The sequence below is a fragment of the Battus philenor genome, unplaced genomic scaffold (genome assembly GCF_028537555.1).
Source record: "Battus philenor isolate CCGP_79_NKW_IND1 unplaced genomic scaffold, ilBatPhil1.0.hap1 SCAF_15, whole genome shotgun sequence".
NCBI lineage: Eukaryota > Metazoa > Arthropoda > Insecta > Lepidoptera > Papilionidae > Battus > Battus philenor.
In genome coordinates, this window is record NW_027181677.1 from 7,690,851 (window position 1) to 7,812,746 (window position 121,896).

The 121,896-nt window shown below is 32.6% G+C and overlaps 10 protein-coding genes and 1 non-coding gene across 23 annotated transcripts; 4 read left to right on the forward strand and 7 right to left on the reverse strand.

Annotated features, from left to right (window-relative positions):
• Window positions 1-6,244: 6,244 nt before the first annotated feature.
• LOC137918997 (uncharacterized) lies at window positions 6,245-7,819 on the reverse strand. The gene is made up of 4 exons (XM_068761956.1): window positions 7,538-7,819; window positions 7,375-7,455; window positions 7,159-7,309; window positions 6,245-6,435 (listed from the first exon to the last, which is right to left on the reverse strand). Exons 1-4 carry the CDS (start codon window positions 7,817-7,819, stop codon window positions 6,245-6,247), a joined length of 705 nt encoding a protein of 234 aa, XP_068618057.1.
• Window positions 7,820-11,273: 3,454 nt separating this feature from the next.
• Window positions 11,274-13,466, reverse strand: LOC137918998 (uncharacterized). Its single transcript, XM_068761957.1, has 2 exons — window positions 12,785-13,466; window positions 11,274-11,461 (listed from the first exon to the last, which is right to left on the reverse strand). The coding sequence occupies exons 1-2, from the start codon at window positions 13,464-13,466 to the stop codon at window positions 11,274-11,276; spliced, it is 870 nt and encodes a 289-aa protein (XP_068618058.1).
• Window positions 13,467-47,477: 34,011 nt separating this feature from the next.
• On the reverse strand, window positions 47,478-49,050 carry LOC137918999 (uncharacterized). The gene is made up of 4 exons (XM_068761958.1): window positions 48,295-49,050; window positions 47,967-48,047; window positions 47,755-47,905; window positions 47,478-47,662 (listed from the first exon to the last, which is right to left on the reverse strand). The coding sequence occupies exons 1-4, from the start codon at window positions 49,048-49,050 to the stop codon at window positions 47,478-47,480; spliced, it is 1,173 nt and encodes a 390-aa protein (XP_068618059.1).
• Window positions 49,051-59,011: 9,961 nt separating this feature from the next.
• On the forward strand, window positions 59,012-70,756 carry LOC137919000 (uncharacterized). The gene is made up of 19 exons (XM_068761959.1): window positions 59,012-59,243; window positions 59,771-59,877; window positions 60,307-60,546; window positions 60,630-60,792; window positions 60,920-61,058; window positions 61,603-61,815; window positions 63,496-63,697; window positions 64,343-64,517; window positions 64,742-64,927; window positions 64,999-65,158; window positions 65,662-65,782; window positions 65,868-65,993; window positions 66,561-66,718; window positions 67,286-67,380; window positions 67,841-67,972; window positions 68,833-68,979; window positions 69,827-69,897; window positions 69,989-70,072; window positions 70,571-70,756. Exons 1-19 carry the CDS (start codon window positions 59,012-59,014, stop codon window positions 70,754-70,756), a joined length of 2,937 nt encoding a protein of 978 aa, XP_068618060.1.
• Window positions 63,976-64,048, reverse strand: TRNAR-ACG (transfer RNA arginine (anticodon ACG)). Its single transcript has one exon. It is a non-coding gene; the product is annotated as a tRNA-Arg (tRNA).
• A 115-nt stretch (window positions 70,757-70,871) lies between the features above and the next one.
• Rpn11 (regulatory particle non-ATPase 11) lies at window positions 70,872-73,514 on the reverse strand. Its single transcript, XM_068761521.1, has 4 exons — window positions 73,405-73,514; window positions 73,107-73,306; window positions 72,050-72,206; window positions 70,872-71,538 (listed from the first exon to the last, which is right to left on the reverse strand). Exons 2-4 carry the CDS (start codon window positions 73,282-73,284, stop codon window positions 70,938-70,940), a joined length of 936 nt encoding a protein of 311 aa, XP_068617622.1. The 5' UTR covers window positions 73,285-73,306; window positions 73,405-73,514; the 3' UTR covers window positions 70,872-70,937.
• Window positions 73,515-74,877: 1,363 nt separating this feature from the next.
• LOC137919055 (COX assembly mitochondrial protein homolog) lies at window positions 74,878-76,220 on the forward strand. The gene is made up of 2 exons (XM_068762024.1): window positions 74,878-75,016; window positions 75,098-76,220. The coding sequence occupies exons 1-2, from the start codon at window positions 74,959-74,961 to the stop codon at window positions 75,394-75,396; spliced, it is 357 nt and encodes a 118-aa protein (XP_068618125.1). The 5' UTR covers window positions 74,878-74,958; the 3' UTR covers window positions 75,397-76,220.
• On the reverse strand, window positions 75,460-77,723 carry Tsen2 (tRNA splicing endonuclease subunit 2). 3 transcript variants are annotated; one of them, XM_068762023.1, is made up of 4 exons: window positions 77,587-77,723; window positions 76,385-77,275; window positions 76,096-76,220; window positions 75,460-75,608 (listed from the first exon to the last, which is right to left on the reverse strand). In XM_068762023.1, the coding sequence occupies exons 2-4, from the start codon at window positions 77,199-77,201 to the stop codon at window positions 75,477-75,479; spliced, it is 1,074 nt and encodes a 357-aa protein (XP_068618124.1). In that variant the 5' UTR covers window positions 77,202-77,275; window positions 77,587-77,723; the 3' UTR covers window positions 75,460-75,476. The 3 variants fall into 3 exon arrangements, with proteins under 3 accessions (XP_068618124.1, XP_068618122.1, XP_068618123.1); XM_068762021.1 differs by having other exon boundaries at window positions 77,528-77,723; XM_068762022.1 differs by lacking the exon at window positions 77,587-77,723 and adding an exon at window positions 77,363-77,406.
• VhaSFD (V-type proton ATPase subunit VhaSFD) lies at window positions 77,272-85,755 on the forward strand. 4 transcript variants are annotated; one of them, XM_068762017.1, is made up of 12 exons: window positions 77,272-77,430; window positions 78,087-78,110; window positions 78,436-78,517; window positions 78,627-78,807; window positions 78,877-79,086; window positions 80,980-81,171; window positions 81,828-81,962; window positions 82,766-82,951; window positions 83,081-83,268; window positions 84,056-84,244; window positions 84,659-84,772; window positions 85,226-85,755. In XM_068762017.1, exons 1-12 carry the CDS (start codon window positions 77,379-77,381, stop codon window positions 85,299-85,301), a joined length of 1,629 nt encoding a protein of 542 aa, XP_068618118.1. In that variant the 5' UTR covers window positions 77,272-77,378; the 3' UTR covers window positions 85,302-85,755. The 4 variants fall into 4 exon arrangements, with proteins under 4 accessions (XP_068618118.1, XP_068618120.1, XP_068618119.1 ...); XM_068762019.1 differs by lacking the exon at window positions 80,980-81,171 and having other exon boundaries at window positions 77,282-77,430; window positions 85,226-85,754; XM_068762018.1 differs by lacking the exons at window positions 77,272-77,430; window positions 78,087-78,110 and adding an exon at window positions 78,134-78,334.
• A 928-nt stretch (window positions 85,756-86,683) lies between these two features.
• Arp5 (Actin-related protein 5) lies at window positions 86,684-95,827 on the forward strand. The gene is made up of 12 exons (XM_068761621.1): window positions 86,684-86,844; window positions 86,917-87,082; window positions 88,340-88,506; window positions 88,770-88,961; window positions 89,465-89,695; window positions 90,256-90,377; window positions 90,590-90,670; window positions 90,875-91,036; window positions 91,583-91,746; window positions 92,648-92,785; window positions 94,818-94,972; window positions 95,523-95,827. Exons 1-12 carry the CDS (start codon window positions 86,739-86,741, stop codon window positions 95,825-95,827), a joined length of 1,989 nt encoding a protein of 662 aa, XP_068617722.1. The 5' UTR covers window positions 86,684-86,738.
• A 4,037-nt stretch (window positions 95,828-99,864) lies between these two features.
• LOC137918961 (zinc finger protein 431-like) lies at window positions 99,865-121,678 on the reverse strand. Of its 8 annotated transcripts, none has more exons than XM_068761908.1 (21): window positions 121,543-121,678; window positions 118,611-118,788; window positions 118,292-118,493; window positions 117,998-118,063; window positions 117,808-117,897; window positions 117,184-117,267; window positions 113,290-113,434; window positions 111,725-111,835; window positions 111,484-111,594; window positions 110,926-111,036; window positions 110,372-110,455; window positions 109,666-109,749; window positions 109,255-109,425; window positions 108,962-109,132; window positions 108,679-108,849; window positions 107,801-107,870; window positions 107,080-107,241; window positions 105,416-105,541; window positions 104,853-104,959; window positions 104,466-104,548; window positions 99,865-104,386 (listed from the first exon to the last, which is right to left on the reverse strand). In XM_068761908.1, exons 2-20 carry the CDS (start codon window positions 118,643-118,645, stop codon window positions 104,478-104,480), a joined length of 2,172 nt encoding a protein of 723 aa, XP_068618009.1. In that variant the 5' UTR covers window positions 118,646-118,788; window positions 121,543-121,678; the 3' UTR covers window positions 99,865-104,386; window positions 104,466-104,477. The 8 variants fall into 8 exon arrangements, with proteins under 8 accessions (XP_068618009.1, XP_068618010.1, XP_068618011.1 ...); XM_068761909.1 differs by lacking the exon at window positions 121,543-121,678 and adding an exon at window positions 121,074-121,210; XM_068761910.1 differs by lacking the exon at window positions 109,666-109,749.
• Between the last annotated feature and the right edge of the window lie 218 nt (window positions 121,679-121,896).

Below are 121,896 nucleotides of genomic sequence, written 5' to 3' on the forward strand. Positions count from 1 at the left end.
TAGCCCCAAGGCGACTGATCAAATTTTGAGAGAAACCTTCGCGCAGCAAATTCATAGAGCCCTAGCTATGTGTGGAACCGCATTATCCTGTGAAACCACGTGTTTGATGAGCAGACTGGATCATCATACGTCGATAATTGTCACCGTTGACATTCGTCGTCTGGCCACAAGCATTTTCGAAAAAAAAGGTATAATTATCCCATTCTTGAATAAGGCACACCAAGCAGTTACTCTGGGGCAATCAAATGGTGTTTGATATTTTAGTTGAAGTAACGGGTTCTTGGATACCAGCAATGATAGTTTTGCTTGTTCACGTATCCGTTTAACTAAAAAGGTCGCTCCAAAACATAGCATTAACAGTGTGAAAACGCTTCATTTTTCAGCATCATCATCAGTTATTAAACAATTTGAATTTTAAAACGACGGAACTTCAAATCTTTTTTTGAAATCTCATGAATAATCGCTCTAGAAATTCCCAGTGAGGCTGCGCTTTCCCGTATTCGAAGACATGAATTCTCATACAAACTGCATCCAACCAGCCGTAGGGTGTTCATAGCCGAAGTAGTTCCGCGAAATCTCTGCACCCAAGAACGAATTAAAAGTCACCCGGTCCATCACTTTTCCGTGGAACACCGCAATGTGAACAAATTGTCGTCGAGCAGCTACATAAGAATATAATTCCAATGAAATGACTCGACAGTGTACGCGCGATACTCACTCGACCATGGCCACGTAGTAATTGAGAAATCCGCCTGGTCAGTAATTCCAACGGCACCATACTCCTCCTGTACCTTTTATTATTTTTTCAAATAATCATATTTATATTATAATATCACCCACCACACATCCTGTACCTAGTATTTAATTTAAATGACTGAAAACGTTTTTAAAGGTGATAAAATTACAGAAATGTTTTTATCATTTTATCATTTTATCCTTTGGACAAAATCGGATAAAATGTTAAAAACATATGTGCATATACATACGAAAACATAAAATTGTTACTAATGATGCTCTCGTAAAATATGAATTCAGATGATTTCATATTTTACGAGAGCAGAAGTAACATATTTTAACGGTTATGTGATATTTGTTCATTAAACAGGACTGTGTTTGGGGATAGAGATAATTTCACGCAATTTTCTTTTTTATAATTATTATTATAAAAATAAAAAATGGTGTAGAAATAATTATAATTTGAATATATTACATGAGGAGAGAAAGATGTCGTTATAAAAAAAGTCTTCGTTGAATACTAATGGCATTTCACGTAACGTAGCAGACTCCACTTTCGTAATTACCTGCCGGTGTGATGTGTGCTATTTCAAATGCAAAGGAACCTTATTGAAAATTACCCTTTCCTGGCTTGCCCGATACTAAATTAATCCTAAGCTACACACATGTAAATTTATACAGAATGATTGGTTATAGGTATAAAAGCTGTAACGAGATAAATGTATACCCCGTACAGCATAAACTTTATGCTGATAATTAGCTTAACATAAAGCTAATACACATATTTCCAATCATCTTGTAAAAAATAAACACTCTGCAATATGTCACATTAATTATAATTTTTTTCTATTGTAATGCGGCAGGTTTATTACTACATGGAGTACAATCCGAGTACAAGAGCAGCAATCCGAATTTTGAAAATGCTTTTTCTTTGAGTTCACTATACATTCTTCTTCTTGTCAGATGAAATATTTTCATTGCAAGACATAGGCTTCCTCCAAAGATCGCTACGGTGACCGGTCTTGCGATGCTTATATCCGGCAACTTCCTAACTATCGTCCTGAGCCTTGACGACCTCCTCCCCGACCTTGAGCCTTTTTATGAGATCCTTTGTAAGCGTCTACGTCTCGAATACGTATGTCATTCATCACTGACAACACACATTGTTTAAAGAACTTCGTGTTCGTACATTGCGATATCCGAGATGGATTCGGTGAGTGATTTCTTACTCGAAGTTGGACCAAGCTGTACGGTATATCTTAGTTATTCATAATCGTTTACAATTTCAAGCGTAGCTACTCGGACAACTAATAGGCACGACATGGATAGTAGACATCACTTTCGTGTTATATTTATTTTAAGGCCTACTTAACAGCAATCGAGAGATGATCATCGATATCACTAGCCAGGATTCACTCTATGGTCTCATCCGTTTCGACTATATCATCGAAAAACCGAAGGTGAGTGATGTATTCGCTGTTTGTGTTACACTGTACATTAATTGATAAATGCAAATAAACTAATACATTCACCTCTTTAAAGCTTTTACTGCTATAACCAAACACCCGGTGAATTCGTAATTCTCAATGCATTAAAATCTCTAATGACGTTTTATCACTTAAAGTTTTTACAAATAAATCCTAAATGAAGGGAATAATTAGATTTTATTCATTAGCCCAGCAAGTGGAGTGGAACGTGTAGATAGCATTTAAACGATTCCGTTAATATCCCTCTGCGGTGCTATCTCCGTACATTTTAATGAAACAAAATTATTATTTTTTGTTTATTTAAAAGAAATAATATCTAATTTTTTAATCTTATCCAAATAAACTAAAGACGCAAAAAAATCTAAACCTTACACGGCGACTGTCTTTACTATTCCACCATTTCGTTGTGACAAAAAACTAGCGCGATTGTATTTGCATTTGATGTTTTAGAAGTTGTTCTGCTAGCCGGTCTAGACTTTGTACCGCTTCATCGAAATTGGACCCGTGGAAACAGAGGTCCTCGGACTAAAAGGTTTACGCTGGGGATCGTACCTCAGTTATGACGAAGACGTCCACACGCGGAGAACTATACCCTTGTATGTAATGTATAATGTAGTGAGTGGGGTGTAGTGTATGAAGCACGAAGTGAGGACTACTCGGCGGTCGGGAGAGACACGCTCTCGCTTGAACGCGGGTTAGGCGGACGCGGCCGCCGTGTCATGTGTAGGTGAGTAGTGACATGTGCATCTAGACCGCCAGGGCTCGATGTAAGGCGTGTATCTTGGCATTGAGACGGGGGAGCGGATATTATTTTAATTCCGCTTTAAGGGCGTCGAGAAGAGCCGAATGCTTCGCAATACAGATGAAGCGCTCCGAGGGACCGGAGGCTTAGCGGAGTTTTGCGGCGAGGAGGCAGGATGCAGGCGGGATGCTTCTACATTGGCGAGGTGTAGCGCGAGATACTTCAAGTATAGGTATAGACGCTAGCATGAGAAAGATATTTTTAGCTTTAGGGACGTATGGTGATCGGTCAGTAATGGTATAGAACGGCAACTGCTTAGTTAACGGTTAACGTTAACGGCTAACTTGGAAGTCAGATTATGATTCAGATTATATTATCCGATAGAACGTATCCCGTATTAATGTTAAATCCTAAGTAAACAAGAAATCCCAGCACTAGCTAAACTAAGGAACCTTACAAAGTACTTTTGTCGGATAATCGAATATAATGCCACAAAGTGCTAGCGACAATATAGTGTAAAATAATAGGTTGTCAAATATCTCCCTTTTTGTCTTTTGAATTTCGCGGCTATGTACAAAGCGCTACAGAGCTCGAATCTGGCAATACTATACATAATTTGAAAGGTCTTGACATAACCTACAAAACGACGCTATGCATGATTAGTTTGGATATTGCGTTCAACAGTTATAGACGTGTAAACATGGAGTTCCCTAACGCCGAAATTCGCGCTATTTTAAAGTTTTCCTTTGTTAAAGGCAAATCCGCTGGAGAAACGTTCCGTCTGATTAATGGTGTTTTGGGGGATGGTACTCTATCACTTCGAACCGCGGAGGAATGGTTTCGACGATTCAGAGCCGGCGAAAACGACACCATGGATAAGCCAGCCGGCGGAAGACCTGTGACGACAAATACCGATCAAATCATGGACTACATCGAGTTAGACCGGCATGTGGCATCTCGTGACATCGCCCAGGAGATAGGAGTTAGTCACCAAACCATTTTAAACCATCTGCAGAAGGCTGGATACAAAAAAAAGCTTGATGTTTGGGTGCCGCATGATTTGACGCAAAAAAACCTTCTGGACCGAATCAACGCCTGCGATATGCTGCTGAAACGGAACGAACTCGACCCATTCTTGAAGCGGATGGTGACTGGCGGCGAAAAATGGATCACATACGACAATATCAAGCGAAAACAGTGGCCAAGCCGGGATTGACGGCCAGGAAGGTTTTGCTGTGTGTTTGGTGGGATTGGAAGGGAATCATCCACTATGAGCTGCTCCCATATGGCCAGACGCTTAATTCTACCATCTACTGCGAACAACTGGACCACTTGAAGCAGGCGATCGACCAGAAGCGTCCAGAATTGGCCAACAGGAGGGGTGTAGTGTTCCACCAGGACAACGCCAGACCACACACTTCGTTGATGACTCGTCAGAAGCTACGGGAGCTCGGATTGGAGGTTTTATCACATCCACCATATAGCCCCGACATAGCGCCAAGTGATTACCACCTGTTCCTGTCCATGGCGAACGCCCTTGGTGGTGTAAAGTTGAACTCAAAAGAGGTTTGTGAAAAGCGGCTGTCCGAGTTCTTCGCAAATAAGGAGGGGGGCTTCTACGAGGGAGGTATTATGAAGTTGCCGTCTAGATGGAAACAGATTATCGAACAAAACGGCGCATATTTGAACTAAATCCGATCACTGTAACACTTTTTATAAAGCATTGAATAAAGAGCAAAAAAGCGGAAGGGAGATATTTGACAACCTATTATGTTAAACGCTAATCACTAATTGTGTAATTCACTATGAAAAAAAGCAGTGTATAGAAAAATGTTCTGTAATAATAATAAATTCGTTTAAAGTCGTTTCAATTGAACTAATCTTATTATCTCTAGATAAGTATTAGTACCCGCAAAAAGTTAATTTTACTAATTGATTGTATTTAACAAATTTCAAAGGTTATAATTTATGAAAAAATGTGTTTTCCCATTATCCCTCCCTTGTTATCCCTCCTACCAAATCATGCTCATATTTTACATTTATATTATATTAACAGAAAAATTGCGCAAATAAGGTAACAAATTACACAAACACAACATTATAATAATTTCGGAGGTATGCCCGGTATAATTTTAGTTCCGCTATCAAAGTACTTTATTTTTATTTTGGAGAGTTTAAATTTGTAATCCATTCCACTTAAATTTACCCATGTCACTGGCTTTCAAAGAAACCACATCAAAGGACATTGTTGTCCAAAGAGGCAGTACGTTTTATTTCGCTTTGCCTAAAATGTAGCTTTAAAACATGTACACTTTTATTTACCTTTAACATTTCCGTATGGAGGATGTATATTTTTTTTCATTAAAAATAAATTAAGATCGGACAGTGGTAGCGCAGCGGTAGCGATCTGAGATTTTATATCTTAAATTGCGTGTTCGATTCCCGAGATATAATCTTAAATAATTCACACTTTTTACATTAACTACATAGGATTTGTCAGTGACTGCTCACATAAGAGTTTTCACAGTATAGGCAACAGTGTCCTCTGCGTACCATTATAGCACATCGCGATCGCCTTCCCGCCTGCCAAAAGTAGCAAGTTAGCCTTTCAGTGGGCGTCTATAGGATGAAACAACGACGATGACAAAAAAATAAATATTGTCTTTATGTAATGTTATTTATCTCATAACAATTTTGATAATATTTTTATGTATAAACAATATGCGAATCCAATTAGTCCGTTAACGACGAAACTGATCACATATCTTTATTTACTACCGCTTTAGGTGTTAAAAATTTAAAAACCATTTCGTTAATATATGTATATACAAAACTTAGATTTATAATTATTAAAATATTGTCATTTAAATAAACCATTCTTTAATTAAACATATTATGTTTTTAATTTTATTAAAACCAACTGCACACTTACAGTATAACTGAAGAGAATTTACTAAAAGTGGTTAAACATGAAAAAATCGAAACTTGTTCTCTAAGATATACAGGGCAATGATACTTTCTACAGATTATGAAATAAGATACTATCAGAAAATATAATTTCCTGCACACAGACCAATAATTAATTTTTAATTTTCGTAACAATTTCAAAAGTAGTATTTTAAATTAAACAGATAATACGCTGAAATAACAAAATAAAGACCACTTATTGCGAGGGAAAATGTATACACATTATAATAGTTTATTCCTTTGTTTATTATTAAATTTAAAAAAAAGACAAAATAACACGAACTTGGAACTGTCATCTATTTCATTGACAACATCACAAGTCGCGACGATCCAGATTAATAACTTTATAAAACTGCAGAAGAATTACAAGGTACGTTATAAGCAATCCCAGAAACTTGAATGGAAGCGTTGTATTTATTTCCATCATTCGAAACACTGAAAACGATAAACTTCGTGCTTGTGTCAAAGCAATAAGAGTATTGGCGAATTTGCGGTTATTACAATCTGCAATAAATAATTTAAATTTAGAACCGTTGCATTTCTTTAAAAGTAAATAAATGCAACATTTTACATAAAATAAATAGCTTGTCTTATACAATTATTGCAACTAACGGTTTTATGAAATCATCTCTGTTACAATTTTCCAATGAAAAGAAACTTGTTATGAAAAAACGCCTAGCGCATAATTGGTTCTCCAGTGTTATTGAGTCATTTCAGAATCATAGCAGCGGTTAATTACTAGTTTACAGAAACCCACTGTAAAATCGACTCATTAGTGTTACAAACTGTTTTACAACATTAATTGCATCACAGATGGCAAGATGTAATTGGTTTTGTAATTGGGCAAAATGTTAATTGTAATTGGTTTCAGAGAGGCGTAGACTCCCACTGCAAGGCATAGACCTCTCTTACAGATTACCAAGTCACTTAGAGAGCAAACCTTCGCTGCGAAATCAAATCAGAAAAGAACCCAAGTCACCGAAATAGCTCGAAGTTCTCGTAGTACTCATCAGAATTGTCAGTGGGTAGGGTACATCACTCGTGCAAACGACTGCCGTTGCGGCCGAAAGTTTCTCAAATGGTGACCAGGAGCCGGAAGACGCGGCGTGGATAGACCCCCCACTAGGTGGACCAATGACATAGTAAAGGTCACGGGAAGTCGCTGAATGCGGGCAGAGCAAAACCGACTCAATAATATTATAAAGAATACATATAATTTTTTATTACCAAAAATGTTATTGTACACTCTTGAATACAGAGAAGTTCGTAGCAATATAACTTCGATGTGAACCCCTTCGGCACAAACACATGGTTCGATCAATGGTAGCACACGAATCAACATCAATGCGGCGTCTGGTAATCCATTAAACCATGTGAACTAAAAAAAGAATTTTAATAAATTTCTCAATAGAATAGTGTAAATGCCATGTTGCTACTACTTACATTATTTTCAATATAGCTTAGTGCGGAACGATACGCCATACCCACAAGAGTAACAAATGATGTTGTCACGATTATTAATAACTAGAATAAAAAAGCAAAGGATAAAAATATCAGTAAGTTTGTAAATAAGTCAAATTTATTTTGACTTTAACTGAAATTGTACCTGCCACTTAATAGCCGCATTAAGAAAATCATAGGCTTTAACGATCTTACAATACATAAGCAGCAGACTTAAAATTTCAACATTTGCGATACGATCTCTTAACATAAAATTGTTTTTGTCAGAAAAATTAATGGATTCGTGCTCAGAATAAAAATATCTGTTATTCTTATGCGAGTAAGATGACACTAGTAAAACTCTAATCGCCTTTAATCTAATTTGCAGTAAATTAAAAAGATGACCGTAATAATATAGTTCCAACATGTTAATGAAATCTAGAGGCATTATTGAAAATGATAATTTCCTCATCTTTTTTATTTTATGAGTAACGAAATAAGAAATACAAATAAACAAAAACATTGCAACTGTTCTTATGAAATTATATCTAGGAACAAATTTGATTAAATATTTAGTTTCAATTACATTGTCTAATTCAAATAATAAGCGATAAAAAATTCTGACCAATTTACTAGATATTATAGCCATTACTGAACATAAAGAGCATTGCATCAAATTTAAAAGTATCACAAAGTTGGTTAAATGAGCAGGATTACCATCTAGGATAAGATAATAGGTCAGACAATTTAATGTTAATGAACAACCCAATAATATTATTTTACATATCCTCTTTACTTGTAAGATCACTTGTATTCGGTTAATACCAATCAAACCTGCTGCAAAAATATATAACTTGGATATTGTGTCGATTGATGAATTGTGCGTTTCTTTTACATAATTATTCACTCGCACGACATGAAAAGACATTTTATCGTAAGTTGTGAACACATAACAGTAACTAATACACAAATGGATTGAAAAAATCGAAAACGTTGTTAGCTTTAATTTATTAATAAAGAGACCACAATAATTTTAACGCAATTCAAGGCTGTTCAATATTTATTCATTACCATAAAAGCGTGGTTTTCAAATAAAGAATGAACAATGACGAAATTAAAAATGTAATGTTTGTGTCACTTTTTTTCAATATATCTCAATATTACACTGAGTGATTGATGTAAAAGGCTTAAAGGGGTGAATGTATAGGTCATTTGATTTCAATTAAGGTATGGTACACGCTATCAAAAATCAATAGTTTTGGAAATAATAGATAGCGTAATGTTAATACGGGAAGAAAAAGCGTTTTCACAATACGGACCATTTCATACCTTACTAAATTATTGTTGTTTATTTAAAACATAGAGTGTGATCACTTTATACAGAATGATCGGAGAAAGGTATAAAAGCTTTAAAGCTTTTCACTGACAATGAGCCCTTTAAAGCTTTTTCACCTATAACCAAGTACCCTTTATAACTCCTTTGCTTTAAATTACTTCATTTCATTGTATTATTTTCAAAACGGTATTTTAAATAATTAAAATACAATTATTACCTAGAAAGGAGTTAGAAAAAATAAATATTTCTTAATAAATAACTGGAATAAATTAGGCTAGAAATTAAGGGTTTCCTTCATTTTTACACATTTATGGTTTAGTTTAGTTTAGAATAGAAAATGGCTATATTTTTTTTAATATTTTAAGGTTATTTAAAAACACAAATGAATAATATTTACACTTGAATAAAATGGACTTAGATAAGTTAAATAATTAACAACTCACAACACTAAGCCTACGACGTACATTACAAGGAAATTGATTGGTGATACAATCTGTGTTTAGTATTGTGTCCTCTTTCTTTCAAAACTTTTTCTATCTTTGTTATATTAATAAACAACAAACTCAATTAAGAGCACACAGCAAAAAGATATGCCGTAAAAAATAACAATAACTTCTAAAATAGGCTAGGTTTGTATGTTTTGCGCCAGTTCATTCCATGACGCAATGTTGCTTTTATTTATTAATTCTAATTTTTATCGCTAGTGTTTTTTTACAATATTTTTTCGCTTTTACTAAACGCAGACAGCTGGGAGAGGGTTGCTGCTACTTGATACGGCTCTTTCTTCTCCCAGGTGCGAATCACGACAGCATTTTATCATTATTTACAACTTTTCTACATAAACATGCATCCAAAATGTATACACACAATTTGAAGTTTTACTAAATTATACATTAATTGTTACATTATTTTATTTCAAGTCGCTGCTTATGCGACAGTTAAATGCCTTGAGATTTAGGTCATTGTGTTGGGCCAACTCATCAAAAGATTCTGCCATAGATTTTTTCTTGAGGAGGTCCGGTAAGTTGAACGGAGGCGCAATGTGGCTTACTATAAAACACCAGTTTTTTTTGCTTTTGTGATCTAAGCAATTATTTTTTTACTATTTACTCGTGTTATAATTATCAAAGATCATCCTTAATAACTCTTTTTATAGACAACACTACACTGTCTTCTTAAAAACTGATTTCAATACCTTTTAAACCTTTTGAAACACTACCATCTCTGCTCGTGCATCTGTTTTTAAATGGTTACCTATTCTAGAGCGAGTAAAATTTTTACCCTAACCAAAATAAACCACGGGAGAAATCAAGGAACATCAAATAATCTTTTACTACTTTGTCCTCACAAATCTCACACAGTTCATTTCTTTTCTTGTCCAATACTTTGAAAAAGTACGTTAAACTTTGCCTTAGAATTAGGGAATCAGTTCAAATCCGTCACAATCGTTATATTAGTACATGCAGGAAATTTATATATATATATATATATATATATATATATATACATTCTCTCAATATAAAGAAATAACTCTGCAAGATTTAATGACAAAATGAGAAGGTTTATAGATAAACCAAAGTGACCGACATAGTCCGACGAATTGGTATATTTAAGTGACAGAGCGCAGGCCACGTAGCGCGTGGAACATATGGCCGCTAGGACCAAGGTTCTGCAGCAAAAGCTACAGGTGAGCGCAACGTAGAATTTCCACCCTCAAGGCGAACAAGCAACCTTGCAACCCATGATTACGAAAGTGCGCGAGAGTAAATTATTTTATTTTTTTCTACGCCGCCAACTGTTTATTCTTGGCTAAATTCATTATTTGATCTTATTTATTTCTTATTCTAATACGTATGTTAAAAAATAACATGCCTAATAAATCTTTGTTCCTTTTCAAAATAAAACAAAACATCCTAATGTTGTAAAACAAATCTCATTTCCACAGTTGTATCGCATAATGTTGTTTGGACGCTAATAAGAAGGTATAATTATAAAGTTAAAGTTCAAACGAATTATGTGTTCAGCATATCAATATATTGAATACTCATTAGAAAGTATAGTGTCTTATGAAATATTAGTATCACCAGTTCCCCGTTAGAATGTTCTATTTTTGATGACGCCAAATACACTAAAAATGGTAATACTAAAAAATACATTTTTCAAACTTGTGCGAAAAGATTTTTGAAACAAGATTTTTAATTTACTTAGTTCTTTTTGTTATTATTGCTAGGGTAAACATGGATATCATTTTCGATCAAGTTAACATATAGCTTTTATTGGTAAAGACAAAAATTTTCCACCGACCAACTCGGCTGCCTACAACAGAAGTTAACTTACGAAGTGATCGCCATACTCATTTGTAATTCTTACAAATAAAATATGGGACTTAAAAATGAAGTCATACAATATCTTTATTATAAATCTTATTACAACTATTTAAAATTGCACAATTTTAGTTTACACAATCCAAATGTAAAAACTGTCATAAATTACTATTATGTGTTATTACAATGAAGTACATATCCATGCTTTACTTCTTTACATCCATACTTTATAAAATTTCACTTTAGTCGTGATGATCGAAATTGACGACTTTGGAAAATTGAAGAAGAATCACTAAGTAAATCACCACTAATTCTAAAATTTTAAAAGGAAGTGACGTATTTATTTCGACCATGCGAAATACTGAGAATGTTAAACTTCGTGCTTGAGTTAACTTCAAAAGAGATTTTGCAAATCTTCGCTTATTATTATCTAAAACATAAAAAATATTACTATACAAAATGAATAAAATTAGTTGATAAAAAATTATGAGGTGAATTATGTTTACTTTATATTTCGGTTTATGATCAAAACATTTATAAATGATGAAAAATATATGCAAAATGATTTGTAGCTTAGACAACTTTGGGTAAATTACTGGGTGTTTAGTGTATATTCGGCCTCCATCTATTCATAATCATAAGAGAAGATAAAGATGATCTGTCAATATGATGTCTTTTAACAGCCCTTGCATGGGAATCCACCTCACTTTTAATTTATAATCCGGGAGAGTTCATTGTTCGCGGAGTAATTCAAGCCTCCTTTCCCCTACATAAAAATTTTAAATAATAGAAAATTAAGTACATGCAATAGTTATCGTTGAATAGAAATATATAAATGCTGGTATATGATTCAAAATGTATAGTCTCATTGATATCATAGTTTCGTCAAAATGATCGAATTTAATTTTCTCTGTACAATTAAGTAATTGTTAATATGTAATTAATCTAAATTAATATTTAAATTTAAATATAATGACAGCCTTAGTTTCAAGCATGTAAAATAATTAATATAAAAATAATCTAACGTTTTTCGATTAACTCAACATAATAACCCTGCGATCGGCAAGATGAAGTGGGAATAGGCAAACCACATCGAGCAGAACAGATGGTCGCCTGATGAGGCCTTAAGTTTCTGGAGTTACTGCACAATGGAAAGCGCAGTGTAGGATGTTCATTCACTAGATGGACAACCGCCTTCCAACCAGTTTTTTTGGAAATTTATGAGAGAGGCATATGTCCAACACTGGACGTCGTCAGGCTAAAATAATGACGATGATAAAATAAATGATTAAGACTGAATATTTCTATTTCATTACCAAAAAATTTGTCGTAAATCCTTGCACAAAGGGAAGAACGTAAGTGTATAACTTCATTGTGTACTCTTTCTGCATACAGAGACGGCTCGTACAATGGTACAACTCGCATCGTAATTAGTGCAATATCAGGTACTGCATTCTTCCATGTGTACTGAAAACGAATAATATTAACAATCTCTGGTTATATACAACTATCTCATTACCACTTACTTTATTGTCAATAATACTTAATGTAGAGTGATACATAATCCCCAGAATTGTTACAAATGACGTTGCGATGATCATAAATAGCTAAAAACGAACGTAAATTTAAAACGAATTAATGGAAGATAAGTATTATCTTTTTTTTTAATTCAGCAATAGTGGTACCTGGTACTTTATCGCAGAGTTAATAAAATCATAGATATTTATTATTTTATAATACAGAAATAACAAACTTTTAACTTCAACTTTTTTCGTGTTTTTATTTAGTAGATTGATATTAAATTTGTGACCAAAGTTTATAAGATAGGCTTCATTTGATGAAATAAAAATATTTTTACTAGGATAAGCAGACAGAAATAATATTCTTATTGCCTTTAACCTTATTTCAAAAAGATTAAAAAGATGACCATAATAGTGAGGCTCTATCATATTATTAAAATATACGGGCAACATTAAAATTGATAACTTCTTCATACATTTTATTTTGTAAGATACGATATACAAAACAATGATAAGGAACAACTTAGCTACTGCATGTGTAAAGTTACTTTTAAATTGAAACATTATCGAATATTTAGTTTTTAATTCCGTATCAAATTCCATCAATGCGTCATACATTTTAATCAGAGTTTTATAAGATATAATTGCAGCAATTGAACACACAAAATATAAAAAAAGATTAAAATACATCACAATATTGGTTAAATTCTGCGGATTTTCCATTAGTACAAAGAATATTAAAATAATATTGAACAACAATGAACATCCCAGTAATAGTAGTTTATATATGCCTTGTACTTTTATTATCAATGGTAACCTATTTATTCCAATCAAAAATGACGCAAAAATGTACAATTTAGATATTGTATCAACGGTTAAATTAAAATTTTTCTTTATGTAGCTGTCTACCCGCATAATTTGAAATGCCTTAGCCAAGAAGGTCGTTAATACGAAACAAAAAGCAATCTACAAATGGTTTAAAATAATTCTTCATATAGTCGATTACGGTGTTTACTTTAGTAATGAAAACAATAAAAGTTAAACGCAATTTCAAACATACATACCCAAAATATTATTATGATGTATACATTAAGAATTAATATCAAAAATGTGTAATTCATGGCTTAATTTAGAAGAATTCGTTTTATTTTACTTCATCTATTATAATAATCCTTTACTTACGTTATAAGTAAATTTAAACTTTTGTTTTTTATCTTTTATAATCTGCTTAATAAGTTTGTCATTCATTATATAAATAAATACACAAATAGTACATCGTTGCTGTTGCCTTAAGATTTTAAAGTGCAAACCATAGTGCAATAATTTCATCTATGAAATAATTTTTTACACATCGCTATTTAAAAGAAAATATCATAAAGGACTTTTAATAGCAAAATTACAAAAAATAACCTAGTTAAATGTCCTCACAGATAAAAAAAAGATGAATCAAATCTCTACAGACGTGTCATTTATCAAAATGTTTTTTGTTGATTATACAAAAGAAGGAAACGTGTCGAGGGCTTGAGGATAATAGGATTTTTCTTTTATTAGCAAAATTTAAGCTTGTAAAAGAGAATGACAATAACACTCAAGTTTCGTTTTTTGTGCATCCTTTTTCTGTTAAATGTTCCCATAGCATATTTTATATATTTTAATGTTTACTTCAGATTCCTACTCTTCTTTATCATTGCAAACATCATCCAATTAATTGCTTCCAACATAATTTTATGTTACCTATGATGTTGTAATCATCAATAACTTTGAAGTAAATTTTTTTCATAAAGTTAAAATCGTCCATATTAAGCAAAGATTTAAAAAAAAACTTTTTCCCCTTGTTTTGCATAATAAACCTCTCAAATTTAACTGTGCCAATAAAGCTGACGCTATATAAAAACAAAATAAAATAATTAAAGACTGAGCAAAACTGTAGCGATGTATGCCTATAAGAGTATGAGTATATGCAATTTGTCCATTATTAAATTTATTACTCAAGTGCAATTACTTAAATCAAATCAAAATAAATGTTAAATATGGTAATAACAAAAGACAATAAATAGTCCAAACGTATTACGCCTAGTGGATTACAAATTTTATTTTGGTATGTATAAAAAGGCAACAGAAAAAAAGTCATTTTTTTTTCAAATTTAAATTTAATTTCACAGTAGTCATTATAATAAAATTGGAATTAATGAAATATGTTATTAAAAATAACACACTATATACATATTTAATTATAATTTATGGTTAAAATTTCGTCAATAGTATGACATGCTTTACCGACCAATAGCGTGTGAAATTTACGCTTCGAACGAATAGTCTGGCAAAGTGGGCGCGGTAGTTTTTTAAAGACCTATTTATATTGTCAATATCTTTTTTTGGAAAAAAAAAATATTGGTTTTAGTTTTATTTCGTTTCGTTGACAAGAAAGACTTTGGTGCAAGTGTATATTAGCTCTCGCGAACACAGCAGCTTCGTAAGATGGCACGTGAATAAATTTCTGAAATATCGCTTACAGCTGCCGTTGGCTATTGATGTTAGTTTCGTATGTGCAACTAAGTTGGTTCGTACGCGTACTGCTGCGCAACATGTATGCCACACCAGTCAGAGTCTATTAAAGAAAAAAAATCAAACGAAAAACAGTGCATGAAATCTCCTATTCGAACATATATCAGTTAAGTTGTACAACAAAATATTCCTTGGTCTATATCTATCTATCTGTTTAACTCTAATAAATAGTCAAACTATAATTTGAACTTGATACGGTTTCTATTTTAGGTTATGGGCCCAGATATTGGCCTGTTAGTTCGTAATCTTGCGGAAACATTACGTAATTATTTGTGTAGTTCCAGGCGTAATCAGTATTTTCGCGTTTTACGACTTTGGATTTGTAAAAAATGTTACATGAGTGCCGTTTGAAACTAAACTTTTATAATGGCGGCATACTATATTGTAAATGTACCTAAGTTGCGAAGAAGAGAAGTATTAGCATTCATGATGACGGAGATAGCACATTTGCTGCATCCGGGAAATGGCAACAGAAACTGAAGCAAGTGCAGACAAAGATGGCGCTTCACCGCAACAAAGATGGCGCTTCAGACGTACCAAAGACAAATAATACCAACAACACCCTAAAAGCTGTCAGTGTCAGATGCTATAGGTGAAAACAAATCGGACACTATCGAACACAATGCAGAAATAATCCAAAATTAAATAATAAAAATGAAAACTCTTAGCAAAGCAATGGATCTGGATTTGATCATAGGTAGATATCGCAAATTTCAACAAGAAATCGTCGATGCAAACATAGAAAAGGTTGCTGTAACATGTGCTGACGACGTTAACTTAGTAACCTCCGTAAATGACACTGAAATTTATACTAACGTGAAGATGTGTTTTGTGTACCCAACCTGACAACTAACCTAATTTCAATGATTAAAGTGATTGAAAAAGGAAATAAGGTAACCTTTACGGACGACGGTTGTTACATACACAACAACATGGTGATTTAGTTGCTACTGCTTGTTTGATGATTGGTGTTTATAATTTAAACACAGCACAAGGATTGCCTCAGCAGTTGCTACGTCAGGTTACTCTTGGCATCGCTGATTAGAGCATGTGAATCGTGATTACTTAATGAAACTAAGAATACAGTAGACAGAATGGATTTTTGGAGAAAGTTGCAATAATCAAATCTAATTGTAAAACTTGCTATAAAGGCAAACAATGCAGACTGCCATTTTCAAATATTGGCACTAAGAGTACTTAATTGTTGAATGTGGTTCATAATGACTTATGTAGACCAATGAAGGGGACTTCTCGGTTTGTCTTACTTCCTACTGTTTGTCACTGACTTCAGCTGATTGACTTTTTATCTATTTTTTCAATGAGAATTTAAAAAAAAACTTAAGGCAATAATTGACCTAACTGGTAAACAGGTGAAAGTGTTATGAAGTGATAATGGAAAGGAATTATGTAACTATGATTTTGATGACTATTTAAGGAAATGTGGAATAATACACTATAAGACCAACGTCATTGACCAATCAGTCATATTTAGCATACACTTGTGATATTTACATGTATTAACAAATATATAAGTACAACATTACTAACTAAACTATTAGATTGAAACAAAATACTCAGTTTATTGCCATTTTAATGTACTCTTAATAGTTTTTATGCCACAAGAAATTCTTGTTGCTTTTTTTTCGCATTGCTGTTGTTTACTCTATTGATGACTATACAGTGCAATTGTTGTTCTATATAACACAAACTATTTCTCTCGCTTACAAGACCTGCCAAATCTTTTGTTGAAAAATATTAATTAAATAAAAAACAATGGATTGTAATGAAGAATCTTTCAACAAATTATACATGGATGCTTTATCTAATTCACCAAGTTATTATGAATCAAATTGTGGTTACTGTGAAAATGATACTGTAACAGAAAAGAGAGACTGATATTAGGCTACTAAAATATCAAAAAAGAAATATAACAGCATCAAATAGTGACAAAGATTTGTAAGAAGAGTGGAATGAACTAGTATCATACTACACGAGGTTTTCTGGACAAGCAAGAGAAAATGTCATAGAAAAAAAAAGTCACTGCTAGAAAAGCAATTCCAACTAAAGTGTGTAGAGTATGTTCTCCAAAGGAAAAACAAAGCGAAACTAAATATATTTGTAAAAGCTATTAGGTAGGTACGTAGGTTATTGTTATACTGCTCATTATACAAAAAGAAATATTAAAAGTTGAATAATAAATGATTTTTATTTTTATTGATTTACTTCCACATCCAATTACGAAATAATAGCTGGTGACATGAAAAATCTTTATCATAGTAGTATTTTAGTGTTATAGCTCTAGTTTAATATCTTTGTATTCATTTGATACTGAATTTATTTGTAAAAAATTGCTGAGTGGTAAAATTCAGAAAAACTTGAAACATGTACGAAGTATGCTTCATTCAATATTTTATATTTTGAAAAAACATACACAATTTCATTTTGGTACAATATAAATAATAAAATCGAATTGAAAGAAAATCTGTTTATGCCTTAAAATTAAGTCAATAAAAATGCTAATGTGTAGCGATGCCACCCCACTACTTAGCTTATAGAATGGCTATAATTCACTCACAAGCATTCTATAAAGATTAAATCACCAAACACTGATTCCTTCGCCATCTCTTTTATTTTTGTTTTAATATTATAGGAATACATTCATTGTAAAGTTACAGGAAGTCTTCATAGTCTCTCCATAGATGCTTGAGTTGAGTGTAGCTCCTCAAGGCAAGAAACGAAAGTGAATGTTTTACTTAAATCATAATTACTATCACCATTTCAGTTGTAGGGCGTCCACTGCTGAAAGTAAGATTACCCAGTAATTTTCAATAGGAAAGCTTGAAACTGCAGCAGCCTGCATCCTGCGTCCTGCGAAGACCTTGACAACGTCGTCTGTACACTTTGAGGGACCATAAAGCACCACTGGCTCTCAGTTCTGCACGATGTATCGCCTACTCACTGCCAGTTCAAGTTGCCAATCTGCTGGACTATGTGCGCGGCACCTTTCGTTCATTTACGGATTGCATCATTCCGGATTCGATCTCATTAAAAAATCTAGAGCACAGCTGTATGCCAGACCTGGCAACGACTATAGGCCGCAATTGAGAGACTAAATTTCATGGTCGTAACGGAAAATAGTCGTTGATTTTCGTCTAAAGGCATCATCAATTCGTAGTATAGAATCGTTATTATTCCCGTTTATACAGCTCTATATTTTCTTATTGGCGAATGCTGTTTTGCCTTTGGCATTTACAGTTTCACCAAATTTAAGTTGGCGGACTGATGAAGAGGCTTATCTAAACCACTTTATAATCACGCTCGTCGGACATCACGCTTGAACATTACGTTAGATATTTCGTAGATATGAAGCCCACCAAAAACTTAGAAAAGTTAATTGGACGGACGTTGGTGCAAATGGGTTTAAAGGACATCGGCTGGGATTTTCACTGAATATATGTGAACATTCCTATTCAAGGGTTCCCGAACAGAGCCGAAATATGATGAAATCGATTATAATTTTTGGACTGTTGAAAACCGGTCTTAAAAATTATTTAATGGGTTTATTTAACAACCTTACGTTATAAAATCTAACGTATATTTCCTTTTCCATTGCTGGTAAGACCCTCGTAAATACTTTTATCGTTTTGTCATATCATGGTTTTAAATAAATATCAAAAGAATAGTGTCAAGTGATGTAGAATAAATTTTCATACTTCGAAAAAATTTACACATTTTATCCTCAAATTTTTTAATAATTATAAATAAAAAAAGCGAAGTAGGCGTGCGTATTGACTGACAGTGTTAGTGATATTAATTTTTTCATACGAGATATAATCGCTATAGTTAATTTAAAAGATACATAGAGTTTAGAGTAGTAGTTGTTGTTTAGAGTGTAAATTGGTTCGTTAAGAATATCTCTGAACTCACGGCCTCAGGTGTTTTCTTTAACCGCTTCATACGTCGCAATCTCGTTAATTTGCAATTTAAATCCATGTCAATGTTAGGAATGCCACACTAGAAAATAAAACATAAAATTTGTCGTTATACCATGTTATATAATGCGTACTTATGTGCTACTTCCTATTTATTTATTTTTTCAGTTCTTGTGTAGCCTAATATTATAAACATATCATTTGTTACACGTAAAGGCATAATGTTGCCTTTTACTACATATTTTGGTAGTAAATTATGCGAAGTAGGTTAGTTAAAACATTTCATGAATACTTTAACCCCATATGTTTAAAAACGATTACAAAAGCGGTAAAAAATTGTACATAAGAATAACTGGCCAGCTAACCTAATACAAAAGGAAAAACTGGTGTTTGCCTTTTAATTTATAATACTTTATTACGTTAATTTTTTATTCCCGACAATTAAAACATCGCCTATTCCGGTATGTTATTTCATTAGTACAACGACCTTTACCAAAATTTGTCTCCTAAAACGTGTAGATACATACTAAAGTAAATTTCAATTTATATATAATATTATTGTTATCTTTTCAAAATTTACGAGTTGAAGGTTGTAATTAAAATCAAAGAATATCTGAACTACATAACTAACTGTATTTCTGATTATAAAACCGTAGGTGACTATGCTTCGCCTGGTGACAATAATACACGCCTTTAGTTTCGTTTTACGCTTGTTAGAATTCTCAGTGCTAACTTAATCTGGTTTCCTTTAATCACGTGTTAGTTTCGTTGAGTACCTAATTACATAATAAATAAAACAATACATATAATAAAACAGTATTACAGCCACGATTGCCATCCTTTTTAGATCGTTTACATATAGTAACTACAAGGAAACAGATTCCAAATTGTATTTGTCATGTTTAAGATAAATAAAAACAATACTGAAAACAAGTAAAGAAATCTGACAAAAGCGAAATTCCGGAAAAGGGGCCTTGTTGTCAAAAGAAATTTTATATCGTTGTTTGGGCTTCGAATTTCTTTCAAAAGGCGGCGAAAATATATTGTTTAATTTAACGTTATCCCACGAAACCTACGTACGAAGTATGTGAATAAAAGAGAGCACAATATGAATTTAGGTATTGATAATAAAATAAAAATGTTAATAAAAGTGATAAAATAATTAGTAACGTAACTCTAGTGATAATAAATCAATTTATTAAAACATAATTCCATACATTATTATTCTTACTTTTCAATTAATTAGGCAGAAATGGGAATAGGAAAAAGGTATTAAAACCCTGCTAATTTGCCGTTGAAACATAGTATGCGTGTCACGTTCTTCTAAATCCAATATAAAAGATTCTTCGTGACATCCATGACTTAATCACGAAGGGTAATGAAAAAATAAATTTATTTAGCCGTATCAAGTTAATTTGTCTAAAAGCTATTTCTTATGTGCGGATTTTATTATCAAGTCGGAATAACTAAATATGACATAAATTTTAAAATATCCTTTTTTGTAATCATCGTAGATTTCCAATATGATTGGACGCGGCCTGCAGCCAACGTCTTCTGACGACTTCAACAAGGTCGCCTGTCTACCCTGTGGGTTGACGTTCTACGCTGCGTCTGTCACCTGGCTGTCACCACGTCCATCTATTCCTAAGTGGACTGTCCGCTACCACTTAAGTATTCACATCTACTGGGTTATGTTCGTAGATACTTTGTCTACGTATCTTCTCGTTTCCGATATGATTTCGTAGATATTTCTCTATTTTCTGCCTGTAACTGATGATGCTGTGAGCCAGCAAATGAGGCTCGAAATAGGAGACCACGTTCAGTGCCGTAAGATATCACTGATAACACATATTGGTAATTGGTAGACCTTCGTGTTTAGCCATAGGACGAGGAAACTTTTTCTAGTTTTACCTACATACCTATTACTACCTTATAGATGTTTTTAAGTAGTGAACCCCAATAATGTAGAAATAACCATTAGGCGGAAGTGTAGATATCAAAATAAAACAAAGTAAACGATGTATAGATTAAAAGACCTATCATATAATTATAAATAAAGCTATGCTGATTTTTACTTTTTTAGTGCAGCATTCATTAATGACGTTTAGTCTGAAGTCATTGTTATAAACATAACGCTAATATTAATAAATAAAAAAAACTGCAAAAGTTATTTAATCCTACGTGGTAAAATTTGATGAAAACTGTAATATATTTTAACACAGAGAGGTTGGTTAGACGCGTAGAGTTGTTGATTTAATTTGTACAACGGCGAACCAATGTACCATTTGAGCGAGTACGTTATCGTTGGCGTGAACAATTGGCAAGCGCTATCACTAACTTACGAGCATGTCTGTTGTGAAATTTGTAATTAATGTTCCGTCGTATTGTCGCGCTGCGTTTTGACATAATTCGACTAATTAATATAAGTTAGGTTAACCATATTGGCTAATGAAACAACCTGCCGGAATAGGCGATGTTTTAATTGTCGAGAATAAATAAAATAAATGTAATAAAGTATTATAAATTAAAAGGCAAACAACAGTTTTTTTTTTCTTTTATATTAGGTTAGCTGTAAAGACGTAAACATATAATTAAAGTATACATTAAATATTTTAACTACGTTTTACCTATTTCGTATGATTTAGTACCAAAATATGTAGTTAAAGCCAGCATTATGCGTAACAAATGCATCATTTGTTACGCATAATGCTGGCTTGTTGGCATAATTTGTAATATTAGGCTACTCAAGTGGGAAATGAAAAACAAAAACTAAAAAGAAAATAGCACATAAGTACGTATTGTACAACATGTTATAGCGGCAAATTTTATATTTTATATTTTACCGTGCCATTTCTAACATTGACATCGATTTAAATTGCAAATTAACGAGATTGCGACGTATGAAGCGGCTAAAGAAAACACCTGAGGCCGTGAGTTCAGAGATATTCTTAACGAACCAATTTAAAACTCTATGTATCTTTTAAACTTACCGTAGCGATTATATCTCGTATGAAAAAATGAATATCACAAACACCGTCAGTCAATACGTACGCCTACTTCGCTTTTTTTATTTATAATTAGTAAAAAAATTTGTAAACAAAATGTGTAAATTTTTTCCAGTATGAAAATTTATTCCACGTCATATGACGCTATTCTTCTGATATTTTTTAAAACCCTGATATGACAAAACGATAAAAGTATTTACGAGGGTCTTACCAGCATTGGAAAAGGAAATGTACGTTAGATGTTATAACATAAGGTTGTTAAATAATCCCATTAAATAATGTATAAGACCGGTTTTCAATAATCCAAAAATAATAATCGAATGCGTCATATTTTGGCTCTGTCGGGAACCCTTGAATCTTAAATGAAAGGAATGTTCACATATATGCAATGAAAGTCCCAGCCGATGTCCTTTAAACCCATTTGCACCTTCGTTAGTTGAACGGTCGTCCGTTCAACTAACTTGTCTAAGTTTTTGGTGGGCTTCATATCTAACGTAATGGTCAAATGTGGTGTCCGTCGAGCGTGTTATTACTATATTGGGTGAAAAATTAAAAAAGAATATTAGGCTGTTCAAAACAATCAATAAGAAACTATTCCACACCACGGATTGATTCCTCCTTTAGACGAAAATCAACGACCATTGTCTGTTACGGCCCTGAAATTTGGTCTCTAAATCTTTGAATCAGGATCCGTTAACAAATGAAAGTTACCGACATAGTCCAACGGATTGACAAGTTGAACTGGCAGTGAGCAGGCGGTACAACGTGCAGAACTGAGAGCCAGTGGTGCTTTATGATGCTGGAGTAGACTATGGGCCGGCAAGCTCAGCGAAGGACGTCCCTCGAGGTGGACAGACGACGTCGTCACAGGATGCAAGATGCAGGCCACTGCAGTTTCAAGCTTTCCTATTGGAAACCTACTGGAGAATCTTACTTCCAGCAGTGGATGCCCTGCAACTGAAATAGTGATAGTAATTATGATTTAAATAAAATATCCACCACCGTTTCTTGCCTTGAGGAGCTACACTCAACTCAAGCATCTATGGAGAGACTATGAAGACTTCCTGTAACTTTACAATGAATGTATTCCTATAATATTAAAACAAAAATAAAGGAGAAGACGAAGGAATCAGCGCTCGGTGATTTAATCTTTATAAAATGCTTTTGAGTGATTTATAACCATTCTATAAGCTAAGTAGTGGGGTGGCATCGCTACGCATTAGCATTTTTATTGACTTAATTTTAGGACATAAACGGATTTTCTTTCAATTCGATTTTATCAATTTCATTATACCAAAATGAAATTGTGTACGTTATCTCAAATTATAAGATTTTATATTTAGGTTCATTCATTGAATTAAACATACCTCGTACATGTTTAAAAGAGCGTATTCCTCAAACGTATCGTTAGTATTACATAGGAAGTATAAAACTTTCTCTCTTTTCGTTTTTAACAGTTTTTACGACGTAACAATTTTTAAATAATTATTCCGTATCGAATGTGTACTATATATATATATATATATATATATATAATTAAAATAGAGCTAGTACACTTAAATACGATTGGGATAAAGGCTTTGTCGTTACTTGACTACTTTTGGAGTAGTTCTTCGTAGCTAAGCTAGGTTTAAATAATCGTTACATTTGTTATTTTTATATAAAAATGAAAAAAAAATTGATTGTTTACTATTTTGATAGTTCGACTGAAAACAAGCTTGTTAATACACTTTAAAGGGTTTATTATTAACAACAGAAAATTGTTATTGTGAATAAACACTCCACATTTTTTTACATGTGATATCAACGGTAAGATCTTTGAAACGAAAGCGAGTATTGGAAAACCATTGTATTAGTCCGAGTGCATTTCATTTCAAGAAGCTTTTATAGTAACGTCGTTTAGATTGATCTTAGTAGTTGACCGTTGAAATTGAAAACGATGTAAGGAGAAACTTTGTCCGAAGTTCTAAAGACAAAAAAGAAAACGAAATAAGCGGTAGTTTATTTCATTTAAGAACTAAGTTAATCTTCTTTGACATATTGGCGTTGTGATTTTAGTACATCTAGTAAGGTAAAATATATTTTGGTGTATATTACTGCTAATAATATTTAATAGTACAATAGTCATCTAGCGATTCAGGAACTTAATAAAAACTAAAAAAATTGCTTATAAAATTGTTTATGTGTTATAATTACCTCAAGCTTCAATTCTTGTTAATGTTCAATAACAATTTGCTTTTGGTGAAACGTAAATAATATTGAATTGAATTGAATAAAACATAAATATTGTAAGAAAATCACCGTGATAATTTTTTTTTAAATTCCTAATTGCCAGTTTTAATTAGTCATAAAAGTATGAACTATATATACTAAGCAATTACTTAAAAATATTTTTTTTCCATTTAGGTACTACGTAAAGTCTACGTCTTACTTACTTAGCGTCAAGCAGTATGTGAAACACATATACCCTGTATAGTGATGTCATATGATATTTATTTCAGTTCTATAACAAACCTCATTACTAACCCCTAGAAGAATACCGTACTGTACCGTAAATAGTGACTCCTTTTGCAGACCAAAGTGACAATCATCAGATAAGATTTAAAGAAATATCTACGATTACAACCTTTTATTAGAACAAAATTGGAAATTGATGCAATATATTACTTAGATACTATAATCTCTTAAACACTGAAATAAACTGTTACCCAAATTTACGACAAAGAACGCGTATCCAAAGAAATTAGGTAGTTAAACTGTCACTCCTTTGAAGTAATGGGATTTAGAGAAGCTTCATTAATTCCGATACGTCTTGAGTGAACTTGAATGTTATACGAATAACTTGATTAACTATTCTGCTATGTACTTCAGTATTTATTCCAAAGCGTATACAAGTACAAAAATAAGTTGTAAAAAAATTAATGTCAAAGCTTTAAATGGGTCAATGTATATCTTTTAATATTTTACATTTAAATCTAATCAACCTGTATAATTACCTGTATAATACATTCATTTATACTTTCTATTTGAATGCGACAGGCCAGTAATTTTCCGGAGTACAAAATCTGTAGAGACCGAAAGTAAACAATAATTAATTATAATATATAATAATCGAAATTTTTTTCTATTATAACTATGTTATCGTAACAATATTTAAATTTTTCTGAAACAATTGATACAGAAAATAAATATGAAAAATAAAAGCTAATGATCTATACTTTCACCTCTGTAAAGCTTTCACGTGTTCTAACCAATCACTCTGCACAAAGGGGAGGAAGTAAATTAACTTAAGTATGAAATTACTATCATTATATGTTCTTTCTGTCGGCATTTCCAATATTAAATTCAATTACATTTGAACAGAAGTTATCGATTACTCGTAAAATTGAACATAAAAGTTCTTATCCGACATTGACTACTGTTTTGAAATTTATCTTCTAGAAAAAACGTTGTATTTGAGAAATTATTTTTTCTGTTATTTCTACAATCTTTTTTTTACTTAATCAATCATAAATATTCATTGTTATTCGATGGTATTCGGTGATGAAAATTCATTTTAGTCTTTAAGAGTAATGGCGCAGTTAAAAAGAGAATAAATTATGGACGGCGTATTCAATTTAAATAATTTTGATTTTTACTTTTCATTTTAACAAGTGGATTGATCATGACTTCCGTGTAACGTAAAACATCCACATAACTAATGCGCTTTTTGTTCGTAATTTTTATTAACATTTATTTATGGTTATGGTTCGTAAGCAGTCTAATTTTTTTATTATTTCGTCAAATAGTTTCATGATAATAAAAATCGTTATTCTAATGAATAAAAATAGCCGCAACTAATAAAAAAACATCATATTAATCAAGGTAAAAAGCGCAAATATTACGTGTTGCAGCGAAACTCATAATTTTTATAAAAATTATGAGTTTCGCTGCCGAATCGAATCAGAAATGAGAAGATCCGCAGAAAAACCGAAGTGACGTACGTAGCTTAAAGAATTGCTTGTCTGAAGTGACAGTGGGCGGGACGCATCGCGGTGCGCGTACAGCGGGTGAAAGATGAAAAAGAGAAAGAAGAAAACTTCAACAATTGCTTTACATTTCGTTATAAAAATGCCTTTAATTACCCAATAAAGTTATCCATGCAGCCTAAAATTAATTTTATAGATTTGTGTTATTGTTAATTTACTCGTATTATATGTTCCTATCAAAATTAGGTTACCAGAAATACATAAAATTTTAATATTATATACTAAATAATAAGAGCATTCATGCAGACAAAAAACACATTCCCTGTTACGAAAATCAATCTTGAATTTGTACGCTATTTTATTTTTATTTTATTGTAGTAAAGAAAACAGACTGTGTTCCATACTCAATAAAATACATATTTTACATAAAAAGTATTTTCCTAACGTATCAATAGCAAAAAGTTTCCAATATCTAAAATTTAATAACAAGTCTCCAAAACATAATCAAAAATATTGTTTTATCCATTTCATAAATGAAAACTATTTCTAATTTTCAGTTTAAGCACATGCACAGATCTGCATTATCTAACATCTTATCTCGTCTTACGCTTTTACACTCCCCACGTCTAATTATTTATCATGAATAATCTTTTCTGAATAGTTTTGACTATTTCCTTTGACTAGAATTTCATAGAAAATGTCCAGAAATTTTCGCTTAGCGAGTGGGAAATTTATCACAAAATAGATTTGACGAGATGGAGAGCGAAAGTAAAGAAAACAAAGGAAACTATGATGAAACCCTACTGGAAGATGAAAACGCGTTAAGAAAAAGCAAGGAGCAAATAGAGCATGACTGTACCGTAAAAAAGAGACTACTGTATACAGAAAAAATCATGGTGTTCAACAAATTTCGTGTTGATAGTAATATTCTATTTTTGTTAATTAATTTTATTATGTTAAGCTTAGTCTTAAAAACATGTCTTGATAAGCAACTGATTTTAATTCATTTTAATTTAAGTTCAAAATAAGAAAAAAACCATTTCCGTCGTGAAGTTAGCAAGTAAAAGTAAAATTCTTTTATTTTCCTTTGCATCTGTCTCTCGTATTGTTTGACGGAGTCATGAAGTCTGCGAGTGCATTTTACGTTCATTACGGAACTACTGCACTGCTCTATTGTCGTTAAAAATATTCCAGTGAAGTATTTGAAGCGTTATTTTCTTTGACAATTGTTAAATAGATAACCGTACTAGATGCATAATCACTATTTGTTTTTTCTATGTGACGCCAGTTGCCTCGCTGTTCACTTACAGTAGAATACAAACACATGGTGATAAAATTATAGGTGTATTTAAATTGGTGAATATGTAGCTCATTTGTTAGCGAAAAACTTAAAAATTTTACGCCTTAAATTTTGAATTCCTTGTGTAAAGTGATCACTCTGAAATATGTTACATTAACTTAATTTTCTATTAGAATTAAACATTTCGTTTTCTTTATTTTTGCGGGAACAGATAGTAAACAATAATTATTTTTATATGAAGTAACACGGATTTTGAAAACGCTTTTTCTTACTTAAGTACTTTTCTTATTTATTATTTCTGAAGCCATTAATTTTTGGATAGGGTGTACAATAATATATGCATTACTTAACTACAAATGCTATACATTTACCTTCATAAGCTTTTATATCTATAATCAATCTCCCCTGTATTATCACATATCTAATGCCAAGGTGATCGTATAAATAATGTACCCAAGAAAATTCACATGGGAAAAAGGGTTAAGGGCCATTAAGTGGCTACCACCAACTCCAGATTTGTCGCCTTAATATTTTTATGGGGTCATGTCAAAAGCAGAGTCTTATATAACGTCCGAAAACAATTGCTGAATCCAAAAAAAATTCGAGAAGAAATAGCGGCGGTTCCAATAGCGACTTGCGCAGGCGTGTTTTTTAAAAGCCCCAATGTTGCTTGGAAAAAAGTTCCCCTAAATACCTTAGCAATACAATTTTTAAAAAATATATTAGTTTCCCCTTTTGATTTATAAAATATAATTTGTCTAAGCACCACATGTGTATTATTAATTCATTTTTCTAAAGAATACTTTATAACGGTCCACCCGTTACGGAATTATTGGTTATAGTTGTAGAAGCTTTTAACATGTAAATGCTTAACTTATTTGCTTTAATATAATGCATGGTACACTTTCGTGATAATGATGTTTTCAAAAATAATAAATAAAGACGTGATAATAATTAATGAAAAGCGTTTTTTTTTTAAGTAAATTCTGACTTCTACATATTAAAATTAATTATTTTTTACTATTTATCCTCGCAGACATTGTACTGCCACAAGTTATTGGCCTGTCATGTATAGAGTTTTAAGTTTATTACTTTACGCAGAGAGATTGGAAATAAATAAAAAAAAATTAGCTATACATTTACCACTTTAAAGCATTTAAGTATATAACCAATCACTATATTTTATTATTTTTTTACGAATCAGTCAATTTAGAGGTTTGATTTTCCTGTATTTCTTTTCATAAACCAAAATTTTCAATGTATTCGTCAATCTTAGTTTCGTATTTACCTATGTTAATTTAGTTAATTCAATATTTTTATCGCTCTAGAATGAAAGATGTACACAATGCTTTGTCTGTGTTTAGCTTAATATCAAGTTTTGTTCGCGTCATTTTAAATTATTCTGTTTATTGGAATTTTTTTTCGCCGTTATGTGTCATATGTCATAAAACTTATAAGAATAATTTTTATTAACACAATGATTTTTCTATTACGGATCTTTTCTCTATTGGCAATGTTGTGAATCTGATTGTGAAAGTCTAAACTAAAACGTGCGTCTTCCTTGCTGGAAGTCGTGGAAGACACCGAAGCAGTGACCTAAAATTACTACTTGTTTTTATTTTCCTATGCACTATAGCCATAGAAATCTAGGGCTTTGTGTTCATCTTGAAAAATTACAAAAAAGTATAAAAATGCTACACCACTTCGTTTTTGAATAGGATATTAACTTTAGAATAAAATCCGTTTAAAAACCTATAGCCGAATCCTAATATCTTCCAAATCACGGGTATATCTACTTACTTATTAAATCAATTTATGGCTCGAAATTCTTGACCTGTAAGAGGTCTCTGTGGAAAGATTAATTTCACCTGTACGTTTATTTGCAATCATATATTGGTAATACGAACGTTCTTGAATATGTAAATATTTTAATCAATTTCTTTAAAATAAGACGTACTAAAAGACAGATATATAAGAACATCTCCATCCTTTATCAATATTAAAATAAGAAGTACATTATTTTCTCATAATTTTGGATTTCGTCACATTTAGTCACACCTGAAGGTGTGTAATTTTGTAACTGAAAATTTTTTTATTCAACAGTTAACTTATCCGCTAAGCATACGTAAATATATCATGAGAAATTAGTAATTTCTTACCTAAACCTATTTTTACTTGGTAAAAATGCTTTCACATACTCGTTCTTGCGTGAGTAAAAATATATTATGGCAGACTTGCTCGACTAAAACCTCCACAATTTTCTTCCATTATTGATAATGGACAGACCCTGGTAACGATTTTACACATCCGTAACCCGTCAATGACGATCCCCAACAGACCCGTCATTAAAGAAATAGATCCCAAAGTTCTCGCTCGAAATAAAGATAACCCTCTCCAATTCTCTAGGCTTCATATAATTAGAAACTCTTTCATGAGCAACTGTTTTACATTTTTGAATAATCATGTTATAAATTTAAGAAGTTATTAAACCAAACTTATTAACAACACTATTACAGTGTATTTTTTAAATATTAATAACGCTTGGAGACGGGGAAGTCCAAAGGCACTTTCGACACTCCAAACGCTGATCACAGGGTTTTCTTGCACTGGGATGCTAGAAGGTGAACACTGCGTCAGCAACTAAAGGAGGCAGGAAATTCTCAAGACCCTTCCGACACTATAAACAAAGCTGAGCGTAGTAAATTTTGCGCCGGGGCACAGGATAGAGAGTGCAGCGTCAACTGCTAAGGGAAGTGGGAAAGTCCGAAGACACTTCCACACCTTCAAACGCTGAGCGCAGAAACTCCTTGCACCAGGGTGCAAGGTAGCGAACCTAATTTCAATTCAGCAATAAGGTAGACGGAAAAGTCGTGAAACACGTCCGAACGCTCCAAGCGCTGAGCACGCAATGTCTTATTTACTCCGCTTCTGTATTAAAAGTGTTGTAAAAGTGACCACAAAAAAGCCGCGTGAGTTTGTTGTGAACAAAGTTTGTTGAGAACAAGTTACGAAGGTCTCAAATCGAGGCGCAAATGCGAAAGGTCTTAAATAAGACCTTCGTAACTTTAACTTGAAGGATGTCACTATAAGGGAGCTGATGTGATTCTAATATCAAATAAGGCTTTTCTGATCACTTACATAACTGGTCTCTCAATTATTGTGTACACATAGTAATACGATTAACTCATAATATTTTATTAACTCCCTATTTTTCCAAAGAAAGGTGATCCGTGTGACGTCAGGAGGGAGAATGAAGGAAGCAAATATTTACAAATACCTCCTCAGCTCTCAGTCTCCTGCGGGGCAGATCTTCACACAGGTTTCCTACAGCTTCACCGCTGACCCAACCTTGGTGGATCCTCGCCTAATCGCGAACAATACAGAGGGTGGCACATCGCAATACCGTCACTCCCTTCCCTCCACAACATCACCTCCCCCGTGATGTAAAAGCAGACGCACGCATCTCTGCTATGGAGCTAGGACTCTCTCTCTTTGCCTATCTGCTTGCCTTTAAGTATCTAAAAATCTCACAACGGTTCGACCAGCACAACATAGAACGTTTTATCCCATGTGGACAGGCGTCCTTATTAAAGCCATAGCAAAGCCTTTAGAAAAAGGCTTATGTCCAACAGTGGACGTCGTACAGTTGAAACGATGACAGTGATGACATAATCTCATTATGTAAAATAAAGATTTAATTCTGCAATAAAATAATACAATTAGAAGAATATAGTGATAACAAAAATTGTGATTCGAGTGTTTATTTAATGTATAAACATTCACATATTTTCTTAGTATTTATAAGACTTTTTAATCATACTGTGTATTTTTACGGAAAATAAGACATAAATTCAAAGTGTTCTCAACAAATAACGTTAAGTATACCACGCTACATGGAAATAACGAACGGCTGTCACGCACACGTAGCAATCAAGTTCGAGCGAGTCACGGAAGTCAGAATTGTAGCATAAGTGTCCTAAAGCCAGTCAATGCAGAACGAGCACGTTCGCAAACCAAGTTTCATCGGACAAAAATTTAACAAAGCAAAGGACTCATAGTTTTACAAAATTGTTCAAACAGTCAGGATTGTGAACAAAAGTGGTATTTGTAAAAAGATAAAAAAATATAAGTCTTCGCTTCTGTGTTTCGTATATACAAATTATTATGTAAAGTTAATTTTATCATAGTCATGTTAATTATAGAAAATATCAGGACACTCGTAGTATGTGAATCTTTAATACAACATGCACAGTTCAGCTACACAGTAACTGAGGACTTGACATTTTCTAGGGGCCCGGGTTCAAAACTTCTAATTACTTGTTTCAATGGGTTAGAAAGCCCCTAAGGTTTAGCTATTTGTCATTATATGAAGTTACTGAGCGCAATGAACTTGGCAACTCTGGAAAATCTCACTCGAATGTCATTTAAAATACCAAATCGTGTATCCTAGACGACCAAACCTCGGCTTGCTCGATTACTATTATTATTATCAGATTACCGGAACTTTTCAAAATAACATTACTAGCACTTCGGAAAGCGTAAGCGCAGGAAGTAGATGTGACAGAAGAAACAAAAAGTTGTGCTATGTAGAATTTTGTATTGCAAATCTACGTACATCAACTCTGTTACAGATCATTACTGATCCTCAGGTTATCTGAAATGTAATTCTTAACAAAAGTTAACTAATAATCTCAAAAAATGTTTTAAAACTAGTATTTATATAGCCAAAACATGTCCAACAGTATATAAAATTACTTTATCGTAATTTTCATGCTGAAAACATCTAAGAACATGAAAAGCAGAAGTTTTCACTTAACGACGACCACATCTGTTGAGAACTGCACAAGTTTCGATACGGACATAATTTATTACAATTTTATGCAACTCATTACGATACTCTTTTTTGTCTCATTCGCTTTTCTTTTATTTTATTTTTTTAAACATGATAGTTACAAACATGAGTTAAAATTTTTTTAACAATCGAGAGATTTTACAATCATCTTGTGATACATAAGCCTGAAAGATACTTTAAAATACAGACACAAATAATAAAAACAATAAATAAACAAAAAATATGGTGAGGATTTTTTTTTATATGATTTCTATTTGCGAGCACATCCACCAAACGGATGTTACGCTTATGCACTGTTAGATTCAGACTGGTTATATCATACTAATGGCGCTGTAGAATTCAATATAAAAGCAACATGAAACTAAAATAATCTGTAGTAGTTCGCTTTTGTTACTTTTTAAATATTTAGTAAAAGGAATTAAAAGTTTTACACGCAAATTATTGGCAACATTTTTATTTAAAGGTTGAATGTACCAGATGGTGTAGGTTCGTAAAACATCTGTATTAACTACAATATATACGAAACAAATAATCTTCCAGAAATATTCAAGTAATTTACAAAATTACCTTTGAAGGTGATTTTTTAAAAACCAATTTTTAAGGAAAGTAAAGCCACAGCAATTTGCCCTCCTTTCAAAGTTCTTACTGAGAAAAGATTATCAAGAGCAATTTAACTTTTCAACCAACTAACGTTAACTAAACTTGTTCCACAACAATCGTCTAGAAACGAGCTCGTCATTAAGCTATAGCTAAGAACAGTTGCGTAAGAGATGTTTGTATTCGAATAATACCTAAAGATTGTGTTTTTGCCAACAATGTTATTCTAATGAGTATTCACTTTACTTTCATATGATGGGTGAAAACTATACGTCACTTTTATAGAGGAAACAACTAACATACTTCACGAAAATTATTTTCATTCATTTTGGTATTGTGGAATTTAAAGTAATTTCAAGTCTCATGCCGACAATAAAGTGTAGTGGCAATTAATTATAGTTAATAGTTGTTTAAAAATGTTCTATTGAAAAAATAAAGTTAAAAAACTTTTACTTGCTTTAAAGTAATAATAATAATCATTGTTATTTCAAGTGTAATCGATTGTCTGTACAACTTAACATTAATTGAAATATATTTTGTAAATGTAACATTAATTGTTTCAATTTAACACGTAAATGCTTTTCTTGGAGCTTTGAACATGCTCAATGCACTTTGTAAATTTGCCAATGCATTATTAGTGCAAACACCAACTTCCGAAACTTTGAACAAACTTGAATTGCTTCAAGGCACGTTAGGGAATACGTTCGCTCCAAAGGCGTTTTAGCTCTTTAGAGAAATCGCTGCGAACATATGAGAGATACTTGTAATTATCTCTGAATATCGTTAAATGTTTTCTTTTACTCTTTTCTAATTGAGACGAAGGGCTTTCTCTGCTTCTACTGGAAATGATACCTTAATGAACAATTTTCCATAAATTAATAACCCTCTTTGCTAAGTAGCAAATCATTTAGATGGATTTTTCTTTTACTTAATAAATTGATATTTTCACAAAAAATATTAATTGTTCGTTTTGACTTGTTCTTTTACACCTATAGTGTGAAATTTATTGTCATATGGGTAACATACATATTCATATTTGACCTTAAGTCAGGACCTATAATTTTGAAGTTAATCACTTTTCAATTTATATACACCTAATGATTGTTTAGAGATTCAAAAATTTTAAAGATAATTAGATTTTTTTTGTATAGCTTATACGTCAGCAAAATCTTTACAGCTTTTATATTCAATTGCTCTGTATAAAGTTCTCACGCTATTTACACTGATTTATTTTTTTCTACTTAAACGCGATAGGCTATTAGCTTCAGTTAGATAATAAACAATAATTAATTTAAGCATGAAGTTATCCGAATTTGGAAATAGGTTTTTTTACTATGTTATCATTATGATAGTTATTGCGCATTAAACTATTAATTTTTAGGTAGGATGTCGTATACATTAATTGACAAAATATGAGCTATACATTCATCTTGTTAAATCTTTTACACTTACAACCAGTTATCCTGTTTATACAAAAACACAATTTATTACAGTAAAAAGAGCAATTTAAGTACAACTTAAATTACGAAGTGTTTCCAATTCACAAAGTAACCACGTCAAAGAATTACCGAAAAACATGTCCTTAAATTAACCGTGTTTAAATTCTACATTCGCATGTGTTAAAGTGGTTTTTAATTGTGGGGTTTAAACTGTTTTATGGCGTCTTAAAAAAAGTTCGTCTTAATGATAATGAATGGTTCTGGTTGTTGTTCTTTTCATTTGTTAAGAAAATTGTAAATTATTTAAACGTCAATTTTTATAATATAAATAATCACCATATTTTAAAAATAATTCATTTATAATATTTATACAGACAAAACCCTTGCACACGTATTTAATCAGATACTATTATCCAATATCCATGGGTTAACGTCCATATTTTCTCACCAGAAGAACTGAAAATTGAATAATATAATTTAACAGTTTGTGTAAAGTTAGTCGAGTAAGTTTTCCACCTGTAGAAAATGAGGACATAAAAAAAAAAAAAGGAAAAACGAGGAAACTTTACGTCTGATACTTCAGAACTATAATCCACTTTGTGCTGCCTAGTCCATAAAACAAGTAGCCATTTATCTATTCTTCACAAATTACCTAACTAATAAATGTTTACTCTTAAAAGTTTATATGTTTGGAGTTTTAAAAAACGGTGAATACTCTCTTAAACTAAAAGCATCGGAAAAGAAGAACAATTATTTACGATTAATAAAACGTAAATGAAACGAAGTCCTTCAAAAAACCCAATAATAATTAAAATAATAATTTAGCAACAGTTAAGAAAATAAAGTTTAACAAAAAATTGTAGTTAAATTTTTTAGATCTCGAGTTCAACTTATCTTGTAACAACGAAGGGAGTAAAAACAAAATGTCGCAAACTAAACGTCATTGTTCTAACGGGGTATGACATACGAATCGTACATATGAGTACAGGGGCACTACAAAAAAAATCCCTCGCAATGACAAACTGACCGATAGTCTGACCTAGAAGAGAGAAAGATTTATTCGTGATTTTTCACTTAGTGTTTTAAAATGCACACTCATTTATAGGTTTTTAATCTTAATAAATAAATTAAAAATGTACATATTATATTATAATCTACATATTACTAGTGTCATTACCAATATTTGATTAACTATTATAGTGACTACAATTGTCGTGCATTCGTCATAAAAACTTCATCATGTGAGCCTAGAGACGCCCTTTGGCATAGGGGCATAGGGGCTCCCCCATTAGGCATAGGGCTCCCCCAAAGGTTGCCAAGATGACCAGTCTAAAGCTGCCTGCATCGCCACTTCCCCGCGACCTCAATTATGTCATCGTTCTACCTAGTAAGGTCTTACCTAAGTAGCGTCTACGAGCAGGATTCGCGCAAAAATAAACAATATTAAAATCAATATATAAAGTTACATATTTTTATTTACATAATTTAAAATTGGAAGCTTTAACGAGTGAAGACATGAACATTTAATTAAACTAAAGGTTATTTTTAATGCAAGGTCTAGTGAGAATGGTTTCAAGTAGATTTGTTATATGATGATGAGTTACACTGGAACATCTATTGCTACGTCCAAACAGCACATTATTGTATCCTAATTTACAGGGAGAATTGTTCGCTAAATAACACCACTTTCTATAAAATATACCTCTTTCTAACTGGCAATGTGTACTTACTATGAACTATGTGAATATTATGCGCCTTGTTTTTAATAAAAAATGATTTGATCTATCTAAATAAGCAAGAATCACGAGAAAAGTTAAAAAATAAGTAAAGTAAGTTAACGTCGAATAATATTTATCTTCAATTAATATTATTTGACGTTTACTCCATAAACCTACCACCGTAATGAAACCGAGCTTACGTGGTGCTCAAATTAATTAGGAATCGTAACATGATTATTAAAGGTAATTAAATGTCTACGTATTCTCAAGGTGTTAGGGACTTAACTTATACACAGAAAACTTACTAATTTATAATACTGTATTAAAAAGGCAAGTTATACTTGCGAACATAAAATTGAGTGGATGATCGTGTTCATCAAAATATTCAAGTAAAGTTATCAAAGTAAAACAAAACTTAAATTGTATACGGCAGTAACGAGGACTGATTTCTATACTTAGCTAACAACGAGTATATAGATAAGTTACTTACTTACCAAATGAATGTAAAAGTTTATTGCTAACAAAACAAGTAATTTAGTCAAAAAAATCATGTCATTTTATAACGGCTTGTTTTTACAACACTTAATATAACAGTAGAAATTCATTGTCAAACTTTATTATCAATTAAAAAATCTTCACGTTATTATATATATATACAAATTTTTCCATGAAAGTGTTACTAATTTTGTGAAGCCTAGATATAGGTATAATATGCAGATGTAGGTATAATATGGTAAAGATAAAATTCCTAGTAGATAAAATAATTTTTTATTTTTTTTGATTGTCAATATATATATATATATATTTTTTTTATTTTTTTTTTAATTAAGGAAAAATCCCATAACACACTTAACCTCAACTGTTTACGTGGAACTGCCTAAAACCTCATAATATTCCTATACCATCGCTATATACCAGGATTATGGCAAGATTTTTGCGCTCTACAAAGAAAGACCTGAGCATAAAAATGATAACTTTATTGCCTAAGTCTTGAAACTTCTTCAAGCTGGAACACAGATTGCTGTGATATTATAAGCACAAGTATTATTTTGTGCTTGTAATATTAACTTAAAACTATAATGTTTAAGTTGCTAGCTAAATCTAACAGTTAATAAACAATTGAACAGCAAAACTGGAAAATATGAATTTAAAAAAAAATATGAGTTTATATATTATATATCTCGACAATAGACAACAAGTTTCTCATAAAAGTAATGTACAAAATATTTTATACTTTTAAGATATAGAAAAATACAGCAATGGCTATTTTTTGACCGCTTAATGTCTCCTATTGTTTAGAGGCAATATCTAGTACGAAACGTTAAAAACCTTTAATGGAGCTTCAGTGAGGTTAAGTGGTAACGCGGCGGTAGCCACGCAATTTTAAAAGGATTTCATAATCTTTTTTATGCTAATATTTAACGCTGTTTATTTTTGAAGAACAAAAATTAAATAATGTACGTATTATTTCCGCAAAATCACATAGTTATCACACCAAGGACTTTAATTCTCAATTGTTTTTATTGAATAATTATAGTTGTGAAAATAGAAAATATATGGTGAAAAAAATGAAACATGTTTATTTATCCAAAAAGCATAGCTTCCAAAACTACTAACCTCGACCGTGAATTTATAATATTTACTTTAGAAATCTTACGAACAGAGTTATCAGGACATTCTTTAGACATAGGATCCGTAGATTTTCAATAGGACCGGTTTGAAGCGACCCGCATCCAACATATTCCGACAACCTTAACATCGTCGTTTGTACACCTCGCGAGTAGATGTCGTACGCTGATCATGCAAGTTTTGAATTTTATTCTAGAACCTTAAGGCCGCTAGTGAGTAATAGTTATAAGAAAAGTAGCTGTATTGGATTCTTTGCATACTAAGTAACCGTTTACGCTTACGCTTACGCTTTTACGCTTTAGTAAAAAGGTGTCTCTTTCGAAGTATAATACTTAAATTTCAGGGTTTTTGTTCCGTACAAAGAAGGAAAAATTACAATTGCAAACCTGCCCCTCGAATCTTTTTCATTACATACCCTTATCAAAAGTCGCCGGACATTTTAGGGTGTCCGCTATATTGGATTAAAGAGGACGTGATATTCTTACCACCCGTTATAGGTTTGATAAGCAAAATTCTGAAAAATGACATCTTGCTAACACAATTTTAATTTTGTTATTAAAGGTTTAGGTAAGCTATATGAATTAACAGCCACTAGTTCACAAGTAATGAAAAAGCATTTATTCTTTTTAAATTGCAGCATAACTGGAAGAAAAATTATGGATAGTTTATAATCCGCAGAGAAATATTGAAGCGATCTACTAATTTAATGTTGTTGTGTAGTTTAGTGTTCTTCGTAGATTTTATTTCTATGTGCTGCTAACAGTTATCATGATACTTGAAGCCAACAATGGACATGTTACGGCTTTGTCTCCCGTAGATTTCCAATAAGGCCCAAAGGAAGCGGCATGCATCATATGTCTTCAGACTTAAAGATCCAGCGGCCATCTGTTCGGTCTGCTACGTCACATGGCCACTGCTACTTCTACTTGCCAATCCGCTGAGATTTGTCAGTTACTTTCTTTCAATTATGTATCTCCTTATTCCTGATTCAAATTCATAGCATAGTATATCCCGTAGCATGTCCCAAACATAGCGCTCCCCACTGCCAATTTACTGTGAACTTGCTTAGGTAAAGAACGCCGTCAAGAATTTGTGTTTTTATACACAATTTGTGAACTCGTTTCGTCACTTTAAATGTATCAGTGAAATTACAATAACTTGAAAATAGTTACAAAAAATATTAACTATTTCTATCAATCTTTATTAAAAGTAGTTATAGAATTTACATATTAATTTTGAATATCATTTTACCTTACCGATTTGCACTCTTTAATAGAGAATGTTAATGTTTATGCGATATCTTGTTATCCTCTAGCTTCATATCGTAGAGAATGTGCAACACGCGTTGATGAAGTGTATCCGTAGTTAGGCTTCCAGATCTAATATAACTTTAGGATTAGAATGTTGACCTTTACGCTACGCTTTCAGAGATAACTAAAATACTGATCAAAATGTACTTAAAACGCATTTTACCGACACATTATACCAATGTATATAGTATACTGCATCAGTTAACACCTACGGAAGTGAAATATACTCGTGTCGTCTTTTCAAAATTAATAAACAAAAAAACTGCCTTGTTTACAATATAACAATCGAATATGAAAACATCTAATAAACGTAGTTTATTTAAGAGGTAATACATGTGTATCTACTTCTGTTATTGTTATCTAGCCTTATCGGGCATCATAACAATGCAGACACAAAAAAAGTTAGCATGAAAAGGGCGGTCCCGAAAACCTGTTATTAACTAACCAGCGATTCTAACTCACAACTGATTAGCATTTTTAACTTTGACAATTGCATGTACCGCATGCCTCTGTGCCTCTCTAAGCAGTGATCTAATAGTTTAACACAAAATAAAATTCAGAAAATCATTAAATAAGGGAGATTTGTAATCTGCACCGACACTAATCGGGTTATTAAAATACTACGAATTCAATAAAGCTTCGATTCGTAGTAAGTTGACGTTACGTTTACGAGTTCAAGTCACGGTGAAATATATAAAAAATCCGTTAAGATTTGATCGTTTTAATTTTTTGCTTTGTAAGATTAAAAATTAACACAATGTTTTTATATTGATGTATCTTGATCGTGATTTTTATAGTTTATATCCAACGTAACCTACTTTATATTAATATTTTTATGCTTAACATTGCATGTTTGTTAGACCGGTGTTAGCTTCTTAACAATTATTATATGACAAGACTGTATGATACTTGGTACTTCTATAATTATGAATACGTTATACATACAAAGATATCTATGGGGGATATACGATAATCGCCACGCTTGGCAGGCGGGTTGGCGATGGCTTTATTATATTTTTTTTTAGGAATTTATTTGTGAGCAGCAGCAATAGTAATTGATTGATAAAGTGTGTTTTATATAAGATTGTGTCCCGGGAATCAAACCCGCGACCTACTATCACAAGTCTCAGTGTCTGACTCTACCGCTGAGCTACCACTTATCGGATGATGGTAAGTAATTGTTAAATTATTAAGAATATCTGAATAGAAAATATTGCTATCTTAACTAACAATTTTCAAATACAATCCCTAGATGCATGATAATAACTTAACAGTAAATACTATAATAATACTATATACAAAACTATATAAATATACTATACAAACTATATTTATATAGTTTTGTATATAGTATTATTAAAAAACTATACTACTTTTACAAATATTGGTATAATTAGTAACCATTTTATAAGTACTTTCGTGAACGGTCAACTACAAGAGTCGTGCCTGAACATATTTATCCTGTAATAAACGAAACTAATTTCTTCTAGAACGGTGTACGTGATTTTCAATATATCGCGCAATACCAGATATAAAAAATATGCAATGAAAATCGCTAATAATATATTTGACAATTTAATGGTAAAATATCATCAGGATTGTTTTTTTATACTGATTACTGCGCTTTATATGGTTAGGATGGAATAGGGCTGAAGGTGTCTTAGTCAGAAGTAACTCTTTGCAATCATGAAAAATTTTCATTCTATTCTTATTATAGTTTTAAAATCCTTTTTATAGTTTTAAAAATAACTTTTCTAGTTCTTTATTATTCCGTAATCAATTTAAACTGAAAGATGAAGTATCTTTTAAAAAAAATTGCGTAAAAATTTTGGTGCTTTGCTTACTGTATAAATTTGAAGATGCCTATAAAATAATTCTGACTTCCGAAATTAATTTAAACAGCAAATTGAGATATTTTTAAAAAATTAGCGTCGAAATCTATATTTGGTGTTTTATTTATGCTGTATAGATTTGAAGTTTTTTTTTAAATGATTTTGGTTTACAATCAATTTAATGAAAAATATGTCGTATTTAAACGTTTAGCGTGAAAATCTATATTTGTTGTTTGTTTACACCGTATAGACTTAAAGACGTTTTTAAAATATCGGATTCCGAAATCAATCGAAAAGAAATATATAATAAATTTTTAAAACCATTAAAGTGAAAATCTATATTTGGCGTGTAGTTTATACTGTATGGATTTGAAAATGTTATTGAAATAATTTCGGCTTCCGCAATCAATTCAAACAGCAAATTGAAGCATTATAAAAAAAATTGCGTAGAAATGTATATTTGGCGATTCGTTTATACTGTATAGATTTGAAGATTTTTATAGAATAATTTTGGATTCCAAAATTAATTTAAACCGAAAAATGAGGTATTTTGTAAAAAAGTTGCTTAAAAATATATTTGGTATTTCGTTTATACTGTATAAACTTGAAGATGTTTTAAAATTATTTTGGATTACGAAAACAATTGACAAGAAAAATATAATGAATTTTCAAAACAATTAGCACGTAAATCTATATACAGTGTAACATTTATGCTATTATAGATTTAAAGTCTTTTTTTAAATAATTTTTTATTCCGATATCAATCAAAAAAGAAAAATTTTACATATTGGAAAAAAAATAGCGTAAAAATCTATGTTCAGCGTTACGTTTATGCTTTTTTAATTAATTTTGGAACGTAAAATTATAAAAAAAAATATTTTCCCAGTATAAATGGCAAGCTGAACATAGGTTTTCACGCTATACGGTTAAAAAATTTATAACAATTTTCTTATTAAATTGATTTTAAGCCAAAATTATTTTAAATACTTCTTCAAATTTATACAGTGTAAAAGAAACACCAAATATAGATTTTTACGTTATTTTTTTTTCAAATACGTAATATTTTTCTTTTTAAATTGATTTCTAAAGCTAAAATTATTTAGAAAAAAAAGATAATTTAAGTAGTATAAATGTAACGCTAAATATAGATTTTTAAGCTAATTATTAAAAAAATACGACATATTTGTAAATGATTAAAAGATTAAAGATTTTTATAAAATAATTGTTGCTTCCGAAATCATATAATATCTCATATCAAAATTAATATCTTTTTTAAGAAAACAGAATTTAGCATTCTATTACAAGGACAAACAACTGATTGATCGGTTCCTGTTATTGGATTATTCACTCATTAATTATTCTCATTTTATTTACTATGGTATGGCGAATCAGGAAAATCTTTCCCCAGAATGAAATATATAGTAGTGTTACAGACCATAAAATATAGGCGTAAACAAACATTCACAAATTAACTCGAAGTAAAAATACTAAAGATTTTTGAACTTTTTAACAAGTATAGAGCAAGATTAGAAACAATATCTCTGATTACTAATTCTCGATCGAAAATTTCTGTAATTAATCCGTTTATAGTTTAAGATATAACTATTGATGGCATGTTTTATCTTTTTCCATTTCCATAACAATGAAATAGACAACTTTGGTAGAGCTATTTTCCCAAAATTTAAAGCGTTTCAACATCAACATTTTAATTTAAAGCTCTACAGCTCACATAATTCAAAAGTTTTAGCCACGTTGTAGTTGCAAAATAGGAACCGTAAAATGCACAAAAATGGGTAACTTTGCATGTTGATATTTATTTTAATAAACTCTATTTCATTAAATGATTAAATAATCATTATTTTCCCAGATAATGACTTTAATAATTAATTACTTCTTAACCGTAACTTCTTTCTTTAGCATTGTTTTATCTCACCAATAATTATTTTTAGATTATCTTTGAAATAGCAGTTATTATATTTTTTTTCTTTTTAGCTGATAGACACCTATTGCAAGGCGTAGGCCTTTCCCAAAGCTCGCCGTGAAGACCGGTCTTACGCTGTTCGCATCCATCAACTAACAGCGTCCTTAACTATGTCGTCAGTCTACGTAATTAAGTGCCTCTTCACCGCCTTCACCCGTGTCCTCCCGTGGGTATCGTACTAGGTGACAGAGGAATGGGCAGCAGCGTCCTTAGCGTATCAAAACATTACATGCGATCGCCTAATGAATGGAATTTTATTACGGTGTCTTAAGTAAATTGATTGAAAGTCTTTTATGTTTCCCGTTTAAATAAAATACACATTAGTCTCCAGACTACACTTTTAATTTTTAACTCTAATATGTTTATGTTTTTCTCCACATTGACTTTTAATTTTTACTTATTCAACTGTGGTTCATATATCGATGTAAAAAGCTATTGGAACGCGTCAAGTTTGTAATATTTCACCTCGTTATTCATGTAACCAACGTTACAACAGTTAGCAAAATTACGAAAATGCTGTCCTATGGCGTTTGATCGCCTCATTTAACCGAGTCTAGGGATGAAATTTTATCAAGTGTTTATTGTACATAAAAGTAATTACAGCATAAAGATTTCATGAAAAACAATAACAGGTATATGTATAATTTGTATCTACCTTTAAAAACCTATGTAAGTAATAATGTGCTTCTTCATAGAAATAAGTTTTTTTTTTCATTGAAAACGATGATTAAGTTATGACTTCGAGTTTTAAAATGTCTCGCACCAATTCTATTTCTAAGTTGTGGATTCAGAAACCATAAAGCTTAAGTATGATGAGACTAAAGAATCCATAAGGATTAACAGTACTCGACATTAACGGATATAAAGGATTAAAAGAGAAGCTGTATAAATAAAAAAAGGACAAGGAATCACTGAATTAATAGCAATTTAAAATTTTATTGGTCTGTTAAAAAAAACTTTTTAGTAAGCCAGTCCTGATTTATTTGTTGAAATACCAACTTATTTATATTATATTTTATTATATCAAAAACAATGTTCCTACACGTCAAGTTAATGTTCCTAAATTACTTGTTTTTATTTATATTATTTGTGTCTTGGAATGGAAAACTAATTTTAAATCGTAATATCCCATATTGTGAGCAGAACATTTCGAAATGTAAATTTTTACGATAATTTGGAATCTATATTACAATGGCTTTAAATACTGTTAACAAAGTAAAGTTTATGGGCGTAATTCAGGATGTTCTGATAATTAATAAGTGACTACTATTTTAAAACAATTTCACTTAATTCTTTTTACGACTGTATTCAAATAAATATATTTTTCGTGAACGTATTCACTAGAAAATTACATCTGCATGAAGCCATGTACCACAACGAAGCACCTGCCGCTACGTCGGTAGAGGAAGTTTTCACTATGCACTTTAATTCCGCAAACCGAAATAAATTTACTCCAGATGCATTGAATGATATTATTGATATTCATACGTATAACCGATATGCAAGTTTTGAAATTCGAAAAAGTTTCTTGCATTTTATGGTACTACAGATGTATACGTGATGACGTGATACGTGGTAAATATATAGTTCCTTTGTCAGCAAAAATCTTTAATTTTTTTTAACTATTTCTAATAACTATAAAGTGGGCAGTCTAAAACTCTGTTGTAATGCGAGAGTACGATAACTTCTGTTAGTACAATGTCTACAGGCTCAGATAGTAAACAAAAATTAATTTTAATAAATAGTAATACGAATTTTGAAAACTTTTTTTCTTACTTTGTTTTTTTTTGTTTATCGAGTGGCTCGTGGTCGCGGCGGTAGATGCGGCGTGGATAGGCCCCCCTCTAGATAGACCGACGAAGTAGTTTAAATCGTGAGAAGTCGCTGTATGCGGGCAGCGCAGAACCGGTCATCATGGCGATCTTTGAGGAAGGCTTATGCCTTGCAGTGACGTCAATAAGCTAAGAAGAACGGTAGACAAACACATCTTTTTAACATTGTTTTACTTAATTGACACATCATAAATGACAAATGATTACATCTTTACTATGAAAACGGTTATTATAATTGATAATTATAAACAAATGATTAAAACAGCCAGCTAAATTTTATATTCCATGAATCCGAGTCTTTACATTTTATTTAGATTTTCTACCTTTGTGAAATTCAAATGGTGTGCAATTTGCATTAAACATAAAAGCTTTTAAAACTGCGTGGCTAATGCGGCGGTGCCACTTAACCTTACTAAAAAGCTCCATTAAAGGTTTTTGATGTTTTCGTCTTTAAATATTGTTCATAAATAGAAAGGAGAAATTAGGTCTCGTTATTTAACCATGTGTTGTATAGTAATTTATTAAAGCAAGACTAAAATAAGTTTTAACATATAACCAGGTTAATAATAACAATACACTTTAACATATATATATATAACATAGGAGTACAATAGGCGGTCTAATCGAATTACGCTATTACATATCGACCTTTTCATGGGTTTAAAGCGTATTAAAAAACTTGAAATAGAAGTATCGGTTAATAAGAAAGAATTGTATTGTAAAATCAACCAACATTGTTTTACATATTCAATAATTCATGTCTCTCGTCTCCATCCAAAGGTTGTCAGGTGTCTCGAGAGATAAGACCGCCTCTTGTACGAAATAACTGATTCTTTTTTTCAACTATTTATTGTCTATGGTGTAGAAAAAAGTGTTAATAATAATAATAACATTATACACATTTCACGTCATTTTTCATCTCCTTTTTTTTCAGCCAATAGACGCCGACTACAAGGCAAAACCTTCCCAAAATTCGCCATATTGACTGATAGTCTTGCGCTATCCACATCCAACGACTTCCGTGACCATAATTATATCGGTCCTCCTAATGATAGAGGTGGGTCGCCCACTCTGCGTCTACAGGCTTGTGGTTGCCTTTCGAGAACATATCGACCCTACCGGCTATCGATTATACTAGCGATGTGCCCCGTTCACTGTCACTTTAGCAATTGTTCGACCTACGTCGGTGACCTTGCTTCTTTTGCTGAACTCCATTTCTGATTCGATCTCGCGGCAAAACTTCGAGCATAGCCCTCTCCATTTAACTCTTCACCATAACAATACAAAAAAATGTAATCTGAAGGTATTAGAGATAGGGAAACGGAAAATACAATTTTGGTTCTGGGACAGTGAGAAATTATGCAGCTTTACAAAATATCAATAGATAGACTCAACTTTTAACACATGTAACTAGGTAGTCTTAATCATCATTCCAGCTGAGTAACATATATGTATACATACATACACAACGACAAGAAATACTAAATAACTGTGGCATATTGGGAGTTTCTAACGCGAGACTCTAAGATGATTCGAGTGATCAAGAATGTGTCTATACAAGAAGTGGAAGTGCTAGATAAGAAGGTTAGGTCGCATGAAATAATATACACTAAAGCAATATAAGGAATCTACTATAACTGCAAGGCGTTAAGAAAGTGTCTTGACTTTGTCGAATTAGATAGTTTGACCAAATTAATCACTAATTATATTTTTGTTAAAAATAAAGTTTCTTCGTTGTTAAGTAACTCGATCTTTTAATGTGATATTATTAAAAACCACATATGGTATCGAAAAAATTTCTTAACGCCCACAGAACTTATAACATTGTAATAGTTAAAATCTACTAGAAAATTAACAGCCTAGTTTAATTATGGATTTACACAATTTACGCAATTGCTTTCACCAAGGATGACTTCGTTAGCTACGTTTGTGGCCATTAAGCAAAATTAATTTACTTAAATATCATAAATATTTTAAGAAAATATGTTTGTTACTTTCATGTTGAATAGCAAAAATATATTGCCATTAAATTATCCTACCATATCTATTTCATCAAGACGTAACAATTAAACATCTCAATGACAAACCAATCTAACAGCTATCATGAATAAAATGGTATGTAAGGCAATAAAATTTTTACAGATATTTATATTATTTTACAGAATATTGAAAACGACAAGGACGAGGGGCTTTTGATATTCCCGCAGATTACTACTACATATAAATTTCTAAAGACTACATATTAAATATAACTACATTGGAACTTCGAAACAAAAGATGGCATTTCACGTTTGCCTAGTAATTTAACTCGATAACACGCTCTTCAAATCAGTGATGTTTTACGCTACTGTTTGGTAGCAACATCACAATAACTCTAAGTTTCCATGGAACACCCTTATAATTTGACCTCAACAAACCGCACCTTTTTTACGTTACTCGAATTTTCAAAAAACAATTAGTCATGTCAATTATTGGAGACAGAATAATGAGGCAATATAAAGATATGTGTTAAGAGGTAAAACTATCGAATTAAAAAAAACCTGTACGTAACAAAATTTTAGTTTGATGCACAATGTTATAGACGAGTAACTTCACTTAATATTCCTAAAAGAAACATAAAAATATAGTTTGTGAAATCGTCATAGGTTTAACCGAAATAAAATTGATTTAAACAGGGTACTTAGTCAAAAGTCAAACTTAAAATTAAAAAAAAACCTTAACAAAACAAACCGTGATTAGTAATAGTATACATTACATTTTTACTTTTTAATACATTATCATAATAACTAAAAAAATTTTTATATACAAATATATATATATATATATATATTATGAAATAAACATGTAGCTAACTATCATGATTACATATTGGCTGTAAATATATTAAGTAAATATTTAAAAATACACTAAAAATTATACTTTTATGTATGCTTTTTAAGAATCACCATTTTCTTCCCCGATTCTCATTAAGAACTATCAAAATTTATAACCTTTTGAAATTGGAGCAGTATAACGAGATATGACGCCACTAAGCCGAAAAATGTAAACGGAAGTGATATATTGATTTCTATCATACGAAATACAGAGAATGATAAACTGCGAATTTCTATTAGTGATAAAAGAGAACTGGCAGTGCTACGATTGCTCTTGTCTGAAAAGAGAAAAACACAATTAGCAAATTGAAAAATATAAACGCCCTTTTAGTAATGAGTAACATTAAATCAAAGCTATTTAAATATTTACCAAACACGTCCTTGTAAATCCTTGAATAAAGTGCTGATTGAAATAATTGGACTTCATTCTGAATTTTTTCTCCATAAGCACAAATTAATATTAATGGCACGACCATAGTTACACACATCCCAACGTCGAACACTCCTTCTTGCCAAGTGTACTGAAATATAATAATATTGTAAATAAAAATCATCTCAAAGTAAATAAAAATGTTTACGTACCTCGTTGTTTATTATATTGAATGCAGCATGATAACTCAAACTTAGAATCGTTATGAATGTCGCTGTCAGAAGAATTAGTAACTGTAATAAAGATAATACACCTTTAAATTTCAAAATTACTCCAATAATTAAAAAAACAACGGTGTTACTAGGTTCCGAAAAATGTTATCTAAATTATTATTAAGGGAGACTAATTATCCATATAATTAAAAAAATAACAAATGATATTCTCAGCCATATTTTAATATTTGTTTTTGTTTTATAGTTTATTTTTTTTGTTAACGACCTCTTGAATATTACTGAATATAATTGGAAAAAAAATCAATACCTGCCATTGCAAGGCTGCGTTGAGTAAATCGTAGATGTTTATTATTTTATAATATAAAGCCAATAGTCTTTTCACCTTAATTTTAGGATTGTTAGCTATTAGGTTAATAACATTGTTATCTTCAAAATTAACAGACGCATTTTCCGAACAAAAAATGATTTGGTCATTAATTGGAAAGGATGACATCAGTAAAATTCTTAGAGACTTCACTCGAAGTTCGATTTGTTTAAAAAGGTAACCGTAATAATAGATCTCCCATAGGTGATTTAAATGAATAAGCAACATATCTGGCCATAAACTAGCCCCAGCATAATATTTTTGTTGATAAATATTAAACAAAACAACAAGCATTATCGTTATTATATTTTGTACACAATTACTTATAATGTTACTCTTGCTCAACCAATCCGATTTAATTTCTTGATCAAATTGAAACAATTCACAATAATGTTTTTTAAGTTTATTCCAATAAATAACAGTGAAAATAAACAACATTAGGTGTTTTATTAAATTTACATCAATCACAAAATCATACAGTCCATGAATTTTTAAGACGTAATAAACTGAAAAAATATTTAACAGAAGTGAATACGTTAAAGCACATATAAAGACAATGCCTCTCATTTTAAATATCACGGGTAGTCTGTTAATTCCAATAACCCACGAGATAATTACGTATACCTTAGATATTATATCAACAGATATTTCTTGACTCTTATCTACATACGTATTTACGCGTACTTTAGGAAAAGACATTGCGACTTACAATACGTTCTTAGATCTAACGGCCCACGGTCAAACATATAACAAAACTAATATACTAATGGATAAACGTGATGAAGTAATTCACTTCCAATAAATAATAAATTATTACAATAACAGGCTGCTTCTTAATGTTGTTCATTACTATAAAAGCTTTTAAAACAACAACTAAAAGTTATTGCGTGTTTATCGTTAAATAATTATTAATGTGATCATATTTCAGCCCCGAATAAATATATTCATAGCTTATGATGTAGAAAATAAAAATCTGAATCTCTTAAAAGGTTAATTGACAAAGAATGACTCCGTCATTGAGTTCGAATTATATATAATAGTTCTAATTATTATTTATACGTATATTAAGTATTAAAAAAAGTTATATAAAACTTCTTGCTTGATTAAAATATGCGCCAATTTAACCAAAAGTTTCAAACAGGGATTATCCGATCCTAAATTAATAGCAGATTTATTTTTTCATTTCTATCTTCGAACCATTTTTTTTCTATAGTTTTTCTATTTGTAAAATTTATCAGCCTATTGTCATGTACATTAAAATTACACAGGTTGTTTGGTTATGGGGTACGATACGCGATTTAAAAGAGTCAACAAAGATACGCTACAAAAATCAATGTTGTCAGAAATATTAAATAACCTAATGATAATATAGTAAAATAAAGTATTTTCAAAGCACGGCGAATTATTTAAGATTAAAGGTATTTATTTTATAAAATATTTTTTTTTTTGATTCCAGATTTAAAATTCCCTTCAAGCTAATATTAACTTGCAGTGCGTCTTTCCACCCTTTGGCTGAAACAATTTAATAAGCAGCTTGTTTATATCTTTGTCTATTTCTTAATTTAAGATTAAATACAAATAAGCAATTGTGTTTGTAATGTTTTCTTCTAAACACCTATGTCATTTTAGAAACACATCGAATGTTTAAAAATTCAGAAATTCTTTATTCAAGTAAGCATTTACATACGCTTTTTATTCGTCTATTATTTTAACATTGTAAATAGTACACCGGTTCGGAACGCTGATCTGTTGAGAAGAGCCGACCAGAAACTTAACAGATGCTCTTTTAAATTAAATTTAACAATTTTTTTTAAGTTCAGATTATAATGTCAACCTCGTTAATGAGTCAACAACAAACATACTTAGTTCCGCAAATTTCGATCAACTAAAAACTCCTTAAGCTTATTTTAAGCTATAATATTTATTAATTAGCTATAATAAGATTTATTTAAAAATACACTTTTAATCTTATATTTAAAACTAAGAAACGGAAAATCTACTATATCTTGTTGCACTATGATCGCGTGGACAACAGATGTTTAAAACCTATAATACCTTTACTATTTATTTTATGTTATTACCTACATTATTTCCGTAAATGCTAAAACGACGTAAAAGGTTGATTGAAAGTTCTTAATGGTAAATATTCCATAGTATAAATTATGCCGCTTATTCATCTGTGACTAACTGAATTCAAAATATCCATGGTTTAGTTTTAGTTACTAATATTTCTTGAGTAATTCAGGTTATACTTGATGTTGGAGCGTTTTTTAAATAAATTATATGTATGTATGTATTTACGTACATTAGACGTAGCATTGACATTTGTGATTGATGAATTCAATAAACCATTCTTTGCTTATTTATATATCATATATATATATATATATATATCACATACATGTATGTATATATATATATATATATATAAGCTACCGGGCATAGATTAGCGCGGGTGTATTGGAATGTCTCTATTCGAATGTCGCTGTACGCTGTTAGCCGTTTTGGCTTTTACAGCTTCATCAGACTCAGGGCTCGCGGATCCAAAATCCGCAATCTAATAAGCAAAAAAATCTACGACAGATGCGTCGCCTGACGTATTTTATTGGCTACTTATTATCTAGTCGGTTTTCGGAGAAAGATGTAATCCTTACTTCCTAAGACATTTTAACTGAATACATATCGGTGCTGGGGGAGGACCGGTTGGAGTTGCCGGTCCGTGCGCGACGCAGTAGCGGGCACACGGGCGGTTTTAAAAACAATTCGGATGTCGTTCGCGCACCGTAAGAGTTGCGCGGGCGAAAAGTAGAAAACTAGAAACTCCGTTGGGGCGGAAACGTTGTAGAATAGAGCGACCACGACCCGGTAGACAGGTCATGGATAGGCCACTCACTATATGGACTGACGACACAGTACAGGTACACACATAGTACAGGTCGCAGTAAGTCGCTGGATGCAGTCAGCGCAGAACAGGTCGTCGTTGCGATCTTTGGGGAAGGCCTTTCTTGCAGTGGACGTATATCGGCTAAAAAGAAGAAGAAAAATTCCTAATAAATGCATTCAAAATGTGTTTAATTTTAATGAGCTTCTTATAATTTAGCTGATAAAAGTATAATCATTATTAATAAAATAATATTAGCCGTACAACTTCCTCTGCTCCTCTCCTAGACAGTCTTTTCCATAGATTTTCAACAAGATCGATCGGAAACGGACTGTATCCAACGTCTTCTGACTACCTTAACAACTTCGTCTGGCCTCCTGGTGTAATAGGAAAGTATAAGTAAGACTTACTTAATCATAACTAACATTTTGGTAAAACTCTTGTCAACGAAATTCGATACCCCTAAGAAAATGCCTTCCTATTACTATTCCTAAAAGTAATTATTAGGTCATGGATAGCTTCGTAACTTTAATTTTCAGTCGTAACTCGGTTTTCACCATCACAATATCTTTAAAAAACCTTTATAAATATCACAACTTTTGCTATAACTGTACTCAAAAACTCTTTAACAAAAACATTAGAAAGCAAACAACTGAAACTAAAAAACTGGGTCTAAGTCAGATAACACTAAACTATTAAAAACTCGATCAATTAATTGTTAATAATTAATTATGTCAAATTGGTAAAAAAAAAACGTCTACCATCTTGCAGCTCTGCCTGAATTTGACTCTCGAATAAATATTCAGCCTGTTATGTTTAAAGTACATAAGTAAATTCGTTTATTCTTTAAGACAACGATCATCGGGGAAGTTATTTGTGATTTTTTTAAAATAAAAACGTCCAGATTGCTTCAGTTGCCTATTAAACTTTTATGGTTATAATGCTGGTCAAAGAAATTTAATTTTCACTGGATGTTATCCAGTACAAATTAAATTTCTTACTTTGTGAGAAGAGTTTGACTCTCCACAAGGTAAGAAATTTAATTTTCATACGAAAACTAGCGCGCTTATGAAATACTCTTTAGGTTATTAATTTAGCAGGTACTTTAAAGAGGCTGTGCTATTTTATGTACAAACATTAACGAAACCCGCATTATTAGCTAAATGCTTTGTTACAGTAAAACATTTGATTTTGTTTTGTTAAAAAATATATAATACATAATTTTATTTAGTGATACTACTTATTTATGATCGTTTAGGTGGTTATGAGTTTAAAATTCGTTACGAAATGATGTGATCAATTATTAAAGAATTTTCAAAAGCCAATCGATGTTATGGAATTGTTCGTTAACAAGTTCGTTAGCGGACCTGTCATCGTGAATTGGACGAAATGGCTCGGCGAATTAATAATTACGTTTGAATAAAATCAACCAAGAAACGTTTACATTAAAACGATGTTATTTTAAGTAAATATACCATAAGTAAAAATTACAAATAATCACTGAATTAAAATAAGGCCAATATTACAGGAATTTTTAAATTGTTATTTCTAGACATCGTTACATGGTACTAGAATAGGCCGCCTGTAATACGAGAATATACAGTGCTGAGTATTTTTAATTTATACTTCAATATTTAGGTAATCTTCTCAGTTATCACAAACTATTTAACTTCAAGTAGGTACTGTTCAAATACACTGAACTTACAGTGTAGAGTTGGATATACCATTCAAAAATCATTGTGAGTTCAAGTCTTCAAAAATCACCGTTGTCATTATTTCGCCCAAAGGACATCAACTGAGCAATGGCAGTCCAGCGGTAGTAGACTAATACTTGCGATCGCAGGTCGTTGGTTCGATTTCCGGAATACAGTCTTATAACTCACAGTTTGTACATTAATTATGTGAGATTGCTACTTCTTACAAGTTTTCAGAGGATGGGATACATTGACTTTGCGGCAAGCAAGAGTAATCTTGATACACGGCTTCGAACAAGTAATTATAGTCTTCTGCTGTAATTACTTCACTATATTTGTTAATATAATGAACTTATGGAAGAATAACGCAATAACACTACAAAAATTTGTGTTAGCGAATAAAAGTACAGTTAAGAGATTGTTTTTCATAGATTGCTTTCATATAACGTTACAAAAATTTATTAGCACGGGCTCAATCAAAGGACATATTAATTACTCTATTTTATATTATGTTTACGATTAGGATGTATGGAAATTAATTGTGCTAATTTATAGGAAAACCCTTTTAAAAAAACTAATTATAAAAAGAAAACTACAGTAGGTAGCGCATTACGAACTCACGTAAGCTTAATTTTATGCTGACGACTACAAATGATTATAATAATGTCATATAATAAAACTATTGTATATTGACTTTGTCGATGAAATTATTAGCTTTAAATGGAGATTACAAATCCTTCCTATGTAATATAATCTTCAGAAATTGATTCATTTTATGATAAATAAACTCAGTAAAATTTGGTTTACATATACTTTAAAATTAAAGTGCGTATTGAGGCTTTCTTTCAAAGCAGTAACTTTAATAACGTCTATTCCCATGGGAGATGAAAAGCGCCTGAAAAGTGTCTGAAAGCTCCATCGTGAAAACGTTCTTCATATATACGTTACACATATTATAAAAAAATAGTGTTAATTTTTAAACCACCGTTAGCTTTCAATACATGCAGTTGCCATGTTATCCGACTTTGATAATGGTATCAATCCAATTGTCAGTTCGTAGATTTATTTAATATTATATTAGGTATACGAAGTCATCAAAAACGTGCGGTTGTTGTGCCGAGCTGGTGATACGTGCAACTGATACACCCATCACTCACTCTACCGGCGACGAATTTTGCTGGATCTATTAATAAACATTTAACAAATCACTTACTGAACAAAAAAAATCATGCTTCGGTTGAGCTGTAGCATGCCCATTTTCCGAATACATGTAAACTATCAAGCAGTTTGGCCACTCGACCCAGAGACTGCAAGTGACGTCACATTGTACCCAAAGTAACACGATCAAGCTATAGCTAGTTCTGAGCATGGATTCTCCTTGTGCATTTAAGCGTGTTAAAACATTGACAATAACTATTGAATATATTTAAATAATCAGCAATATCACATCAGCCGTAGGACATCTCCTGCTAGACCTAGCCTCTATAAAGATTTGCAATGAGACTGGATGAAAGCAGTTGAGATCGTCTGTCCACCTTGTGCTTGGGAGACAAAGGTTACACTTGCCAGTTCCCGATCTCCTCTCCAGAACATTAATTCCCCAACGGCCATCTAGGCGTAATTAATAGCACCCTGTGTTATTAATATTTGTAAAAACGATTAGCTCCGTAATATCAAAAATTGACGATATGAATCAAGCCTTCAAATAACGTAAACCTCCAATCACATTTATTACTATACATGTTGTTCAAACAGAGCTAGGATTGAACTTTGCTTAACTTAAACCATAAAAACAGCTAGGGAGGACAGCGAGCGCGTTCATGATACAATGACTATATAGGTCACACTATTTTTAAAGCTATTTTTGCCGTCTCTTAAATGAAAACAAAAATATCAAGCTGCCACTTTCACATGTCACCTAGCAAAACTTCTAAGCCGTGTAAATTCTTAGAAAAATAACCCACGTAGTAATCTGGAGACAATCCGACCCACATCGCGTTGAAGCGAAAGAAACCTACATTTTTACAAAATCTTTATGGAAATATTATCATCATAAGAGATAAATTTTCGCATCAAAAATATTATAGTTATGTTAAATTAAAAAACCCTCGAAACCGAAATATTTGTTATTTACCAATTACAATTTCCTCATCGTCATCACAGCCGTAGGACTTCAAATTGTGGACATAAGCCTCCATAGACCATAGATTTCTAAAAAAAAAAACAATTGGAAGCGGCCTGCTATCAAAACCTTGTTAAGATTGTCTGTCCACCTTATAGATGAACATTCTACAATGCTGCGTGGTCTCCTCTCCAGAACCTATAGGATCCAGCACATGACTTTTGCCCGCTATGATACCTGCCCACTGATTCTTCAACCTGTCAATCCGCTAAGCTATTTTAGATACTTTCGTTACGGTTATTAACGCGATTTATGTATAATTAAAAGTAATCTAATTTCAATAAAAATTAATCGTTCTAATATTTATTTTACTAAAGGCTTATTTCGTTGAGTTATATTTTAATTTTTTTTTTCGCTTTATTGATATTTTTAATCATACTTTTAATTTAAAATCTAAATATTTATAAGATCACTATGCGGACTAATTTCTTCTTATTCTGTCCAACTACAAAAACTACTTCATCGTATCACTGGAAAATCTTTTATAACATAAATATTCTTGCAACCTCACAATTGATGTCCAACCAATCTGTGTCGATATTGTATTCATCATAACTACAACCACTATATAGTTCACGATCTTTGGATAAACGATACCGACTTTGCACACAACTCGATTGAATAAGTTTTAATAGATTAAAATCTGCTTTAAAATAAACTGGTAATAATTTAAAAAAAACTTATCTCAGGAACGTTTTTAAAGATAGTGAAGTAAATAATTTTCTATTTCAACACAAAAAAAAACCTTGGAGAACTACTTAACGGTATTATCAAAAATAGTTTCTATTATTGAAAATAGGTCAACGGTGTATCACTTTTATTGTATGAAATATAGAAATATTTCATATCATTTTTCGTCATAACAAAGAATGAAGGGCATAAGCAACGTTTTCACTTCAGTGAATTGAATAAATCTAAACAGAAATTTAATTTCATAGCTAGTAATGTACTTCTCAATATAAATTATAAAATATTTTCTTCGTTGTAAATATATTTTCGTTGAAATTACAAAGGCTTACTTTGAATGATCCAGTAGACTCGGCATAAGTTTTCTACTAGGTAGACCGACAACATCGCAGCGGCATGTCGCTGTATGCAGGCAGCACAATATCTGTAATCGTGGCGAACTTCGTGGAGGCCTATACCTTGGGGTGGACATCTATCAGCTAAGATTATGATGGAAAACATGTTGAATATTAATCCAGTATTTTATCGAAAAATAGTAAAGTGAAAACATGACCAGAAAATTTATGCTATTCAGGGTATCGAAATATAAATTATTGTGCAGAATCCGTTTGCCGTTACTGTACGACAGGCTAGCGTGTTAAGTCGATAATTTCAATAGTTATAGCACGTCCAATGGAACACTGTACACTCGTAAGATTTGCATACTACTCGGCAGGCCATGCGCCAGCAAATGATAGCTTTATGCTTTATATTATTTTATATATCTTAGCTTAAAGTCGAAAGTTTTTATTTTGTTGGATGACTTTTTTCGACTAATGTCGAAAATAAAACATAAAAAGTGGGTCGCCGCTATTTCTTTGTTGTTTATAATGCAAAAAAATTTAATAAATTTTTGTTTTACTTTACAATAAAAAAGAAAAATGCAATGCTAAAAAGTTGCTTTTGGTAAATCCAACTTAAATTATAACAACACAAAAATTCTAGCGTTTTCGAATATTTCCAAAAAATTCCAGAAATTTTAATTTAAAGAAAAAAAAAGCACGCCACAGTCGACATTTCGGACCAAGTCTCTATAATTTTTAAACGTGTAGTCCACTTTTAGCATTTTTACCCATTTGAAATATTCTGGATATACGAAAAAGCCGGCGTTACAACTGCTCATAAACTCAATTTAAAAAAAGGATAGTTTTATTAATTTGTCCCTTAAAATTCTACTTCAAAATACCTCATTCGAACACTTAAGTTCACACAAATAAATCTCATTAATAACCCGTGTCGGAGAAAAACCTAAAGCTTTAGAAAGTTTTTATTTGTGTTAGGGGCGATAAATATATTAAAAATGGTAACTAAATTAGGACAGGAGAAAATTATTTGCATACGACGTGGGTTTAGAAAATGAAATAATTTTATTAATTTGTTACTGCGCGTTGGTTAGGTTGAACCGTTGATGATGTAAAAATACAATTACTCAAACCGCATTTAATTATTTTTTAAATTATTACATCTAAACAGTTTGACGTAAGAGTTTCGCAAATGGTACTACTATAACAAAAATTACTTAATGCTGATCATGATAATGCCGAGGAAATTTCGATTTTTGTCAGTATCTTTTCTGCTTTGCAAATCGTTCAGAATAACATTCGCTCCTAGATATTGGCTCCTAGTTATTTCGTCGGCAGCTATGTCGCAGTGATAATATTTGTTGGTTAACAATAAGTTTTTACAAAAAATACTGAAATTTTATTTATTTACTTTTGAAATAACAGGAATTCATACATATGTACGTACCTAATTAACCTACTTAATAAATCAATTATAACCTTTTGTAATCATAAAGTTCATTTAACACGTAATTTTGAAATGATATTTCAAAATTTTACATGTTTACTATAAAGTAAATCAATGTTATCAACGATATATATGATCATAATAAATGTGTACATTTTAGAAAACAAAACGTTCACATACCACCGCCCGTCGTTAATCTAAATATATTATTACTAGATACCTATTTTATGGAATCGGATACTTCGAAAATCTGTGGAAGACTACAATTTAATATATTAAACTCATAAACATTTTAAAAATTTGTTATTTCTCTTTTATTTTTTGATAATAAATTGTTACTGCGAATAAAATATTGCACCAAAAAGCTGCACATTTCACATGTGCCACTGACAGCAGACAATCCTAAAATACTACGACAATTTACCGCTGAAAGAGCCAACAGGCGCTTGACAGTTTGTTCTATCAATACAATTTTCTTCTTAATTTTATTATAAATTAAAGTTATTTTAGGTAAAAGGAACCAAAGAATTGAAGAATATTTGTTTTTAACATTTTCTTCGTTCCGGAACTGCAAAAATTTCTTGATTGTAATATTGGTTATTATTTTATATTGGTTATTATGTTATATTGGATATTTGGTTTCAACAAAATGGTGCATGTACATGAAGTTTGTAAATTTTATTCCCAGCAAACTTACCCCTATGGTTATGTAGTCCTAATTTAACCCATTTGAACATTTTCCAAACAAAGTATTTATAAGTTGAAATGGCAGTTGATAAGAAGGGTGCAAAGCGCGTGGAACAGGTGGTCGCTGGGGCCCTAAGGTTCTGAAGTAGAGACCACAGACCAGTGTAGAACATCTATCAAGCAGGTGGGCAAACGACCTTGTTAGGGTCGTCGGACAACGTTGGATGCAAACCGCTTTCCGTTTGAAATTTACGAGAAAGGCATAAGTTCAGTAGCGAGCGTCCTACGGCTAAAATTATGATGATGAATTACATAAGTTAAGAATAATAAAACAAACAGAAACAACGATTTACGTTCAGAGGATATAACTTTTAGGAAATAAAATCTCAATACTTTTATATTCATTAAATCTTTTTTACAGGTCCGTCGACAGCAAGAATACCAAATATCATAAAAAAATTAATATGTAAAATATTAACAAATCACGGTTTTATTATAAAGTCAATTTTAATAAATAAAATCATAGACAAACTTTAGGTTGCCTTTTACGTAAAATCTATGTAACCTTTTTTATGATTGATATTGGCTACATATTAGCTGTGTCATTTATATTTTAAAAAAAACTATTGACGTGATTTGTAGTATCTTTGAGTAAGTATGAAAGGTTTAGTGAAAAGAAACGAGTATATATAACTTGACATTATTCATACTTTCATATAACATTAACGGATTTTTATAAAAATGGACGAAAGAGATGTTTGTAATACAACTGCTTCTCAGGAGGACATTTTTAATCAAGGTAGTTTCAACAGCGACCTAAATAGAATACCAGAGATATATTCAAGTGCGGAAAAGCTGACTCTATTTAAATTTTCAAACATTGATAAAACTTTTTCCGGAACGGAAATAATGCGAACTGCTTCGGACATCTGTCGCATCAACTATCTTCAATGGCTAAGCGAAAACATGTCAGGTAAGTTACAGACGATGCAATTCTAGAATAAAGTGCTGTCATACTTATAAGGACTAAATTATAACTAACCTTTAGAAATAATTGTAAAACTAATTGCTTGAAATTCAAATAAAGCAACAAAACATAGATACCTAATATTAATAAGGACGTAGAAGTAAAACTTAAGTATATCATATGACTACCTGGTATATATATGTATATACGGAATTTAGATATAAAATACATAATAATTCTTTATTTTACAAGTACGTGTATATATATATAAACGTGTATATATATAAAATTAAAAAAGTAAAGTAACCGAGGCTTTTTTAAATAATTACATTTCCCTACTCTGCTTATATCAGATTTATTTTGTTAACTCCCTTATTCAATCAACTCTAAAACTTAGGAGCTTGTGTTCTGTTATTTACCAAAAGTAATTTTTTGAATTACGTCGCATGTCGCGAACAGTTCAGAAAATACTTGTTTGTATAACAAAACTAGCTCGCGATGTCTTTTGACTTCATACTTTATACATTTTTCAGAGGAAAGTATTAAACTTCGCAATAACCAATTGCCTGAAAACAAAATTTCTTCGCATACAATCGTGTCTAACGATATGAACGTGGAAGAGGATATTTTGAAAGAAGAGGTAAAAGTAAATTGATTCTTTTGATAGAAACTTTCATATGTTCATGTCAGCCTATAAACAACGACCAGTGCAAGGCACAATTTTTCCCCCAAGGATCGCCACTCTTACCCGTTTTGCCCGCATGCAACTACTACCCGCGACTTTAATTATATTATCGGTCCGCGGGACACAAACTTATGCAACAATATTTGTTTATATTCTTTTATTTGAACTATAAACTTGGAAGTCGTCAAAATAAAACCTTTTTTTAGAAAATATTTCAATTTTATCCGTAAATATAACACTAAGATACGACCTAATCCTAAGTGTATCTAAACGAAAGAATATTTGCTATAGTTTTTCTATAATATAAAAAATAGTACCGTAAATAACATTTCGCAGCCTGAAAAGGTGTAAACAGTATAGTTTTTTTATATCATGTAATTTCAGTTCCACGCATACGTGACGAATTTGATGAATGAAGACCAATTATGGGGCTGTTTCTACACGTTCCCCGAACTGTATTCCGACGTGTACTCGCCTGTCGTTCGCGTTAAGAAACTCGAGGACGTGCCGGAGATCGTAGAAGGAGTACTTACTCGGGATTTAGTTGCCGTCTGTCTCAGTTATATAAAGCGTGTACCGATTTTAGGAGATTATGTTTTTATTAAACTGGATTTATCCTCAAAGGTAGTAAATTAAAAATAATTAATAATAATTACGTTTGATATCTAACAGAATGAATTACCTTACGGCAATAACATTTGTTTCAGCTACTTACCAACATCGAAGTGCTTCAACAATACAAATACTTGGTATACCTCGACCTATCGTCGAACTTACTAACGGAATTGTCTGTTTTATCTTACTTACCTTATCTACAGTTTCTCTCTGTATCTTTCAACCGACTGAACACTGTTCTTAGCTATGAAACTCGTAAGTTTCTCTAAGTGCTTACACTGTGATATCTTGTTTCAGAATCTGTTCTACCATATTTACAGTTACTAATGTTATTGCTCGTAATTAAAAAAAAAACTTTTTAATTTAAATTCACTAATTACAGCACAATGGTTCCTAACAGAGGTTCATTACAAATATAATTCTATTATAAAAGTAAGAGACTTGAGTGAATTTTGGTCATTAACTGTCTTGGATTTATCACATAATAATATAAAACATATAAGTGGATTTGAAAACTTACGGTACGCCTTGTTGCTTATTTCCTAATCTTTGTTAATCCACGTGAATATATTTATTCTTAAATTACATTTTTTATTAAACATGGCATTCCATTACTCCATTAGATTTATTTATAAATGAATTCTCTGCTTGTACCTAGTTTATAATTTAGAAATTCATTCTACTTTGCCATCGACACTACGATTTTATGTTATACGTCGAACAGTTTTGCAAATATATTAGTATGTAGAAGATGTGTCAATTTCCCGAATAGAATGGCAAAATTTTCTTCAGTAACATGCTGCCAATTTCCGCTCCCGTACGAAATCATCCGTGCAGCGCGACAGTAAGTGGCATACGTACGTCCAACTCGATGCATTCGCAACCTAAATTATTACCTATTTTTGTACCGATTTAAGGGTACTTAGAATTTTTTAATTATATTATATTTAAGCTTTATGATGTTCTTTCCAATGGAGTATTGTATTTTTAAATTACTACTTTACCTACATACTTCCAATAAGTCATACTGAGTGTACATATATTTATTAACTCCTCCTTTTCCAGATATTTACGTCATCTTGATTTATCTTTTAATCATATTCAAAGACTTGAAAATCTAAATAATCTTCGACTTTTGTGGTTAGATGTGTCCTACAATAACATATCAAGCTTTGAATTTTCCCAGAATGTAGGACTGTGGACGCTTTTGGATCTTAAATATTTAAATATTAGTGAAAACAGCCTCATGTGCATGAAGATTTTTTCCGGTTGTACCAGGTAATTATACCAATTATTATGTATTGTATGGGAACACATAGACAGTGCCCTTTCCCATTAGGTAATTCTTATCACTGAATCATGACCTATTTCGCACTTCTGATACACATCAATTAAAAATATTTTGATTAATTTAATGTCTATTTTATGATATTCCATCATAGCTTAGGTTTTAGTCTTTAGTATAAATTTTTGGGAACGGTCTTGTATGTGTAATTGTGTGCGTCATTGTGGTTTGAAATAAATGTTTATCTATCTGTACTATAAACCAGTCCTTCAGAGAAGAACAGCGAACGAATACATACAATTCATTCGATGATGAAATGATTTGCATTAATTAAATGATATGGAATTTGTTATGCCATCAGTGATCCAGTTTCTGCAAGATGCCTGCTGGTTCACAGCCTTACTTACTTAAAACTTTCACAAAATAGATCAGATGGTAAACAAACTCGCTGAAACTTGCCCGGCCACAACTTCGGTCATGAGAAAGCGATGAAGAAGAATAATGAAATGAATGCTGCCACCATCGACATTTACGCTAATCCTTAATAAAAAAAAATGGAACGTCATTCAGCAAGAAAAAATGTCTTATTTTCTGCCAGTGGATATTTAACATTCCAATTCATTTACAGTCGATTAATTGTATAATAACAACAATTAAAAAAGTAACTGTTTAAATATAAATTCTAATAAATATCGTATATAACGTCAATAAACCATAGCACCAATGGTTTCATTGGATTATCACTAATATTGTACTAACTATTATTACTAAATATTGTACCAATACTTAGGTATACTATTACTAAATATGAACGATAATACAAGTCAGAGGTTTTTACGTGACATATCAATAAAGCGTTATTTATAAAGCATACTTGGACATCACCAAAGTGCGCCATATGCCATGCCTTTAAGTTATCGTACAAGTAATATTATAGCAATCAGCTGGCAGCAACAAACCAACACGACGATTTCGGCCACATCATTATGTAAGAGGCGAAGCAGAGTGTAAGTGCGGACAAACAACCCCCAATAAAGCGTCCCACTAAGTAAAAACGGACCTTCTAATAAATTATATTTCTGTTTTATCTATGCTTATTTTAAAATTAAAAACTCTCTGACAGTTCATTTTACATAACCCAAATAATACTTTAGTATTCTGTGTATAAATAATTTGTATCGATACAAAATTTTGTAAGATCTTAAAGTTATAAAGTTTATTTTTTAATTATAAAGTTTATTTTTTAGTTATAAAGTTTAATTACTTATTTTAAATTTTACATACAATTCTTCAATTGTATTTTACAATTGAAGAATTTATAACCTGTAATTATTTATCTAATCGAATTTAAGCATAAAAAAATTGAACATTTAACGGTTTAACATCAGTTTTTTTAGTTTTGTAACGGCTAGAAATAACTTAAAACAATTTTTATTATTGTGAACTGTTTCTTAATCTAAATTTTTATCAAAGTTACAAGCCTAGCATATTTTATTTATTTTAGTTAACTTACGACTAATATTCAAAAAGAGCAATTAATTTTATTGCAGTAAATACGGAAATTGGACGTGGAGAATTTTTTAAAAATCTATTAGCATGTAATTTGTAATGTGGTTTTAAAGAAAGTCTTGGAAATAATTGCTCGATTAATCACATGATTTTTTTCCGTACAGGTTAAGAGAACTATACGCGCGTAACAATAGACTGGGTATTCTTCTGGAGCTGGCAGTGTACTTGCGTCAAATGCGTAGTTTGGTGGTCTTAGATTTACGCTCTAACCCAGTATGCTCAACTCCGGGCTATAAAGACGTTATATACACCACTTTTCCTCTCCTTATTAATCTGGACGGCGAAACTATTGACCCAGTCGAACAGGTACAAATTAGTAAAAAAAAGAAAACAATTTTCTTTTTTAGATTTTGCGTTGGTAGATTACATTTTTCAGCCATACAAATAAATTATAATTTGAATCAAATTTGTTAAAAAGTTAATATTCTTGGGCATAAACACTTAGTTCCAACATTCATAACGCCATGAAAAAGACTTAAAGAGAAACAAATAATTTAAACATGAAAAAATCTTCCTTAGCTCTGAATTTTCTATTTAATTCACATTCATTGTTAATCTTTGCGGCTTTAAAAAAGAAACTGTACCGACCCTGCCAGGATTCGAACCTGGAATCTTCTGATCCGTAGTCAGACGCGTTATCCATTGCGCCACAGGGCCCGCTGTATAAAATTAACAAAATAGTGACTTAATTATAATGCTACTAAGATACGATTGTAATTAGCTACATTAATGCCGAGATGAAAAGTAGTACCGGCCGTCAACATGTTACATGCACACGGTATAGCGGTTATTCACTAGCGTTATAAATGCGATTTTAAAATGCTTTTATAAATGCATTTTTGTCAATACACGAATACTTAAAAACAATAAATACACTACACAGTAATTGTTTATTCTTAAACATTTAATTTGTCGTTTATTCATTTAATTTTGTATAAAATTTTAAATCAGCAATACTCAAAAATTCAAATGATAACTGATGTGAAGATTTTTTCCTCGCGTCGATTGCTTAGACTCCTTTATATAGAACAATTATCCAAAGCAACAGTTTCACCTTTCACTCCTCCTGCGGACACCACTGAAGTTCCTCTTATAATCATAGTAGGATACGAAGCTGTTGGCAAAGGTAAGACACTTTTATTATTTTATTTGAAACAAATTTAAAACTACCTTTAAAAATAACTTTAGGGTACTGTAGTGTAGTGGGTGTGTAGTACTTTCCCTTAGCAAACTGCACAACGAGCTTCATCATAAGCTAAGTATCAGATGAAACTTAAAGAATTTTCAAGAATTTTTTAAAAGGAAGTACATAAGAAATTAGCATTGTGTTTATAAGGAATTTAATTTCAGGCTCTCTTGCTCGACGCCTGGCTGAAGAATGTAGTTCTATTATACAACTGGGGCTGCAGCATACAACTGCCAGTCATCACTTTTTAGGCCACTATAAAAATATAACGAGACAAAAGTTCGATGATATGATTTTGGCCGGAGAATTCCTTACTTACAGTGAAAAGAACGGCGAATCATATGGATTAAGTAAATAAATTGCATAAAGAACTTTATTTTCATCATACATGGCTGTTAATAAAATATTTTATGCATTGTAGGCCGTGAAGAAGCTTTTATAACAGGTGGGAAAATACGTCTTGTCACGATGGATTTATTGGGTGCTTTAATGTTAAAATTTCGTGGTCGTCGACCCTATTTGATTTTAGCGTCGTGTGCAAATAAATCTGCGCTCTTTAGAAGACAGCAAGAAAGAAAAGAGTACGGTTAATTCTTAAAGTTAATGAGAATTAAGTCATCCAAGAAAAATACCTATAAGATTTACATTGATTTCATTTACAAGCGTTAAATTTTATACCTACCAAACTAAGGCTGCATTTTACTTTTGGCTGCTACCCAAATGACGCTGAGACCTAGGTTTTTAATACACAAAAACAAAGGTCATGTTCTAGTTCAACCGCTGAAATTATAGTAGACTATACTTGCGGTACATTTCACTTTAGCATATTCATACACATAAAGGTGACGACGTTGTTCATCATATTATTACGGATGCACCCCGCATGTAAAGTTTTTCTGTGCATCTGATCCAATATTTAAAAGTAGTCGCTTATTTGCTTGACATCAATATTAACTATCAATTTTATTTGAAAACAAAATCGGCGACGTATGTTACTTTTTATTTTGTAACATAACTAACATAGTTCATATAATAATTATTAAATATATTAAATATAACTAATGGGTATTTGTTTATTCCATAGAGCACGTAACACGGACAACTTAAAGAAGTTATCGATGATGCTGCCACAAGAGATATCGACATTGCAAGTTCTGTTATCCGGTCGAATAATAATAACTGGGATTTTAAATGAAATTCTTTTTGTAATAAGAAATATTTATTTATATATGTGTTTAATTATTATCTTTAACGTATCAATTATTTACATTGTGATCTCATTTTTTTAAGTCTTTACCAGATACGAAGGACCACAGCGAATTTATGTTCGCTTCTGAATGTTCTCTTAAAGCGGATAGTGAAACCCGCCAAGAAGATCACAAATCTAACAAAGGCAAATACGCAACGTTGACATTAGTACGTTCTTTTTATTAAAGTAAAAACAATATTATTTTTCAAACGTGTTTAAGAATGGTATACACTCTGCTGCTTATTAGTAGCAGAGTGTATATATAAGGCATTCGATATCTAGAACACCTTAGTAATTAATAAATAATTAATCATACTAATAAACTTGTTTTAAAACCATTTCAATATATGATTTATAGACCATAGAATTCCTATGTACTCATAACTCATCGGTATATAAAAGCATTTCCCCGCTGACTCGATTTTGACTATAAAATCTGTTAGTCATGGTAATATATTACGTCCAGATAACAGCTAACAGTTCCGCCAGAAGCTATCGTGGTGATATATACTTTGATGTGTTAAGTAACACTATTATTCAACCAATTCGTCTATTCACATAAAAAGTAATGCAAAATTTGTAGATGAGGTTTATTTAAATCTTAAATTCGAATGATATTTTAATTATTGCAGAAAATGTGCTAGTTTAGACAATCTATTTTCTGCTTTAGCCAATCAACTTTAATTAACGTTGTAAATTATGGGAACGATTTAATACCATTTAGTATGTTGTAGAGCTCATCCTCATTCAGGGGCTATGAGGAACTGACGGCAAATAGAAGCATGGAGGCGGGAGGTACCAGTTTATATTCTCTGTATAAATCACAAGGTAACGGTGAATACGTCAGTGAAGCAAATGGGCAAATGTCTATTCATGACAGAAACTCTAAGAGGTTTGTGCAGATTTAACTTAAATATTTTTATGTTATTTTAAATATAATTGCGACATCCTAATGCAATCTTTTTTATTTGACGTGACTTACACTGCTACCCCAGTGGCATTTGCAAATTACGCGGATCCGATGGGGCACAACTCCGACGGCGCGTAGCCTTAAACTCTTTTAACGATCGAAGCTCGAGAGCTTTCTGGGGTGCCTCGCATCAGTGTACTACTTACTACAATATTACCGGATTGGCAGGCTATTGAGCTCTTAGGTCGCTTAGGCGGACGCTTTGCGACGTAAGGCTCCACGGCCCGAACCTCTACGATGGGACCTGGGCTTGAGTTATCACACGTCTTTAATACCCGTTTAGCATTCCGAATCAATGGCGCTCGTGAGAACCGAACCTTGGCTTGATCAGGTGCTATATTACCTTGCTAATGTTACTACTACTTCGGATAGCGTCAGCATTGGATAAGGTTGGTCTTAGATTGGCTGGAACGGAATTTTTTGATTCATTAAAGATTTATTTTATACTAGTTTGGATTGTAAAAATACAATTTTAACTCATTCCTGTAGGTCTGAGACTCATCCAACGAATAACAAGAACGATAAAAACCATAATACAAACAAAAGTGTCGATTTTACAAAATACACATCTTCCACTTGGAAAGGTAAAGTTTTGTGTATCATCACACGTCATAGCATTAGATTTTTTTTTGTTTTCATGTTATGGTCATAATCTTCAATAATTATTAAACGATTTAAATAGTTAGTGTCTCTTAATAAACGAATGTCTCGTTGAGAATCCCAGTGAGCATTAAGTGAATAGATAAATATTTTAAATTATTTTGTCCGAGCACAAGAACGGCTTGTAAATCGTCATTACGAATGTACCCCCAACGACGTATCCCCAAGGGCAATCTTCCTCAAGAGATGTCGATGATTCTACTACTTTTAATTTTATTGATAAATTTAACTTATTTTACCTCTACATCATTTGAATAGTCTTTCTATATCTAATTTTAAAAAAATTTTAGTAACTTTACAGTAACAATATTTATTTAACATCACCACGACTAATACAACGAAGTTCATTTTAGGACGTTAAATAAAGTAAGAATATTGCTTTAGGCATTACAGTGGCGCAAGGCAGTACAAAATCATCAAAATCAGTTACGTTTACATCGCAAGATATTGCAGAATTAGACGAACAGAATCCAGATGCTTCCGGACTTCTCGTCGAACCGCAACCGGATGCAGACGGTAAACAATTTATCTTAAAGATTCGAAAGTTTCTATTTAAGTAACCAATATACGCGTCGTCTGTTTAAATAATTATTGCTGAAAAACTAAAAATCAACGCCATGAACCAAAACATGTAAATATGAAAAACTCATGATCTAAGCGAATTGTTTTAATCAATTTCAGATGAGATAAAATAATTTATCTTGTTGCTTTCAAGTTTTTAATAAGTAAACTCATCTTTAAATTAATTTACAATTGTTGACGCGAAATACAATAACTTTTCCCTTGCGCTTGTTAGAAAAGTATGCTATAAAAAGCTACATATATTAACTGAGTTGTGCTGTATATGTTGCCCGGATGTGGCGAAAATAAGAAACCGCAAGACTTCGTATTGCGACACGGTTTCTTCACTATTGTAGGCTCTATTATCGCTAGTCTCAACAATTCTCTTTCTGATATAAAAAAGTGCAAACTTTCTTTGTTCTGAAATATATAGCTACCTCCTCAGAATCTACATGCCTATCGCACAAGTGTCAACCAGCTTTGCTTTGAGCGAAGTAGGACTTCCTTTGAGCAACTGTTTTGTTTGGATGACTTTGATGCTAGCTACTAGCCTTCAAGAACGTGCCCACAACGAATTATACTATACTTCAAGCAACGCACCCGCAACTGGACACCGCGTTTACAAACGTCGCCACAAAGGCGTGTAATTAGAAGTTTCGTCATCACTGGTAACACACTCTGGACATAGATCTTCGTCATCAGACATTGCGGTATTTTGGACGAGAAGTTTCGGAGCTTTAATGTTTATTATAAGCTAGAAAATAAATTCTGTATGGGGACAGTAAGGTTTTTAATTATATTGTGTATTATTGCAGCAGAGAATATTAAAACGGGACGATCAATAAGCACGAAACTCTGTTCATATTTATATCCTGGTCTAAACGCTCATGACTCTGATATTTGGCTTGCTTTCCTGGTTGACGCCGGGGTTCTTCAAGCCAGCGAAATTGTAATGGAGCAATGTAAGTTAACAGCTATTTAAAAATATATAACATATCTTTAGATTTTCTTTTTGTACGACTATCGGCCAAAACTGTACTATGCCAGCATCTAGTAGATATAGTACTCATATATTCTCTCGATAGAGTTAAAAATGGGCTTCAATCTCATTTTTGTAAACAAGTAAAAAGGACATGATTGTAGTGAGCAATCACCAGTTGTAATGAAATTTAAAGGCATTTACACATGGGTAATTTTTAAAAAGGTAATATTTTATTGAAGGTAAAATTAGTTATTACCGCACTGACAGCTTCCAGTTCTATTTTAAAATTAATACTAAAATGCTCAATCATTATTTTCCATAGCATTCCTTTTGTTGTCCTCCGAATTTAATAAAATCAATTAATCCAAAAATAAAACAAATTATATTTTAAACAAACAAAAGATGAACATAACAGGCGTTCGCGTCGTACAAACGCTATGTGCATGTAAACGCATCCTTAAGTCATTATGACTGACCAATAAGTTGCACGTTTTCTTTTATTAACTTTCTCGGGCTCTATTGCTACTACAGTATGATAACCGTGCTGTGGAGCAATTAATAGTAGACAGCAAAACCATCGCCAAGAACAAACATACTTTGAAGTATTCATGAATATTATATCCTTATATCATCAATTATACGGTAATAATAGCGCATCTAAGCTTTCTCCATAATTTTTAATTTTTCTGTATGTCGTTATAGTATATATATGGCCATAAATAATGCAGCATAAATTGCATTATAGGATTGTCTGTTTAAAAATAGACGATACTGTAAAATGATTTTTCAAGTCCGAGTTAAAAATAATTATGCCGTCTTCATTGCAGCCGAATCTACTATAGCACATGAAAAACAAGATGAATTAGAATTTCTAATAAGACAGATTGAACATCACCAAGTAAGGATCATTTTTATTTTATTATTTTACACAAGTTTTTATTATACTTGTGTAAAACTCACATTTATTAACAATTTTCTCATTGATTTAGGTTCCATCAGAATCCACAACTACGAATGTAAGAGATGATTATGAGGATATACACAGAAAAATTCCAGGATTGTTTTGGGATACTGTAATAACTTTAATATAATTTCATAATTTTACAGTTTTATATGAAATGTTTCTAATCATTAATGTATGGGTTAGCCTTTAATTAAAAATAGTCTACTGTCATTTCCATACCTGTATTTAATTTACATTACATAAACTCTACTCCTTGATTGCATTTTTAATCATTTACTGTTTGAAAAATTAAGGTCTTTGTCACATATGTAGAGAGATATGAAAGACATGTCAAAAAAGTATTTACTGAAAAAAATAGCTTAGCAGATCTTCAATCTCTTATACAGAAACTTAGTATAGATAGAAATTTGGAGTACTTGATTTATACCCAAGCATGTTGCACAAATTTACTGTTTAGTTTTCTTTATAACTTTTACTTGAATTTTGGTATTGGTCTACTTCTGCTTCTATGCAGTGTGCAAACAATATTGTAATTTGCAATTACTGAAGTATTCCAACATATGTCCCAATGTAATGACCAAATTTATAACTATGTATTATATTGCAGATATCAATGGATAAACCAGATTTCGCATTTAAAAAGATGAAGAAAATCATTCATAACATTATAGACATGCAAAAGAATCTTCACCCAATGTTCAATATAGACTTTGCAAATATGAATTATCCTACCGTTCAAAACAGGCTAAAGAAAATATGTCAGCAAATAGCACCCAATCGACTATTTTTATAAAAACAAGTATGAAATACAAATATCAAAATTTTACTGTTTTATTTTACATTATGTAAACAATAATACATAAGTAAATTTATATTAAACAGGTGAAATTGAGTTAAAATTACTGTGAGACTTTATTTTCCACTTTTATTATCACCTTAACACTTTATGTATTAAAAAATGTCTCACACAATAATCATTTGAATACCATGGTGTCTAACATTGCTCCTAGATTCTGCACAATGTTATTTGACATGAGAACATCAACTTTTTCTTCTAAATGCCTCTTGGGATCCTGTTTACCAACATTTTTGATTGCAAGTTGTTCAGGAGTCATCTTCTCTTCATCTTCTAAAGCTTTGTTGTAATTCTTTGCGAGTTCCAACATATCTGAAACTGTTGTCTCATTAACAGCACAGTGTTCTTTGTAGTCCAGTAAAGTCAAACCATCCATCCATGACTTTTTGTGCAAATTTAGCAACATCTTTTGCTCCAGCTCATTTTTTCTGTAATTTATGCTAATTGAGTAATAATGGCGATTAAGACCATGTATGAGGGCTTGTACTGAAGGCTTCTGAAGATGTCCTAGATTTGAAGTAGTCTGTCTTGGTTCCTGACCAAGAACCATCATGTTTGGGTTAATGAGGCGGAATGCATCAATGACTACTTTTCCCTTCACTGATTGAATTGGGTCCACAACAACAGCGACCGCTCGTTCAGATAGTGCCTCAAAAGATTGCTGAGTGTTTATGTCTACTCCTGATAACCAACAACCAAAACCTGGATGTGAATGGTACCTATAACACACATTTATCAAAGGTATTACAAACAGATATGTTACCAGTCAATACACTGTCCATTTATATGCCATTCATGATAAAAAAATAGTAAATGGTTACTGCAGTTTATGCAAGTTTGTTACTACTGACACTAAACAAATAGTTATAATGTACTGGGTGAACAAAATATCATTACATTTAGTGATACTTTAGCAGTTTTTCCTGACAAGGTACACAAGCTAATTGAGTATGTCCTGATCAAAAAACAATGAACACTTGACTTTTACTTAGAGTAAAAGATTTTTTAACTTGAGAGTTACTATTACATATTCATATAGCAATCAATGGGTATCTAGGGTTTTGGTCTATACTATTGAGGCAACTGAGAACAACACCTCCAGATGGTGTAATACACTTGCTAATGACAGCAAATGTTTAATAATCAATATTAAGTAGTTAACAAAAATATTTAAAATAATTGTGACAAAAAACTATGTAAAATATAATAGAACACAAACATAATTCTCACCATCCAACAACCATTTCAGGGCGACCTGTTTGCTTCAACATGTCTAACATTTTAGCTTGAAATACTGGATCCACTGCTTCAACAGATACACCAGTACCTGTCTGTGGCATTGCAAATACATCAATCACACGAACAGTGTAGTCATCTACAAATTCCCCTGAAAAGTTTAATTGTTTTAATTAATAACTAAACATTGTAAAAAAACTAACCTCTTTTTTCTTTTTGACTTTATTTTATATGCATTCTGGACTCGAAAAATTGGTGAGAACTGACAAGTTTTGCTGGGATACTAAAGAAATTTTTAAAGTCTAGACAGGTAAAAAAGTCAATTATTTCCAAATCTTGCAACTAGTTTTACTATGCGGTAAGCAACTAAGATGATACATGATCGATTAAACAAGAGAAGATAAGATCCATACAAGAAAAGGCTACAGCAAATTGATCCATCAAAATGGAGGATCGACATTAAATCAATTATGGGGTTCAACATATTAAAGGATGTAGAGATCCTAAAATGTTATAAGCAGATATAAAATACAAAAAAATAATTAAAGTGTATGGATAGTGACTTGATGAAGACATGCAATTTTCCTTTTTCTTTTTGCTAATTTCAAATATTTTCAAGCATTGCATAAATGAAATAAATTTTGTTCAAAATCTTGTAGAAAACTCAAGTATTTTAAATTATTAGTTTCCAAGTTTTCAAAGCTCTCTCATGATATTGCTATGAAAACAAGTAATGTTCTAAGACTCATAGTATATAATTTAAATCAAAACACATGAAAAGGGTACTTTGAAAAAACTAAGTTTTTTTGAATTGGCACCTTAAGCCATTGTTAATCTTCATGAGAAAGAAAATTACTAAATGTAATCCACCTAAAAAAGGCACTAGATTTAGTTTAACATTAAATAAGATCAGACATCAGAAGTCACAATCGACCAAGATGTCGATGACTTGCTCTATTACGACAGATCGCAGAACAAACAAAAATTTATTTAGAACAACTACAAATAAGAAATCTAAGAATGTAAATAAGCATTAATGTATGAATTTTACCTAACATTAGACCCATGACCTCCATCGGTACCCCAGCACGGCCATGTTTTAACATCTTTAAGAGCGCCAGCGATGAAATATAAACTTGTTCTGCAGTATCAACAGCTGGTGCATCCGAAGGAGGTGGCGCTTGCGATAAACCCGTCATTCCTCCACCAAGTCGAAGAAGCCGATCCATTGTTGTTTAAGCCTTTTAGATTCTGTGTTAAAAAGAAGTTACATTTCACATAATTATTACGGCGTCAGTATACCGAAAGTCAATTAAAAAATAGATCGTAAAAAAATAGAAAAAACTCACAGCAATAATATTAATAAACAAAACTATTTTACTAGTTTAAACTTCACATCAACTTCAATAAAGATGCAAAAGATCTATAGAATGCCGAATGATTGACATATGAAAGAAAAAAAAATTGTTCTGACAGTTTACGTTGAAAATGCAAGCTCATGAAATGTGTTACAATATCAAAAATACATTTTCCTACAACGCAGTAGACATATGTACACGTACATAAATTACTGTTAATTAATTATGATTTTTAACAATATATTATTTATGGAGTTTAACTACAAAAAATTCGGTAAGCAAAAAGGTAATTCTGGGCGTATACTTAATATAAAAATAATATTTAGGTTTGTGTACCCATTTTCCGCTAGCTCGGCATCTACCCATGTGCAGAGGTAGCCCAGCGGCAGAGGACTAAGATTTGCAATCGCAGGTAAACGTACGTAATACAATGTCATATAATTCTCACTTAATGCATTAATTGTCCGGGATTGCTACTCCTCACAAACGGATTTTAGACGATAGGCAGCAGCGTCCTCTGTGTATAATAATACCACACTGTGATCGAGGAGCTGAAACGACCACCCATTAACTACTTACTTCTATATATGCTTCAATAACCGGAAAAGTTCAACAGCCATTTTGTTGTTGAGTTATTTTTACGAGAAGTACTATTCTTAGTATGTATGGGCACGTTTTAAAATAACTTATTTTTTGATTATGTAATCTAAGAAATGACTGTTGATTAGAAGCGTTTAGGTGCAGGGCTTTAAGTGATATTTTAAATCCTCATTACGATTATTATTGATAGAAATAAAAAGCAACTATAAGTGCCCAGGAAGAAAAGTTTGCAAAATAAGACAAACAGCCATATTCTGCAAACTTTTCTTCCACAGCATATACAATATATATGCATTACTCTATCAATACATTTTCCAGAAAGCACTTAGCATGGTATTAAACTGGTTTGTAAAACATATTTTTTGATAAGCACTCAACGCAACAGTAGATAATTTACAAATTATTTTATCGGGAACCAACCTGAAATTTTTAAAATGTTCTGTAAGTTTTTAAATGCATGTGCGCTTTATACTAGTTTTAGTTACGATTATATATCTATTTCAAGTTAGGCAATTGTGAATTTTTAATCTAAGACATTTTCTTTTAAAACATTTTGTAAAACATGTATCAGAGAAATTACTTTCAACATCTTTGAGTATGTGTTGTTTTGTTTTTGCAACTGTCCTCTGCAAGGGAATATTTTTAGTCACAATGTATCTCAGTGTTTTAAATAATTTAAGTTTATTCACTAAGAATTTTGAACGAGGCTTATTGTACGAGATGGAAGAAACTAATTAAAATCTCATCCTCGTATATTACATAGGAATATTTGCTTTTCTTATTTTTTCAGTAGGTAAAAAAACTAATTCTTATGATAGCGTTGTATGTATAATCTGTAACTAGAATTAATGTCAATTTTTTGGGAGTTGACATTCTGTTCAAGTTAGATAAATATTTTTAGGGTTAAATATATTTTAACCATAAATTAAAGTTCAATTTGTAGTAATGGTAACTGAGAAGACAGTTTTACCTGATAAATTTTCTTCGGGTCCTCATGGTTTGGGTAAATTAAAAGTACAATTTTGGGTTTTCTTTTTTAATATGTTCGGTAAATAATTTTAAAACATTCGAAAATCATTTTTAGGAGATCCCGAAGACCGATCATTAAGAAAAGTGGAAATAGAGGTATTAATACCAAAACTAATGAGAGAAAAAGCGAAAAGTGAAAAATGTGTTAAAGAAGTGGAAGAATTTAACCATTGTTGTAAAAAATCTTCAGTTTTCATGGTCGTTAAATGTCAAGAAGAAAATTCACTTATGAAGTCTTGTTTAACAAGTTGGTATCAAAATGAAGATTTTAGAAAACTATGCACAGAAGAATATTTGAAAGAGAGAAGTGAATTCAGGAGAACAGGAGTTAAAAAACCAATGAAAAGGGCATAGTATAGGTCAGAATGTTTCATAATATGAACTGAAGAGAAATTAGTAAATTAAGTGTAGGTTACAAATAAAATTATATGGATTTATTCAATATCATCATTTATTGCTACAGGCATGTTTCTGGAAAGTAATATTTCCCGTACACTAAATTTACATAAATCTTTAGGTAGGTTTGGCTTTTCTTCAGGTGATATTACTTCTGCAATTAAAATTTCCTGAAAACAAAATAATTATACATAAAATTTTTTTTACTTTTTGTTTGTTAGTTACAACATACACGGTATCTAATCCACAAATAATCAACACCACATATAATACATTGTTAGAAGTTTCTTGGGCAATTAAATTTCTCATGAGGTGCTTCTTCAGATTTTTGATATTTGTGGTTAATAATTATACAAAAAATTATTATCAAAACCAATTGCCAAAGTTTAAATTATTCAGTATAATTACATGCTATATTTATGCTATTTTAATGAGGGTTTTCAAACAACACTAATCTCTTAGAATAAAATTGCTACATATAACTGTTATCTTATTTCCATTACGACAAATTTTTTTTTTTCTTTTTAACATTCTCATGATTGAGCCAATCTTTTCTAAGCCTTCTATATTTAAATTGTTAATCAATGATAGTTATTTAGTGCTTAATTAAAAAATAGTGAACACATTTTGCATCTTTATACTTGCATAAAAACTTACCTTCACGGTTGTGCATGCAACTCTTAAATGTCCAAAAATTGAAATCCAGTCACATTTTTCTTTATTGTTTCTTATTAAAACAACAAAATCTGCATGGTTTATCCCTGGACCTTCCTTATACAATACTACAAATAATATTGTAACAGTTTAATAGTTGAATTTGTAAACTTAAATTTAATGTAATTAAGAGCAATGACATCACTAGGAAAATTATTAGCCCAATAATTTTTGTTGTAATGTCTAAGTAAAGATGTTTTGAAGTTAAAGAAAAATTGATTATATTACTTACAAAAATCACCTCCAAATTTTATCCCTGGTTTAACAATATATCCCTTAGATCTAAAATAATGATAAACAATATATTTTTCCAAAAAGTGCTTATCTCTATTAGTAAATAATGACCAACATTGACTAATGCTTAGCACTTTATTGTCACTATTAAGAATTTGTAAACAACCAAGTCCATACAATAAGAAAAAGCTCTCTTGAGTAGTGAGCATTAATTTCTCAGGTAATTTGATTTTATTGACACAGCATTTAGGTTTCATGTTTGCAAAGTAATCATCTCCTTCTGATTCACTGTTTGGAACCACAATAGCAATGTCCTCTTTATGATGATTGTGAAAAGAATTAACAGATAAAGACGTATTTGACTCCTCACAGCTGTTGGCACTATCTTCATTGCTAGACACCAAATCAATAACATCCTTTGTTAAATGCTTTTCACCATCATGTAATATTTTAGCAACTAATTTATCAACATCTTTAAGGAACAAATCAGAATCAGTATTAGCTGAGGGGTTGCCATATTTCTTATGCCAGTAATTTCTTCTATGAAACTGTCTTTTTCTCAACAATGTAGGAATATTTTGAGCATCTTTAGGTTTAGATCGTGAACAACTTCCTTTACCAAAACAACCCATGTGGTATAATAGAGTTACTTCATCAATTGTTCTTATTTCAACTCCAAAGCCATTATAATATCCAGTAAAAATAATATGCATTGAACTATCTATTGGGAAACGTAACGTCGATTCAAATTCCATTAATAAACTATTATTTGGGTCATCATTTTGACAGTTTGATTTTGTTTCCAATGTAGTCATGACAAAAGAACTGGCCAGTTCCCAAATTTTATTTATAGACAAATGTGTCACGGGTCCAAACGCAAATTATGTATCTGTAACACAAAAAGAGAAGTTGTTACCTCAAAATTGATTATGAACCTCGAAACAAATTTTCGGTATTATAAAATCACAGTTATTACAAAATTTTGAGAAAACATGGCACAAAGACCACTAAAACTGCAAGACACTGACATTGACAGATACAACCGTAAGTAATATACTAAAATAAAATTTAGTTTACAATATATATAGAGGTTACGTTATTACAAAAATATTAGATGAACAAACAATAACGTTTGTTATACCATTTTTATCAGTGTTTCTTACTCCACAATTTTAATATAAACACAAATCAGGTATTTACTTAGTTTATATGGTTATGATTGGCGTCTAGGCTTAGAATATAATTTATAACGTAGTTATCGTCATTAAATAAATATTCATTTAAGCAATGCACCATTCCCTTTAATTCCATTTGACTTTTTAGCTATTCTTGCCAGTATGTTGATAGCTTGCTAAAAAAACATAGAGAATTCTAATTTTCGTTTACAAACATGCTTTTATTTTATTAGAAAACTACTTCAATGAGATGTATTGTCGAGTATTTAATACAACACAACGATGAGCGTTTAAAACCTTTTTAAAGAATTTACATTATATCGAAAAAATAATTTTTATGCATTTCAAGAGAGTAAAATAAATTTTATTCTAAAATAAGTAATTTGTGTACACAAAATATTTCAATTAAATTCGTTTGATTCTTGAATGTTGTTTTAATTTGACAATAAGACTATTTATGTAAGTTGCAAGCTTGTTACAGTATTGACAACCATTCTCAAGACTACATCTCTCTCTTTTTCACAGCTAAACGAGTCTACGTTAGAGAAGGTAAGATGATTTAACATTAAGTGCAATAGCCAACTTCACGTAACACAGTCACAAGACCTCAGCTGAGGGTGCCTTGTAATTTTTCTCTTGTGGATTATTTTCTCGATAAAATTGTCTTTATCGTTATAAACTTATTTCTTCGAGTTTTATTGTAGCCAAAATGGCTAACATCAACGAAGAAAATGTTAGTAAACTTATTCCCACGCTCGGCGATGATAAAATAGGTAATATTTTCTTGTAATATATAAAAGTTGAAAACAGTAAGATATATCTTAAATATTAGACCCTAATTTAATTCTTATCATTTTTTTTACCCATTACGCAGATATGATCGCCGCCACCAGCGTTCTACAAATAAGAGCCAGTGAAATTCGTCAAACCCAGATCAACTGGCAATCTTATTTGCAGTAAGTATTGATTTATTATTATACCTCTATTATAATTATATATAATGTACGTATGGACCTACTACACTAAATTTTATTGTGAAGCAATAACATTAATTTATGTTAATAGGTCTCAGATGATTACTCAGCGTGATCATGATTACATAGTAAATTTGGATCAGCGTGGCCAGAAGGATTTGCCGGATAAAAATCCAGAGGCCTGTGCAGATGTCTTTCTCAATCTTATCACCCATATTTCTAAGGACAATACTATTCAGTACATTCTCGTCCTTATTGATGACATTCTATCTGTAAGTATAAGATAAATTTTGGCTTTAAGCTTCTTGACATAACTTTTTTATGTGATTACCAAATTGTAGGAAGATAAAGGCAGGGTGAAGATATTCCGTGAGTCAAGGCATGGAAATGTCTGGCAGCCTTTCTTGAATTTGTTGAACCGTCAAGATGAATTTGTCCAGCATATGACTGCAAGAATTATTGCCAAGCTAGCATGCTGGCACTCGCAACTAATGGAAAAGAGTGACCTGCATTTTTATCTGTCTTGGCTGAAGGACCAACTTAAAATGAATGTAAGTTCTATTTGTAAAAAACAATTTTTTGCATGTTGTTTGATTACTTTGCATGTGTAAGATTATGGTTGATGACTTTAAATAAATAATATGGGAAGTACAAATTAGTTCAGTCAAATAACAAAAAATTCTACTGATCAGGTTGCTATGAACATTGAAAAAATACCATGTAATATCTCTCTAATCATCACAAAAACTCAGGGCATTTTAATATAATGCTTGCAATAGCCTCCCTTTTTATTTTTATAAAAAAAAAAAACAGCCAGTGTATATGTATTTTGCTAATGACGATGATGAATAGAAATATCACGATATAATACAAATTTCAGTATAGACATTACTGGATTTTTATACAGCATGACAACAATGAAATTCTGCATAAAAACATAAATTCACTCCAATTATGTATTGTACAATGTATATATTATTACTGTCATATTATTCTGGCATTTGCATTTTGGCAAATGACTTATTCTTTATAACAGATTTTAAGATTTAGCTTAGATTCACTTAAAAGATGAGACATGTTTTTGAAGTAGATTAGTGAACCTAAGTGATAGGCAATAACTTAATTTTATAATAAATTTTATTTTGTAAAATTGTATTTTTACTTTAGAAAAATGGGACTGAACCAATTTGCTCTTATTTTTTTTAAACTCATAGTTACTAATGCTTAGCAATCACCTATTAAACAATTTTATCTTTTGAGAATTTTAGCCTTCTTTGTTTCAATTTATTACTTTTTTATAGGTGTAGAAATTGACACTATTTTACTAACACCTGTAAACATTGGGGAACATGACATAGAACAAGTTGTTCAAGGATAGTTTTTTCTTGACTTGTGTATAATTACTAGCCAGTATTTACTTAAACAGGAAGATTAGGTTGAAATTAAATGCTCATTTTCTGTTTCATTGTAACTTTATTTGAATACAATGTTATTGATAACTGTATTTTACCAACATAATATGGCAAATTTCTAGCATTTTTAATTATATTTAGATTATATTTAGATTTTCATTAAAATGAAGGGACTTTAAATTTTTGTTAAATTAAAACTACTACTTCAAATTTAATGAAATTATTTTCATATTCATATGTACTTGATAAAATAGATTTTTCAGTGCAACTTATACAAACCATTAAAAAATGGCACAATTTTAAAATATATGTAAAAGGATGCTTATTGTGATTTTATTTATTATTTTGATAATATTCTCCTTAAATTTGGAGATGAGATAGATTGTTTTTTTTTAATATTGAAAAATATTTACAGTTTAAAATGTCTATAATTGGATTGTAGTATTTATCTATGAGATAGGTAAGATTGAATTTCTTTTCTAATGGTTTTAATTTTTTAAGAAAATACATTTATTATGTAATAACATTAACTTTCATTTCATTATATTTTCCTAGCCTTCAATATATTTTTTAAGAACATGTTTCAAAAATTTTATCAATGTTAAAATATTTTTTATTCATAAAAGCGAAGTGAAGATAGCTTCATATTAAAGGAAACTAGTTGTTGAACTTAATAATCAGTCCCCACATTAGATACACCGTATTCAGTTGTATTATTTTAATCATTGCCTAACCAAATTCATTTTAAATTATTAAACATAAGTTTCATAGAAAATATCTATTATAATTTTTTTTTGTTAATTTTGTATGTTATTTAAATAAAACGTGTCATAAAGCTAAGGTTATAAATTAAAAAATTAAAATTAAATTTAAATATTATTTCTTTTAAAATATATGTAACAAACAACTTTATCATCTGTGTATAAAATATTCAGAGCTAACACTGTGTAAACATCAACATTTACAACGCATTTTTGGGGCATATTGGACATGACTGCATTTTTATCACTGAGAGGTTTGTTTTCTGGTAAGGCGGAGAAAGTGTCTGCCGAGTTAGAGCATGCTGAGCAGGTTATGTTGGCGCACGAGAAACAACATTTTGCGGATAAACCCAAACACTTTAAAGACAAGGAACCTGAAGAAACAAACGAAAAATATTCAAGTCTTTATAGTTCTTTCGATGAAGTGAAATCGCATGAAGATTTGCTGCCAGGTCTCCATAAGGTACTCCTTGTGTAGATGTCAACACAAGACCTGAATGCTTACAGTGTAAATGTAACATAAAATCAGTGATTAACTGTATGTTATAAATTACTAAACATTGTATTTACATACACGGAACTAACAATGTGATATAACTTTGTATTGTGCATGGCTTACATTAAATTTTCTAATAATTACAATCTTGGCTTGTTGCTTGATGACTTATGTATATGGTAATCTGACATTTCAAATACCATGATAATTATAAGACAATTATATCCTTTGTAATTACCCATATTATATGCAGAATTAAAAAAATAATATTTTTGTACAGTTCTATTTAAACAAACTATTACATATTCTATTACAACTTTGTTTTATTACATGTTAGTGTAAAATATTTATAAATAAAAACCAATACAAATGTAAAAGATTCTTTCCCTTATCAGCTTTTTGGTTGTAGGTCTTCTTAATGTAATTTTCACTTATATTCCAAGACTATTTCAAATAATTTTACTTCTGCTTGCATACTAATGTCATTGTATTGTTGTATAAGTTTGAGGATAATGCTCCAAATTCAATTCTGTTTATTGTTGTAAGTTTAAAATAGTTATTTAGTTCATTTTACAGCATGAATTAGATGCACTTATTAATTAAATATATTCTTGTGAATACAGAACAATGACTACATCCAGTCAGTGGCCCGCTGTCTTCAAATGATGCTTCGTATTGATGAATACCGTTTCGCCTTTTTGTCCGTCGATGGCATATCTACTCTTCTGTCTATTCTCGCTTCCCGAGTAAACTTCCAGGTTTGTAGAAATTAATTTAAAGTATTTATAATTGATAGATGCACAATTCTGTTTTTTTTTGTATTCATAAGTAAGCTATTGGTCAAATTAAATTATAGTTATGTATCTAGCTTGTAAGATCATTATCATAACGTGAACAGACAACCGTGAAAGTTTGTTGGTAGGTGGTTTTATTGAAAAACTTTGGGGAAGGCCTATGTCCTGCAGTTATTATGATTAAAGGTTGCTACTGATACAATAATTTTTAAAGTAAAATTTTCTTTCTGGATAAGAGATTAAACCTTACCCCAAGATCTCTTACATTATACAAATATGTTAAATTATTAAAACACTACTATCAGTGATTCAAAGAACAAAATATCTTTATTACAATTTTCTTCTAGTTCATTCATTAGTGGTACTAGTGTTATTAGCAGGCGGCTTATTTGAGGTACGGACCTCTCGGGTGCTTTTGTGTCTAAATGTTAAACTTATATTGTCAACAAGTGACACTGCAACCCGAGGTCCCCTTTTCAGAACACTTGCGCCTAGTCACCCCATGAAGCGTCCGCCAAAGCGATCTAAAAGCTTGATAGCATCTGGGTGCTGGGTGGGTAGGCTCTTCTGGGTGCCTTCTACATTCGCTACCTTAAAAGATGCCCTAGGCTAGGCGCCCCCTGCCCTCAGCTGCCTCGAACCTTTAGAATCTGAAAATGACACTTTGGTAGGAGTGAGAGTCCAGTCCAAAGAAAATCATTGAATATGCAACTATACTTTAAGTAAATATATATTTAACTAAGTCTAATGAACAAACACATTTACAGGTTCAATACCAGCTTGTGTTCTGTTTGTGGGTGTTAACATTTAACCCTCTGTTGGCCGAAAAGATGAACAAGTTTAATGCTATACCAATTCTCGCTGACATTCTAAGTGACTCTGTGAAGGAAAAGGTCACCCGCATTGTCCTTGCTGTATTCAGAAACTTGATTGAAAAGCCAGAGGATCACCAGGTATTGCTTAATATAAAATTAAAACTAGTGCTTTTTAATTTTTGTGATAGCGAAATGCCTTTCTCAATTTTGATTCTTAACAAAAATTCTAAAGAATATTTATTTTAAAATCAAAATAACACTTTTCAGGTTGCCAAAGAGCACTGTATTGCTATGGTTCAGTGCAAAGTATTGAAGCAGCTATTTATCCTAGAGCAGAAACGTTCTGATGATGAAGATATTATGAATGATGTTGACTTCCTCAATGAACGTTTGCAAGCGTCTGTTCAAGACCTTAGCTCGTTCGATCAGTATGCTACTGAGGTGAAGAGTGGCAGGTGGGTTAGAAGTTTCATTTTTTATTATATTTTAATTTGTTTTTGTGTGGTGAATGTTCAATGTCATTAAATCACTTGCACATTATAATATCATCATCTGTAAGATATTTATTTTTGATTGTATGTTACTGGGGGGGGGGGGGTTAACTGTAACCCCTAATATCTGGATGAGAACATTAAAATAACATACAAAGGTAAAATCCCTATTTAAAGAAATCACTCGTACGTATTTTTCTGAAAATAAAATGCCCATTATCACAGTCTGACAGAAAGTAACATGTCTACAGAGATTTCAATTAAATTACATACAGCAAAAATGACTATTTTTACTTATAATAATGTTAATGAGTTCTTCAAAATCACAAGATCTACAGACCTCATGATATTGTAACTTATTTTACTTAAACCAAAATATGAAAGCAAAAATGAAAAAAACACTTTGTTTCAAATCTTAGCACAAAGTTTCATTAATTTTTTTATTTTTTGAAATGTTTTGGTTTCTGCGCAATTTTCTATTTTTCTTAATAAAAACTTTGTTCAAAGTATTAGGAAGCTCATAAAAGAAAAACAAATCTAAGTTGGCTCATTATGGATAACTCTATATAACAAAATAAGATTATGAATGAAAACTAATTTTGAGAAAAATAGAACGTTTTGTTAATTTTATGTTAGTAACTTTATGGAGGTTAGTAACTTCTTAAAGGATTTCTGATCTATCATCATTCTTTCTATCGGTTATAAAATTATAAGATTGATTTTTAAATATGTTTTTTGGTATTTGCTACAGACTCGAGTGGTCACCAGTTCACAAATCGGCTAAATTCTGGCGCGAGAATGCCGCCCGTCTGAACGAACGCGGCCAGGAACTGCTGCGTACGCTAGTGCATTTGCTGGAGAAAAGTCGCGATCCTGTCGTACTGGCGGTGGCTTGCTATGACGTCGGTGAATATGTGCGTCACTATCCTCGTGGCAAGCAGTATGTTAACATAATTCTATTTCTAAATTTTATAAACTTATACTTAAGACGCCATAAACTATTTTTTTACTTTATTATACAAGTTATCCACACATTCAACGTCAAACCAACATTGAGTCATAGACAAGTGGAGTAGAAAAAAATTCAATGTGTACATAGAACCTTTTTCCATCGTCAGTTAAAGTTGAACATAATAAATCAATAATTTTGAGTAATGGTTACTTGCAGTAACATGAAAGTCAGAAAAATGAGAAAATAGAGAAAAATTTGAATTTGTTGTGAAAGTAATAGAAAAAATATCACTATCCAGTTATGATTAATGATGACATGAAACTCAATTACTTTTATGTAAAACTGTTGTCTTTCATTTATTGTAAAACTTTTAAGTAAGTAAGAAAATTTTCACATTTTCAGCATTATTGAACAGCTGGGAGGAAAGCAGCGCGTGATGTACCTTTTGAGTCATGAGGATCCTAATGTGCGTTACGAAGCCCTGCTTGCTGTCCAAAAACTTATGGTCCATAATTGGTAAGAATATATTTCCTTTCAATAATTCAAGTTTAACTAACAATACACTGTGTATGCTCATCTCGATCTCAAGTTTTAGACTGTTAGAGAAAGTATTTTAGGAGTGAATTAAATTATATCACTACATATATACATAACTCCTTTTTGATATATTAGACATGTCATTATAAGTGTGCAAAAAAAATTGTGTAATTGTATTTTGTTGCTGTACAGATAAGTTTATGAAAGCAAAAATGAAGGGATTCATGTATAACGGTGTATTATTCCTTTTGGTGAACTACATTATTTGAATATTGTGTAAAAAGAGTTGGGTGTATGTATCTTGCCTTGATTGATCTACAGAGTGTCAATTTTTGGTACTGGAGACAATCGGAAACTCCGATTTTTATATAAATTCTAGTCGTAGATGTGTGTGAAGAGTTTTGGTTGTTTTCATTAATTAATATTTTACAGGGAATACCTCGGCAAGCAATTGGAAAAGGAACAGATTGATAAGCAGGCTGGAACTGCTGTTGGAGCTAAAGCCTAATTGGCTTTGTATGTTACATATTCAGAGTATTTAATGTTGTTTGTTATCTTCAGACCGGGCTTTTATTGCAGCACTTGTAGCAATGAACCTTAAATGCAAGCCCTGTTTAAGTATTACTGTTTGTAAATAATAAATAACCCATTGTAATTTTGGACATTGTGTGTATTCAATAGTATCACCTACATTGTTCAAAAACTTGTATGTACACAATGTACTTGTAAATATTAAAGGCCTGTTGGAACCATACTACTGTTTTACGGTATTATTGACTATGCACATCATATTTAACATACAGTTGCCTGCTAAAACACATTCCTGTGCAATGTTAATTATTGATGGAAAAATATATATAGAAAGTTAATAGGCTTTATTGAGAGTTATTTAAAATTTTAAAAGTGTAGTTGTATTGAAGTAGCTTTCTGCCATATAAAGTTTCCATTGATATGGTTATTAAAATATATTGAATGAATTATAATGGATTTTTATTTTACGGTAATAATCCCAGTAACCGACATGTATAACAGTGAGAATTTTTTGTTTGATTAATGTGAATTTACAAAGTTATTAAATACATCGTGTATTTTTCATTACAAATAGTTTTTGTTAACAGTTGGTATATTACGAACTATAACAATTAGATACAGTTTTAGAATATGCGTTATTAAAAAGATACCATTTTAAAATCTTTAAATTGAAAGAACTTCTGTTGAGCTTCAATATTTATCTCTTATAGCACAATGTGTAAGTTCTTGAACGTCAATTAATATAATTACAGTAAGTTGTAAATAGTTAAATATACAATAACATGTTTGTTATTGTGACATAATTACAAACCTTATCGAAAGTTGAAAAAGAAGTACGTATGACAAAAATTTAATTTTTCACTGTTCCATACTCTGAAAGATTATTCCAAAAGTATGAACTAATAAAATATATTTGTACGAATTACGAAACAAAATAAAAATAAATACTTGATTAAACTAACTTAAATGAATTATATACAGATACATAATAAACTAAACTATCGATTAACATATATTGATTAGATATATGTCTATAAAAAGTGATTTCATTGCAATGGAACTTCACACTGTTTTACTCAAAAACAGTTTTTTTATCCACCAACTCACACGAGCGTCTATTACATTTGAATGTATAAATAGGTTTTTAACTACATTTTAAAGCGTTCACAGAAATAAATAAATTGGTTATTTAATAACAATCATGAAAATAAGTACCATCAAATTTTTATTATATATTACATAAACTAAAACAATGTTCTTTAATATGACCTTATTATTTGATTCATTATGTTCTCTATGATTACCTATTGGCTGTTATTGAATATGACATTGACATTAGCATTAAAATAACACTTGGATTTACCGGGTTAACTCCTTAGTGAGTTATCTATACGATTTAACATATATTTGGAGAATGGAGGATGTCTTAGTTTTAAAAGACTACAAAACAGTTCCCGATATTGTACATGAATACGGACCGACTCTAAAATATGGCCATATACCTTTAGTCATTGATAATGGTCAGTATGAATAAAAAAACATCGCTTATGTATCAGATTTATTGCAATAAAAACATCTAAACCGTTGCGCAGGTTCTTATCAGTGTAGAGTCGGTTGGTCAGTGTTCGATGAGCCGCACTTAACTTTTAAGAATTTAATTGCCCGGCCGCGCAAGGACCGATGTAAAAAAGATGCAGAGCCACCGGTTACACCTCCTATTCAGATAGGAAATGATATAGTCAATATCGAAGCTGTGCGGTAAGTAGAGCTTATTTTACACACTAGTTCGTTACAAAGAAGGTTAATTGAAATTAATATTGATGAGTGGTAGTCATCATAAAGCTTCTTTGCATTCTTGGATTAAACAAAGCTTTTTAATTACAGTAAATTTTGTAAAATGTAGTATTTAACCAAATGTTTTTAATCAATAAATTATTATACTTGTAATTAACAATTAATTGCCAAAATTAGAGGATGTATTAAGAAATAAATACATTTAAATCAGATCTCCACTAAAATGATAATGGTTACTTTTATATATGTTATTGAATAAATAAAGCATAACATTTAAGAATGAAATTTTTACCAATAACAGATTGATTTTACTCTCAATTAAATTAAAGAATACTTGTTATTGACATACATTTTTATGCTTGAGGAGTGATATGACTATGAATGTGGTTTTTTAAATGTGTAATCCTTATGAGCGTTAAATTTTTGGTGTGCAGACCAATGAAGGCTAAATTATATAAGTGGCTTTCCAAATCAAATGTACTTAACAGGTCCCTAACATGACTTTATGGCTTATTATTGTTGCAAATGTCTCCAAAGATCTGTGAATTTTAAATATTTCTTACTGACAGATAAATAGACATTTGCTTTGTGTTGTATATGGTACTATGTATGAATAAAATCATTACTTAAGTTTGCACATTTCTATAGTTTCATAATCAGTTATAAGTGTAAATAGTGATGGTAAGTGTAATAGCTTCAGTAGTTATGCATCAAAAACACAAACTTGCTTTTGTATTAAACACATCAATATTTTTATAACTGTCATTACTTTCTGAAAGTCATTGTTTGCCTTAACAGTGTAAATACTGTGTATATACTAGTGTTCCCCCATTTGGATTTGGTAAATACCTGGGATTGTTTAATATTGACTGCTTATATGGTTGATGCAAAATGGTTGCCATGCTGCGTGGTTGTGGAAACTAGCCAGAGACAAGACTAGACCATTTTTATGAATGTCTTTGGGAGTCTCAGTTCAGCTTTTTACATAGATATTTTACTGGATTTGGAGACCATTTGTATCTTGTGGACAAATGCTTCATAGAATCACTGAGAGCATTGGTTCTCGATAAAGCATCCTCAGCATGGTTTGTCACTCAGTATATGTTCAGATAACTTAAGGGTCCTCAAAAGAGTTCAATATTGTCTTTATTGGAAGCATAACACATGGCATTACCTTAATAACAGGTAATACTATATGTTAAATGTATTTTACATTTGTAGATTCCAGTTGAAAACACAGTTTGATAAAAATATAGTGACACATTTTGAAGTCCAGGAGCAGGTTTGCGACTACATTTTTTCGCATTTGGGCATTGACAATGAAGGAAGCGTGCCTCACCCTATAGTAATGACAGAAGCTTTTGTTACACCAAATTACTGCAGACAAAGTAAGTTTAAATAAAAATTATTGCTATCTAAATCAATATTACTATTCTATTAAAAAAATGTGTGATCTGATGCTATTTCATTTTTATTTTGTTAATATGTAATAAATACAAAACAAAATATTTACAAAATTACATACAATTGTGTTATTTTTTCAAGTTAATTAAATCCTTAATACCTCTTGTAAATTATTGAAATAATTTAGTTGTATTTTTATAAATTATGCTGCACTGTTTTTGCATAAAATATGTTTATGTTGTTTTAGTGATGTCAGAGTTACTGTTTGAAGCTTACGGTGTTCCAGCAGTGAGCTATGGGGTTGATTCACTATTTAGTATGTACAAGAACAGAATAGGAGATTCTGCTCTAATTGTCAACTGTGGATATCATACAATACACATAATTCCGGTTATACGAGGAAAAGTTATTGCAGAGCATGCCAGAAGAATTAATTTGGGTATCTATAATTAGCTTTTTATTAATTTTAATTTACTTTAACATTGGGCAGTTGCTGGATGTGGGCAACGTACGACTGGTCAATGTGGCGATTGATGGTTTATCAGTCGTTATGATGCACAAACTGTCCTAAAAGTTACCATCAAGTCTCAAAATCGACAAATTCAAGTGCTTATCTGAATGCACAATTTGCTAAACACAACCTTTTTCTTTCTATATCAGTTTTGAGTTTGAATTGTATGCAAAAATTTACTGGCAGTAATATGAAGATATGAATATATAATATTAAAGTTTTTAGTAATAATAATACCAGGTGAAGAGAATCCATTTACTATTTAATGGTAATTATCTTTTGAATACATTAAATACATTTTTAAAATAAATGTTCCAGGCCCTTTGTCTGGCCCATGTAGCCTGCCTACAGCCACTTCAACTTGCCATCTATTCAAGCTGCATTGATTTACGCATTTTAATGCAATTAAAAACATTCACACAAAATTTTAGGTGGAAGTGAGATTATATGCTATTTGCATAAACTATTGCAGTTGAAATATCCCGTTCACGTTAATGCTATAACCATGTCTCGCATAGAAGAGATTCTTCACGAACATTGCACTATAGCATTGGACTATCAAGAAGAAATAAGAAAATGGGCAAATCCTGATTATTATGAGTCAAATGTCAAGAGAATACAACTGCCATTTGTGCAGTCTACTAGTTCTTCGGGTCTCACAGGTTTGACAATAACTTTTTTTAAGTTTCATAAAAAATCAGTAGGCTATGATTTTATTATTATTTTTGAATAGTTTTGTGGGATTGTTGGATTACCTAATCAAGTGAAAAAAGTAAGATATTTTCGACAAAATATTATACATGTTGTGGAAATACAGCATTTATGATTAACTTGCTACTTATAATAATGATTTGAATTGTTTTCAAATTGTGTAATTGTTACTATTAAATTAAATGGACTTACATTGATAACTATATTTGATATATTTGTACTTTTACCACAGGTCTTTATCTTTATTATATTTCATTGTCACTTTTTCTCTGTTTCAAACATGTAAGTAATTTATTAGATTGTATTAAATGGAAAATGGGTTATATAAATTGACTATTATACCACTAGGGACTACTACTATACTGTTTTACTGTATTAAAACAGAGCAATTACTGTTTAATTTATTATTTAATGTCCTGTATCTACATGTTTTATTAGATAAATGATTTGTAATTGTTATTATAAAATAATTTAATGTCAGTTTTTCAACATTTTAAATATATATATGCAGCTGAGCAACAGAAAGAGCGTAAAAAGGAAATGGCACGCCGACTACTCGAGATAAATGCAAGAAAAAGAGAAGAAAGACTGGCTGAAGATGAGGAACAATTAAACCAGCTACTGGCAATTCAGGTGAGCGAAAGAAAATATTATTGTTGTAATAAAATTAAAAAGTGCTTTGTGTTAGAGACAAATTGGCTTCTTAAAATTAAAATTCTTAAATGATAGAGATGTTCACAATTTATAGTGACATTTAAAACTGTTATTGAAAGTGAAATAAAAAAAATGAAATCAAGTGAAATCAAAAGTAAATCTGTACTTGATGTGTACAATACCTTTTACAGGATTTAATTGAAGATGGCGATACAGATGAATTTAACGAGGCTATAAAAGGATTTGACATTAAAAACTATGAAGATCTTCAGGTACAGTAAAATTTAGAGACATTGCAATTAAAATAAAAAAAGGTTCTTATTTTTTAGAATAATGTTATTCATATTAATATTTTTTTTATTATAGACGATTCAAAGTACGGCATTCACATTCCTTTTTAAATAAACATATTGAAATTTTGAATTTAAAAATTCGTTTCCAATAATAACATGTAAAATAAAAGAAATGATTTTCAGAAACAAATTTCTAACTTAAATATGCGCATTGAGAAGAATAAGCAGCGTATAGCAGCTGCGGCTAATCCTGAGGAATTACACGAAACAAAGCCGTCGGGCCGGTTTCAACCGCCGAGCGATCCCGAGGCTTTCCAGGCGTGGCTCAATGATACTCGTGCTAAGGTGCGTAATACATAAAAATCTTTAATTTAATTCCAATAAACGGAATCAGTTTATTTAAATTAAATCCAGCAAAAGTAAAACTTTCATTTATAAAATTTTAAACAAAAATTAAAAATAAACAAGAAAGGCTCTTTATCCAATAAACGAATATTTAAATGAGAAGAATCTTTGGCATCGGCAATGCCAAGTAGCTTGATTATTTTGTCTTCTTTCAGATTTTATCGAACATTGAATATGATGTTGATAAATTGGTAGTTAACTTTTTTAAAAAATGTGTTGTTGTGGAGTTTCTGCCTGCTTTTTCTCCACAACTATAAACTATAACATTTTATTTAAAATACATTTTTAAAAAGTTGACAATCAATAAATCTTGTTAATAGATCCAATGTTGAATAAATTAAATTTGTGCATCATTAATTAATAGAATTTACAAAAATACTGCCTGTATCTTGGAGAAACCTTTGTTATTTTTCGCATTTAATATAGTTGGCTAACCACTAATGTTGAAGGTGTCAACGCAATCGAAGTACAGATGTATATGTGCAGTACCGCGAGGTGGTGCAGCGTCGTGAGGCGCGGCGCGCGCGACGTGCGGCCATGTTGCGCAGGCGCACGGCGGCGGCCGCGGAGCGCATGCGTGTTATCTCGCGCCTCGCAGCCGCCGGTGATGACTTCGGCACGCGTGACTCCGACTGGGACGTCTACAAAAGGTTCTTATATTTCCCAAAACTACACCTCACATTTTTTTTGGTTTTTTATTAATTTTATTTAGGTTCAAACCTCTCAGGGGTCTTTAATTTAAGTCGAAATGCAAAACGGTTATTATCGACGAGTGACTGCTCAACCCGAGGTCCGCTCGTGCTTCCTAAAGCTCGGGGGACTCGTAATCCAGTGAATTTGTAGTATATAATGCCCCAAGCCGGGGCCCCTCCGGGAGCTCCCGAGCTTCATTATTTTAAACGAGGGTTTAGGCTAACCGCCCTCTGCGCCCTGCGGCCACATTGTAAGTCATTCTTCAGTCTTATCTGTTGCATGTTTGCAATTTTTAAAAAATTTTAGTTTTTCACAGCTAATAAATTAACGTATTATGATAATGATCCAGTATTGCATTAGTCAATAATTTTGTCACAGAGTAGAGTCTACCATCAACATCAGACATTTAATAATGTTCATTCAACCGCTTTTGCAAATGAAAATGATAGATTTTCTTTAATGAAAAATGCATCTCCGATTTGTTTGTTGCTAAGTTTTATGACCTACTTGCCATGGTCCAAGAAACACCATTAAGTCACTCAGCAATTAAACAGTAGGTTCTTCTTCCAAGGCTATATGTAGTCCTTCCCATATATTTTCAATAAGACAAGTTGCAAGCGGCTTGCATCCAGCATTTGTCGACGACTTTAACAAAGTCGTTTACGTATCTTTCTTTTGTCCCAGCTGCCATTCCTAAATATCTCAAAATTTTGTTTTAAGAAAACCACAATTTAAAAAAAAACCTTACCCGTGCCTTAATATAAATATGAAGACAAAATTAGCCAAATTAGTAGAGCCGATCTTTTTTTAATCTTTGCGATACATTTTTATTTAAATGGTTAACATTGTTAAATTTAGCATAAGCCGTGAGGCGGATTCTGACTCGGAAGCTGATGGAGAACGACTTGTTGAACTTGAAGAAGCACTGCGGGAGTACGAGCCGCAGCAGCCAAGTAATCAGCACCACCAGCTGCACCTTGCCATAGAACCGTTCAGGTAAACAGGATATCTAGCTTTGCTTGGGTTGACCTTATCGCTTTTTCTGATTATTAAATTAATATGTAAAAAAAAATTGTAAATAAAACCTGTTATAGAGTGAAGATTTGATGATAGTATGAAGAATTTAGGTGATGATAGAACATGGGAATTAATTACTCTGTTTTACTGTGTTATCGACATTGTAAAAGTGACCACAAATAAAACTGAGTTTGTTGTGGGTTCTTCTCAGATGAGGTTGCTTTTGGAACCATTCAGCATTAAATTGAAGGATGTCATTATAGGCGATCTCTTCTATAGAATTCCGATCATCTAGCTTTTCTCTCATGATGTAAACAAATAGTCTGGATAAACATATAGATCGCATATTGGTTGAGTTTTCTATTAGAAAAATGAATTAGTTCTTTCAACGGTACTTTTGTTAGTAGTTGTATAGTGAAAGGGCCAGATGGTTGTACGTTAACTATTTGTTGCCGAGTTTTCTGATCCACTCACCATAGTTTTCCGAGAAACATACTAAGTCACAAAGAATGCCAAGCCGTAGAGTTAATAGGACAGTCGATATAAGAGCAAGAAATGGCGTCCGCACCGTCGCGCTTGCTAATAACAGATGTATGTACGCCCGCGTAAAGTGCGCGGCTCCGTTGACATAACCAAAGAAGTAACCAAACTCCTCCCGACGAGACATGATCCAGGTTCAGGTTCAAGTTTTTAATGCGGCCATGACCTACGGATTCTTGCTCAAACTGTGAAAGAGTGCGGAAGAAATAGGGTTTAATTAGGAGATTCATGAAGGCGTAGAACTCCCCATCCCTGAACAGTTTAGTTTTCGCGCCAAGCACTCCTGCGCTCATCAAGTGCACCGCACCACGGAACACGTACTCGCTAAGCCAATAATCCAACACGTATCCAAGAAGAATCCAACACAGGAGCCATCTTTCTCGACGTGGTTATAGCGTTCGATAAAGTCTCGCATTATGTCTCGTATACAAGCTACACGATGCCGGAATCTCAGACTGTCATGTATGCATAATACGAGACTTTCTGAGCCATCAAACGTTTCAGTATCGCCTGGCAGGAGTCTGCTTCCGACCACGTCCGCTTCGAGCGGGCGTGCCACGATGGTGCCTTGTGTTAAGAGTGTAGAGTTCGCCGTATTCGCAAACGACATCTGCATTTACACTTACGGTGTCGCCACCGATGTCATGACTATAAGCCTACAGACCGCAGCCAACGTCATAGGACGGTGGTTTTGGAAATTATGGATCGAAATTAATCCCAAAGCGCGGTAATGCTCTTCTCGAAACGCAACTGCTCTCTTCTACCGGCTCTGATCACACTCATAGATAGTCCAGTGCCATGAGTGACTTAATGCGCTACTTAGGTGTCGTCCTGGATAACACAATTAAATGCACGTTGGAAGCGCGCGAAAAAGGGCGGCCCTCTGTCTATCTTTTGCTAAACAGAGAAAGTAAAATGTTTCTGTCGAATAAATTGACACTATAAAGTATTAATCGGTCCCGTCCTCGCATACGCCCGTGCTTCACTCATAATAAATGAGAGTCGGATTCCAGTTTGTACATAACAGGTTCATGCGTAGGGCAATGGGCACTCCGTTCTACGTACGCAATGAAGACCTGCGTGTCGACCTGCAAGTGCCAACAACCGTCCTGTTCCTAAAACAGGCATTAATTCATTACTTTGACTCTGCCGCTCAACACGCAAATTCACTGATGACGGATCCACACACCTACAATACAATCACACCGGGTAATTTCAAGCGCCGCAGCGTCCTGAGACTGAGACGCGTACTCGAGTTTCCGGACGACGCGACGATAATAACACAAGCTTCGTACACAGCACACCGTCATCGTCGCCTTTCGATAACCAACTGGTCTCGTCGGATCGTATGTCACAGGGGATGCCAACATGTATTTTTTCCACCTCATAAATAATATCCATATTTCATGAACTGTTGTTCCAGCAGCAGTCATAGGCTGTATAATAATCTAGATCTAATGTTCATTTCCAGAGCTGCAGAATTAATATTTCAGCCGTCAATGTTGGGTAATTTAGAAGCAGGATTAGCAGAAACTATGGAATACGTATTCAAACATTTTAATAGTGAAGATCAACTGCTATTAGCAAATAATGTATTCCTCACTGGAGGATGCTCACAGTTTCCAGGTATAAAAAAAGTTTTATCATCTTTCAACTATAATTTTAGTTGTAGCCAAAATGAATGTAGAAAAAAGAATGCATATTTTCTCAAAAAGTCTAAGAAATGATGGAGAGGGCTTCTATAACTTATTTACAGAAAAATAATAATGGAGCTACATAGGGTATATCTATCTACGTACAAGATATGGTTAAAAGTATCACTGACCCATGAGTATCTCGTGAGTTTTTTTGCCACAAAATTGGTTTCCATAACCAGCCAACAGTTAAACTTTTGGAAATGTATGAGTATCTGATTTTCTTTTATAAATTCAAAATCGTCCTGTTATTTTTATTAAACCACCCGTAAGTATTATGTATGGTAGTAGTTCCAAAACCGCAGTACCGCGCGTAGGTATGCGCGCAGCAGTGGGGGGGGGGGGGGAGATATCGGCTGCTGTAATCCATAAGTCTCTCATGCTTTTTCTTTTACAGCGATTTCAGACTAATAATCTTTGAAAAAAAATGTGCATTGAATTTGTACAACAAATTACAGCAATGTTAATATTCATTGTTTCAGGTTTAAAAGAGAGGTTAGAAAGGGAACTTCTCGAAATGCGCCCATTCCAGTCGGCACATAAAGTAAACATGGCGAAGAATCCAAGTTTGGATGCTTGGTATGGAGCTAGAGATTTTGCGGGTAGTAACGAATTTGAAAATTGGTGTTTATCTAAAGAAGAATATTATGAAATGGGTGGAGAATATTTAAAAGAGCATCACGCAAGTAACAGATATTATAAGAGTCCGGCTCCTATTATAGACAACACTCTAGCCCCAGCTGGAGATGCGAACGTCGTCAAAGAAGAAATAGTAGTAGATTGTTAAAAAAAAAACAATTTTATTAAAAGTTTAATAAAATAAGCACAATCGTTTATTTAATCATGATTCCTGCTGTAGAACGTCCAATGCTCTGGCATTAAACTTCCCATATATTTTCAATAAGACCATATGGGATATTGTCTTCTACTTTGGTGTAATAAACAAAGATAATGATGTTGACATTTATGGTGTTAAGTGAAATGTATGTTACATAAATTCACAATGAAATAAAACAGCTCGGTATTTCCAATGTGCGATTTGTTTAAAAGCTTTCTGCATCTAGGGCATTCTGACGTGTGGATGGATGACATAGGTTTTGGTCTTGGTCCATCACCACCACAGAACTTTAAGGACCCAGTGGAGTCTTCTGTTGTATGCGGCCTGCGCACCGCCACTCCAACTTGGTAATCCGCTGGGTTATGTCCGATATTTTAGTTCGTCTATGGTCCACAAATACAGTGTATTGAGGAAAACTTAGACTGGTGTATTATTAATTGTCCCAGGATTTGTTACCGGTAAGATATTTTCTAATATATCAACATCTGGCTTTGGAATGGAAGGTATCAGTTCTCCTATTACAGGACTAGTACGTAACACTAACTCAGTGTGTTCACTCATGCATGTAGTTTTTATTATTTGGTCTACATGTCTTATATATTCTGCCATCTACTTCCACATCATGATATAATTTTCCTGGACTGGATTTATTATTCTTCCAAATTTCTATTTATTCCTGTCTTACATTCATTTTTCTTTGAAATCTTTCTCCTTTTTGAAACTCCTTGTTAACTATTATATCTTCATTATTGTGATTTCGTATTACTGATTTAATCCTTGTACTGTATATTCTTTTAAACATCATTTCCCTGGACACCCTGAAGTACTGTTTGGAGTTTCCTGTACATTATTCATTGTAATTTATTTTGTACTGATCTTTCTTTATTCATCATTGCTTTAAGCTTATTTTTCACAGTTTGAACAAATCGTTACGCTTACCCATTTATAGATCAATGAAAAGGCGGTGTAAATTTTGTTTAAATTCCATTTTCTTTTAAAAATCTCTAAATTGTCTACTGTTGTCTGAATTATTTTTGCATAATTGATAGGTCAAATGTAGTATATAGCTTCTTTAGAATATTGGTAATTGTTGTAGCTGTAATAGAATTTGTGGGTATGAATTTCAACCATTTATTGTATCTACTACAACTAGAAAGTATTGGTTTATGAATGGTCCAACATAGTCAATGTGGATTTGACTTCCATACACACTCCCAGCTGTGTACTGGTAGATTAGTAGGGTTCTTTTGCAATAAACAACATCTCTTACACTGTTACTTTTTTACCATCACATATAACTTCTGGCTAATGCCTTTAACTTAACAATACTAGTGCGTGCTGTAAGTAGTTCTAAAAATTTTTGTTGTGGTTTCTTTGGTATTATACTCCGTATGCCATAAAATATGCAATTATCTGCATTCTTTCAGAGATTTTTTTGCTGTTAGCCCTAAGGCTTTTACATTTTGAAACCGAAGAGTCCGTGACTTATACTATAAACTAAAGCATTCGGGTTGCCGAACCTACATTAGATTCTCAGATGGAGGATGAGGCAATTGAGACGAGGCTTTCTTGGTTAAGTCTGTGTAGCTGTTTGTATAGTGAGGGTGTGCTGTTTGTAAGGATACTGATCCCACCTCGGATTGCCCACGCTGTTTACGACGGTGGCGTTCGGAGGATGATGCCGTATACGTGACGGACGGTGTAGTGTTATGCTTGGCTTTTGAGTATCGCACGCGTTTTTTCGTGCGATGAGCGGTCGTCAGTGGAGTGATTATTGTTGAGGTTGTATTCGCGGTTGCAGAGATGTGAGTGTCTGAAGCGTGTGGTGATTGGATTGAGGGAACCCTGCAATAGGATCCGTAAGGACGCCTTACGAAGGAACTCTGAAGGAGATGCCTGGGGAGAAGCGAGTAGGGTTCGCTATGAGGGGGTTGGGGTGGGAAGAGAGCCTCTCAAAATATGCTTTTGAGCTTGTCTGGAAACAATTATCTTGTAAAAAATATTCATGTAGTCTTCTCAAATTTTTGCTTCCTGATTGTATATCCAAGTATATTTATTGTAATTCCGGGTCCATTGCTGTCTACCTTTATTTCCTGCAATGTAACTGGCATTTCAGCCATTTGATTTAGGAAGAAAGCTACATCATTGGTAAGCGTGTCCTGCCTTTCATTCTTATTTGTATGTTAAAGTCTAATAAAGTAGTCTTCGCTGGCATAGTTTTCTTGTAGTAGTTTCTTCTAGTTGAAGTTTCCCCTAGTCTAGACTAGGGGAAACTTCAACTAGAAGAAAACTAGTTTTATAATTAAATCCTGCCAAAAAGTAAGCATAATGTGTATTGCTTTTTCTGGGTGTAAAATACTGGTTAATGGTTGATTTTGAACAATTAGTACAATTTTATTGCCGTAGCAATATTTAAAAAAATTCTTTAGGCTCCAAACTAGTGCAGCGGCCTCTTTGTCTAACTGGCCTTTGTTGTCTAACTTGACCTTTCTCTACTTTATATATAAAATAAAGCAATTTTATTTTTCAGCCCTGAAACGATTGTTCTCATTCTATGGTCTATGTAATGGTATTATGTTTTTGTAGTAATTTGTTTGTTTTGTAGTAGTTGTAAAGGATTTTGTTTTTTAATGGATTCAGGCGTTACATTGCGGAAGTCCATCCTAAATAAGAAAGGACCAATATCTAGCCACCTCCGCACATGCAGTGGTTGTCGTGCATGAAATGACTCGGTGTTTAGCACTAATCTGTGTAACAACTCCTGAAGATGCCCCGTGGAGGGGTGAAGCACGTGTTGAGTGAGTTTACGGTGGCGGTTGTGTAGTTGGCATTGTCTGTCGCATGCGCATTTACGAGCGGGCTGGCGGGCGGTGCACTTTCATGCACGACAACCACTGCATGTGCGGAGGTGGCTAGATATTGGTCCTTTCTTATTTAGGATTTTGTTTTGATACCAAGTTAAGCAATAATTTGTCGATACTATCCATTTATAAGAATGTGCATAGAGATGAGACATTTGGAGAATGTGGACTATTCTTTACATCTTTTTTAATTACCTTAATAGTAGCTTATAATCCGTTTGTCATGTCATCGCCCCCACCGAATAAACCTGTATTATGCAATTGCAGGCTATTATTATTCCGTTTCTGGCAAATTTGGCATATACAGGTAGTATTACACCTTGTGATATTTCTAATGTAAAATGAAAAGAAATGTAAAAAATAGTATTTTACGTTAAAAGAGTTGACAGAAATGTACACATGAATATCGTATTGCAACCTTATTGACGACGGCCAATATCGAATATCGCTCGAATAACATCGTAAAGGACTTCACTCTCAAAAACGTTGAAATTTAATTTCAATACAATCTATTTAATGTTATAACTCAGATAATTTCCAGAATACACAAACGGAAATTTAATAAATGGAGACAGAAAAAAAATTGATTTGATATATAAATTACCTTTGTAGGATGAATTGACAGTTATTAAATAAATTCGGTTTTTTGTCTCCCGTAAAATTTGATTTTTGGGATCACGGATTTATTCATTGCGGGCGACGACATGACAGCTCCAACCAAGGTAGCTTCTCAAAAGTGGGTGTAGGCATTTATATTAATCCAGTTTTTCCCCTAATTCGAACATTTTTTATGCTAAAATCTTTTGTTTTGAATTCAGGAAACGGAGTACAAGGGTCCAAACCTAAACCTTCACCTTTATGCTTATATATAATCTCCATGAAAAATTTTTTATGGATAGCATATTGACTATTTTTGCGTATGTTCGACTAACGGAAAATACAGGATAAATTACAGTTAAAAAAAAAACAATAAAGAGATAAATAATTTACTATTTATTTTGTACTTTCCACTCTACCAATTTTCGGTGAGAGATAGCTACAACAAATAATTATCACTGGTAAATAGATAGGGTAGGGTTAGGGTGACAAATGAAAAAAAGTAACTTAGCCACAAATATCATGGCACGTTTATTTTTCTCCACTACATGGCGACTTCTAAAAGAATCGTGACTTGTTATTTTGCATTTCATATAGTTTCTTTTTATTAGAGCTCTATAAAAGAGCTACAAATGAATAATTTTACATTGTATATTTTCCATAAAATTAAATAAACTCTGTATTTGATTTGATCTCATTATAAATCACTATGAATTGAAAAAAAAATTAGAAACGCTTTGTTAGTTCGCTAATTATATTGATTGATGACACTAATATAATAAAGAGTACATTAAAAAATCACATTAAAGCATATACATAATGCTGACTACATAAAAACCCTTACAGCCTCTTTACTTTCGCCGGATCAAACTGCATGCTCTGACAGTTTTAACGATAAACAGTAAAATACAACTTTACATTCAAGCTTGATAAACTTTACATTGTCAAAAGCATATAATATAACTTAAACATAGGTTTGTAAAATTTCGTACCCATGGACCAGCCATTCAGTCATTACCTTTAATATTAAAAAATTATAATGCTTGAAATGATGATGACATCATAATAAAATTTCATAGTTTTCATACATTTCAATAAAAAAAGGAACAATGATCTTTGATCATATATTTTTGTCATATTTCATATACTCCAAATAAAGCTACACCACGCAATTTGAAAAAATACTATATATATTACTTATTGTAATATCATTGAATATAAAGAAAACTACTTCTCAAAATAGTTTATATTTTATGTAAATAGGTTTTAGGTGTAACCAGCCCCTTATAAAAATTAAATGAGTTTTCCCATTTCCAGAGCGCAATAAATAAAATATATCTTGTAAAGGAGGCTGTAAAGGAGCTATATTCAAGTGCAATGTAATACACCACAGTTAACAAACCTAACTTATTTAAAAATATAAACTAGCCTAAAAATTTTAACAATAAAAAGAAAAACAGTTGCAGATAAAAAGATTGGTCATCGAAACTCTGAAGAGCTATAACTAAATGACCGCATTAAATCTATTCATGCCATGATTTTTGTTCATTGGGTTTTAATAATTGCAATTAAATGTTTGTAAAATACTCCAAAATTTGTTTCATACTTTAGTACGGCTCATAGCCGCGTATAATATTGTTTATATATATATATATATATACATACAACTACAAATCTTAAAAAACAGTGACTTAGAAATAGCTCTCAGTATATAAAAAAACGTTAAAATCCTTAGGCTGTACTCTCGTATGATTATGATGTAAGCAACGTAATATGTTGGCAAAGCGGAAGTTGGCGTAAATCTAACGATACAATACAACTAAATATTTATGTATCTTAGACATAATGATTACACAAGGCTCACTGTTACCTGCTCGTAAAACTACCACAATCAAGTAAACCGATCGGCGGCGCGGCGCCACCGAGACTAGTTCTCTGCCTCGACAAGGAAACTATTCATAAACACTCACGGGTAAGGATATGTATTTCTTTTATCAAATTAATTATGCCGAAACTACGCGTCAACATGCGAAAACTTGGGTTGGTCCGTCACCACAACCGTTCCGATGTCACGAAAATAAAGAGAAAACTTCAACAAATATGTATCTAAAATTTTTGCCAATATACTTTTCTGGTGAGTATTTTTATGCGACGGTGTGAATTCTTTTAGTAATTCAGTCTTTTTCTACAATTGCAAAAATAAGTAGAGAAAGTGAAAATATAAACTTGTACCGCTTTTACGATTACGTAAATACAAATATCTCATCATTAACTTCTAAGTATAGTAACTAACATCGGTATGTAAAATAGTTGAACGGCAAAGACCAATAAATTGCCGGCCTGTCCTTATTGGTTAGGTTTGTGAGTGGACATGCGCAACTTATAACTCTTCGCCGCTTTATGGGGAGAGGGTCCTAATCTTTTACCAAATATACTCCTATCACTAATCCACGTTACACGATGTGGGTTTTTACATTGAGAGTTTATCTCGTAACTAATGAGGACCGGACGCTCTCTGCTTCCTCCCTCGACTTTGTAAAAGAAACGATATATGATAAAATAATCAAGGATAAACAATTATAAAGCCAGCGAACATATAACAACAAAATATATTATTAATTCTACACAGGGTCAAAGAGAGGAAGCAGAGATAATATAAATCTATATAATTTATATGTTCCTAGGTTTCTATGTTGGTGTTTCTATTTTCCATTAATAACATCTATGAATAATACGATTGTATCAACACTGAGAAATACCCGGGACTCGACGCCCGGAGTTGTCGCTACGTCTATTGATAAAATATGATTTCAATTTTCTTTAATGGTGATCATTAAAATGGTAGCTGCAAGTTTTATACTACTCATTAAACCAAAGTTCTAGTTTCTCTAAATAATACTGTTCTCAATGGCTTGGTACAAAACTTAATAAAAATGACGACAATTTTAAAACCACGGATAAAATGTTTAAACACTACTCTTCTACTTTTTCCCCGGGCAACTAAATGCATCCGTCATGTTAATATATCTTAAAGTATCGTGTACATACATACATCTTTTATTAAAACGATAAATGAGATATTGGCCTATTTCCTCGTGTTTCAAATACAGAACTATCAAAATATAAAAAAATATTGAGGACTATCAAACAACATCCATATGTATATATTATTATTATCATCATACTCGTGTATATCTACAAGGAAATTTTGACTTCTTTACCCAAAGTATACTTCTGCGCTAAATATTCTAAGATTAATTCCAATAATGTTCTCATCAGTTCAATATCAACTTCATATTGCAGAGGCACCTCTACAAATCACAAGTCGCTAATTACAATTCTGAAATGTTTCCTTCCTCGGCCTCAATCGAATAAATAAACCTTACCAATATTTACACCCTCTAACCCACCTTCAGCAAATGGACACACACAACATCGTGGATATAAAATAAAGTCATAGAAAACAACAACATAAACGGAAACAAAACAATATAATATAGAGAATATGAAAACAGTGAATTCAAGAAGTGTTCAAGTAACGCTATTAAAATGAGTTCTCTACAATATTTTACTTCCGATTCTACCCTGACCTGCAAACTTAACTAAACTTACGCTACCGCATCATTTACATAGAAATGGCACCAATCTATCTTTGATATCAATAATGGCAAACCATAAGGAACCCCCCGGCGGACGCGCACCTGCACGACTCGGCCTCGAGATACTGGAAGACTACTGCGCTATACTCTATAACATTACTCTATTATTCGAAACACTACAAGTAGACGTAAACCGTAATCCATTTCCCGGCCGAAACTTCTCAACACACTAATACAGAGGTTACCAAACAAAATCCGTTCGACGCAATGCAACCGCGTTGCGAAACGTGAAATGACTGCACAAATAAACCTTGTGGGAGACTATAACGTTTTCAAAGTTAAAAGTGATTAAGACTGATAGGCAATCCTAACATCGCTATTTGCTAGAAGGCACACAAAGTTTAGTAAGAAGCTTCACAAATTATTGGCCTTGTGTTATATTAAAGCATAACATGATATCAAAAATGTCACGGGTTTTTATATATATTGCCATACACTAATGTTTATATGTGAACATTGAACGTAATTTCACTATGAACGTAATACGATACAAAATATTGCCAATTTATGTTGCAACAGGCACTTGTCTGGAATACTCCAATAAACATCATATTAAAGTTATTAATTTTGTGAAGCTTTCATTATTGCCTCTAAAGACTGCACGACAATGGATTCACTTTGTACTTGTACTTTATTATTATTTTCATACATCTGATTAACACTAAAGCATTCCTATGAATCAATCGCCAGGAGGCCACTCCCCCTGGAGCTCCCCGTCCAACATTTCCTTTCCAAAACGCTTCACTTTAATAGGTAACACGTATAAAATTACTGAACTCCATATTCACTGACACACTAAGTTAAAGCATCGCGATAAGATATTGTTTACATTTCACTACGCCTAATGAAGATGCAGGTGAGATGAGTGACAGACACCATCAATTTAGAATTTCAAAACTGGAGATTTTTCCTTCACGAATTTCGAAAACTTTATCACTAAACAAATTAGAATATGAGATCAAAAATTTAGGCCTAAAATCTACAACGAGACGTTTAAGTATCGATTTATGAATGCCACCACGAAAATTAATATAATCATGTGATGGTACAGATAAATCACAGTTGTGGATATAAAATCACAATGTATATCATAGGCGGTACCGCTACCTCGCTACTGACTAAGTCCTCGACTCTTATGTGATGTCCACCTGATGTTCCGAAGGGATCCATTGGCCTAAGCCCAGAACATTTCACGCGGCATCCTTCTTACTTCTTTCCGAATAACTCAACAATGGGTAAATAAATAATTCAATAAAAAATAAAGGGTTTCTTTCAAACTATGTAAAGTCCACGTTGATGTTTCTCATGTTTTGCTTCAATAGCTGCTCTTGTTGATGGCTGCCAATTTTGTTTAAATATTGCACTCTGGCTGCAAAATGATCAACCGAGAGCTGAAAATATTAACAAGTGTTTAGACTACAAAATCTTTAAAAAAATGTAAAAGACACAAAGTGTAATGAGGATGTTTACCTATTGCTGCAATCAGTCCGTGAGACGCATCTGACCGGACAGTTGCGGCTGCGGTGTGGGCGTGTGAGGTGGAGGGGGCGACGCTGTAATGGAAAACACCATTTTAAATCACAAACATATTTTTGAGAAATTCCTGCAAATCCGAGGAAAAGTTATTATAAGATTCATTTCATCATCATAGATCTCTCCTATTATAAACAACACGCTTGTCCTCCGACTAAAGATGCAATCGCAAAAAATAATGCTAGATTTTCAGAGAACAATTTATAATAAATTTCAATAAAACATTAATAAAATAAGTACAATCATTTGTTGTCGCAAGTCGTAAATCACAGGCTGTAATAATGAGTGAAGTAACTTAAAAAGTTAATGTAATTTGATACTTACAAATGGAAGCAATGGACTGAGGAGACATAGATGACATTTTGCTTGTATCCTGCATAGACACCTGGGTGCCCTGTGACGTCATGTAGCGGTTGACCATCGGCACAAAACTATGAAGAACATATATATCATTAAATAAAATCTCACAATAAATACAATTTAATAAAAACTACATTTACTTACATTAATTATTTTTATTATATGACTTCAGAAGGAGGTTGTACTGTAAGTACTTTCTACAGAAAACAATTAAACAATTAGCCTTGTGTTTACGTTAATTACCAATATTTAAATCTTGTGGTTCTATCAGTTTACTATACCGTTTTTGGCCAGACAGTGTTAGTAAAACAAGCGCAAGTTAAAAAATCAATAAGTGAAAGGAAAGGATGCGTTTACATGGTGGAAAAACTCCAGTCGACATCTGTCGTTTGCACAAACGTTTCCTCTTACTCTCATGTTGATTGCTTATGTTTATCCTACGATTTATGGTAGATTGACACTAATTTCTCATTAATCTGTAATTCAGCACGTTCTGGCACCGATTTCTATTAAAAATTTAAATGTACCTTAAGTCACAAACGCCGGGAGAGTCGAAATTGCTATTGGAGTTGTTCGTGTTGGTAGCAGTCATGGTGCCGATGCTGTTGGCAGACATGTTGCTGTGGTTCTCTCGATGTACACGATTATGATGCCTATTAAATTAAAATACAATTTTTGTTTTTAATTGAATTACCTTCAAAAATTAAGAGGGGTAGAAGCATATGTAATAACATGATTGCGTCGTTGTTTGATGGAACAAGCTATTAGTACAACAGTAACATTAAAGTGATACCTAGTACACCACTTTGATGATACTGTTTTCTTGGTAATCCTCTTGTGTATGTTTAGCCTGTTTCCAAAACAGGAAAAGTGCATGAACAACACTGACGTAGCTTATCGTCCTATGCATTGGGACAACGCGTCAGCATACACTAAAGGAAAAACAATGAAAACACAGCATCAAGATGTCGAAGAAAAGGTGTGAGCTGTTTCAAAAGCTGTGGAAAACATTACCAGAATAGCGTGCCACAATTGTTTCTCACAACGGTTTTATAGGAGGCGTTAATGCATAGATTCTATCTATTCTCATAATATGTTGTTTATAATTTGAATCTATATATTTTTGGTGTTCTATGAACTTTCGTTGGCACTGCTTATAGTCACGTAAAACTGATCTTATGTGCTTATTATATCTAATGGTGAGGGAAGTATACACGCGCGGTTATATTATTTCATTAGATTGGAAAGTCAAGTTTTTTTTTGACGCCAAGCTTGCAAGTAGCTTAGACGGAGAGGAAACCTCGGTTTAAGCTGTCTTTCTAATCGATTTTACTGTTTTGATTAAGGGGCAAGGTCGATCGGATATTAGTATATTCAATTTTGACTTTTTTAAAGTTTATGATTTTTCGGCACATTGCTAAAACGGGCATTTAAGCGCCAATGTCAGGTTGGCTAGTACACGATTAAAGAGAATAAATATAAATTTCTGATTTGATTGTAACACTTTTATTTGTAAAAAAAAAATAAGAATAAATACATAGCCTTGGCCAAAAGTATTAAGCATCCCATAAAACACTTTAAAATTAACTTATCTGTTTGACTTTACAATTAATAGCAATATTAAAATACTACTTTAAACAATAGCAGGTGGAGTTGTGTTACCACCCGAGCATGTATCAGATCCTTCTTCAATGATGTAAACGCGTTTAGTGGGTGGACGTGATTTACCACCCGAACAAGATGAGAGCCAGTAGTGACCAAACATGTATTCACATATGTACAAATAGTACTTACAATTTACAAGAATGATTAGACACAAAAGCATTGTAGCTCTAGTGGCAAGCAATATGCAGCGTTAACGCTACAAATGCATAAGAGCGTTCAGGGATCCATAAAACATCTGGTGTGAAAATGATGGATTTACTAAATAAATAAATGTTTGTCAGCATTGTTTTAAATCCCGAGGATACAAGAAGCTAACAACCATATAGTATTACTTTTTAATAACATAACTTTTCACATTTTGTGGATTGGATATTCTCTGATTGCCTAAATAGCTTTATTTATTATTTTTTACATTAAGCTCTGGGGTGCATATATCTTACGGACGGTGCTTAATACTTTTGGCCAAGGCAGTATAGCTAGTATATTAGTCATGTTTATAAGAAATAATAAGTGATAGTGTACTGACCGTATGAGATAGCTGTCGCGCACGAAGGTGCGTCCGCAGACACTGCACTCGTAGCAGGAAGTGGCGGAGTGTGTGCGGATATGAAGCGCGAACTGCGACTTGGACGTGAACGTCATCGAGCACCGCTCGCAGTTTAGTGGCTTATCAGCTACGTGGGACCATCTGCCAAATAAAATTTATCGAATTTACATTAGAATACTTAGTACATAACAATTCGTGTAGCAATTTTTCTTGACAATTATTGATTAACCAATGGGTTCCCAATATGGGCAATAACAGCCTCCTAGTGAGTTTAAGTAGCTTTTCATGGGTGTTAGCGAGTCCCAAAAGAAAATAGGTATTATGAAATACAGCAATTTTATGACTTTTTAATTATCAGCACGACTACGACATATTAAAAGAGATAAAGAGAAGGAAAGAAAAAAGATACGGAGAGATAAATAAGCAATGAGAGGGAAAAGTATAGGGAAGAAGGACAGAGGGAGAAATAATAATATATCTATGATAGATAATAAAGTTGGGAACCTATGGGTTATATAAAAACCGCCGCAATTACAAGCAATAATTATAAACTTCGAGAAAGTACTTTTTTCTTAATATTAAGTAGACATTATTTGTATGTATTAAATTATTTCATCACAATGTAATAGGAAATCAGGAACGTAGTGCAACGCTAGAAAAAGAAATCAAAATTTTGCAATTATACTAAAAAATATCTTACCTATGAGCTGTTACGTAACTTTTCACAGCAAATCTTTTCTGACAAATATCACATGCATATGGACGTTCACCTGAAAATATACTTTCTTTTAGCACCATTAAATTTATTAAAGTATATGACACGAAAAAATAAAACTATTATATTATGACCAGATATAAGTAGCTATGCAACAAAAATACATGGAAGTGAAACAAGTTGAATGAAAGCAAATTATGTTAAAAGACGGCAAGATGCAATTTCGAACAATGTGATGGAGTCTGAAACGGATGAATTTCGACTAAATTATTAATACTAAAAATTATTTAAATACTAGAACTGAAAAGATGCAGCCGATGATAAGAATGATAAAACACGAAGTTGTCGGTGCCACATCTTCGATTCATATGTCGTGTGCTATCGCAATTTGCCGTCTTCTGCGCGATACATTCAAAGTGCGATCAACGATGTTCATATATACAAAGAAAAAACAATATTTTGCCGATATGACAAAATTTTACCGCGCATTTATAAAAAGACAATCAGCATTCTCATTTAAAATATAGAATCGGTTACTGTTAATGTATACTATACTCTTTTTATCCAAAAATCTTATTATATGTATTAGCTCACTGGTATATGTTTTAGGCTGTGTTTTTTAATTTTAAGGTAAATTCAAGTAGGCGAGGACTAAGTAATGCTAATCGTTTTTATTGTTAAACGAACTGCGCAAACGTTGCAAGTCTTACATAATTTTTTTTCTTTTTGATGGCAAATTAATACAAAATCCAGTTAAAATCACATACAACGCAAATTGGAACGTGTGCGCAGTTCGTTAGTTTTATTGAAAATCAATAAGAAGGCCACTGCGTATGAACTGTGTCCGTGTCCGGTCCTCATACCCGTGTGGATTCGCTTGTGAATGTTGAGCGTCGATTTCTGCGTGAAGCGTTTGTAACAGACATCGCACTCGAACGGACGCTCGCCGGTGTGGGTGCGCATGTGAATCTCCAGGTACGGCTTGCAAGTGAACGCAGCCGGACACTCCATACATTGATACGGCCGCCCTTGCACTAATCATTAATACTCCATTACACACAGACAAATGTATTACTTAAAAACCTGACATGTGGCACCGACAACATTCATATTGATATATATTGCGTTGTAAACAAAAGCACTGACCTGTGTGCGTTCGTTTGTGTATGTTGAGTGTAGACTTTTGAGCGAATCTCTTGAGGCACACGTCGCACTGATAGGGCCGCTCGCCGGTGTGCGTGCGGTTGTGAATCTCGAGGTACTGCTTGCAAGTGAAGGCAGCCGGGCACTGGAGGCACTGGAACGGCCGACCCTGCACTATGGACGAGCGAGCGGTTAGTGTGCGCACCGTGGCAGCGACCTCCCCGCAACCTGGCGACCCTCGTCAACGTTCATGCGTTCATACGTCCCTGCGGTCGAGCGGCGAACCGAGTGCGTACCTGAGTGCGTTCGTTTGTGGATGTTGAGACTGGACTTCTGCGTGAAGCGCTTCAGGCAGATGTCGCACTGATAGGGCCGCTCGCCGGTGTGCGTGCGCGTGTGTATCTCCAGGTATTGCTTGCAGGTGAAGGCGGCGGGGCACGACAGGCACTGGAACGGTCTGCCCTGGACTGGTGCCCAACACAGTTATTATAGCAGCGGCGAGCTCGCAAGGGCGCTAGCCGCCCTCGCACTACGGAGATCGCGGCGCGGACTGGTCGCCGCTCGCCGCTAACTCCGCTCCACGCGACTACTCAACGATGCGACGCCGAACCGACATTTGGAGGAGCAACCAAAACGAACACGTGAACATGAACGCGAGCGGAGCGGCTGGGGCGGGCGGGACGCCAGTCCGGCCGGCTGTGACCCACCTGTGTGCGTCCGTTTATGTATATTGAGGCTGGACTTCTGCGTGAAGCGCTTGAGACAGGCGTCGCACTGATAGGGCCGCTCGCCTGTGTGCGTGCGCATGTGAGTGTCCAGGTGCGGGCGGCGTGCGAAGGCCGCCGGGCATAGCCCGCACGTATATGGACGCCCTTGCACTGCGCCCAGTGCACACACAAAAGCGAGTAACGCACGTCGCCGACGCTAAACCGCCCGCCCACAAGCCAATTCCCGATCTAGCACCACCCCAATTTTGATGTCGGATGTCGCGGCGCCAAAAATTGCGTCATTGCGGCGATTGCATTACCGCTTTTGTGAAAAAATTAATATATATGGAGATATGATGAGTACAAATTAATGGTGCATAAAAATAACACTGAAATCGCTACACAAGACATGAGAGTGCGACCGGCAGATTGGGGATGACAGAGGGGTTACGGATGAGTGCAGAAGTACGTTAAAGCGCGCGTTCTGATGAGTTACTGATCGCTCGAGATGTTAGTCGGAAGCAACGAGATGGAAAGCTATCGAAAGTAGGGAACGTAAATCAACGGGTTAGGCGGGCAACGCAAAACAGGACAGAAGCATGACGCTAAATGAAAACATGAACCGCGTGACGTCGCGACCTCGTCACTACCGTACCGGAAGGAGTTCGCTGTTTATGTTTAAGTATAAGTGAAGTGGGCTACTAACCCGTATGTATTTTTTCGTGCAAATTGAGCGCGCACTTCTGCGTGAAGGACTTGAGGCAGACGGTGCACTGGAACGGCCGCTCGCCTGCGCCGCCAACACACGGGGGGACAGAGAAACAAAACAAAACCACGATGGACAAATAATTCGACCACGCATCACCCGACCCGGCGCCCACTACGCTGCGCTACCATGAGGGAATTTTTATTTGTCCATCAAAAATACTCGCCTACTATAATTTAAACGAAAATTCTCACAACGTACACATGCTTTACTCTCAATGTTTGTGAATAGTTTTTGAGCGCGTGCAACCTATTTATAAAGTATTACCGCTTTCATGTGGAATAGTTTTAAAAGGAAACAGTGCTCAACGCCACTCTACACCGAATCGCTAATCGTGTTTCGTACGAGTTAGTTGGGAGCCCTTGAAAACTATTCACAAATAAGGTATCGAAGCCACAACAGCAATAATGTAAAAATAAAATAAAGTATGATACAGAGTTGAATTGTGACTTGGAACCCTAATGAATAAGAAAAACAATGATCAGGGGACCCACCGGTGTGTATACGCTTATGAGTGCCAAGGCTGGACTTCTGCGTGAACCGCTTGTCACAGATGTCGCACTGATATGGGCGCACTTTGTTGATCAGCGATTGGATGTGCTCCTCTAGAAATACCAACAAAACAAAGCTACAGAAACGACCCCGCACACCGTCACTGCCAGCGGTCAGTGCCTAAAATAACGTGAGCTCTATAATTACAAATTCATTGTCTACTTAAGGATTTTAGGGCAAATAGCCTACCAGTGTGTATCTTTCCATGGCGGCCCAGGCTGGACTTCTGAGTGAAGCGGATAAAACAGATGTGGCACTGGTACGGCCGCACTTTCTCTAACAGGGCTCGTCTGTGCTCCTCTATAAGTTATATGATTTACGATATAGCATCTCAGCATTCTCTAACATTATTTGAGTAAGGCCTTAAACATTATACGCTTTCGCATTCACTCTCGCACTCAAGGGGAGGTAGGCTAGGCTACGTGTGAGTACCTTCCTGCCTGCCGAGCTAACGCAAAGGTTTGTGTAGGCAGTTTGTATACGAGTAGTTATGGACCCACCGGTATGTATTTTCCCGTGCCGGCCCAAACTTGATTTCTGGGTGAATCGCACAAAGCACACGCCGCACTGGTAGGGACGTTCCTTAGCCAGCAGCGCGCGCTTGTGTTCCTCTGAACGAAACCATCGCACATGTCAATATATGGATTTACTCAAGTTAGATCCGAGAACAAAATGAAAACGAGTGTTAAATGTGTACACATAAGATATAGGGCACAGGGCGGTGCGGAAGCGGTAACCCACCCGTGTGTATTTTCTTGTGCCGGTTGAGGCTGGAGCTCTGCGTGAAGCGCATCTGACAGAGCTCGCACCTGTAGGGCCGCTCCTTCACCAACAACGCCCGCATGTGCTCATCTAAAAGCCAGGCCACACCCCAACACATTCACTTGTATCATCCAACTTCCTAAGCCTTTATGGAACTTACAATGGCGCGGTAGTACACACTGTAAGCTCCACACCTCCCCCTGTTTACCACACATCAACGAAGCCTTCCTCACGCCCTGATACTAGCAACGGTTTCTACGTGACACAACTCAAAAACTATTCACAATGTTTGTGTTAAGCATATGTATTGAACTACACGTGATTTTACATTTTACACCAGTATGCTTTCCAACTTCATGCCTGATAAGAGTTAAAAGAAAAATTGTATATTACATGCTATACTGTCACTACTTAATAAGCTCCGTCCATAGGCCTTTTGTCGGGAAAAGGAAAAGCAAATTTTATAGACGTTTATATATAGTAATCAAATATATACATAAATACCAAATACCTGCCACATTATTTATCGAGCCCATTCCAATAGTACAATCAAAGTATTTAAGGATATACATTTTGCATAAAAGACAGTCATGTTGCAATATGCCATTCAATAATTTACGTTTTTGTAGTATATATATATATAAAACATTCATTTATACATAGAATACATAAAAAGATAGATAGTTGTTTAAAGATTCTTTACGTAAATATTAAATATAATATCAAATGAATCAGGGCGCTTAAAGATTAAAGCGTATTATGGAAAAATAAAAATAACAAAACGAATAAAATCTACATGTTCTTGTAACGCGGTAACAGGAGGAGGTTGACTTAACCGGAAATATTAAAACAAGTGTTTGTATAAAAATAGGTTTTAATCCCCTCATGGTAAGAACATGGGAGTTTTCGATAATGATAAAATTTGTACCTGTCTAGAATATAATAAACCTCATGTAAATTCCATAAAACAGGTTTTTTTTATAAATATGCCAAAGAGAAATAATTCTGAGCATAATTTGAAAAAATTCTTTAACATATATGCGGTATCAAGTTTGTATGGAAATTACATTTATTTGCAAAAATGACTAATAATTCAAATAACATAATTTTAAAACTAAGTATACTTCAAAAATATTTGCTTTAAATTTATTTCATTTAAACGCGATAAAGCGTGTTTTATTTGTTTTATTTAAGATAAAGAATATACACTATTTAAGTAATAAGAGATCAAGAATATGGATGTAGGGTTTTTTTTTAGATTCTATGGCAAGTAAAGAATTTTAGATTATTTAATTTTTCTTTGCGATGTATACACATGACAACATGTTGCATTAGATTTTGCCTGTAAAACTTTTATTCATTCGAAATGAATGGAATCAAGAAATATTTATTTTTCTTCTACCAAAAGTCATGAAATATTTACACGCCATAGTAGTTAGTTGTTACAATTTTTTTCTATTAAAGATATTTATTTGTTATTTAAATAATTTCGTTTAAACTATGTACTAGAATCAACGAGGATCCTGTATATAAAATGTACTTACCGGTATGGACGCGTTTGTGCGTATTTAGACTGGACTTCTGCGTGAATCGCTTAAGACAGAGGTCGCATTGGAACGGTCTCTCTCCAGTGTGCGTTCGCATGTGCACTTCTAGGTACGGCTTGCGACAAAAAGCCGCGTCACAAACCTACAAATAAACTTTAGTTAATACTAAGGATACAGGTACGGGCAATCGACATTACATCTGTTTATACTACGCGACATTGGTTATTGTAAATTTGTAAGGACATTGTTTATAAAGGTCAAGATCAAGGCGGGTAACAAAAAAACTACTATGAACAAAATTGTCCAACGACGTGAAAATAAGAATGACGTTTCACTTCATTGTTAACGCAGACAAACTACACAATTTCTGTTTAAAATCAAAAACATAATTGCACGAGTGTCAAGTCAAAGGGGTGAGTTGTCTTCGTCTATAGGTAGATAGCCCTTTGTTATCTTACACGTACCCCGCGGGTGATGCTTATCGGACAACAACGCCGAGCAACAGGCGGCGGCAATTAATCTGTACATATCCAATATAAGCAAAGAGGAACTAAAATGCTTCTGAAAGTATAGCATAGAAGCCTTGGGAAAGCGCTAAGTCTAAATTCTTTTCAACTTTATAATGAAAGGTACAAGTGATTGATGTGATATGCCTTGCGATCCGGCTTAACCTGGCGCTCTTTAGTACCCGGGCCAGAGTGTATGAATATGGTTACCGAAGGTGGAACCGTAGTGGGTAACTAGATTTCTGTGTTAGGTGATACTACTGGAAATAAGAATTGGTACAACAGACGTTCCTTCCATCCAAGCCTCTTTACCAATAGACAGAGAATTTCTTCTGTGAGATCTGGTACAAATTAACCTAAAGCCCCTGAACCACAAAACTTAAAAGGATAAACACCAAAGGACTTAAATGGTATAATTACACTTCCAAGCTCTCTCCTTAATGACATAGTTCCAAGACTATAATCGGAATAGAAATAAAATAGCCCCAAACACCCTCACCTGAGGGAGTTAAAACATCTAGTAGATTCAGCGATCTTCCTATAGATCTGCTTGAGAATAACATGGAAACTAAAAGAAGGCAAATAAGTAAACCTCTCCTATATTCTTATATGGTTTTAGATGATGTAGGTAAAGTTACTGAATTACTAGAAACGGCCGCGGTCGGGAAAAAAATTAGCTAAAATATCATTAAACGAAACCAAATGTAGATAAGTTTGAATTAGGTAGACATATACAAAAAAACTCATGTGACATGTTCGAGAAAATGGTCTTTTTTATAATCATACCTTCAATAGGAAAGACCAAAGACCCTACAGAGTAGTGATAAGAAACCACTCAACCCCATCAACGCAATAAAAGAGGAAATAATATAGACTGGAAACATTGCATTAGGCCGAATAATTAATGCAAACTATGGTACTGACAAAAAAACTACTTCAAGTTTCTTCGTAAGTCTTGCACCTGGATCCAACACTAAGGTAGTTTAAGATCTCAAGTAATAAATGTACTTCTCACCAATCTATTATAATAGAAGACCCTAAAAAGAGAATGACTATTGTCTAATGCCAAAGGTGTCAACAGTTCAGATGCGTAAAATGTGGAGAATCCCATAAGACTTAATTTTGCACTAAACATGAAAAAAATACTCGGACTACGCGTGCTCTATGAAATGGACGACATACTGCCAATTGCAAAGGTTGCAAAGCGTGTCGCGCGTCGAAAAACAACTGCAATATATCACCCTCAAAAGAGTAAGCAGCGGTTAAAAAGAGAGATCAATCAGGACAAACGTTAACATCGAGCTGGTCCGGAAAAAGAGTCCTACAAGAGATAATGCAAAGACTATGTAAACAAAATACCATGAACAAATGTTATCGAAACAAACAGAAATTTGAAAGAATCTTACAACAAATGTTATGATACATTGATGCAAATCATAACAGCCCTAGGCAAAAAACTAACATAACGGCATCATTATGTCTAGCGACCTGGAACCCGAATGGTTTTTCTCCTAAAACAATTAGATAGAAGTCCTATTAACTCAACACAAATTTGATGTCCTGCTGGCCTCAGAAGCCCATTGCACCACGACATCCTGTCTAGAAATAACAGGTTACATAGTACATGTGGCCAATCCGGATGAAACAGCTAATGCTGGTACTGCAATTATAATAAGAAAATCTAACAAACATGACTTTCCTGAATATGAGACGGGCCATAATACAAGCAACTACAGGTTACAGTTAAAGATTCATGTGAACACTACAATGTTCCTTCGATATATTGTCCTTCAAAGCAAAATATATTCAAAACAATGATAAATACATGTTTCTTAAATTAGGAGAAAGATTTATAAGAGATTCGAACATTAAAAATACTCATTGGGGTTTCAGCTAAAGGTAAACGTAGGAGAAAACCACTTGGTCACCTCTGCGATAAAACCATTGTACTGGCCCAACAGACCTGATAAAAACCTAATCTTGTTGATTTTTTCGTAGCGAAAAGAATTACGTACAAGCGGAATCTTGCATAGATGGTTCGTCTGTTTACACTCCAGTGCTATTGATAGTAAGCACCATGGTAATAACTGCTGTCAGGCCAATAACACTGACAAATAACTAAGATTGGGAATCATACTGCTACTATGTAGATAGCGTTAAAATGAAAGTCCCCTTAAATGCCAAGAATATATCGACGAGACCACTTATCAGATTACTACGCTTATACAAGAAGCATGTAGGAAAACAACACACGTCATAACTCATACATGGGAATCTCTGAACATTCCATTAGAAAAAAAATATGAATTGATGGAAAAGAGACTGATTCGCCGCGTATGACAAACAAACAGAGATAAGGGAGATAAGCAAAAATTCAAGTTCAAGTTGAGTTACAATTTAAAAGAATGCCATGATGATACACTTGCAACCAAATTGGAATCAATAACACCAGTCATCCACACAACATTCTCTCTGGGAGTTCACTGTCCTATAATAGACCACAGAAAGCTAAACCACCCCCGAGGATCGGAAACGATGGCTGATAGTATAAAATAAAGAAATGTCTGCCGCATAGTTTTATGTATCGGATAGAATGTTCTTAGTTCAGGAATCAGGGGAAACATCAGAGTTTCACGATATCTGTGCAGGTACTACAGGAGTCAGTGCTGGATCCAATGTTATACACAAAATTTTCAGCTGATTTTCCAGATGTTAAAGAAGTCACAATAGCTATATTTGCAGATGACGCAGCTTATTTAGCGAGCCATATTTGCCAAAATTTTGCATGCCTAAAGCCTTAAATGGACTTTACGAAGTAAATTAATGGCTACACAAACGGAAAGGTAAAGCAAATGCATTTAAGTCTGTATACACATTACGTTTACCCTCAAAAACGACGACGGTGAACCTCGGACCCCGTCTTGACCATAGGCTAAGATGGTAAAATAAAGAGAGAAGAGAACCAGAAATATAAAAGTATGCTCTGGTTACTGGGTAATAATAGTGAACTGTCTACAGATAATAAGTTATTAATACATAAAATGTTACTGAAGTCAGTATGGATGTATGGGTTTCAGCTCTGACCAGCAATTCTAACATCTCTATTATTCAACGCATGCAGAACATAATACATAGAAGAATGTCTAATATCCCATGGTACGCAACAATTCTGAAATCCACAAACGCCTTAAGAGATCAGAGCATTGGCTAAGTCCTTCTAACGACAGCTTACTAACCATGCAAACCAGCTAGCTGCCCAATTCTCGCATTGGAAAATCATGGTTATCAATTTAAGTTGTAGGCAACTGTATATCAACTGTATATGTCAGCACATGCCTTGTTAGTGGTTAGTGAAACAATTAATAAAAAAATTTAAAGAACTTACCGTGCACTGAAAAGGCTTATTTCCGGAGTGTAACTTCATGTGCACATAATATGAAGATGCCGATGATAGAACTTTGCCACAAACCTGTAAAATATACAATAATTAAAAAAAAAACGCTTTAGATTAGGAATTCAATTACATTAAAAAATTGTTGGTGGTTTAAAATACTTTGATAATCTATGTTAAAAAAATATATACTACAGTTTAAACTAAAAAAAAAAACAAAACCTAAAGGTAATTTTTGCAAAGAAATTATAAAGGTGATATCAACAAGAAACTAAATAAACAAACAAAAGCTACCATTTTAGGAATTAAAATCTGCACACAGACACTTGTCTCACTTGCACAAGCAGATATAACTAGCTTGCTGTCATAGTCTCCTAATTGTATCCTGGGATACATATTGACAAGTCTCCTTATTATAAGTAAACACTTAAATTAAGGTGAACTTGCACCCAAATATCCAACCTCAGATAATTACAATATACATTAATACTACTTATAAGGTAAATAAGGAATTGAAATACAATTTTGTTCGATGTTATTTCTCAAATGTGAAGTAAAATTTAAAATTGAAGAAATGTTTTTTTTTAACTATCAATGAGTAATGACACTATTGCTTACCTTACAGGCTTGTGGTTTAGATCTTGGTAGTTGTCCACCATTGGAAACCTCCATTTTAGTTTGAACTGATCCCAAATCTACTCCCATACCCTGCATAAACCAATATTAGTTACAAATAGGAAAAAAAAACAAACAAACAAACCATTTTTCCTAAATAAAATTTAATTAAAAATTTTAATTTATATGATACCTGAGAACACTGCCGACCATCCATATCCATTTCAACTCCTTCGTCATCCATCCCTTTAAAGCTTAACTAAGAAAACAATACAAAAATTGTAACACATTAATAAGATTGTTAAAGTCAGTAGTTTTACTTTGTTTTTAATTAATGCCTTGTATACTTAAAAATAACTTCAATTTTGTCTCTAAAGAGATATGGTATTATATTAAGTCAACAGCCAAACTAAACTTCACTTATTGTTCGACAATTAACAATGACATTATTAAAACTGGTAAAACACTTAATCTCTCTAATACTTACATCATCATCTTGTCCTTGTAATTCCTGTTGTTGTTGATGCTGTTCCAGCAGCTCCTGGTGTTGTACTTGTTGTTGTACTATTAGACTATCCTTTGAATCCTCTTGGTGATGATGCTGGTTCATGTTTAATACACCATGATTTGAGTCTGAACGGACTATTGTAGGAGGGCCAGAGTGCACATGTGAGTGGGAGGTGTAGAAACTAAAAATATAATATATTACAGTATTCAACTATTTTAGAAAAATAATAAGACTGTGTTTTTTATAAAAGATTATGTTATTGGTTTTTAAATTTTATATTTATGATTTATAGCTTTACCTCATAGGTTCTGCTTTGATCTGTTGTTCGAACATTGAAATTGTGGCGAGGAGGTCGCCGGGGGGCGGCACGGGGACCCCCACGCCCCGTGCCACACCCCCGACGCCTACGCCCCAGTGTGCTGGGAAGCTAATGGTGAATCACTTCTTTTTCCCCCATTTCGAACTCCTTCCACCTACTTGATGTAAGAAACAAAACATATTCATTTTTGTTTATAAATAATACCTAGTTATGGCTGCTATCTTTTACACATGAAAATGTACTGTGTTCATAAAAACATTAGCAATTTTCCCAGAAACTGTGACATACACTATATAAATACCAAAGAGTAAAACAAATTATTTGTACCTAAGATTCGACTTTATCAAGTTAACAAATCTTTTTAAGGACAATTTACACTTTTACAATAGTATCCCAAAAAATGTACAGAAAGCTTCCATTACTACATTTTAAAAAAACATTAACAAATATTTGTATGCTAGAGATTACTACCCTGTACATAACATCATAGAAGATAGTACAGCACACCTTGGGAAGGATGTGTTCAACTTCAGGCTTAAATATTACATTATATATATTCATTGAAATATTTATAATGTAATTTTTAATGATTTAAAGAAATACTTAGTCCCGCTGAGTTTCTTTGGCCTGTTTATGAGGGTCTGAGGCATTTTATCTGAACAGATGATAAACTTAACTTGACATTAACAAGAAAACTCATCAAATTTTGAATAAAGAATTTTTGAACTTGAATTTAGTCTGACTATAGCCACCAATTGAACTGAGGGCTAATCTTAGGCACACACACTTAATGCTAAGTGGGACTTGCAACTAGTCGTTCTGATGAAATTTCCAATTATAATAGCCCAAGTTAAGCTAAGAGATTTTCAATTTTCAATTTGCTAAAACACTTAATCCCTATCATGCAAAGATGGATTTTCTATATATTAGGGGGATTGGAGAGTAATATTGTTTCTGTCAACATATTTTACAGAATTGATTTATATCTTCCATTGAAAAATTGTATACTAGATAGCAAAAGGTTATTGATAACATAGGTGAGCATATTGTTGATTACAAATAAAAGCTTGTTTACAGTTGTGTGAATGTAACTTAAGAAAGTGACTAATTTCTGGTCGCCCTTATATATTCTACACTATGTTAAAAAAGGACATCCAAGATTCACTGTTAGCATTATATAAATGGACTTATGTAAAATGTGTACATATCTCATGATTAATACTGAACTCCTCAATGGTATTATTTATTTTAAATAATCCAATAATTGTTATAAGCACTATAAGTTTTTTTAGGGCAAGTTCATGCCCTTCTTAACTGTTCGCCTCTGTACTAATAAAGGCACTAATGCCTTACCATAGAAATTTACATTTTAAAAAATGTTTAAACTAAAATACTTTTTTAAAAAAAAAGAGAGAATATTTGAAGTAAAAATCATTCTCTTGTAAAATTATTCTTCTAAATGTGTCTATTGTCACACTTGAGCTTTTATTTGATTTGTCTTGAGCTTTTGTTTATTTGTTTGTTTTATTTGATTTCTTCTTTTAATTCATTGAAATTCTAGAATTATACTTTAAACTATGAAATAAAGGAAATTTTCTCATAGAAAGAAATTTATTTACAACAATATTCAAAGACAAATTCATTTCATTTCTAATAAGTATTAAATTTTAATTCTAACTGGATTTTTGGAAAGTTTCTGTTAAAAAAACATCAATCTACTTAAGTAGTTCAAAAACAAAAGCTTTGCATAAGTATTATCCAAACATTGTTTACATTTTAAAATATATGTTAACAATTGGAAACTAACAGAAACTTTCAATAGAGAAGTATAAATCAAACTATGTATTAAGATGTAATTTAATGGGATATATTAATAGATAATTTATAATCAGACTCATTTATACTATTATGCTCAAACAAACGTTTTTTTTTTTCAAATGCATGGGAAGTAACTAGTCTTTCAATAATAAAGGCTTTCACATTAATACAAAATTGAGATTTGCAAATTATATTTAATTTCTTGGAAATAAACCCCTTGCTTTATTGAATTTTAAATAATGACTGTAAAACAATTATCATTACCAAAATAATTGTAATTATGAAACATAACATATTTTTTTGGAAAATTATGCATCATTTATTTATTACAAATCGATCGTATTTAAAATGGCTATAACAATATATTATTTAATTATCTTTGAATGTATTTTATTAAATTTGTAATATAATTTAAATCTTTAAATACACATAGGCCAAACAGAAATACAACAATGTAGTAAGTAAAGAATCATAAATTAAGCTATACCTTCTTATCAAATGAATGTTCTATTTCATTAGTCACCTCTAGTTATAACTTGTTTATAAGGTACATTTATGTTACTTGACACGATTCACACGGATGTAAACAAAACCTCAGAAAATATTTCATGAAATATGCACTACCTCAAAAATTAAATGGCCGTAGTTGTCGGACTGTCTCCACCCAGCTTCCCCCACGGCCATCAATAAAATGGCCAATTCGTTATTGAATTTTGTCGACAACTTTGAAGCTTCGGCTGCGCGACGCCGGTTGTTACGGAATCAGTATTGAAACATTATTAAGACTAATGTAAACAATGCTAATATGAAAGCTTTTTAGAATTGTTAGCAGTGCAAGTTATGTCATGTCTAGTATAAAATAAATATGCGAAAGGCACCGTGAAATCACTTTGATAGACTAATTTTGTAAACAAACAACGCTTACAAGTACATAGTTACAATTAGATAATACACTTAGAGTATTATACATTATGGAGGGAACAAGTTAATAAATTATTATTTTTAATTACAATTTCAATTTATATGCATAATGCTAAGTTTCATTACGTTTATTGTCTAGTATTTTATGTAGCAAATATTTAATTCTACTCACATAAGTACAGAAACACCTAATAGTGGATGCGTGTGCAGAAACAGATAAATAAGAGCACTAATTACACAATTTTGTTAAGATTGGCCATTCGAATTATGTTTTTCTTAGACACCGACATAAAATGGCTGCTACCTCATTGTTCTGCGCGTTCGTTCGTGCGCATAGAAGCCGTGAACGCTTGGGGACGACTTCTCCTCCAATTAAAATTGTGGCGCGAAATTTAAGGTACTTTTAATGGCCATGAATTATGATAATTTGTTAGCATTATCATTTATGCACAATATTTTACAATTATGTAACAAAAGAAATAAGTTGTAATGAAAATGAGAATAGAGATAGGGATATAAAAGCTTA

Coding starts and splice junctions, on each gene's coding strand:
- LOC137918997 (XM_068761956.1), bottom strand. CDS start 7,819: ATGCCTCTAGATTTCATTAACATGTTGGAACTATATTATTACGGTCAT. Junction 7,310..7,374: donor TAAGCTATATTGAAAATAAT/GTAAGTAGTAGC, acceptor TTCTTTTTTTAG/TTCACATGGTTTAATGGATT. Junction 6,436..7,158: donor AGTGTACAATAACATTTTTG/GTAATAAAAAAT, acceptor TATTTATTGCAG/ATTGTAATAACCGCAAATTC.
- LOC137918998 (XM_068761957.1), bottom strand. CDS start 13,466: ATGCGGGTAGACAGCTACATAAAGAAAAATTTTAATTTAACCGTTGAT. Junction 11,462..12,784: donor GAAAAAAGTTGAAGTTAAAA/GTTTGTTATTTC, acceptor TTTATGTTTTAG/ATAATAATAAGCGAAGATTT.
- LOC137918999 (XM_068761958.1), bottom strand. CDS start 49,050: ATGTCTTTTCCTAAAGTACGCGTAAATACGTATGTAGATAAGAGTCAA. Junction 48,048..48,294: donor ACGCAGCCTTGCAATGGCAG/GTATTGATTTTT, acceptor TCTTTATTACAG/TTACTAATTCTTCTGACAGC. Junction 47,906..47,966: donor TCAATATAATAAACAACGAG/GTACGTAAACAT, acceptor ATTATATTTCAG/TACACTTGGCAAGAAGGAGT.
- LOC137919000 (XM_068761959.1), top strand. CDS start 59,012: ATGGACGAAAGAGATGTTTGTAATACAACTGCTTCTCAGGAGGACATT. Junction 59,878..60,306: donor AGGATATTTTGAAAGAAGAG/GTAAAAGTAAAT, acceptor ATGTAATTTCAG/TTCCACGCATACGTGACGAA. Junction 65,783..65,867: donor TTTTAAATGAAATTCTTTTT/GTAATAAGAAAT, acceptor CATTTTTTTAAG/TCTTTACCAGATACGAAGGA.
- Rpn11 (XM_068761521.1), bottom strand. CDS start 73,284: ATGGATCGGCTTCTTCGACTTGGTGGAGGAATGACGGGTTTATCGCAA. Junction 72,207..73,106: donor GGTCATGGGTCTAATGTTAG/GTAAAATTCATA, acceptor TAAACTTTTCAG/GGGAATTTGTAGATGACTAC. Junction 71,539..72,049: donor CCTGAAATGGTTGTTGGATG/GTGAGAATTATG, acceptor TGTGTGTTATAG/GTACCATTCACATCCAGGTT.
- LOC137919055 (XM_068762024.1), top strand. CDS start 74,959: ATGGTAACTGAGAAGACAGTTTTACCTGATAAATTTTCTTCGGGTCCT. Junction 75,017..75,097: donor TTCGGGTCCTCATGGTTTGG/GTAAATTAAAAG, acceptor AATCATTTTTAG/GAGATCCCGAAGACCGATCA.
- Tsen2 (XM_068762023.1), bottom strand. CDS start 77,201: ATGACTACATTGGAAACAAAATCAAACTGTCAAAATGATGACCCAAAT. Junction 76,221..76,384: donor AAAATTTGGAGGTGATTTTT/GTAAGTAATATA, acceptor TATTATTTGTAG/TATTGTATAAGGAAGGTCCA. Junction 75,609..76,095: donor TTGCATGCACAACCGTGAAG/GTAAGTTTTTAT, acceptor TTTTGTTTTCAG/GAAATTTTAATTGCAGAAGT.
- VhaSFD (XM_068762017.1), top strand. CDS start 77,379: ATGGCACAAAGACCACTAAAACTGCAAGACACTGACATTGACAGATAC. Junction 83,269..84,055: donor ACTGAGGTGAAGAGTGGCAG/GTGGGTTAGAAG, acceptor TATTTGCTACAG/ACTCGAGTGGTCACCAGTTC. Junction 84,245..84,658: donor CACTATCCTCGTGGCAAGCA/GTATGTTAACAT, acceptor TCACATTTTCAG/CATTATTGAACAGCTGGGAG.
- Arp5 (XM_068761621.1), top strand. CDS start 86,739: ATGGAGGATGTCTTAGTTTTAAAAGACTACAAAACAGTTCCCGATATT. Junction 88,962..89,464: donor TGCCAGAAGAATTAATTTGG/GTATCTATAATT, acceptor ACAAAATTTTAG/GTGGAAGTGAGATTATATGC. Junction 94,973..95,522: donor AGGATGCTCACAGTTTCCAG/GTATAAAAAAAG, acceptor TCATTGTTTCAG/GTTTAAAAGAGAGGTTAGAA.
- LOC137918961 (XM_068761908.1), bottom strand. CDS start 118,645: ATGTTCGAACAACAGATCAAAGCAGAACCTATGAG. Junction 117,268..117,807: donor CTAAACCACAAGCCTGTAAG/GTAAGCAATAGT, acceptor TATATTTTACAG/GTTTGTGGCAAAGTTCTATC. Junction 108,850..108,961: donor ACACAAACGAACGCACACAG/GTCAGTGCTTTT, acceptor ATTAATGATTAG/TGCAAGGGCGGCCGTATCAA.